The following is a 144,179-nucleotide window of genomic DNA, read 5'->3' on the forward strand; positions in this document are numbered from 1 at the left end:
GCGCACAGGCCACTCGCCGGTGCATACGATTCAGTATTTAAATTAGGTGGTGTGGTAAAAACGGGGAAAAGGAGGCGCTAGGGACACTAGCGCGTCCCTAGCGCCTTCTTTTTGACAGGAGCGGCGGCTGTCAGCGGGTTTGACAGCCGACGCTCAATTTTGCCGGCGTCGGTTCTAGAGCCTGCTGACAGCCACGGGCTTGGAAACCGGACGCCGGCAAAATTGAGCGTCCAGTTTTCGGCCCGACAGCCGCCGGCCCATTTAAAAAATTTTTTTCTTTTTACTTTTTTTACCCTTCGGGACCTCCGACTTAATATCGCCATGATATTTTGGGTAGGCGCTAATTTCTTAAAATAAAATGTGTGGCTTGGCTGCACATTTTACTTTCTGCATCGCGCGGGAATACCTAATAGGGCGCTATTAGGTGCCGCGGGTTGGATGCGCGTTTTACGCCCCTTACTGAATAAGGGGCAAGGGAAACGCACGTCCAAGAGCAGGTTAACAGTGCGCTCCGTCGGAGCTCTGTGCGCTCCGTACTGTATCGGCCTGTTTGATAGGTAGAAATCAGGGTCAACAAAAAAAGCTGACTGCAATACCCGTTTATCGGGCTCGCTGAATCCATTTCTGACTAGCTTTTGAGAGTTGCACTCCATGGCGTAAGGAAGGGAGCGGAGCTCTCAACGGCTTAAGTCCCAGATAAATTTGGTTCGCCGAAGGAATGGGCATCAACTACAGTTTTATTTATTTATTTATTTTTTTTGCTGACCTTTGCAACTGTTAGAAACTGAGCAAATACAAAGCACACGGGGGCCAGTATAGAGTGGAGGGGGGAGGGAGGATTGCGACGCTGGAAGGCTTTTAGGAATCCAGTCCAAACAGAAATCGTAGGGCGGAAGTCCCTCATTTCAGGCTGAGACTTCACTGTGTATTTCCCCTCCCCTTAGCCTTCATCTGCCAAGATGCTCTTATCTGTTCCCTTCTCCTCCCGATTCCGCACCTTCTGCCTTGCTGCCCCGTATGCCCGAGCAGGTGCGCTAGTTTAAACACTCACCTTTTTTTTAAAAACTGCTTTTAAATCCTAAGTACTCCTGTAAAATACACTTCTCGCAGGCGCCTGTTTGTCGTGCATGATTGCAAGCTCCTGGGAGCAGGGACCGTCTCTTATGTGCACTGCGCGTCTAGCAGGGCTTTAAAATTGATAAATACCTAGTAGCAGTAAATTTTTGCTCAGTCTTCAAATTAAAACAAAAGAAGCCCTGGTGTAATCCGAAGGGTAGCTCTTCTAGAAATCTTTGCATATTATTGAAAATCAAGGATTTTATAGATGAAAGCAGAATTTAATTACTACGAGGTTCCTTTTCCCCTGTGTCATTGTTTCCTATTGAAGAAAAACTTCCTGCCATACTAAATAGTAAAGGTTGTAATGGGCCAAGCTCATCTGGAAAAGTTTGTGTGTACTTGGGGACTGTTTAATTAAAGAACAGCAAAAAAAAATAAAATTAAATATCTCTTTTCTACTTATATAACCACAGGTTTCCCTCTTTCATAAAACACTATTTTAAAACAAAAAGGAAATGACTTAGCCTCCAATACAGTTACTTACAGTTTGCTTTTCCTAACCACCAGAATTAAAAGCTATCAAGTCGATACCAGAAAACCTTTGCCTTGCATTTGACATGGAAAACTGCCTCTGAGGGACCGCTTTGCCTTGTGGAAGGAAGACAGCAGTTTTGGTATGCAACAGTGTCAAAAAAGAAAATATGTAAGGAAAGTTATCCCATGAGCAGTCGATTGCAGCAGGTTGTACTTCAGCTCATAAACGGGCTGATACAGTAAAAAACGCGAATGCCCGCTCTCCTGTGCACGCGATTCACTAAATGAATTTACTTAAATTAGGGCCCGTGGCAAAAAGAGGCGCTAGGGACACTAGTGTGTCCCTAGCGCCTCTTTTTGGACAGGAACGGCGGCTGTCAGCGGGTTTGACAGCCGACGCTCAATTTTGCCGGCGTCGGTTCTCAAGCCTGCTGACAGCCACTGGTTTGGAAACCGGCCGCCTGCAAAATTGAGCATCCGGTTTTCAACCCACGAGCCGCGGGCCCATTTCAAATTTTTTGTTTTTAATTTTTTACTTTTTTTAACTTTGGGGGGTCTCCGACTTAATATCGCCATGATATTAAGTCGGAGGGTGCACAGAAAAGCAGTTTTTACTGCTTTTCTGTGCACTTCCCCAGCACCGGCAGAAAACGCCTACCTTTGGGTAGGCGCTAATTTCTGAAAGTAAAATGTGCGGCTTGGCTGCACATTTTACTTTCTGTATCGCACGGGAATACCTAATAGGGCCATCAACATGCATTTGCATGTTGCGGGCGCTATTAGGTTCGGGGGGGTGGGATGTTGGACACACGTTTTCGACGTGCTATTACCCCTTAGTGAATAAGGGGTAAAGCTAGTGTGTCGAAAACGTGTGTCCAATTGCGGGTTAACAGTGCGCCCCGCCGGAGCGCACTGTACTGTATCGGCCCGTATGTGTCAAAAAAGCAGGCCTGACCACTGGCACATTCCCAGAGAAACAGCGCTGTGCAGCTCAGTCTGGGCGACATGAGAAAGGTTACAAACCTGCTGCTGGAGAACCTCTGTACAAAAAAAATGAGGCAGTGAATAATGCGCTATTCATTTCGCCAACTGACGCAGATAAAGTCTGCTGCATCAAGTGGGGTAGCGCAGACGATAGGAAAAGGCTTGTTCCTTTGGGAAAATGTTAGGAGGGAATCGGAGCTTTTATTTGCACTTCCTGATGCCGTTTTCCCCCTCTGCATCTGTTGGCCTTTCCATCTTTTCCTGCTAACGAAGCTCCGCTCTTCTAAGCCTGCTCTGTTGCATCCATTTTTTTGGATTGTGATACATTTCTCTGAGCACTGCAGCCTATGATCCTCTGCTTTTTGTCATGATCCGGAGGCCGCGACAGCAAGAGCACACCCCACGGTCTGTTTGCTACGGAGGTTCAGGTGCTCCTTGCCGCTATTAAAACATCACCAGGGATGTAAACCCGGGAATGCCAATAAGATAAAAGAGCCAAGTGCTTAGGAGCAGGAGGTTGCGAACCAAGTTCAGACACTGCTGATGCTCCTTCTGACTTTGGGCAAATTGCATCATTATCCTCTTTTGCCTCAGATGGGGACAGGGAAATCCTTACTGTACTTACATGTAACTTACCTTGAGTTACCAATGATAAAGTCAGGGGCAAAAAAAACCCCAAACTAAACCCATTGTTATAAATTTATCAGTGAGACGTATTTTTATATTATGGTATTAGAGTACCTGTCCCTGACTTTATCCACCAATCCTCTGGCCAGCCGTTGCTTTGACTTGTTTCATTAAGAAGTCTGGGGTAGAGTGTAACTGTCTTTGAGCTAAGCTTAAGACATTTGCTAAATGCACCTTATTCTCATCATTCACCAGTCTTCGACATCCTGGATCTGAGCAGTAGAAAACACCTAATCATCAAATTTGTATACGGTAAGTAAACAAAAGGTAAGAATGAGATCCTCATACATATGCGCCTGTAAGTTAAAACATTGAATGCAGAAAAAGAGAACATAGTGCATCTCTACAATCCTTACCACTCCCTCAGTGGTCCTCTGTGCTTGTCCCTTGCTCTCTTTAACCCAGGTTCTGTTTTTGTCCATAAACTTCTATTAGTCAAGTTGACTTAAGAGTCGATTTTAAGACCCATGTGCGCACATAGATGTGGCTATTTTATAACATGCGTGCGTTGACGCGCGCGTGTCATAAAACATGATATCCACGTGCACACGTGCATGCTGGATATTAACATCCGCACGTGCATGTGCGGGCGGGTGGACTCTTCTGCGCACAGAGAGGGGGGGATTTTGTAAATTACGCGGGGCGACGTGATCAGCCTTTTTTTTCCCAGTTCCCTCCCAGTCCTCATCCCAATTAAGGAGCGGACTGGGAGGGAACTTCCCTACCCCCCCCCCCCCCCACCTAACCTTCCTTCCTCTCCACTCCGACCCCTAACCCCTACCTAGGTATACCAAATTTTTTTATTTCTGTACTTACTGGTCCTCGGGAGCAGAAGTAAACTCCACGCGCTGGCCGGCTGCCGGTGCGAGCTTCCCCGGGACAGGGTCTAATGGCGCTGTCCCATCCGGCCCGGACCACATCCCCGGACCACCCCCTTTTTTTAACTCGGCCCGGCACTTCTGCGTGCAACGGGGGTGCTTTGTAAAATGCCCCATTTTTTTTAAGCGCACCGGTCTTTTAAAATCAGGCCTTTAGGGAATAGCTAGCACTTATTACTGGCATTAGTGGCATGGGATCTTTTTAATGTTTGGGTACTTGCCAGGTAACTGTAGCTTCGATTGGACAGTTTGAAACAGTATTGCTTGATAGATCCTCAGTCTAACCAGTCTATGGCAATTTATGTTCTTGTCTCTACTTCCTTAATCCCTTCACCCTCATTCCCATGACCCCTGGGGTTCCCGCCTCCTTTCCATTCAGAGCTCCACCTCCTCTGTATTCATACCTCAGAGGTATTTAACTAGCTCCATCCCACCTTTCCTGAAGTTATGTGTTTAGAACTTTAAGTCTGTCCTCAGATGCCTAACACAGTAAAGGCTGCTGATCATTTTACCAGCCACCCTCTAGCCAGACTCCATCCTGCTTATATCCCTACCTGGGAACTCTCCAGGTTTGGCCAGGAGACTCCGGAATTCTAAAGGAATTGCCAGTTCTCCGGGCCAACATCAGAAAACTCCGGGTCCTGCTGCAGAAGCAGACCCTGGAAAAAAAAAGTCACCGGGCGGTGTGCGGCTGAAGGGAGATCTATCGGGACTGCACAACCCAGGAGGAGGAGGAGCGTGGGCCCCAGGCCGGAAGGAAGAGACCCGTCGAGCCATATGCGCGAGGAGGAGGAGGAGCATGGGCTCCACGCTGGAATGAAGATGGGCTGCGATGAACTCATGCAGAAGATCAAGGAGCACTTCCCTCCCCCCACCCCTGAAAAATGGAAGAGATCCATTGCCAATGCAGCTGCAAGGAGGCGAGTAGGAAAGAGGAGGAGCTATATTGGGCCCATGCAAGGGAAGGTGCTTGAAGGAGCCTTGGAAGAGGAGGCTGCTATCCTTCAGGCTGATACAGTAAAAATTGCAGGAGAGCGGGCAAGCGCCCGCTTTCCCGGGGTGCGCACAGGCCACTCTCCTGTGCAAGCGATTCAGAAAAAGAAATTATTCAAATTAGGGCCCGCGGTAAAAAGAGGCGCTAGGGACACTAGCGTATCCCTAGCGCCTCTTTTTGGACAGGAGCAGCGGCTGTCAGCGAGTTTGACAGCCGACGCTCAATTTTGCCAGCATCGGTTCTCAAACCCGCTGACAGCCACGGGTTCGGAAACTGTACACCGGCAAAATTGAGCGCCCGGTTTTCAACCCATGAGCCGATTTTATATATATTTTTTTTTAATTTTTGATTATTTTTAACATTTGGGACCTCCAACTTAATATCGCTTAATAATGCTGCTGGCAGAAATTAAAGCCTACCTTTGGGTAGGCGCTAATTTCTCAAAGTAAAATGAGCGGCTTGGCTGCACATTTTACTTTCTGTATCGCGCGGGAATAACTAATAGGGCCATCAACATGCATTTGCATTTTGCGGGCGCTATTAGTTTCGGGGAGGGTTGGACGCGCGTTTTTGATGCGCTATTACCCCTTATTCAGGTTTGGGGTGAGGACTGTGTGTGGAAGGAGTCAGTGCGTGTGTGTGGAAGAAGAGAAGTGAGTGCATGTGTGTGAGTGCATGTATGCATATGATAAGAGGGAGAGAAGTGTGTATGTGTTTGTGTGAGAAAAAGGGAGAGCAGTGAGTGCATGTGTGTGTGTGGAAGGAGGAGAGAAGTTAGTGTGCATATATATGTGTGGAAAAGGAAGAGGAATGTGCATGATAGAGGGAAAGGAAGTGTGTGTATGTGAGTGCATGTATGTGTGTGAGTGAACATGTGAGTGTGCTATTGTGAGAAGGTTTGTGCACATGCCGACAATCTCAGGGTGACAGGAAATCAAAAGTTCCAAGGTATGCTTTATATATTTTTGAAGTTGTGGGCACACATTATTCCAAATGAAGTCGCACAAGGGACAATATCACCCATTTGTGCATAGGACTTCAACTGCTTCCTTGGGTTTTTGCAGCCCTCATCCATGACTCTGCATTTTTTTTTTTTAGTATTAAATCTTAGCTGCAAGGCTCTAGGCCTCGTGTTTTCCACATCTTCCTGGATGTCTTCCCTGTTGCAGGAGCTATGAACAGGAATTTTAACCTGGTCGGAAGGCGAGAGTTATGCCTACTCTGCAGACCATAGCGGCAGCTTTCTCTGCTACTTCAGAAGAGCACTGAACCTCAAGGAAGGCTTTAGTGACCTTGCACCTCGGAATGCAGCAAAGCAAAAACATAAGGTGTCTGTATTTTGCCAGATAACATAGCTTTATGGTAAGCAAGTAATATTTTTCAAAAGGTTTAGCTCAGAATTGATTTTATGTTCTGCCAGGTTTAAAGGCAAGAATTACAAAAAAAAAAAAAAAGCAATGGAAATATAGGGGTTTAGTTCATGAAACATTTACCACTTGTCAGTTTCTCAGCATCCGGAGCTATGTGATCTCAAAAAGCTCATATACTACACTCTTTTGTTAATGCAATATAAAAAAAAAAATTATATATATATATATATATATATATATATATATGTTTTCTCCAGAACCAGGGCAGTTGTCTGGACTCCGTATTGCAGATTCCTTCCTGCAGGACCTGACACTTCAGGTACAAACTAAGTTTTGGTTTTCACTTTTGTAATATCACAAAGGAAAACCTCCTCCACCTGAAAAAATTCCAAGTTCCCTCTGAACAGCAGCAGATTCCAATTTTTTTTTTTTTAAATATCTCAATGTCTGAAATATTTAATAAGGACATTTTTTTTAGTCCTTAACAACTCTTCTACAGAAGATTTATGCATAGTTTAAAAAAAAAATGCACACACAAACAAAACCCCTTCCCCAGACACTAGAAACCAAATTAGGTTTATCCCAGACATTCATTCACCAGCAAGCTTTTTTGTGTGATTTCTTGCAACATTCCCTAACATTAGCATTCAGTGTGCTTATTTCATGAACAGCCGAGCCTGAAAGTAAAATGACTAATGCCGCCATTTGTGTTAAAACAAAAGAACACTTGGACGAAGCTACAGCCTTAGGCAATATTATAAATAAGCCTTTTTATTGAATATCAATAAATTGCATCTAGAATTATAAAAAAACAGTACAAAATATGGCATGTAAAAATATAAATACCAGTGTACCTTTTAAAAATGTAAACATTCTGTTATGATTACATGAAGACAATGTACATATAAAGATCCATTCAGAGGGCACCTGTCAATAACCATAAATAGGGTCTTTCGGCATACACCTGTCAATGGCCGGGTTTTCCACAGTCTGCCATTGTATCGTTTGACAACTGCACACTGTTTAGTCACAGTTCTCTCCAAAAGCAGTTGTTAAAGGAGTCCCGTTAACAGGTGCTGGAGTGCATAGCTGCTCTGTAAACAGGAATCTTGTTTGAAATGGCTACCAATGCCTTTCACAGACATTGTTAATCGTATAAGGCATTGCAAATTGGCATTGTGCTATGGGAAGGCAGCTGCCTTACACTAAACAAAGATAATATTGCATAGCTACACCTTGCGTGGCAGTCTTCTGCTGCCTATATACACACACACACATATGCCCCATGAAAAGATGAACTCTTTAAATTAACAGTCTGCTCTAGGTCCTTCATTAAAATAATTTTAATCACAATTACTTTTTCTTCAAATGGTTAAAAGTTCTACCAGCTGCAAGGACTAGAGTGGTAGACAAAAAAAAAACAAAACAAAACACCCCAAAAACAAACAAAGTAAGTCACAAATTTTTTTTTTAAAGTATGAAACTAAACATTGTGAACCATTTAGGCCTTGAAGCGGCAGAGCATCTTGTGTTTTAACACCCAGGCTGGGATGCTGGCATGGAACGTTTCTCCTCTCCTAGGCACTATTGGGAGGATGTGCCGCAGTCAGTGGGAGGGGGCCCAGATCTCTGTGCTGGAAGTGGAAGAGGGGCAGGAGGGAGGGCCGTTAGCGTGATCCGGAGCAGCCCGTCTCCTGGTGTTTGTGGAGCAGTGACATTCTAGAGAAAGTCCGGGAGCAGGTCCTGCACTGGTATTTCTTCACGTCCGAGTGTGTCTGCAGGTGGGCTCTTAGGTTAGACCGGTCAGCAAAAGCCCTATTGCAGTGGGTACACGAAAAGGGCTTCTCCCCTGCAAAAGGAAAAAAAAAAAAAGTTTGTCGGTTAATTAGCCATCATGCTATGTTTACACTACAGCACATTCTGAATTCTAAACACGCAGATTTTGCTTAATGGTATCGTAAGCCCTGAAGCAGTTCAGAATCTTCTTATAAAGGGTAAAATGCTCCGGTTTTTACTGGTGAAGTCCTAGCAAGGGATTAAATGCCTGCTACTGGGGAGGGGGGGGAGGCACTATCGCTATTTCCTTCCCCTTTTCTGTTTCACTTAAACTGAAAGAGACAAAAGCAGCAAGCAGTGCTGTCTAAAACTCCCTTTCCAGGGGACGAGTGTGCATGTTTTAACGCAGAAGGTACAATTAAGTCTTTCTGGTTTCCTTTACACAGAGTCTTTTAGCACTTGAAGAGGGTGTGAAATCAGCTCCAAATGACAATTAAACTGTCCCTGTGGCAAGAAGAAAAGCCGCTGTCTGAAAGTATTGTAAATGTGATACCGCTTGGATTAAAAGCTAAAAGCTTCAAGGGGCTGGCAGCTGGGAGTCTGCTGCTGTGCCTAAGGCTTGACAGTAACAGGTGCACCCTACTAACAGCCTTTGCTACATTAAAGCACCTGCCTACCCTGGCTCACTCCTCAATAGGGCCATTAGCCAAACAATGGAACTGATGAACTTCAGCACTGCCTTTTTTGGGGGGGGAGGGGGGGGGCTTTAGGGTGCAGAGTTAGCTCCATTTCATCCCTCTTAGGGCAGTTAGGGAATGATGATACTGGAAAACGGTCAATACTAGTTTTTAATCCCACATAGGTAGTGGGACCCTGGGTATATCTATAACCATCCCCTAGGGAACGCCAAAAATCAAGGCTGGCAGTAAGTTAGAAAGAAGGCTAAACCTGCAGGGCATAGCACAGACTGGGATGTTAGGTACCACACGTTATCTAAAGGGCACACCCCACAGAGAGGTGTTTGAAAGGGGGATTAAGTTGGCCCCTTGTATTACAGGACCGAACTAAGGACAGTAGAAATCAGACTAATGCACAAACATGTGTCTTTTCAGACCATCACGTGATGTTTGCTCAGCTATTAGACTTAAGATCACCACCAAGCCCCCCTTCCCTACTGAGGAACAAAAGTCACAGGAGACTGAAAGAGGTGTTTGTAATGGGGGGGGGGGGGGCTTTACAGTCGATTTGGTCCGCCTTACAGTCCCCCTGCCAGAAGAGAAGCCTAGTTCAGCAGCCCAGCGATTGCTCCATTTACCCGTGTGCGTCCTGATGTGGCCCTGCAGGAGCCAGGGTCTGGAGAAGGCCTTGCCGCAAATCTTGCACACACAGGGCAGCGTGTGGCTCCGGATGTGCATCTTCAGGGCCCCCAGGCTGACGTACTCCTTCTCACAGTACTTGCAGCTGAAGGATTTCCTGGCCTGGGCGTCACAGTGCAGCTGCCTGTGCTTGCTCAGCCCCGCGAAGGTGGAATAGGATTTGTTGCATTGGTTGCACTGGAATTTCTCAGCTTCCGTTGCAGAGGAGGCCGGACTGGGAGGATCGGAGGTCTTCCCCTCGTCCTCTTCACTGGACAGGGAGGTGAGGTCGAGAGGCTTGGTGTCTTCGCTGGAGGCGGCGAGGGTTTTCGTGTATTCGGGCTCAGAAGGGAATAAACTGGACAGAATGCCAGCGTCCCATACCAGAGATGGATAGTAAGTCCCCGAACTCAGGATCTCCGGCTGAGGTATGAGCGGAAGAGGATACTTCTCGTACAAATACGGGGAAACGATCACTGGAAAACATGAGAAAAGCGATTAGTTAATTATTTTCATAATTTCGAAATTATACAAGTCAGATCGACCCTCCTTTGGTTGATCTCATATAGATCACGGTTCCTTTTTTAAGTAAAATTCTAAAAAGTAAAAAAAATGCTTACATAAGAGCCCTTACAAGACTACCAACTAGCCGGACCCCCAAACAGCAGAGCCTGACCCGCACTTTCCTCCAAATGCAGCCTCAGCAAAATGCACGGCGACCCGCTGCTCTGAACGGCTCCTCTCCTTACCTGTCTGGCTCTCAAGCTCGCTATAATTGGGCTTCTTGCTGGCGGTGAAGTGCTTCTTCACGAGGAAGGACCGCGGCATCGTGAAAGCCCCGCCGGAGCGACTCAGTTCAGACGCAGGCTTCGCTCCAGCCTCCGACCTCGGCCGCACGCTGCAGGGATCCCGCGAGCGCAAGCAAGCCCTGCCAGCGCGTGCTCCCGCTCCTAATAAGGAGCCCGTGGCCTGGGGCGGGGCTATGCTAATTTACACTTGTCACTTGCGGTCCAATCGGGAGCGAAGGGAGGCGGGGCTTGCAGCTGCAGGTGGAGTGACCGCGGAGTCGGAGGCTGGGGATCCCGGCGCCTCACCTGCTCCACCCCTCTCCCCCCCTCCTTCTCTGCCCGCTGTTGGGGGCAGAGCCGGCGGGTCACCACTAAATCATCACCCCGGCCGATTTCCTTAGCTCGAGTAGAGATTTATTTCCAAAAAGAAAATGTAAAAAATGGCAACGTGCATCAAACCTTCCCCCCCTCCCTCCCGGCACGTAATGGCTAACGTAACGTGGAGCGTTTCACGATGACCGCAACACCTTCTGCTCCGGTTATTAGGCTCCGTTGCACGGGCCGGGTTCGGCTGGCTGAATTGCTTTTCGGCGAGGTTGAAGGTATTTGCTATCGCGTCCCGGGCGGAGCGCCGGGTAACTTTTCTCGCTAGGGATGCAAATAAACGCGTTGTGCTGCCTTCCTTGGCTAGACTGCAGGCGGCCGGATGGGTTTTACATTCCGCCCCCGCCTGGACGGCGCCCCCTCTCCCTCGGGAGCTCGCTGGATTCCCCTGCACGCCCCGTCGCCGCGAGGACCCTCTGAAGAATCAGAACCTGCCCTCTCCCCCCCGGCCGGCGCGTGTCTTTCTGTCGGCGCTGCACGAGCGACCGTCTTTGGCCTCGCCGTGCAAGGTGGGGGGGGGGGTGTCACCGTTTCCTGGTTTGCGCTCGTTCGCACTCCTCCTGTTTTGGTGAACTTTGGTTGATCCGGGCAGGTCCGCACGTGTCAGCCAGGTGGCACCGACCCTGCAGCATTCCAGGAGGGCAGGTGCGAGCGATGGGAGCCAGAAGGGGAGAGCTGCCCCCTGCTGGCCGATGGCGCTAACTGGCGAGCGTCCCTCTCGATTTAATGCCTTGAGACCTATCCGGCGGAGCAAGGAATGCTGGCGCCTCGGGCAACCGATTTAAGAGTCGCAGGTGGCCAACCTGATGGGGCAAATTGTACTGCAGAATTACTGGCCGGCTGTTCGGGCAGCGGCAGGCTCTGTCTGTGTTTTACATTGTTCTCTGCTACTATGCCAGCTGTAGCAGTAAAAACTTGAGTTATGGATGGGGTGAATCAATGTATTTGTAAGGTAGGCAAGGTGCTGAGGTGATATTTAAGTACTTAAAAGTAAAATAGTTTTCTTTGCAATAAAAATTATTTTGAAAAAAAAACAAAACCAAAACAAACAAATCTAAGGAATCTGATTGCCCGATGCAGGCCGAACAGGGGCCCACGTCGGTGGGGCACTTTTCTGTGAACACTGCGGATTCTGATGCTAACACGCCATTTTTGTAAAAGATAAGTAGTAGGTTTTTTTTTTTAGGCTTAGAGACGCGTTGCGGTTTATAATTTAGACATAATAAACGTAAATTTGAACCAGCAGATGAAATAAAGCACTTGTGCCGTTTGCAGCCCATTGCGAGGCTAGAGACGGTAAAATGATCTTGGCACTTTAACATTTATCTGATTCTGTGTTCGTTTTTTCTTAGAAGAATATATATTTTTTATAATATTTTTTTGAAATAGTTTTGTGAGCATTATATTGTTTTTGGAACCTGTTCTTTTTTTGTGGGGTAATGAAAAAGATCACTACATGTGGGGTCAACTTTGCGATATAGTGAAAAAGAAATCTTCGTAACGCAAAGAGGACAAGAATCCGTTTAGGTTTATGTGGGTATTGTGATGCAGTCTAATCCCATTACCAAGCCCAGCCCATTCTGGCTTCCTTCAAAAAGCGGCATACTTCTCTGTTCAAGTTATTCAGTTTTGCAGCCATGACTTATCTCTTTTAGCAAAATCTTCCAGAAATGTCGCTATTCTTTCGTAAACAGTCCCGTCCTCTAAAGGTTATGAAAACGATTACCCCCCTTCCCCGGTTTTAAAATGTGGTCATTTTGCCTTTGGGATAGGAAATTTGCTTTCAGGATCTATGTATTGTCCGTTGATGATAAAGGCCTGGATTTCTTCGGAGGGTGAGCTGCAAATTTCATCTACTTCGGTGCAGTCGAAGAGTATAGGGGAAAGGAGATACATACATGTTACAGTAACTTTCAGGTTGACCTGTTTTTATTAGGCTTTAGTGGATATCAGATTACGTTTCCTATAAATGAGGCTAGAGCAAAAAAAAAGAATTTTAAAATGTGCAAGTCGTTTCTGTTGTATGTAGTTGATTTAGATCTGAATAAGCAAACTTGAAGTTATTCCAAGTATAAGAAATAAAGCATAAAATAAACAAAGACTGCAAACATTTGGTTGTATTTATTATTCAGTTAAATTTTTCATTTGCCAGACACACGTGGGTTAGAATCAAATAAGATGCCTATATACACAGGAGACATTTAAAAGCAAAATCCATACCAGAAAAGTGGCCTTATTGTTTCATAGTTAAAAGAAACATTCATCCATTATATTGTTTATGCTGCTAAATTACTGGCAGGAAGCATTGGTATTTATATTTTGCATCAAATAATCATATTACGTAAGGATTGGGCCAGTCTATCGCTCCCTCTAGTGGTGATATACAGGCATGACCTTCGAAATAGAGGAGCACATTTAATGCAAGATCCATTTAGACTGCTATGCCCTTATGCAAGACTGCAGACTCTACCGATCTCTTTACCTTGGCATCTAAGGATCCTCTATCATCATCCAATGTTTGCTTGAATGCTGTTTGGGCCTCCTCTCCTGCAAGGCCTTTCTGCATTTCAAGAGAATATACACTGAACTGACCCCAAGCACTTTTATTCCATCTATTTATCAATTATTTTTTTATATACCGACATTCGATCTGAGATATCACATCGGTTTACATCAAGCCCAGCATCCTGGAAACAGGATGCTGGGCTTGATGGACCCTTGGTCTGACCCAGCATGGCAATTTCTTATGTTCTTAGGTACTGTAGGTATTTCCCTATCCCCAGAGGGCTTACAATCTAAGTTTTTTATTTGATACAAACCCCTTAATTTCAGGGACAAATGTATATATTTTAACAGGTAGTTTACCTTTGATTTACTTACTGTACACCTATTGATTTGCTGTAATACAGTTTGAGCATGATATGCAAAAAATTATGGCCTAGTCTGTCTATTTAGTGAACCCTGTATATAGCAGGTCCAAAACTTTGGAATTCTCTACCTGAGAAATTGTTTGATAACAGATAGAAAGATTTAAATGTGAGCTAAATCATGGCTATTCAGAAATGCATATAACCCAACTTAAAAACATCAGAATGTAGAGAACTACAATAAGTAGAAAGACAAGCAATATTAAGTGAAGCACAAGAAATAAATCTGAGTGAATGTAAGAATCTCAACACAACATATTAACACGTGGAATTTGTTATACTATTACACGTTCTGTACTTCTCACCTTATGTCCTAGATCTTTAGTTAATAAGTAATGGAACATTTCATTTGATGGAGGCTATTGCCTGTTAATGAATACTACCTCTGGTACCTGTCTTTATTTGTTGATCCATAGCTATATTACTTTTGTAATCTTTTCATGGAACAACAGTATATAAAATGTCTAAATAGAGCAGCCATACATACAGAACAAACCAGGAATTTTGTTTATAAACCACCTATTGTTTAGCGAGATGTTTTGTATTTACCTAATTAGCCTCTTGTTGATTTTACTGAGACGTTCAGGATTCTCCTCCTGTTGTTAAATTTAATCTTGTTCTGCATTTTCCCTAGTTTAGTGTTGTTGATTTATAGCAAGTTTAGGCTAGTACTGATAAGCAGCTACACCCTGCGTCTCTTGATTTTGTTACCTTTCTAATGTGTTATTACCCCACCTTGGGTGAATTTCTTATTCAAAAATACAGATAATAAATCCAAATAAATATTACCATGTTCTGGCAGTAGGAGGGTGCTCCATCAGCATACACAGGTTTGGCACTGGATTTGGTCAGGCAGTAACTTTTATTCAACCAGCACGAATATTAAACATAGATGGTGATGTTTAGTGTTAGTGACCCTATTGGACTGTCCTTCAGATGAAAGACTATCACAAAGCTAAAACATTTATATGAAAAAATACTCAACATTTTATAGTCCACTCCACCAGTTTAAAGCCACTTTAAGGTGCCACACTGTGCTGCTGCAGCAGTCATTTCTGTTTTACAGTAAGGTGCTGTGGGTCAGATAAAGCAGGAGGGACACAGGCAATGGTCTCGAACAAGCCTCTTCTAAAAACCTATTGTTTTTGTAATTACTTAAAAATCAGTTTATAGCCAAAGGCATCTATTGAAGACATGATAGCATTAAAGAATGTGAATGTGTTAGAGGTAGCTCACTGTGAAAAGACACATTAAGGATTGAATAATGCGATTAACTGGTATTGGGTTTTAGATAAGGTGCCATCCACAAGACAGCAAATCAAGAAACCCAGGATTCTTGCCAAAGAAGATGCACAGCACAACATACCTACCTGAAAAAAGAACACAAAACCTGCATCTACCCAAGATACAGAAGCCAGCAAGCCGGACACACAGAAAATGATTTTATTTCCTGCAACGTGTCTGAGCCGTTCCTTAAAATCTAACTCTGCCTGGAAGAGATTGATTTAAGGTCCCTGCCTCCAATAGGACATGCTGGTATTTAATTCTTCACTGCTAACACCACCACATAAACACTATTTAAAAAAAATGCCAAGCATGGCTCTGCTTCCTTGCAGACCCCCAAATCATCCTGTTCCAACTCCTCATTCCCATTAAGGACTCGGGTACAAAAAAAAAGACTGTAAGCCCACTGGGGATAGGGAAATACCTACAGTACCTGAATGTAAACTGATGTGATATCTCAGATCGAATATCAGTATATAAAAAAAATATATATATATATACTGGTACCCTGCACACTCCCAGGCCGATGGCATAAGTCATGCACAAAACCTGGGCACCTAATATGAGCACCAGATTTCCTAACCTGCACCCACTGCAGTATTCAAATGAGCATAAAAAAGGGCAGCTCACTGAGAATTGAGCATCTCTGGTGCTCAAAAGTTTATTGCATCAGGCACACACAAGTGCATTGTTTACATGAAGTTATGGAAATCTGCAAGGCTATTTACTAAAAGGAAAGGAATCATCCACACATTTTTAATGTGTTCTTCAGTTAATCATTCTCTGCTCCACTACTGCCTACATACATTTTTTTATTCTAACCCCAAATATACTAATCCCTCTAAACAACCCTACAAGGAGCACATTTATCGCAACATAAAGGATCAAATTGATCCTTTATGTTGCGATAATCATTCACAACGCTATCCACAACAATTCTGACTGCTTCGAACACCTAATCCAAACTCACCAATCCCAACGTTGCACTAGATCAACCAACAAATCTCAACTCGAAATCCCACCAGTCAGCGCAGCCAAATTAACCACCACCAAGAATAGAGCATTCTCTATAGCCGGACCCCACCTCTGGAACTCCCTCCCATCCAACATCCGGACACAAAACAACACATCCATGTTCAAAAAATTACTCAAAACATGGCTCTTCAAACGAGCATACAAAGACGGGATTGGCTAAACCACAGCACTTCCCCTACCTCCACCACCCTCTTCCCTCTCCTCCATTACCACACCTTGCCCCCTGCCACTCCCTGTATATCCTTCACTCCCCTCCTCCTGTTTCCTTCCAGCCCACCCCAACACCCCACTGACCCTCCGATAACACTGTATTCTCCATCTCAGCCCTCTTCATATCAAAATGACTATACTCGTCTATCTACTCCCGCATATGCTACCTGTAGATACACCTCGTTCAAGATTATATGTTAAAGTTAACATCTGATTGTTTCAGTTAAAGTTATCATTTGACTGTTTTTTGTATCTCGTTGTTTAACATGTAAACCGGAGTGAAGGCCTCCACCAATACTTCGGTATATAAAAAACCTATAAATAAATAAATTTATGTTTATCACGAGCCCTTGACTCAAAGCTGGTTAATTTTCCCACATAAAAGTATGCGTGTTGGACACGTTCGTGTTGGCAGGTAATGGCCAATGTTTCCATTTAGAAAGTAATTTAAATGCATTGGGCGCCAGCCCATACATGTCTGTCTGTTAGGACACATCAGACTGCATTGGGGTTATTATTGCGTGCACAAAACACACATGGAACCACAAGTAAACCTGTACGCTAGGGTGGATGCACCTTATTGCATTAGCCTGTCAATGCTTTGCCAACTGTAAATTGAACCCCACTCTAAACTTCTCTCAATTGTAACTTGTCTGTTCCTCACTTGACTAATTTACCTTGAGGCCATTTTTGGTATAAAAAAAAAAAAAGGCAGAATATGAAAGGTCTATAAATATAGTTCATTCCATGAAAAATGCTCATAAACTGATAGAATAACTGGAATCAGCAAATAGGTTTAACAGCATTTGTGCATGCCCAGATTTCTTGTTGAAAGAGCTCTCTGGCAGAGGGCTTTGCAAAAAAAAAAAATAAAAAAAATCACCTCCAAGTTTAATGTACCAAGAGCAGTCCTAGTCCAGAGTGGAGGCTGGCCACTGGCCTGAGGTCCATACAGCATGGCAGGTACTGGCACCGGCCACATCTTAAGGCCTACTTAAAGGAGGACTAGGACAGATTTGGGAAGGGGGGGCTGCTGCATACTATAAATGAATACTGTAATCTCAGTCAGCAAGATAACTGCTTAAAGAGGAGGTAGGTAGAAAGTAATACTGGCATTACATTCCTTGAGAATTCATTTGTAAATGCATTGTTGCCAGTGTAGTTTGTTTTGGTTTTTTTTTGGTAATGTGCTTTGTGCATAATTTATAATTGAAGATTACATTAAATAGTGCTGGGGTAGATGTATGGAACAGCCACCAAGTAGAAGACAAAGACCATATCTAAATTCAAGAAAGGACAAGCATAGGGGAGCTCTTGACTGCAGAAAAAAAGAACACGTAAGCCTCCGTCTAGTCTCTTGTCTCTCCTACAAAATGGACAGAGCATAGGTGGCCATTTATTTAGAACAGGTTCATAGAAGGAGGAACAAAGACAAGTGATCTGAAGTGAAACCACAACATTATGGAGGAAAGCTAACCAAATAAGGAAAAAAGGCCCAGGCCTAGAATCCTGTTTTATAACATCTAAACCACTGCAGCAACATAAAATGGAAAAATAATACAGTTGTGCTAGCTCTTCCATTTAAAGATTTATTATAAAAATGGTAGAATTGATCAAGACAACACATTTTACATCTTTTATTTAGCATCTAACAAAAACAGCAGTGATACATTATAAATAGAATGTACATTTTCTATACATGATAAGGCTATAACAGAAGTAGATTAGATTGCTAATAATGGAAGCACGGCGTGTACAGGCCATTTCAAAGTGATGGTCAGATGTCCTAGACTTGAAGTGTTTGCAAACTGCAAGAGTTACATTTTGTACAAGGGAAATTTTTTTTAATGAAAACTGAGAGGCTAAGTAGGCATCCAAACAGGACCTCTGCAGGTTTCCCCAACATGTGTCTGCCACTGCAAATCCAAGCCTCTTATTGCACAGCAGTCCATGATTTGGGCAGATGGCAACTGAAACCACTGCCCTAGGTCGGTTTACTTTCTAGAGTTTTGCTCCCCATAGGAGAAAGGTCAGTATACTAATCCCCCCTACTCCTTACCCCAAAAAGTAAAATTTCATTTTTTGTAATTCACTAAACATCTTTTGAACGGAGTAAGAGAAATATTTCCTCCCACTATCTACACTGGCTGAATACTCAGGTTAGCTATACTGGGTGATCGCAAGAATCAGCTCCGGATTATCACTTTCTTAATTTGGAGCTCCTGAGAGATCCAAAAGTGCTTAACACATCCTGCTGGGGAATTGGAACGCCAGAGCACAGATAGTGCCAATGTAAAATCGCATTTGTGCTTGGTATCTGCAGATCAAAAAAGAAACAAACAGGGTCAGTCCGAGTCGGGTCTTTTCCCTGGGTCGGCTATGAAGGCAGTGTTCACAGTCCCCCAGGGTAGAGGGGAGCTGTGGTTATCACTCAAAAGGTGACATTAGTACAGGCAGCTGGAAGGAGTCCTGGTGCACAACCCCTGACCTGGGGCCTGTCACTACAATATCGAGACTGGATACGTGGGATGAGAAGAAAGAGGTAAAAATTAGCAGGTAGTTGCAAATACAAGCTCGTGGCATCAGGATCCCAGTCCTTGTTCCAACTGACCTAGATGCCCAAGGGAGTGACAAGAAAACCAACCCAGAACAGACCTATATCAGTATCTGTACAGAACTAGTTCAGTCCTTCCTAAATGATTACAAGTCCTCTTACAGGTAGCTCTCAACTTTGATAGAGCTTCAGTACAAGAGCTCAAACCAGCAGCATGTGCCCCATACAACTAGGTCTTTGTGCTCTTATGATATTCTATCAGCTAAAGAGTCATGCAAATAGGCAGGGGCAATGTCCCATGCAACACCAGCTATTTCTATCATAATTGTTAATGGGCTGGTAAGTGAGCAAAAAAAAGCTTAATCCTCTCAGTTTTATTGGGTGAAGCTAGATTTTTCAAAATAAAAAAAATTTCTTTGCTAGTGTTTCATTTTGAAGCTTATCCTCAAGTTTTCTATTTGGCGCTTATCTACTGGCATTTCCGACATTTTCACACTATCCCTTTGAGGACTCATCCATTTAAAAAAAAAAAAAACGCCAGCTGTTTTCATAAGTTACATGAATCAGTGTGATTCTTAGATTTCTTAGGCTCATACTGGCAGGAATGGCTAAACAGATGCTCCAGGAATCTGTAAACACAAATAACCTCTGGAGACATAAAAACAAAATACATTAAAAAAAACCCAAAACCTAAAAGAGGGGGAAGGGAGAATCTTAAAGGCTTTCTTTGCTTTAACTACCAACTTAGGGCCAAATATAAGCTTTGTTCAGCAGAGCACAGTTTTACCTGCAGTTGTGCAAGGCTGAGGGGAGATATGATAAAGGTCTATAAAATTATGAGTGGAGTGGAATGAGTAAACATGAATTGGTTGTTTACTCTTTCCAAGAGTACAAAGACTAGGGGACACACAATGAAGTTATTAGGTGATACGTTTAAAACAAATGAGAAAATATTTAAGCTCTGGAATTCACTGCCAGAGGATGTGGTGAAAGCTATAAGTGTAGCTGTGTTTATAAAAGGTTTGGACAAGTTCCTGGAAGAAAAGTCCATAAACCATTAAGGTAGACTTGGGGAAATCTACTGCATATCCCTGGGATAAGTGGCATCGACCTTTTTGAGATCCTGCCAGGTACCTATGACCTGGATTGGCCACTGTTGGAAACAGGATTTGATGGACCTTTGGTCTGACCAGTATGGCAATTCTTGTGTACATTTTGGGGCATATTTTAAAACTTATGCGCGGGCGTAGATTTGTTCGGCGCGAACAAATCTCCCGATTTTATAACATGCGTGCGCTGCCGCGCGCATGTTATAAAATCCAGGCTTGGCGCATGCAAGGGGTTGCACACATGTGCACCTTGCGTGTGCCGAAACCGAGGGGAGCCCCAATGGCTGTCCCCGTTCCCTCCAAGGCCGCTCCGAAATCGGAGCGGCCTTGGAGGCAACTTTTTTTCCGCCCCCACCTTCTCATCCCTTTCCCTATCTAACCCACCCCCCACCTTATTTTATTTCTTACGCCTGCCGGCAGGCTGCCAGCACACAAACCCCCAGCACAGCCGGAACGGAGGAAGGCTCGGGACGCCCCCGGACCGCCATCACGTCCCCGAACCGCCCACTTTTGAAAGCCCCGGGACTTAACGCGCGTCCTGAGGCTTGCGTGCGCTGCCAAGCCTATGTAAAATAGGCTCGGCACGCACAGGGGCATATTTTCTCAAGTTACGCGCGTAGCCTTTGAAAATCTGCCCCTTTGTGCACACCCCATGCAGCAAGGAGTTTTGCATACAAAAAAAAAAATGTGCATGTAAACTCTGCATTGTGTTTCATATCCTTGCATGGAAATCCCATGCTAAAAGAGGCATTAATGAATTATTACCCTCATTGTAGTGCTGTGCATTGGCTTAGTTTTCTTAGTGCTGGAAATTGTACTCCTGGTCATAGGTGGAATAATGTTTCGAGTGGTAGTGACAGTCTATGGGCAGAAGCCAGCGTTTCAGTGCCAGGACCTGCAATTGGGATTTATATGTACACACAAAGCACATTGTGTGTGTAAATATGATTTATGCACACTAAGCTTGTTTTCTACACCCAAAAAGTCTTATATTCACATAAATCATGTCCGAGACTCCCCTGCTCCCCCACAGCTAAAATATGCGTTCAACCTCTGCTGAGCAGGCATTTAACTTGTGTTTGTGCGCACTTTTTTAAACTCCCGATACCTTAGCATGCGCCATAGATGTGGCTTCTCAGAATAATTTATCTACTCTTTCAGAGGACAGTCTTGACGTAGTAGCTTTTCTAGAAACATCAGATAAGGACTTAGCCAAACCTCTACCCAGAGTGTGACGTTGGTATTAGACCCTGATAAAGAATAATTTCAGAAGCCAATCTCTACGCATCTTGATTAATTATTTCTTAAACGTAAAATTAGGGTATTTCCTGATGTTGCTAAAATCACTCAGAAGGTGAGAAGGCAGCTTTCGTTCACGAGGCCCCAGGCCTCCAATTAGGGGCCTATATTTCCTCAGATTTCCCGAGTCCGTTATTTTTAAGTGACAAAGTTGGTTTCCAGAGAGAAAGTTCATGAATGGGTGTAACGTCGTCTTTGCCTTAAGTCCTCAGATTATATAGGTTTTTCTAGTTCTCCTTTCTATATTACTTTGTGTGATACTGGAAACTTGCGATACAGTACACGTGAATTGGGGGCTGCAGTTATTATGGATTTATCTTTCCTTTTTTGGTTACTGTGCAGTTCTTGTAGCTCCTGATATCTCTCAAAGATTGTTTTCTTGAGATACTGTGGAAAATGTCCACAAATTAGAAAGTTTTAACCTGTGTGCCCAGTTTCAATGCAGTTTTAACCCACATCTTATTACATCGGGATATGAGATATTGAAAGCTTTTTAGTAGTAATGCTGCTATCATTATGAAAGAGAAAAGGGCAGAAATTGAGTTAACACCCAATCAGAAAGGAAGTTTGGTGTTTGTCGGGGGGGGAGAAGCTTGAGGTTTGCACTGGGATTTTTGCAGTTATGAATTAAAATTTATGAATTTAAAAAAAAAATATATATATATATATAACTCGAAGGACTTTGTGTTCAAAATCCTGACATCCAAAGCCCAAGGGACAAAACCCAAACCCGAAAAGGTTATAAGTCTACACCAAACTCCCTTCTTCTGTTACCCAACAAGACCCCCAGCACATCAGCAGGACATGCATCAGCTCTCTTAACATCTCTACTCAAGGCAGAAGAGAGTATACCCCAGCAAATAATATTGGCTAGACCAGTGTTAGAGAAGTGTCAAGACAGCTAAATACCTCAAATTTATTTAAACCAAAAAGGGTCTTTTTTTGGAATAAATATACAGACTGTTTTCTTATCCCAGCAGTACTGTTACTTTCATAAAAAAAAATAAAACATAATAATAATTAGGAGTTGTCTGCATTATAGGCCGTACCATGGCAGGAGATGGGAGAGACATCCTGCTAGTCAGGAGCGCAGGTTCGCTGGGAAAACAATTTTTTTTTTTTTTTTGAAGTACGTAGTTATCAAACTGAGAAACCTGGCGATAGAAAGTAGTGAAGTGCACAGGAGTAGCACAAAGCAAACTCAAGACATGCCAGGCCCTACTGGAGAATGGAAGTGCCAAGTTTCTCCCTGCACCGGGCTCAGTTATCCATCAAGGAGCGCAGCACTGCTTCGTTCATCATGGCATCCTCATCAGCATCATAGTCCTGAAAAGAAAAAAAAACACACAGCCTGAAACTCATGCAGGATGAAAGCAGCAACAAATTTAACTTTCGTGCTGAGGCAGAGATATATTCTGGAAACATGCATGTTAAATCAAACCCAGTTCTCAAAAGCCTTCCCCACAACACTGGTTTTCAGGACCTCCACAATGCAGAGTTCATGTTTTTGTATAAAAAGATTTTCTCCCATTTTCTGCCTAGCAAAGAAGGCCCTTGAATCTGTGAAGCAGGTTCATTTTGCATATTTTGGTTACTGAATACCAAATCTTTTAAGGAGTTCAAGAACCAGATTTGAAAACTTTCTTGTTCTAATGAATAAAATGATTGTTTTGTATTCTTTGAGCAAGGGAAAATACCACACACACATACCACAGTTTCTGGAATGTTACTTTTTGACTGCAGCATTTCCATGAGCCCAACACAAAAGTTTAACATTGGTTGGCATCTATGTGGCCATACTGGTATCTTTTTTGCAATAAAGTTCAGTTGTACTGGAAAGAAATAATACGTTTGAGTCAAGAGGTAACGAACATTGAGATCCCTCTGGATCCAGAAAGGTTACTATTGCCTTGTATCCTTATTTATTTATTTAGAACTTTTCTATACTGACTTTCCAATAACAGAATTACTGATCAATTCCGTTTACATTTTGAACAATAACAGTGACAAGAAAATGTCTTACAAAAAACAGGTAGAAATAACTTGGAGATAAATATATGGGGTTAAATAACAAAGAAATACAATATACAAAGCCTAATATAGGCTGAGGCAGATAACATCGGTGTGGGGTTGTGTAAAGAGTTTAGGACTGACAATAGGTAGGGAATTAAATGTTGGACTTTTGAACTGCCAAGGAGTTGGAAATTTTTTTTTTTTTTTTTTTTATTGGGGAGTTCCTTGAGTTATATTCCTGTGATTAAGTTCTCTGAATTTGTGGCTTGTTGCCAGATGTGAAATGGGTTTCCTTCAAAAGGCAGCAATTTTGCCTTTTCTATGTCTGTACTTTATATGGAAAAGCTATCAGCTATGCGTAAGACTTTGCTACAAGCTTTCTTGAAGATTTGGGAGCAGTTTATGCCGTGGTGTGATAAACAGACCTAGCAGTTTTCTTTTTGGACTGTTGGACTATATTCTCTCACTTCTTTGCTTTAGCTATTAACTGCATGGAGGGTGGTGCGGGAATAATTGGGAGAGGAAGCTGGGGTGTGGCATATTAATATATCTATAACCATACACATGCTTTTGAATTTTGTTGTATTATTTAATTGGATTGGTTTTATTTTTTTTGCTGTTTGGGGTTCCAATAAAATTCGATTTAAGAATTTTTTTTTTTTTTTTTTTTTTTTTTTTAACTTAAACGTACATTGATGTCCATTCTTGTTTTGGGGAGGAGGTGCTCTGTATAGCTTTCAAGGCAACACAAGACACATGCAACAGAATTGCTACAGCAAATAAAAACACAGACACTCTAATATTCACATACCACAAAGGTGTCGTAGGAAAAACGATGCCGTCTGTGAACATGCTCCATGAAGTTAGCACTCCTGTAATTTGGATCCCCCCAAGGCATGGAAGCACAGATTGGGCAAACCTACAAGAGGAGCCAGTTTTGAAAAGATAAGCACAACAAGTGTTTCATGCAAGCAAACCTCTCTCCTCTGCCTCTCTAAACATTGAAAACCTGCACCGCGTTTTTCTATGGCTTGTGATCCTTTACAGTAGCACTGATTGTATTACTTATGTAGCTAAGGGTAAGTGTTACCCTTAGCTACATAAGTAATACAATAAACCATAGCCAGTGCTATACAGTCAGGAAGAAATGCCTATTACTAGTATATGTTACAATGATCTGGCCAAGAGAAAGCCCGTTAAGAGGGGAAAAAAAAAAGTTAATTTTGAAATTACAGCTTTTATTTGTGGGAGGAGTGATAAGGGAGTCTGCCACAAGTTCTCAGCTGCCCACCGACTCCCTGACAGGGCCAAGCCTGGATTAATGAACTGGCCAAAATTGTAGGAAAAAATGTAGTCTAAGATTATGATCAAAAACCCCAACTTTCATACAGGTATTTGCCCATGGGCACAGTTCATGAAATTCAGAATCCCCAATTGGGAAAACACAAACCACAAGAAGAAAAAGTCAGCAACATCTGCATAACACAAATTAGGCCTCTTCTCTGTAAATTGTTAAACCCGCTACGTGAATGGCCCAAAAAGGAAAATTGGTTCTTACCTGCTGTTTGTTCCTGTAGTACCACAGATCTGTCACGGCTCCTGGGTTTTGCCTCCCTTCCAGCAGATGGAGACAGAGAAAGTTTCACTGACACTGCCACCTGCAGTCCCTTAGTACTGAGAAGTACCCAATCCAAGATGGCTATAATACTAACAACATTAACGAAACAATATCCCCTGAACAAGCAGTAGGAATTGGAAACTTAGAACTTTGCCCACACTAAAAAAAAGTGCAGGACTAACAAAACCTGTGCCATTCTTCAGATTAAATATAACAGACTGAGCAGACTCTCCAAATCGCGCTTTCTCCAACTGGGTGAGACTCTGGACTGATCTATAGTACTGCAAGAATGAAAATTAGCAGGTAAGAACCAATTTTCCTTTTCCTATATGTACCCAGATCAGTCCAGACTCCTGGGATGTACCAAAGCTTCCCTAAATGGGGTGGGACTGCGAGTCCCGCTCGAAGTACAGTCTCAAAGCCCAGGGCCTCTGAGGCCTGGACATCCAAACGATGCCTGGTGAAAGTGTGCACCTCTTCTGACAGCTCCCATTCTCTGGGAACTAGCTGTTGTCAGCTGAGAAAGTCCACTTTCACACAGCAGACACGGACAATGGGCGAGACCGCTAGCAGCACCAGATGCTGCTCTGCCCAGTTGATTAACTCTGTGCTTTCTGAGCTACCACTCAACTTCTGGTGCCACTCTGTTGGTTGATGTAAGCCATTGTCGTAGCTTCCCCTTCAACAGAAGCAGAAACACATGCAAAGCCAAACGCACTGCCCTAGTCTCTAAGCAGCTGATGGACCACAATGCTTCCTCCGCCGACCACTAACCCTGAACAGACTGGATCGGACACTCCGCTCTCCCCCGGAGAGACTGGCATCGGTGGTAACAATCATCCAGTCTGGTACCTCCAAGTCCACCCCTCGAATCAACTTGTTCTGAACGAGAGACTGGACCTAGTAACTCTGTAAGGGGAAGCGGTGGCTGAAACTGCTCTGACAACGGATCCCAGCAGGAAAGTAACGCCAACTGTGGAGGCCGCATATGAGCAAGTGCCCATGGAAACAACTCCTAGGTGGAATCCACAGAACCGAGAACCTGCAAGTAATCCCAGACCTTGGGCCACCTGCTTCTCCAATAATCCGCGAACTTGCATCTGCAATTTGAAAATGTGCTCCACGGTGAGAAAAACCTTCCCCACCTTGGTATTGAAATGTGCCCCTAGAAATTCCAAGACCTGGGAAGGAGAAAGATGACTCTTGGACAGACCGACTATCCATCCCAGAAACCTCAGGCGCTGGAGTACTAAATCCCCTATCTGCCGGCAAAGGAGCTCTGACTTCGCCCGAATCAGCTACTCATCCAAATATGGGTGAACGAAGACGCCTTCCCTACGGAGGGCCACTGCCACCACCTTGGTGAAGGGCCTGGGAGCCATTGCCAGACTGAATGGAAGGGTGCAAAACTGAAAATGCTGTTCCAGGACCATGAAACAAAGATACCTTTGATGGTTGGGCCTGATTCCTATGTTTAAATACGCTTTGGTCAAATCCAGGGAAGCTAGGAACTCCCCCTTGCGCACCGCCACAGTTACTGAACGTAGGTTTCCGTTCCAAACAGAGGAACTTTGAGAGCCACGTTTACCTTTTTCAGGTCCAAAATTGGTCAAAACGTTCCCTCCTTTTTGGGAATGACAAAATTAATTGAATAGCGCCCCTTTCCCTGTACCTACAGGGGTATGGGAAGAATGGTTTCCAGCATACAAAGGAGACTAACGGTTTGCTGCATCACAAGTCTTTTTCCCTCGTAAGAGCAGGGGTAGACCATGAACAAATCTCTTAGCAGACGAGCAAATTCTAAAGCGCAACAGTGTCTTATCACGCTTAAAACCTACTGGTCCGACGTGAACTTGGCCCACTCCTCGTAAAACAGAGTCAACCGCCTCCCTTATGACCGTAACTGAGGAGTGGACTGGCCTTGTTTCATTGGATGGATTTGGCTCCACCACCGCCCTGAGTCAGACACACCGCTCCCCACCTGGAAAGACTGGCTTCTATTTGGCCTTCGCCCGCGAAAGGACTGGTTCCAGGACAATTGCCTTCCCGAGGACTGCTTCCGGACGCCACCTGAAGTCTTGTAACCCCGAAAGCATTTATTCCCTCTGAAATGAGAGCAGGTACGGAACGACCCTTTCAGTTTATCTTTGGCAATTTATGGCCTTTAATCTCTCCGAGAATTATGATCATCTCCCCCAAGTCTTGATCAAAAAGCAGCTTCCCTTTAAAAGGTAACGCCCCAGCTGAGTCTTGGATGAAACATCTGCTGACCAGTTTCTCAACCAGAGGAGTCTCCTGGCTGAAACTGTCAACATCATTGTCCTAGAAAAAGTCCTAATGAGGTGGTATAATGCATCGGCTCCATAGGCCACCACAGCCTCCAGATGCTTCACCTGTTTAGCCTCAGCTTCAGACATGGCCTTGTCCGATCAGAACTGCTGCACTCAGCAGAGACCTGCCCTTAGCAAGAAACTACTTGTTATGCACCAAACACGCTTTATGACGCTTAGCCATGGGTACAAGAACACTTACTTAGATGCATACCCCAGCACGAATGCCTAGGGCAGAGACCTAAAAAAAATCTTGAGGTGGACGTCCAGCTTCCTATCCTGGAGATCCTTTAGCGCTGCAGCACCAGTCACCGGAATGGTCATTTTCTTAGTGACAGCCGAAACCAAGGCATCCACCTTCAGCACCTTCAGAAGCTCCAGGGTTTCCTCAGGCAAGGAATATATGTGGTCCATTGCTCTGCCAACCTTCAACCCAGTCTCACGAGTATCCCACTTCCTGAATACCAACTTCTTAACCGACTTATGGAAAAGAAAAGTTTTCACTGGATCCCAAAGGCCATCCATGATCGGGTCTACATCGTCCTGATCAGACTCCTCGTGTGGGACCTTTATCCCCAATTCTTCAAGAACACGGGGTATCAGGGGGACTTAACTCCTCTTTATGGAACAACCGAACCATCTTCGGATCATCCCCCTCCACAGACAGGGTTATACCCAGTGTCTCCTCTGGATCCTGGTCCCCCATAGATGGATCTGCCTCAGGTGGATCCTGTGCCTATTGGTTCTCATCCTCAGAAACCTCCGAGATATCCAGTTCAGCACATGCCGGTGCAGGAGTTCACGGGACTCGCCGGACTCTCGTGGCCCCTGCAGCCTGATGAGGCCTAGCCCTCTTAACTGGTCACGGACGCCCCGATGGCCCTTGCTCAGCTCCATGCTGTCCCACAGCTTTCATGGCCATGTATGCCCTGTGTAACAGCAGGACAAAATCAGTGGAAAAATTGGAGGAGTCATCCAAAGCCTCCCCCAGGAGGTCCCCCTCATACTCAGATTGGATCCTCTTAGCCCACTGGCCTCCCCCAGAGGTCCCACTGGCTGGAGAAGAGGGAAATCCCCCTCCCCAGTGCGCAAAGCAGCCACGAATGAGGACAAGATGGCCACCGCTCCCATGCTTATCGGGAAGGGGTCATCTACCGCCTGCAGCATATCAGGGAGCTTGCCAGACTTGCGCCGCTCGCCCAATGCTGCCACGAGAGCTCCCCAAGTGCCCTCTCTCCCAGAGAGGCACCGGGAGCATCGGCCGTTGTGGGAGAGATGCGCTTATCCCCACAGATCGCGCAGCTCAAGCTGCACGGCATTGCACCAAGGCACCAGTCCTGCACCACAAATAGCCACACTCACACTGCCACCGAAGGATCAGGGGAAACAGAGAGCCGCTCAATCCTCTCAGAAGAGGAGAAATTCACTGTCAGTCTTTCCCTTTATATATATATCTATATATAATTTTTTTTCTAAAAAAAACTTTAAAAGTTCAACAAGGCAGACAAATACCAGAAAAGCAAGAAAAATTACTTTCCTTCTGAGATGAAGGCTGGCCGCAGGCTCTGTCTGTCCTCCAGAAGGCAAGGAAACTGGGACCCTGAGCTGTTTGCCCCTGGCAGTGATCAATGACTGAGCATAATAAAAGGGTCCCCAACACCCTGCTCATCCACCTCAAAAACCAGGGGGGGGGATGGCTCCACCAAGACCTAGCAACTCCCTGGGAGGCAATCTCCAAAATTCCAAAGTCTTATTTTATTTAATTTTTTTTTTGATGGAGTATTGCACCTCCACCATCTGCTGGAGACAGAAATACTGAGGGACTGCAGGTGGCACCTCGGGTTGTGTGGCAGTAACAGTGAAACTCTCTCTGTCTCCATCTGCTGGAAGGGAGGCAAAACCCTCCCTGGTCTGGGTACGTACAGGGAACAGTTTTTATTAACGGGATAGATGATCTTACAATAATGAAATCTATCTTGGGGTTAAAAAAGGCTCTTTACATCCACCTTCCCCCCCCCCCCAGTATTTTCTTATAGTTACAGGCAACACTTGGCTCACTTTCAGAGCCAGAAGAAGCAGAAGATGACACTGACACAGCAAACCAGGCAGGCATTTATATACCTGTGACTGACAGGGGAGCAACCCTAGATCCGCTGTTTACATCTGTAAACTTTCCAGCTTATTTCATTACATTTTAAAACATTCGTTAAAGAACACTCCTAAACTTTAACGAAGTGGCAGAAACCACTATAATAATGGAAATGAATGAGATGATACGCAGGTAATAGGGTGATATTACCACTTGTCTTGTATCCATGCTATGCCCCTTTTTGCAGTGCTCAACCAATCCTTCCTGATCAAAGTTCTTCTTGCCGCAGTAAGGACAGGTAAACGTGTAGCGGTTTGGTACATCTCTGGAAGAAAATGCAAAAATGCTGCTAAGAATGCCCCTCTGCTAGGAGAAGGAGACCCCAAGAACACTCACAGCCAACAGGCAAGAGGAGCCCAATATATAAAAGGGAGAATATCCCGAGCAAGAATTCCTACCATAAGTTAGAACGTAAGATCTCACACAACAGAAATGCACATCCTAAAGAGCAGAATGTTTTACACCACTGAGTGGTTCCAGGAAGCATATTGATCCTGGGAGAAAACTGGAGTCTTATTAGGCTGGGATATCTTATAAAAGGGTCAAAGGAAAGAGGCTGTGGTACATGAACTTTACAGACCTCCCATGTCCCTTCTTCAGATGGTACTTACAGTAAATCTAAGGACAAGTGAAACATTACAAAAATACTTACACACTGACATTTCTTAGCCATGCTTCCCCTCCCCCCCCGTGCCCCCCAAATAACTGATGTTTTGCTGTTCAATAGCAACTTACAGCTACTTTTAGTGGGAATGGAAAGACTTTATTTAAAATTACACATAAACTTGTAAACCTCACGATTAATCCGAGCTGCCTGAAACCACTTCAGAGGCTAATAGGCTGAAAGAGTGAAGGGCCAGGGCAGGCTTGTACAAGCCAACACACACCAACGGCAGCTTCTACAGTGATGACCGAATAGGGGGCAAGTAAATGCAATTAACCCAGTGCCCAGCCTAATATACAGCTTTGCCCACAGCCAGTCTAGTTTTTGGGACATGCAGAGTAAATACCCATAAGATAAAATGTGCATGCACTGGAGACCCAGAGCATGCCCAACTGATCATGCAGTCACCAGACTTACAATACACAATTGTGTGTGAAGAGGAAAACATTTCAGCTAACAAACCTTTGCTTTCCTTTTAGCCAGAAAGACACCCACCTGATATGAGGCGACTGATCTTTTGTGGCTGCCTTAATGCCTTCCATTACATAATTCTGGTATTTAGAACAGGAAGCGGAGTGGACACGCATTTTGGAAAGGTATATCTGTGAACAGTCATTGGAAGCAATAAGGAAACAAGATAACTTCTCCCACCACACAAAACACTTTAATTAGGATTACAGAGTAAAAACAGTGAATCCATGAAGCGCAGGAAATATCCCCTGACAGTCTTGTAAACAGTATGAAGGAAAACAGCTCCAACAAAAAAACATAACAGACATAGAAAAGGTACAGAGAAGGGCAACAAAAAATGATTACAAAAAATGGAAAAGCTCAGCAGGCTCTTTGGCTTGGAAAAGAGATGACAGAGGAGACAGGACTGAGACTTATAAAATCATGAGTGGGGTGGAACAGGTAAATAGGGAACAGTTATGCACCCTTTCAAAGAATGCTAGAACTAGAAGATGCTCCATGAATCTAGCAACTGGCAGATTTAAAAAACAAATCATAGAAGTATTTTTTCATCAAGTGCACTATAAAACTATGGAATCTGTTACTGGAGGATGTGATCAATGTCAACTATCAAAGTGGGGTTCAAAAGAGAACTGGACAAGTTCCTGAAGGAAAAGGCCATAAACTGTTATTAGCCAGGCAGACTTGGGAAAGCCAGCGCTTATCCCTGGGAGTGAGATGCAAGAAACAGATCAGCTACTGGGGATCTGACCGGGTACTTGTGACCCGGACTGGTCACTGTGGGAGACAGGATGCTGGGCTTGATGGACTTTGGCCTGACCTGGCATGGCACTTATGTTCTTAAAATGTCAAACTGGATATGTCCAGATACCAGGCCATTTGCACAGCTCAAGAATTTTAATGAACTGAGACATTACTAAATAATATACCCAATATTTTGAAATCATTTGTTTTGAATTTTAACAAGTGACAATATTCTTAGTTGGGGGGCATACTAGCTATCCAGTGTGTTTAGAAAGCTCCTAATGGAATAAAATCACTATCTGAAGCTAAATAGCTGTTCAAAACCGTTTCCCTCAAGTCCACATAAAAACCTGATTTAGTTTTGTAAATGGTTACACAGATAAGAAAAATAAAAAGCCAGTATTTTTCACATACTTTTTTCTCACATCCTCTGCACGTGGCTTCAGTTGTTTCAATTTGCTTTTCAAGGTCCAGAGCTCGGGTACCAGGGGTCAGCGAGGAGCGGCACACGCCACATACGGGTTTTTTTGGCTTCAGACATTCTTGCAGGCATAGAGTGCAAAAGCTAACATGAGAAAAATATAAAAATGTGTTTGATGTGTGTAATAAAAGGTAAAACATGATAGCCTCACAAATATTAATAATTGTTTAATGTGTACTTTTATCATTATTTCAATTTTCATGAATGCTGAACATAAGTAGGATCTGTATAGTTCTTTTTCATTCCGCAACTTTTTGTGCTATGTAATTTTACTTATAAGATCAGTCTTATAGTTAATGACCATCTATGTTCAATGCCTCTGCAAAGCATAATGGCCACATTACTAGAAACTACCTCCTTTCCTCTTCTTACAGTATTTGAAATGTATTTCATCAGGATTGGAAAAAAAAACAAAAAAAAACTCAGGAGCCCACATTATCTGGGCACCTAAATCTCAGAAAAGCAAAAAACAAAGTATAGCATAAAAATATATAAACTAAAATACAGCAAAAAAAAAAAAAAAAAAAAGTAAAAATACCCCAGGAAAATAGAAAAAAAAAAAAGAAAAAGGAAAAATGTTTTCCAGGCTCCTATTTTTTTTTTTTTTTTTTTTAACTAGCATCTAACTTTTATATTTCTACACCTTTCATCTTTCTTCTCACTTTAAGTATCCTCTTAGATCCTAACAAACATCTAAGCATAGCTGCTTAACCTTTACACATTTCATGAATCCTTTGCTCTTTAATGTTATTTTATAAAAATAGTTTAGATTTACACTGCACTTTCACCCAGAATCTTTACAAGTTTTACAGTTTCTGGGATGGAATATGTGGTAATCTATTTCAGGTAGTGCAACTGTACAAAAACCTCAAAAAAGTTTAGGACAAAAGGAATAATGCCATAATAATTGCTTTTTTAGAAGTGAGTAACCATGGCAGAAAGAGATAATAGGGCCTGATTTGTCAGTGTCTTTTCCCATAGCCATAGAATGGAAGAAAAACTTGAGTGAATCAAACCTAAAATGTCTTTTCTACGATTGCACACAAATGATAGCTCAAAGGATTTGAATTTGGGATTCCAGGCTTGAATTTCAGGGCCTTCCCCACATTCTATGCCCCTTTCCACAAGTTTCCACAGCTCAGATATTTTTCATGTTTGTTTCATATTTCCTAATACTCAGAAAACAGAAGCCAAAAAATACTATAAACAATATAGTCAAAAAAGAAAAGAAAAACATTCACCTGCTGAGCAACTCAGAATATCCCATAAGCCATATGGAAAGAGGCACTGCCTAGAGAGGTTAGAGCAGCAGGCCGAGAATCGAGGAAGCCAAACTTCAGATGCCACAGATGTTCCTTCTGCCCTTGGGCAAGCCACTTCACCCTCCATTCCTCAGGTACAAACTTAGAGGGTCATTTATCAAAATGCATTAGGGCCCTATCGCCCGCGATAACGCCGTTAATGCATGCAATAAATACCGCATTGCAAATTGTGTGTGCAGATTTTTCATTTGTATTCAAGTAGGAGGAGTTTGGGTGGAGTACATGGAAATGAGGGTCAGTTAGCGTAGCATGAGAGAGTAACGCACAACGACGCAGGTTTTAATGCCAGAAATTATTACACCTTTTTCCTGTGCGTTGTGCCTGCGTTAGCTGTGTGTTACTGGGTGAAAACTTATCGCGAACTGCGGTGAGAAAGAGAGAGAGATAGACTGACTGTGGAGGGTCACATATCTGAACTTTTTATACCACTGTAAGAGAGGGCATTATGAACTCGGGGCAAGTTGGGTTTGAACTCTCTACCTAGTTGTAATCAAAACTAGGTAGAGAGAATTTGGAACAAATCTACTCTTCATTCACCTTTCATCCCCCCAAATCACATTAAGGGCTAGATTTTAAAAGCCCTGCGCACCTATTTTGCATAGGCCGCCGGCGCGCGCAAAGCCCCGGGACGCGCGTAAATCCCGGGGCTTCGTAAAAGGGGCGGGAGGGGGCGTGTCGATTGTTTGGGGGCGGGCCGGGAGGGCGGTCCCGAGTCCCCCAGCACTGCAGCCTGTGCCGGGGGATGCCGAGGCGGCGCGCGCAAGTTACACCTGCTTGAAGCAGGCGTAACTTACACAACAAAAGGTGGGGGGGGGGGGGGGGGGGACGCGGAGGGAACGGAGGCAGGTTGCACGGCTTGGCGCACACAGGCTGCCGATTTTGCGCAGACTTGCACGCGCCGACCCCGGATTTTCGCCAGTTGCGCGAACAAAAGTACGTGCGCACATACTTTAAGATCTACCTCTAAATCTTCACTGGTGGTCAGGGCCGGATTATGGCAAAATATCGGCCCGGGGGATTTTTATCCATATTGGCCCATGGGTATACAACTGCACACCCAAAAAATGTATAGTGTGTGTGATAGAGATATATATATATATATATATATCTATCTATAAGAGAGAGAGAGAGAGAATATATGTGTATATACCAGTGATGGCCAACCTTTTGAGCTCAGTGTGTCAAAATTCATAAAAAACCCGAGCATAACTCGGGTGGTGCGTCACTTCTAGAAAAATCCATAATTTTGTGATATTTGTAGCTAATTAATAACAGTTATAATTTTAATATATGTACTGTATTTATTAATAAAGTAAAAACAAATAATTCTTTACCTTACCTGCTTAGTGACTTTTTTGTTGCTGAATTTCATTGGCTAAATCTTCAATTGAAGGTTGGTATTTCGTACATTTCAAGCCCAAGCAAGAGTTACAAACTTCATCTGTCAGTTGGTTTCTTTTATTGGCTCCCATTCATTTTCACACCACTCCCTCCCCATCCCCCAGGCATGCACACATTCATTCTCACACACACAGACCCCCAGGCAGGCACCCATACATTCACACACATACACCCCCAGGCAGAGTCCCATTCATACACATGCACACACTAAAGGCAGACCCCCCTCTCTTTTGCCAGCAACCTCGGAACCTCTCTCATTCCTCTGCTGCCACTGTCACTGCTGCCACTGTCACTGCTGCCACATGGCTATTGGGGAGGTGCCGATTGCTGCTACTGACACTGAAGCCCATCCTGCTCCCTCCTCTGTGCAGGCCCTGTGGGCTTCCACTTTCTCCATGCTGATCTCGTACATTGTGAGATCCGCATAGAGAAAGTGCTATTCTTGCACATTCCCAAAGATTAATCTATTTTTTTTTTTTTTTGCCTTTGCTGTCTGATCTTAGTTTTCTAATTGGTTGGTCACAGGCTTTTTTTTTCCACCTTCCCTTATTTTTTTTGCCAATTCCTTTTATATTGTCTTTTTTTCTGTTTCTTTTCCCTCCATCATCTTCCCTCAAACACACAGTCAGGTTCTCATTCTCACATGCATTTCTCTCTCACACACACACAGGCTCTCACTGTCACATGCTCTCTCATAAATCATTCATACACACAATCTCTCACTGGCACATGCTGTCTGACTTACACACCCAGGCTCTCTCTCACTCACACATGCTCAAGCACAGGCTCTCACTCTCACATGCTCTCTCTCATACAATCAGTCTCTCACTGGCACATGCTGTCTGACTCTCCCACACGCTGTCTTGCTCAAGCACATGCTGTCTCTGCAAACATTCAGGTCCTCACTCTCAAACACAATCTCTCAACTCATCTCATACACGCACACACACTCAACAGACCCTCAGCCTCTCTCTCACCTCTGGGCCTCCTCTTCGCGGGTCGCCGCAGGATAGGCCCTGCAGTGGCCCTGATCTTCTCAGGCCTCGGTGGCCCTGCTACCGGGCCTCTTCCTCTTCTCGGGCCGCTGCGACTTGGAATTCGCAGCGGCCTGTAAGCACAAGTGCTGCTCCTCTTCTGCACGCGCTGATGCTTCACCTCCTTCCTGTCCACGCGGCTCCGGCAACGTTTACTTCCAGGGCCGCACAGGCAGGAAGAAGGAGGAGCATCAGCGCGTTTAAATGCGATCTGTTTCTTCGGGCCGTGGTGACATGAGCCTCACCACGGCCCTGCCTATCGCTGCGCCGAATGAGCCTCCCTGCGCCCGGGGGCATTGGGAAGGGGGGTGGAGGGGTCCGGAGGGTGGGGGGATACTAAAAGCCTAATTTTAAAGGGTCGGTGCAGCAGAAAAAAAAAAAAGGCTCGGCACAGCCGATAAAAAAAAAAAAAAATTCCCGATAGTCCATGAAACGCTGATTGTGTGTCAGCAAAAATGTCTCGGCGTGTCACCTCTGACACGCGTGTCATAGGTTAGCCATCACTGGTATATACACTTCTTGACCACTTAAGTATCAATAAATTATAGAATAAAAAAAGATATAGAAAATAATATAGTTCACATTTTAAATACTTTATATCATATATAATATATTTCAGTAAGCACTTTTCATCAACAAGAAGCCTACTAGTTTGAGTACATTTTCTATTTTCAGTGGAAGAGCAGGTGGCAATACAACAATGCAGTGTTCCACAGTCACAGGCAGCTTGAGTTGATGGGCTTAATCCCAGATTCAGAAAAAGCTGCTGAACTAGGACATTTCCCCTTATCACTAACCATTCAAATGCCGATGTCACCTAATTAACAGCAACAATTCCTTCCACTACCAGGAACATTGGATAATCCAAAATCCTGCAAAGAAAGTACTCCTACCATACAATAACATACTGTCAGACTTAAATAGTAACAGCCCTACCTATAAAAAGGCAAAACTGGAAATATAACAGACCTAATACACCTCCTTCTGCTATAAATCCATACACAGAAACTACATATTAGCAGAATACCTCACCTTGGTCACATATGCAGAATTTAAAAAAAAAAAAGTCATACTAATAAAAAGAATATTTCAAAAAGCTGATATTTAGAACATCCAATAATATAAAAAGCTCACTAAAATGTTTAAAAATGTACCAAAAATAACAATATTTCAATACTGCAGACATCAAATACTACCCAATAATTAAAACTAATAGGGATGAAGAAAATCCTCTGCCATCCATACCTGGGAACTTTTTGTTTTCCAGTCACCCTGAAATTGTCATGGATTAAAAGGGGAGGAGGAGAGCAAACATATCTGCTCTCACACACACACATTCATTCTCTCAAACACAATCATACTGTACATGTTCACTCTCTCATACACACACACTCTCTCTCCCCTCCTCATACGCAGACTCACTGGCTCGCTCTCTCCCCTCCCTCCTCATACGCAGACATACTAACGCTCACTGGCTCGCTCTCTCCCCTCCTCATACGCAGACATACTAACGCTCACTGTATCTCTCTCCCCTCCTCATACGCAGACATACTAACGCTCACTGTATCTCTCTCCCCTCCTCATACGCAGACATACTAACGCTCACTGTATCTCTCTTCCCTCCTCATACGCAGACATACTAACGCTCACTGTATCTCTCTTCCCTCCTCATACGCAGACATACTAACGCTCACTGTACCTCTCTTCCCTCCTCATACGCAGACATACTAATGCTCACTGTACCTCTCTCCCCTCCTCAAATGCAGACATACTAACGCTCACTGTATCTCTCTCCCCTCCTCATACCCAGACATATAACGCTCACTGTATCTCTCTCCCCTCCTCATACGCAGACATTCTAACACTCACTGGCACTCTCTCCCCTTCGTACATACACTCATTCACTGGCTCTCTCATAATCCAGGCCTCCACTTCTGCTGCAGGTGTTAGAGGATCTGCTGGGTCTTTGTATTAAGCAACTGTTGGGAGAGGTGTGCCAGCTCCAGTATGCCTATTCTTTAACTGTGGGCACTGGGAGACCGTCTTTTGTAGTTAAAATTCTTGTCGGAGGTTGTGCTGGCCCTGTCCCACTAAGCCTCTTCAGCCCTGCTGGTTCCTTCTTTCTTCTGCTGTAGGTGGGAAGGCTTTTGCCAGTGGCCCAATTTTTTTTTTTTTTTTAATTTGGTCGCTGGCAGGAGAAGTAGTGTCAGTAGTCCCCCTCTAAGCCTTTTTCTCAGCTGCAAGTGGGAGGATTGGTACCAATCCTTTCTGGTCCTCTTCTTCTATTGCTTGTTTGTGGGCTGCAGGAGCCAGGGACACTTTCTACAGGTGCTGCCTTGCTATCCCCGGTTCCCGCAAACAACTCCGTGGTGGCTGGAGTCCGGCAGTTGTAAAATTAGGCTGGGCAGGAACTGTGAGAGACCATGTGACTAGGTAGACTGGCTTACCAGGGCATGCCCGATTCCCGATAGGCCAATCCGCCCCTGCTGATGGTAACTCTGTTGTTCGTACCTATGACTTGGATATAAAACTGCTTTCCAAAACCCAACTCACCCCTCAAACCTCACTCTGAGTTACTAGTGCCCCCTCTTACATTGGTATAAATGGTTAACTTTGTGAGCCTCCTAAGAGGCTCTCTATTTTTGCTATATTTACCACAAAATGATGAATCTAGGCCTTAGGGCCTTGCTTATTAAGCATTTTTTTCATAGACAAAATGGGAGGAAACCTTTAGTAAATAGGTCCTTGGATTGTAAATTCTCTAGGAACAGAAAAGTACCACTGTACTTGAATGTAACTCACCTTGAGATACTCTGAAAAGTTGTGCGCTAAATATAATTGAAAAAATATATATAAATTATATAGAGGTGTTCACAATTACATAGAATCATTGCCAAGGTTTTTTGCATGGTGTGATGTCATGTGCATAAAAATTAAACCAACTATGATTATAGCATTTGGAGATAGAAAAAACATTTTTTGTGTATGACATGTGTCTTTATACATTTTTATATTGATTTTGTCTGCAAAAAGATAGCTCTTTTTAAAAGACAATTTGAGTTGCACTTTTCCTTTTTGACTTGTTTTATATTCCCTGACAGAATGTTTTCAATAAATGTTTTACTTCCACCTGTTTATATTATTTCTCTCTGCAAAACTACTACAGTGACATTTCTGGATGTATTACTCTGTTGCAATAAACATTAAAACGATGACCGTTACACACTTGGTTTCTCATTCTTAAAAAATGTTTTTTCCCCCAGAATTTGGACTGGAAATAAAATTTGATTAACTACTTTAAAACCTTATCACTCCGGAATACGTAAATTAATCATAGCATTTAGTAATAAAACCTTAAAAGCAGGGAATATCCAACTCCAACTGTTTACAAGGGAAACACTTTCAGGATAGAGTCCAGAGGGAACTGACTGCCCTATGTTACTGGCATTTAAACAAAATCCGCGTTTTCTTTCTTTGTGTGGTTATTTCTGTAGCTGCGGAGAATTTAAGATCATTTCATCAAGTAAACAAAGTCCGAATTCCAGAGTAACCGCCCGTCTCCCTCCATTCACTTTCGTTTCCAGTTTTATGTTAATAAACGTTCCCAAAAAAAGTATCGACATCCCAAATTTTTACTTACACATGCCCGCATTTCACTTTAATGGGGTTCTCAAACACTTCCAAACAGACGGGACAGGTGAACCGGGAGAGGAAGTCTGCAGCCCTGCCGCCCAAAGAGCTCACCTCGGCCGCCATGTTTGCTCCTCTCCTTTCTCACTTTCTGTTTTTCCCCTCGCCCCCGGCACTTCCGCAAACTGGCGCTGACGTCACAAGCAAGAGGCGTTTCCGGCCTCGCTCTGGATGGCGGTCTTCACCCCGCCCCCTGTCCCCGGCGTGAAGCGCGCGGGAAGGAAGGTCACGTGGGACGTCGTCGGATAATTTGTAGCGCCCGCTTGAGGTGGAGAATGATGACTTGGCTCGGGCGAGTCCCGCATGCCATTGTGGGCTACCATAGTAACGAAATGAAGGTCCGGGGGCCTGCTGTGGAAATCTTTTTAGGCGTTTTTTCCGGGAAGTGTTGAAGATCTTTAGGTCTATGCCAATTTTGTTGAATTTACCTGCTTAACTTTCCATTGACTGAAGGCTAAAGTGTGAGTTCCATGGCATTGGGAAAATATATAGAACATCCCGTGGTTGCCAAGTTAGTCCACTTGTAAATGCAATGGAATAAAGTTTAACAAAAAAAAAAAGGTGATACTTTTTTAATTGGATTAACAATACGTCTCTCCAAGAAAACAAGATTAAAAAAAAATCCCAAGTCGGCAATGTGGTGTGACCTGGCAGAAAATCACCACTGCAAAAAACAATAGCTTATCTCAGATACATACACACATGGCCTCCCTGTTTCACACAAGCACACAAAGCCTATCACAAAAAGAACCATTGACAACTCTTACCTCTGTCTCACACACATACAAACACATAATCTCTTTCTCAAACATGAACAAAACCAAAGTCTCAATCACATACACAGGGCAGATTCAGGGAGAATGGCATCCTGAGCGAAAAGCTTCCTGAGCAAAAAGCTGAGCATCTCTTTCTTCCTCTGTCCCTGCGATCCTCAAGGTGTCTCTCAGCCGACGGCGCCCCACTCGACCTTTGCCCACCCCAAAAACTGGACCAGTACACCCAAACTCATTTTGAAGTTTGCACAGTGTAAAACAACACATTTAGAAAGTTTGTGTACTCCATGGAGTACACCACATTTCTAATCAGATGAACCCTATTATGAGGAGTCAAGTTTTTTGTAAGTTCAGCAGCTGGTTTCCTCTTATCAACACTCAGAAAGTGTCTATGCTCTGTTTGTAGTCTTAGTAGACAGGAACACATTTTAAACACCCAACAAAAAAGATGTAGTACATGAGCTTTAGAGATCACAAGAGTCCCATCTTCATTTGTCAAATAATAAAGTAGTGTGGGACTGGGTACCATATTGGTTCACTTGGATACACAGAAAAAAATGTCAGCAAACAAGCTGTAGGCGAGATATTTTTATTTGTGATTAGCTTTCAAGAATTATGTTTTCTCCATCAAGTCAATACTAAACTAATAATACATGTATTAAGTTAGTATAATACAAAGGAATCAACTAAAACTTGTTTGCTGATTTTTATTTCTTGAAGTCAGTAACTGTTAGTTCCTACTTTTGTTTTATTTGGCTTGCAAAATCCAAGCTCTATAAATAACTGATTCTCCTAGACATCACTCAGTTCCATCAGTCACATATAATACCGAAAACTTAACTTCTGATAAGAGGAAGTGGAGTAAAGTTTCTGGGTCTAGTGTTAGTCTATGGGGCTGAACCTGGAGTTTATGGTGCTTGGGATTTATGTGTAGAGAACATGCTATGTGCACAAATTATTTTTTCAGCACATAAAACTTGTTTAATTTGAACTAACCATATTTTTGTGTTCACATTTTCAGATTAGTATGCTTTTGTTAAGAACATAAGAAAATGCCATACTGGGTCAGACCAAGGGTCCATCAAGCCCAGCATCCTGTTTCCAACAGTGGCCAATCCAGGCCATAAGAACCTGGCAAGTACCCAAAAACTAAGTCTATTCCATGTTACCATTGCTAATGTCAGTGGCTATTCTCTAAGTGAACTTAATAGCAGGTAATGGACTTCTCCTCCAAGAACTTATCCAATCCTTTTTTAAACACAGCTATACTAACTGCACTGACCACATCCTCTGGTAACAAATTCCAGAGTTTAATTGTGCGTTGAGTAAAAAAGAACTTTCTCCGATTAGTTTTAAATGTGCCCCATGCTAACTTCATGGAGTGCCCCCTAGTCTTTCTACTATCCGAAAGAGTAAATAACCGATTCACATCTACCCGTGCTAGACCTCTCATGATTCTAAACACCTCTATCATATCCCCCCTCAGTCGTCTCTTCTCCAAGCTGAAAAGTCCTAACCTCTTTAGTCTTTCCTCGTAGGGAAGTTGTTCCATTCCCCTTATCATTTTGGTAGCCCTTCTCTGTACCTTCTCCATCGCAATTATATCTTTTTTGAGATGCGGCGACCAGAAATGTACACAGTATTCAAGGTGCGGTCTCACCATGGAGCGATACAGAGGCATTATGACATTTTCCGTTTTATTCACCATGCCCTTTCTAATAGTTCCCAACATTCTGTTTGCTTTTTTGACTGCCGCAGCACACTGAACCAACGATTTCAATGTGTTATCCACTATGACGCCTAGATCTCTTTCTTGGGTAGTAGCACCTAATATGGAACCTAACATTGTGTAACTATAGCATGGGTTATTTTTCCCTATATGCATCACCTTGCACTTGTCCACATTAAATTTCATCTGCCATTTAGATGCCCAATTTTCCAGCCTCACAAGGTCTTCCTGCAATTTATCACAATCTGCTTGTGATTTAACTACTCTGAACAATTTTCTATCATCTGCAAATTTGATTACCTCACTCGTTGTATTTCTTTCCAAAATTGGAAATATTACTACCCTTACCATAAGGGGATAACCTGCACAGAGCAGCAGTTACTACCCTAAACAGACATAGCAGTAACCTGCATGGAGTAGGAGCTACTATCTTTGGAAACTTGCTGGGCAGACTAGATGGACAATTCGGTCTTTTTCTGCCATCAGTATTATGTTACTATGAGTGCTAAAATGCGCTTGTCAGCAGAATAAATGTGACTTTTACGGCTGATGATAATAATATTTTAAACTTATGGAATGATATGAAATAGGTTAAAGTAGCTTGGTACAATATAAAGCTAAACCTAATTCTACATGAAGTAAAGGGATAACTATGTTAACTGGGGTAACCTGCACAGAGCAGAAGGCATGGGGGCAACCCACAAGGAGTGCCAGTTACTATTCGTAACTGGGATAACCTGCATGGAGTGACAATTAACCTAAAAAAAAATTGCTGGGCAGACTGGATGGACCACTTGGGTCTTTTTCTGCTGACATTTACTGTGTTTACAATATGTACTGAAAAAAAAATCTTGAGAAGTAAATTTATCAATCAGTATTTTCCAAAACGTATACCCCAAACACTGGGTTACCTGGGAAGAGTAAAGAAAAAATGTACCATGCTTTGTAGTAATGGTAGATTCCAAACAGTAAGTAATTTTTCACTTTTAAGACATTAACTCCAAAGTGTTTGCAATCATACACAACGTTCTACTTAGCTTAGATAATAAACAATAGTAAAGAAATAGAAAAGAGCTGTCAGTGAAGCAAAACACGAAAACACGCACATCAGCTGTTAAGAAGCTGTCAGAAAATGATTCTCTCCCTCCGCATGACGTCACGCGCCACCTCAGGGACGCCTGATGTCACCGCGCTCCTTCAACTGTCACTTCTAGTCCCGCCCACCTTACCGCCCGCCACGCACACCCTTCGCTCTTTCTCAGTCACGTGCTACCGATCGGCACGAGCTCAGGTGCGCATGCGCCCGCCTAGGAACGTCTCGACGCCCGGGTCGGGAGGAGGAAGTGAGGCGTGTGGGGTTTTTTTTTTTTTTTTTTTCCTCGCAATGGCGACGGAGGCTTGTTGAGTGACCGGGCGACCAAGCTGGCGCGGAGGGAGAAGCCGCAGGGGGTGGGGGGAGGGTGGGGAACCGGAAACGGAACCCAGTCGGGATCTGCGGACCGCTGTCGTTGCTGGTGGGTAGTTCGGTCTCTTGTGATGGCGTTTCTGTGTGCTCCCGCCCCCTCCCCTTGCCGTGAGCTTGGAAAAGGGTTGTTGGGAGGAGGTGCAAGGAAATGAGTCACTGATGTCTTTGCCTCACGTTTCAATGAGCACCCTCTCGCCGCTTTACACCTTTGCTGGCGAAGTCGGGGTGAATACGGCGGCGGAAGTCTTTTCTGCTCCCCGCCGTCGCTTTACTGGAGGCCCAGTCGCTGGCTTGCTTAGAAACGATGCGCCGGGGGTTGTGAGGGTGAGCCTGTTCTCTCCGCCCTCCAGACTACTTTCGTTTCGTTCATTTTATAAATTAACTCGGCGGCTTCCCGTCCTGAATCTGGCCCAGTAACAGAGGGGATTGTGGCACCTGTGAGGGACCTTCGGGGAGCTCGAGCTATAGCCGCGAGGAGAGAGCATATCCCGGGCGGAACTGAGAAGTTTCTGCATCTGTGGATTTGGCGCTGTGCTCTCCAGGTTGAGTGGGGAAGGGGAATTCTCAAGCGCTTCATCCGAAAAGGACGACGGTGGATGAGGCCGCCTCCTCCACCCTCGAAATTATTTCTGGGGGAATGATTTGAGTCTCCAGCTCTCGGTATGGTTTGCTAACAGTAGAGCTGCGCCGCAAAATGCAGACATGAGCTTTAAAAGCAGTTGGTTTATTTTGGTTTTACGTGGAAATTGTTGCGATTCTGAAATGCATTGGGAAAGTAATAATTTTGCGGTATTATGGAGTAGTAGTTCACATGGTTCACACCTTGAAAAATACTCAGAATTCCTAAAGTGAATGGATCTAAAACAAATTGAAATGAGAACTTTAGCTGAATGTTGTCTTATCTTTATTTTGTATTCTATAGGGATGCAGTAAACTTGATACCTGTAGATAGAGCATTAGGGTTGTTTTTTTGTTTTTTTAAACAATGCATCCCGATTTGAATACATATGATTGGCATCCAAGCGCTAAAAACATTGTAAATAGCATTTTTAATACATTTATGTATTTAGGTGTTTTATATACCGTTGTTCCAAAAGAAGATCACAATAGTTTTCATTATTAGCATTCATATTCATGGTCAGTGATCACATGCTTTGTGCTAATATTCACCCTTCTAATTCAACACCAGAGTGAATATATATATTCTAGGTCACAGTTACACATCTTCAAGGATATCATAGTAGTCCCTATCTAATATAGTTCATATTAATTCTTTCTAGGTCTGCATAACAGTGAAAACTAATCCTACTAGTAATACTTTTATATCATTCATTATATATTTGTTTGACTAGCTACTCAATACTACTGTCAATACAATTATCAGCATTAAAGTAATTTAATAAAGCATTCACTAGCAGAAGGAATGGTCCCTAACAGAGCAAAACAAGCTGTGATTTAACTAATTCTAAAAAACAAAACTAGCAGAATCAATGACTGGGACAATTACTGACCAATATCAAATCTGCCTTTTATCACATTAAATCGTATGCCTTTCTAAAGAGCCATGTTTTCAGTTCACCCTTGAAGTTTTCTTTCTGTTATCTGATGTAATGGCTCTGGAAGAGAGTTCCACAGCTTGGGGCCTGCTATTGCAAACATTTTGGTCTCTTATTTGTGTTAGGTGTGTGTTCAGAGTGGAGGGTACTGTTTTGTGATCTGTCTCTCTGTGGTGTATAGTGATGTAGTGTCACTTCTAATAGGCATGGGTTGATATTGTTGATGATGTTGAAAATTAGGGATAACATTTTAAAATGAATTCTGGATTGTACAGGAAGCCAGTGCAGGGCTTAGTTGAGGGGGTGATGTGTTCGAATTTCCTTGGCCCTAGAAGGAGTCTTGCTGATGCATTTTAAAGTATCTGTAGTGGCTTTAGTAAACTTGCGGGGAGGCCTAGTAAAAGGGAGTTGCAGTAGTCTAAATATGTGTTTGTAAGACAGTGCAGAAGTCTTGTATTGTTAAAGGAAGTTTTAGTCAATGTAGAATTCTCAACTCGGAGCGCATCCTGATTTGATTAATTTGCTTATATGCTTTTTCATAGTGAAGTTCTTGTCGATCTGAATTCCAAGGTCTCGTATCTCATCTGATGGAGTAATATTGGTATTTCCTAGGTTTAAGGTTAGTGGTTTGAGTATTGAGTTCTCTCCTTCTGTTTTGTGTTTTTTTGTGTGTTTAGAGTTAGTTTCAGTTGGGGAAAGGTTTTGTTGTATGACCTTCATGTATGTTGACAGCTGCTGCAGTTTTTTCAAATGTTTTGTTGAAAGGGATTTGAATTGTTTATCGTCTGCATATAGGAAGAAATTGATTCCCAGATTTGTTAGTAGAGCGCACATAAGCAGGAGATGGATGTTGAATAGAGTGGCTGAGAGTGCTGAACCTTGGGGGATGACTATCGCTCAGAAAGGTGTCTGAAATTTGATTACCTAGTTTGACTTGGAATGTCCTATCTTTTAAGAAGGAAAGGAACCATTTGACATTTCCATCTATTCCAGTTTCTTTCAGCTAGTGGCATAGCAGGGTGTGATCAACTGTGTCAAATGCTGCTTTTAAATCTTAGTATCAGGATATATGATTCATTGTTGTCAAAGCCTTGTAGCACTTAAAGTGATGAGTAGGGTTTCTGTTGAGCGATTATTTTTTCCTGAATCCGAATTGGCTTGGGTATAGTATTTTGTTGTCTTCAAGATGGTATTCTAATTGTGATAAAGCTGCTTTTTCTAGGACTTTTGTGATAAAAGGCAGGTTTGATATTGGTCAGTAATTGTCCCAGTCATTGATTCTGCTAGTTTTGTTTTTTAGAATTAGTTAAATCGCAGCTTGTTTTCCTCTGTTAGGGACCATTCCTTCTGCTTTAACCAAGGGTTGCTAAGAGCCAAGAGAAACAGATAAGTATGAAAGGAAAGAAGTGTGAAGCTTGCTGGGCAGACTGGATGGGCCGATTGGTCGTCTTCTGCCGTCGTTTCTATGTTTCTATGCTAGTGAATGCTTTATTATGGTTGTGACTATTGGGGTTATTACACTGTTTACATTTTTCAGGGTCTTTGACGGGATAGGGTCCAGTGGGTGGGTTGCGAGTTTCATTTTAGTGATTATTTGGTTTACTTCATGTTACGATACTGTTTCAAATGAATTCCGTTTCACTTGGATAGATTGCTTTTCTGGTACTTTTGATGGGTGGGGAAGAATTGTGATTTGAGTGTATTGATTTTGTTTAACAATGAATTAGCATATTCATTGAACGATATCTTTGTGAAGTCGTCGTTGTTTGAGATGGAGGAGCTTGGATCCTTGATTAGGTTTTTGAGTGTTTCAAAGAGTAGTTTTGAATTAAATATTAGGCCATGAATCTGTTTTGCATAATATTGTTTTAGCTTTATTGATTTGATCATGGTATTTAGTTAATAGTGATTCACATTTTTCTAGATATTCCATCGAGTGTTTTTTTTTTTTCTCCATTGCTTTTCAGATTTAGCATGTCTTAGCTCTTCGCTATACCACAGTTTTTCGTTTAGTTGTGTAGCCATAGTTTTGGAATTTTTTTTTCCTGGATTTGGGCATAGGGTATTGGCTATATCATTGATTTTGTCCCAGGAGTCAAAAGATGAGGAGGCGTTATCGCGATCAAACTCAGATATTTTATTTTTAATGGTTTCTTTGAGTGTTTCAGGTTCTATCTTTTTTTCAGTACTTGAAAGATTGATTATTGTGTGCATTTGTTGTATGATGAGGAGAGATATTAACTGGTGATCAGACTATGGTAATATTTTATGGGAAAGATTGATTTTGTAGTTGTTGCAATTGGCGAATATTAGGCCAAGGATGTGTCCTGCTTTGTGAGTGGGGTTGGTTACAAATTGTGTCCACCCCATGGCTTCCATGGTATCTAGAAAGATTTTGCACGATGTAGATTTAGGTGTGCTGGCTACAGGAAGGTTAAAGTCATCTATGATTAGAGTTGATTCAGGAGCTGGGAACACTTTAGTGAAGATTTCGATTAAAGGTGAGCTGTCTTTGGAGTATTCTGGGTGAGCTATAGATCAGACAAATATTTAATATTGGAGATTTTAGTATTGCAACTTCATTGGTTAGGTTTATCCCAACTTTTGTATGGTTTAAGTTTAAGATCTTTTTTGCAGATTAATAAGAGGCTTCCACCTTTTTCATTTGGGTCTAGGGAAGTGAAAGATATCATAGTTAGGGTAATCAATTTGGTTTAAGAAGACATTATCACAGTCTTTAGCAATGTTTAGGTGATGCAGAAAACGGTTCCTTTATAAGGGGGATTTTTTTTTTATATTGATTGAATGTTCAGTAATAGTGTAAACATTAGGCTGGAAGAGATTTCAGGAGAATTGGTACTTATCTTGGGATAAATCAGATTTATTTCTTCTCTTCACTTGTTTTTCTGTGTTCTCTGATTTCGGTGGTTTCCTAGTCCTGTGATTGTTTCAATGGGGTGAATCAACTCCATTTTGTGGTGTGCTAGGTTATGGCTGTGAATAGAATTTGTAAGTAACTTGCCCCAGCTGTCACTTCAGGTACACCCGAAGGGGGAGCAAAAAGGGGCAAGCTCCTTTGTTGTGCTCCTTTTGCGCATGCGCTATATATATACACTTCTAGGATATATACACTTCTAGGAAATATTTAAAAATGTAATCATGTTCTCTTACAGTATAAAGTTTCTGGCATTAGTTCATAGTGGCTTTTGGCTTGCAGTAGATAAGTAAGGATATTGGTGAAATTTCTTAACATGAGTATATGTTAAAAAATCAAATGATATTGCAAAAATTAGTTTTGCTCACTTTTCCACAGCTGAAAAAGGATGGCATTTGTTGTTTTTATGGATGTTCTGTCGCATTCAGTGTTGACTGTTTTGTGTTCATAATGCTACTAATTGCTGTACACATTTTAACATAAACATGAAAATCTTAAACACTTGTGATTTATAGATGATTGACATGATTGAAAATTAGAGAACTGTATTTTATTTATGAACATTTGATATTCTGCCTTTTCCCAAAGTTGGTTTCAAGAAAGATTACAATAAACAGAGGCAATATAACTGCTTATAGTCAATTCAGAATTTGCAATTGATCAGGCATTGGGATCCGGTATAGGAAATCCCATTTGTGAATAATTTCAGGATCCATTTATGCGTAAGTCATTCGTAGAGGGTTAAGGTAGTTGGGTCAAAGATGTGGACTTAAGGGAAGGCTTGGCCGAAAAACCATGCTTTACCTTCAAGCTCAAGAAAATAAAAGCTATCATAGTTCCAAGTTTTTGATGCGTAACGGCTGAAAGCACGGAGTCTCGTGTAGGACAGTCTGGCAGCAGTCAAGGCAAGAGAGAAAAGAAAGAGCTGTCTCGACAGACTGGAGTTCCCTTCAGGACATGTAAGGGGAGAGAAGTTGAGAGAGGTATTCAGGAGCCTGGCAGTTGTGGACAAAGTTTTTTAAATTTTATCCTGCTTTCTACTGGGAGTCAGTGAAGATGATGTAGAATAGGCCTGATATGATCAGTTGCTTTTGTACCTTTCAAAATTCTCGTGGTAGTAGTTTTAGTATTCATGGTTAGATTGCTATACTTAAAAGCTCACAATTTTACAGCACGGTAAAAATGCAAAATGTAATAGTTGGCACTACCACATAAAAGATTGCCATACAGAAAACAGCTGTATGATATATTAACATTGTTACTTACAAGTAAAATATGGCAGTGATAATGTGAATATAGGTCATAAGGCCTTACTTTCTTCCTTGCTGTTCATGCAGAATTCCACCCTTTCTTGTGCACCTAGTGGGATGGGAAGAGTGAGTACAGTCAGCCTTGGCAGAGATTACTGGCCCATTAAATATCAAGGGGCAAAATAGTGATAATGAGCCCTGGAGTTGTGGTGCCACTGGTTCTCTCTCACAGTTAGGGCTATTGTATTTAAGGCTCATTAATATGTTTCCAGCATTGGTGATATCACAGCATGCAGGCTGCATTTTAGTGATCTTATTGCACAGGGTAGTGTCTCAAACATATAGCAGTCAAAGTAACTGTCTGCTCCTCCAAAGTTCAGCAGTGGAATGGTAAAGTACATTTTCACTTAACCATTGCAGTAATTTTGAAGAGTCTGATCTTTCAGATGACACATTTTGCCTTTATTGCTTGGGTATCAGGAGATCCTGTTAACTTTGAAATGAGAGAGGACTTTCTTTAAAGGGACACAACACTTGCCATACTGGGTTAGACCAAAGCTCCATCAAGTCCAGAATACTGTTTCCAACAGTGGGCAGTCAAGGTCACAAGTACCTGGCAGGATCCTAAGGGATAGATAGATTCCAAGCTACTTATCCCAAGAATAAGCAGTGGAGTTCTGCAACTCTACTTTAATTATAGTTAATGGTCTTCACCAGGAATTTGTCAAAACCTTTTTTTAAACACAGCTACAATAATAGCTTTCATCGCATCCTCTGGCGACTTGCCAGGTTCTTATGGCCTGGATTGGCCACTGTTGGAAACAGGATGCTGGGCTTGATGGACCCTTGGTCTGACCCAGTATGGCATTTTCTTATGTTCTTATTAATTTTAAATGTATTACCTAGTAACTTTTATTGTGTGTCCCCTGGTCTTTGTACTTTTCAAAAGCATAAACAACTGATTAACATTTACTCGTTCCATTCCACTCATTTTATAGACCTCTATCATATTTCCTCTCAGCTCTCCTTTCTCCAAGCTAAAGAGTCCTAACCTTTTTAGCCTTTCTTCATAGGGGAATTGTTCCATCCCCTTTATCATTTTGGTTGCCCTTCTCTGTACCTTTTTCTAATTCTGCTATATCTTTTTTGAGATGGGGTGACCAGAACTACACACAATATTCAAGATGAGCTCACACCTTGGAGCAATACAGAGGTATTAAGATATTCTCTGTTTTATTCTACATTCCTTTCCTACTAATCCCTAGCATTCTGTTTGCTTCCTTAGCTGCTGCTGCACACTGAGCAGAAGATTTAATCGTATTTTCAGCAATGACACCTAGATCCTTTTCTAGAGTGGTGACTCCTAATGTGGAATCTTGTATCGTGTAGCGATAATCTGGGTTACTCTTCCTAAGTGCACCACTTTGCACTTGCCCACATTAAATTCATTTGCCATTTTCCACATAGATTAAACAGGCTGTTCGCCCAAGAGCAGCCGTTATTTCTGACCCTCTGTGGGAATGCGGATCGGGTTCAGCGGCACGTCTCCAGGCTTTATGCTTTGCTGAACGAGGGATCGGGAGGGAAGCCCGCACATCAGGCACTCTGGGACTCAGACCTGGGGGGTGCCTTGACTGGGAAGGCCTGGGACACTTGCTACCTACGTATTTCTCGGTGCTCAGTCTCAGCGACATTGAAAGAAAATGGTTATAAACTCCTTTATAGATGGTATCTCACTCCGGCTCGCCTGCATAGAATGTCCTTACGCCCCACTGCTAGATGCTGGAGGCGGTGTGGCCTGGAGGGCACCTTCTATCACATGTGGTGGGAATGCCCAGCAGTGGTAAAGACCTGGGCGGGCGTTCAGGACTATATTCAAAAGACTTTGCAATTCCAGATTAATTTAACGCCCCAGCTATGCCTCCTACAGGCTGATATGGAGGAGGGTAGCGCTGGGGAACGAGCGTTGACAACGCAGGTAGTGCTAGCGACCAGGTGCGAAATTGCGTTCTGGTGGAAACGGGCTGAAACTCCTTCTCTGGGTGATATTCTGCGGCGACTAGATAAGGTGTACCTTATGAGCCATCTTACCGCAATTAGGCAGGACCAGTTGCCTAAATTTCTGAAGATATGGGCGCCCTACGTTGGGGGGAAACTTCGGGACTGATCTGGTAGTCAATCCACTATGGGCGGGGTGGTGTCTTCCTCCTGGAGCTCTTAGGTTGTATATTTCTTCCTTTAATTATGCCACCTTCGCTTTACCCCACTGTCCCTATGATGGGACTTATTTATTTCTAAGGATGGGACTCATAGGGATTCACGGACGAGCTGGCTGGTGGGGTTCAGTGGCAGCAAAGATTGAGAGGGTCTCATTATAGTTTTAAAAGTTTTATTCATTAGTTAGTTTCACACCACTAAGTTGCTGTTACGCAGTGTGATGTACCTGATTCATATATATACTATGTCATGTTGCGACGCAGCGGTGCTTTTGAAGCCTGGAATTGGGTCCTCTCCTCGCGGGAGGGGGAATCCTCTTCAGCGGGTTCTTGATGTCTCCGAGGTTTGACACGCTTGTATAACAGTACTTTGCTTTCACTTTGCATTGTTTGGAGTGTACACTGTATATACTTCTGAGCCTTAATGTTTTCTTCATTGTGGAGTGATATTACCTTTTGTATGTCCTTCAGTTTTCCCAATAAAATACAAATTTAAAAAAAAAAAAAAATTCATTTGCCATTTTCATATCCAGTCTCCCAGTTTTGCAGTGTCCTCTTTCTGAGCATATCGACAGATGAACTCAGGACCAGTGGGTTATGCACCTCTGCCAGCAGATGGAGATGGCGCAAGCTGAGGTCACAGTATATACCGTATATTCCAGCAGCGACATCAGTATGCCAGTATTCATCTTCAGCAGATGGTGGACGTACATTGCCCTATGAGAATTGCTTCAGATTTTAGGAGAATTAAAAAAAATAATAATTTTAATCCGCTGTCCTGCGGTGTTACCAGATGGTTCCTCCCCCAGTTGAGAATTCTTGAAGTGATTTCTGTAGTCCCTCAGATGTGTGCTTTTGGTCAGGTAGCTGGCTTGCTGCTGGCGTGGACTTAGCTGATTGTTCAGTTTAAAGGCAGCGGGTGCAGGAAGAGAGCATGGCAGTGATGGCAGGTGCCGTCTCCCTCCTGCAGCTGGAGACAGTCTCTGTAGTCAGCTGGGAAGGGCTGAGTTCAGGTACTTTTTTTTTTTTTTTTTGTTATTTTTTAATCAGTCAGTGTAGAGGAGTTTTGTAAGACCTCCTTCGTTCTCCGTGCTTGGCACGCTGTTCCAAAGCTTGTTCCCATTCCCATGGAGGTTAAGGGAACTGGGCAGCCTGGCCGGTTGAGCAATCTGGGTGGGCTAGACCTCTATAGGAACTTCTGTGTGCACACTGCGTCCGGATCCTCGTGAATTGTTCGCTCAGTTTTTGGCGCACTTCCTGCGTGCACATATTTTAAGCATATCTATGTGCGCCCAGATTTTGACCCATTGTAGGTGCGTTTTGTTTTTTGCGGTGCTTACTTTTGGGGCGTCTAATTTTTGTGCGCTTGAAATTTTTCAGCGCGAGCTGGCTGGATGCACCTTCTCAGTTGACGAACTAATGGCGTCAGTGAATAAGAAACTAATTGTCTTTCTCTTTGTGTTGCCAGTCATATTCAGGCATCTCAGCCTGGAGTGCCTTCTAACATGTCAGTGCTGCTTAGAGGCTCAGGGAGGATTGTCATCTGATTTGGTAAGCCTGGTTCTTCCCAGCTTGATGGTCGATGGTCTGGCTAAGGATTTGTCTGGAGGTATGCTGGACTTTGGAACTCCCAAAGGAGCTGGCAGTTCAGTGCACTCTGCTACAGTACCTTTTGGTTTTGGCCTGGATCCTTCTGTCTCTTTTTGGGTAGAGGTTTTTTTTTTTTCAAGGATTGCAATCCTTTCTTCAGGCGCAGTGCTCAGCTTCGACCAATTCTGTCAGGTCGAATCCTCAGCTGGTAGCCCCTCCTTCTTCCAGTCCTATGTTTAAGCACCAAAGCACACCTCAGCTGCGGGTATTCCCAACAGGAACCCGGATGGCATTGATGATGAAGCAGATCCTGACTCCCTGGAAATGGGGAAATTCCTCCGGGACTGGAACCTTATTGGACCATATTGTGGTTCTTCCATAGAGGTAAACTGCTGGCCCTGATTTCCCAGACCTTGAAGATGCTGGGAGTACCTGGGGTTGATTCCATGTCTGAGCCAAAGAAGAATCCCATTTTGGTTTCTTGGCGTAAAGCCTCTCGTGTTTTCCCTGTTACGGAAGTCATTCAAGAATTGATTGATCTTGAATGGGACGCTCCGGTTGCAAATTTCAAAGGGGGTCAGACATTGGCAGCCCTGTAGCCCCTGGCTCCAACGGTGAGAGAACATTTGCGTTTTCTGAAAGTGAATGCGCTGTTCTGTGCTGTCTCTAAGTGGATGACTATTCACATGGAAGAAAGAGTGGCCTTGAAGAATGTGCATGACAGGTGAATTGAGGCCATTCTCAAACAAGTATTTGAAGCATTGGCACTGACAGCAGATAGCTTCCTGTTGTGCCCTGGGGTTCACTCTTGTCTGCTTCTCTCTCAGGAAGTTGATGATTCTGAGGTGAACTCTAGAGCAGTTATGGAACCCGCCGCCTCCTTTTTAGCAGATGTGGGTTGTGATTTGGTCCATACTTTGGCTAGGGGAGTGGCTTTGGTAATAGCAACTAGATGACAATTATGGCTATGTAATTGGTCGGCTGACATGACCTCCAAAGCTAATCTTACGAAGTTGCCCTTTAAAGGTTCCCTCTTGTTTGGGAGTGAGTTGGGAAAAACTGGCTAGTAAGTGGGGCGAATCCACTGTTCCTTGGTTGCCAGAGGATAAGAAGCAATTGCAGCACACTTTAGGTATGAGGGGTCGTCTTAGGGGTTCCCAGAAAACCCAAGAGGAGTGGGCTTGGGTGGCAGATCCTCCTGAGCCTCACAATAAAGGTTTGCCAGCCCAACTCCGTAGATGAGATAGGGAGATGTCGCTCTTTTATCAGAGGTGGGTTGAAATCACATTGGATCAGTGAGTTCTGGAGGTGAAACGAGAAAGATATGCATTGGAATTTCACAATGTTCCTCAGGACGTGTTCATGATGTCTCCATGCCACTCCCCGCAGCAGAAGCAGGCAGTGGAATCTACCCTGTCATGGCTTCTCAGTCTGAGGGCTGTGGTTCCAGCGCCTACATCTCAGAAACGCATGGGGCGATATTCCATTTATTTTGTTGTGCCCAAGAAGGAGGGCTCCTTTTGTCCCTTCCTGGATCTGAGGAGTCAACAGTCATTTGTGAGTGACTCATTTTCGCATAGAAACCTTGCGCTTGGTGATAATGGCTGTGCAGTCAGAGGAATATTTGATCTCTCTGGATCTGTCCGAGGCCTACCTCCATATTCCCATCCAGTTAGAACACCAACGTTTTCTGCGTTTCGAGGTGCAGGGGTGCCATTATCAGTTTCGGGCAATGCCTTTTGGTCTAGCCACGGCTCCCAGAACATTTTCCAAAGTTATGATGGTGATGGCAGCAGAGTTGAGAGAGGATGGGATCTTAGTACACCTGTATTTGGATGATTGGCTGTTTCAAGCCAAGTCCCTGGAAGAAAGCTGCCTGGTGACCCTCAAGGTGATCTTCTTATTGCAGGAGCTTGGTTGGGTAGTGACCCTAGCCAAGTGCAGTCTTCAGCCTTCTCAGTCATTGCAGTACCTGGATGTTCGGTTCGACACGAGGAAGGGCAAAGTTTTCCTGCCAGAAGCTCAGGTTCAGAAGTTGGTGTTGCAGGTGCGTCTTTTGGTGAACACTATACGCCCGACAGTGTGGTCCTGTCTTCAGATACTTGATGTGATGGCGGTAATCCTGGAAGTGGTGCTGAGGGCAAGATTGCATTTGTGTCCTCTTCAGCGCTCCTTGCTGTCTTGTTGGAACCCACAGTCGCAGGATTGCTTGGTTCGGCTCCACTTGCTGAAACCTGTAGTGGCGGTTTCAGGGGGTTCATCTGAGAAAGGGAGTTTCCCTGATGTCGCCGGACTGGTTGATACTCATGACATATGCGAGTCTCCAGGGTTGGGGAGCTGACTGTCAGGAACTAACGGCGCAAGGGTGCTGGAAAACGGAAGAGTCTCTCTGGAACATCAATCACCTGGAAGCCAGGGCAGCCAGTTGGCATGCTTGCAGTTCAGCAACAATGCATGGTCAAGTGGTTCGAGTAATGTCTGACAACGCAACGACAGAGGTTTATGTCAATCGGCAGGGAGGAACCAAGAGCCAGCAAATGTTGCTGGAAATAGTTCAACTTATGGAATGGACAGAAGGGCATCTCCAGGTGATCTAGGCCTCTCACATTGCAGGAAAAGACAAAGTAAGAGCAGACTTTCTCAGCCAGGAGAGTCTGACCCAAAAGAATGGGTGTTGTCGGATGAGACATTTCAGCTGATAGTGGATCTCTGAGGCCTTCAGTTCTTAGACCTGCTGGCAACTTCTCGCAATGCGAAGGTTCCTCACTTCTTCATTTTCTGGAGAGATTCAAAGTCCTTGAGTATTGATTCTCTCAAACAAGTCTGGCCGGAAGACAAGCTGCTGTCTGCCTTTTCCCCGTGGCCCCTGTTGGGCAGAATAGTATACAGGAACGAAGACCACAGGGGGGGTGGTGCTCCTGGTGGCACCGGATTAGTCTAGAAGACCATGGTATGCGGATCTGCAAAGACTTGTGGTATAGTCTTCCCTTCATCTTCTGCTGCACAAGAATCTATTACAGCAGGGGCCTTTTCCTTCATGAAGATGCAACTCTATTTTGTCTTACGGTATGACCCTTGAAAGGGCTCGCTCGTTGAAGTGTGGTTTATTCTTCTACGGTGATTGCCACCTTGCTATGTGCTCAGAAGTTTTTCACTTCCTTAGCCTATGTGTGGGTTTGGTGAGTGTTTGAGGCTTGGTGTGAGGAACGAGGTGTTCTTCCTATTTCAGTGAAGATCCCACTCATTTTGGAATTTTTGTAGGATGGATTAAATGGGTTTGCCCTTAATTCCTTGAAGGTACAGGTTGTGGCTCTTGCCTGTGGCTCTTGCCTGTTTCATAGGCCAGGTCAATGGAGAATCCTTATTGTCTCATCTTTATGTGGCTCGTTTCTTGAAGGGAGTGAATAATCTTCGTCCTCCCTTGTGATTACCGGGTCCTGTGGAGTCTTAACATGGTGTTAGATTTCTTGGTGGGTCCTATGTTTCAACTACTGCATAGCCTTTCCATACAGCTATTGACTTTGAAAACAGCATTTCTGGTAGCAATACGTTTTACGTGCTTAATTTCTGAGCTGCAGGCCTTGTCTTGCTGGGAGCTGTTTCTTTGGGTGACTCCAGGAGTGATACAGCTATGTACTATTCCCTCTTACTTGCCTTACTTGCCATAAAGTGGTCTCGGATTTTCACTTGAATCAGTCCATTTCCTTGCCATCATTGTTTAAGGGAAAAGATGCGGAAGAGTATTGCCTGTTGCGTCCTTTGGATGTCAAGAGACATATGCGGTATCTGGAGGTTTCTAAATCTTTCTGAAAGATGGATCACCTGTTTGTCCTTCATGATGGAAGGAAGCAGGGAGAACCAGCTTTGTAGGCTATAATAGTTCGCTGAATTAAGGAGGTAGTCACGGACGCATATGTGGAGGCTGAAAAGCCATTGCCTACTAATCTTAGGGCTCATTCCACTAGGCTCAGGCAGTGTCATGGGCGGAGGTTAGATTGTTGTCTCCCGTCGACATTTGCCGAGCTACGATGTGGTCCTCCTTACACTTTCTAGTTATTACTGTCTGGATGTGCAGGCCCGGGAGGACACAGCCTTTGCACTTGCGGTGTTGACTGGACCACAGGCAGCCTCCTACCCTAGTTGGGAGTAGCTTGGGTACATCCCATTGGTCCTGAGTCCATCTGCCTACATGCTAGGAAAGGAGAAATTACTACCTACCTGATAATTTTGTTTTCCTTAGTGTAGACAAACAGACTCTGCTTCCTGCTCTTGCCTGCTACATGGTTGAATTAATGGTCCTTCTGTGGGGCTATGTGTTCCAGGGTTTTATTGGTAAGTGTTTATCCAATCCCTATGTTAGGGTACATAAATTCATTACCTGAGTTCAGTGCTTCCTGTTTGAGTACAGTAATGGTTGACTGTTTTTAATCCAAGTCTGTTCACAGTTGCTTTTGAAGAGAATACTGGTTGGCTGATGTTGCTGCAGGAATATATATAGTGCCCATGACACTACTGTGAAGTCAGCTTGCTCTGTTGCCATCTGCTGGCAGAGGTACATAACCCACTAAGGAAAACAAAATTATCAGGTAAGTAGTAATTTCTCCTTGTGATTTCCCACAATCCTCTTGTGATTTAACAACTTTGAATAATTTTGGGTCATCTGTAAATTTGACCACTTCACTACTTGTACCCATTTCTAGGTCATTTATAAATATGTTAAAAAGCAGTGGTCCCAGAACAGATCCCTGGGACACTCCATTATTCACCTTTCTCCATTGGGAAAATTTACCATTTAGCTCTACTCTTTTTTTTTTTTTTTTTTGTTTTCTGTCTTTTAACCAGTTGGTAATCCACAATAGGATACTGCCCCCTATCCCATGACTAAGAAGTCTTTCATGAGGAACTTTGGCAAATGCTTTCTGGAAATCCAGATACACTATATCAGCTGGCTCACCTTTATCCACTTTTATTTTCACCCAAAAAAAAATGTAGCAAATGGGTGAGGCAAGATTTCCCTTGGCTAAATCCATTTGTCGCATTAAACTATGCCTCTTTCAGTTAATAAGGTGATAGTATTGTGTATCTATATGTTCAGCAATTTTGTTCTTTACGATCGCTTGTTATTTTGCCTGGCACATATGTCGGACTCACTGGTGTGTGCAGTTTCTTGGATCACCTCTTGAGCCCTTTTTAAAAATTGGTGTTCACTGACAACCCTCCAGTCTTCAGGTACCATAGCCCAGTGGTTCTCAACCTTTTTTCGGCCGGGACACACCTGACAGATATGGTTCTCAAGTGCGTGACACACTGAACATGTGACCGTCACGGGACAAAATGTAAAAGAAAATTATTCCTTACCTGCTAATTTTCGTTCCTGTAGTACCATGGATCAGTCCAGACAGTGGGTTATATCCCCCGACCAGCAGATGGAGTCAGAACAGAGTTTGAGAGCGTCAGCATATAGAGTAGTGCACCCTCTGCTGGAGCTCAGTATTACGCATAGCAAAGCCCAAAAGCAAAACACAACATTTTGGATCCAGAACCGTTCCCAAAAAGGAACAGAGACAGATATAAGTAAACAAACGGTCAACGGGACCAGCAACAGTCAACTTGTGAGGAGCTGTGAACAGTAACAATAATCAGAGACAAACAGAATGAAAGATACCTGGAAGAATCCGAGCAGGACCTAATGAAACCCCTAGTGGCGGGCGTCTGGACTGATCCATGGTACTACAGGAACGAAAATTAGCAGGTAAGGAATAATTTTCTTTTCCCTGTACGTACCTGGATCAGTCCAGACAGTGGGATGTACCCAAGCTTCCCTAAACCGGGTGGGGTCCTGAGAGACCTGCTCGGAGAACTTGATCGCCAAAAGAACCCGTGCACTGAGGCGCCAGGTGTAGTCTGTAATGTCTGGAAAAAGTGTGCAACGACTTCCATGTCGCCGCACGGCAGATTTCCTGGGAGGAAACGGAGCGAGATTCCGCCCAGGACGCCGCTTGGGATCGCGTGGAATGAGCCGAGACGCTGCGAGGCGGCACCCGCCCCGCCGCAATGTAAGCCGATGAGATGGCGTCCTTTATCCAGCGAGCAATAGTCGTCTTGGATGCCTGAGAACCTCTCCTCGGTCCTGACCAGAGGACAAACAAATGATCGGATACCCGGAAGTCATTGGTAACCTCCAGGTAACGGAGCAGTACACGCTTGACGTCCAGGAGCCGGAGAGACCGGGGTTTCTCTGGAGCAAACGCTGGAAGCTCCACCGTTTGATTGACGTGGAAGGCCGAGACCACCTTTGGAAGGAAGGATGGCACCGTACGAAGGGAAACCCCGGAGTCGGAGAAACGCAGATAAGGGTCCCGGCAGGACAAGGCTTGAAGTTCTGAGATCCGGCGAGCAGAAGAGATGGCTACCAGGAAAACCTTCTTGAGGGTCAGGTCCTTGAGGGAGGACCCCCTCAGGGGTTCAAAAGGAGGGCCCGACAGCGTTCGCAGCACCAAGTTGAGGCTCCAAGAAGAGAAAGGATCCCTGACCGGTGGCCGTAGGTGTTTGGCACCCTTCAGAAAACGTGCGTTATCCGGCTGAAGGGGTAGAGAGCAGTCCTTCTGTACCAAGACATTCAAGGCCGCCACCTGAACCCGGAGCGAATTATAGGCGAGACCCTTATCCAGACCATCCTGTAGGAAATGAAGGATCAGTGGGACAGTCGCCTCCAAGGTTTGGACTCCGCGGTCGGAGCACCATGCTTCGAAGACCTTCCAAACTCGAACGTAAGCGACGGAGGTTGAAGGCTTGCGGGAACGAAGCATCGTTGAGATCACTGTCTCTGGGTAGCCTCTGTGGCAGAGACGGCGCCGTTCAAAAGCCAGGCCGCAAGACAGAAGAGTTCTGCCTGCTCGAAAAATACCGGACCCTGGCGCAGAAGATGAGGAAGATGGGACAGGCAAAGTGGGCCGTCCACCGTCATCTGAAGTAGATCTGCGAACCATGGCCGACGGGGCCATTCCGGGGAGACGAGAATTACAGTCCCTCGATGATGTTCCAACCTGCGGAGAACCTTGCCGACCAGAGGCCAAGGAGGAAACACATAGAGCAGTTGATCCGACGGCCACGGAAGGGCGAGGGCATCCACCCCCTCCGCGCCGCGCTCTCTTCTGCGGCTGAAGAAGCGTGGAGCCTTGGCGTTGAGAAAGGTCGCCATTAGATCGAGGCGTGGAGTCCCCCAACGACGGATGATGAGATGCATTGCCTCGTCGGAGAGAGCCCACTCGCCGGGGTCTAGCTGTTGACGACTCAGGAAGTCCGCCTGAACGTTGTCCACCCCGGCGATGTGAGAGGCCGCTATCCGGACGAGATTGCTCTCCGCCCACTCCATCAGGGGAGTAGACTCGAGGGAGACATGCTTGCTTCTTGTCCCCCCTTGGCGATTGATGTAGGCCACGGTGGTGGCGTTGTCCGAGAGGATCCTCACCTCTGTGTCGCACCAGGGGAAGAAAACGCTGGAGAGCGAAACGCACGGCTCTCGTTTCTAGGCGATTGATCGGCCACTTTGCCTCCTCTGGCGTCCAAGTCCCTTGAGTGGCGCTTCTTTCGCAGATGGCGCCCCATCCCGCGAGGCTGGCATCGGTGGTCACCACCACCCAATTGGGAACCTCGAGCGAGACTCCCCGAGCCAGATGCGAGGGGACAAGCCACCAATCCAGGCTTTTCCTGGCTAATGGTGGAAGCGGCAGGATCACCTGATACTCCTGGGAGACTGGTTTCCAGCGGGATAGTAGGGACGCCTGCAGTGGACGTAGGTGTGCAAACGCCCAGGGTACCATGTCGATGGTGGAGGCCATTACTCCCAGGAGCTGCAGATAATTCCAGGCGGTTGGTTCTTCCAGAGCCGAAAACAGAGACACGTGCTCTCTCAGGGCTTGCGCCTTGTCCTGGCGCAGGAACACCATACCCCGCCGGGTATCGAAGCTCGCTCCTAAGAAATCCAGGTGTTGCGAGGGCACAAGGGAACTCTTTGGAAGGTTCACCACCCAGCCCAGAGAGCGTAGGAATTGTACTACTCTGGCCACTGAGGTCTGACCATGTGAGAAGGACTTCGCTCGAATCAGCCAGTCGTCTAGGTACGGATGTACTAGGATACCCTCCTTGCGGAGGGCCGCCGCCACCACTACCATGATCTTTGTGAAGGTCCGAGGTGCAGTCGCCAAACCGAAGGGAAGCGCCTTGAACTGAAAGTGTTGACCTAGAATCTTGAAGCGAAGATACCGCCGGTGAGCCGGCAGGATGGGAATGTGCAAGTACGCTTCCGAGAGGTCCAGTGAAGCGAGGAATTCTCCCTTGTGCACTGCGGCAATCACTGATCGAAGAGTCTCCATGCGGAACCGGGTGACCCTGAGGGCCTTGTTTACCTCCTTCAAGTCCAGGATGGGGCGAAAGGAACCGTCCTTTTTGGGAACGATGAAGTAAATGGAAAAGTGGCCCAAGCCCACCTCGTCGAAGGGGACGGGAACGATGGCCCCTATTTCCTGCAGCCGGTCTAGAGTTTGTTGAACCGCTATCCTCTTGAGATCCGAACCGCAGGGGGAGAAGATGAACCGGTCCCTCGGGGGGCGGACAAATTCCAAGGCGTAACCGTCTCTTATGGTGTCCAGCACCCACTGGTCCGTGGAGATAACTGCCCACTCCTCGTAGAAGTCCATGAGGCGGCCTCCGATCCGGGGAGGTGAGAAGTGGGCTCCTTTGGCATCATTGGGATGACTTTGTGGGCGGAATTCCATGCCCTGGACTCTCTCTCGCGGGCCTCCGCCCACGAAAGGAACGAGACCAAGGCTGGGATCTTGTCTGCTGCGTCCGGGAAGTGGACTGTCGGTAAGACCTATAACGTCGCTGTGCCCTGGCCCTGGTTCTACCGGAAGAAAATGATCTGAAGGAACGCTGTCTATCCTCCGGCAGCCGATGCACCGAATTTTCCCCCAGTGACTTGATGATCTGATCCAGGTCCTCTCCAAATAAGAACTTCCCCCGAAAGGGGAGGGAGCCAAGGCTCGATTTGGAGGAAGCATCCGCTGCCCAGTTGCGAAGCCACAAGAGCCGTCGGGCTGCTACAACCGAAACCATGGACCGCGCCATTACGCGAAAGAGATCATACAGGACGTACACCCCGTATGCTATGGCAGATTCCAGCCTGTCCGCCTGGGCGGCCTCTTCGGGGGGGCAATTCCTGAGAGGTGAGAAGCTGCTGTACCCAGAGTACCCAGGGATCGGCGGATCTGGAGGTGGGTCGAGGTCCAGCTCCTGAATAATATGGTGGATGAGTTCATCCAGCTCTTCTTTTTGAAAAATCCGTAGGGCTCGAGGGTCGTCCCCCTCAGTATGTCCATCCAGATGCGCCTCCGGGGGTTCCGGGGAGACGTCTCTCACCGGCGAAGCCGCCCCCGTGGTACGCGGGCTGGCACGGGAGAGGGACCCGGCAGGGATCCAGGCGTAACGGACGAGGCGGTGAGACCAACGGCAAGTTTAGGAACCTTGGGGGGAGGGGCCCCCAGGGGATTAGACGCCTGCACTCCCATACCCTGCAAATAGGCCATGTGCATTGCCAGAATAAAGTCAGGTGAGAAAAACGGAGAGCTGATTGGAATCCCTGGGGGGGGGGACCATCCTGGGAGCCCCGGTCGGGCAAACCTCCCGCCGGGGGCAAAGCCTGTTGAGAGCCAGTGCAACCAATCCTGTCTGCATCTGGGAGCTAGTCCATCTCACGCTGACCCCCTAAAATGGCCACCGTTCCCGCCAAAGGCGGCATCGTGGCCGGCCCGCGCCACCCGGGCTGAGGAGGCGGCAGGTCCGAAATCGCACCGGAGGACTGCAGGGTGCCTTCCCCGTTGGGGAAGCACCGCTCACAAAGCCCCTCCCTCAGAAATTGATTCCCCGGCTCGCCGCAGGCCTCTCACCTCGAGGACCACGGCATGTCAGCACCGGGAAAAAGAAAAGCCTCGGGGGGGGGGGGGCCAAAAACGAGCTAGTGCCGTGGGGGGGGGGGGGGCGGGCCTGGAAATGGCCCTAACAACCTGCCGAAGGGGTCCAGGAACTGCGGGGGAAAACCCCCGTTTCAGTTGAGCACACACCCACGGGCGGAGCTTGCGAACCGCGGGACCCCCAACGATGCGTGGAGCGGCCGGAACCACCGGCATCCACGGGGCACCACCAAAAAGAAGCAAACCTGTGGAGAAAGAAACTCAAAAAACTTCCACTTACCCCAACGGAAGAGGAAAGGAGTACAGAATAGAGAAGGCAAAGCCACAGACACACGCCGCCTCAAAAATTGAAAACTTTTTTTTTTTTTAAACTTTAAGGATCCAAAATGAAGAGAAACATAAGACAGGGAAATACTGTGGAGAAAAAGAAAGAAATAACTAAAAATGAAGAAACCCTGTCAATCTGGGGGAGCTAGTGGATCCCCCCACTCACATCTGCTGGAGTCAGAAGAATACTGGGCTCCAGCAGAGGGTGCACTACTCTATATGCTGACGCTCTCAAACTCTGTTCTGACTCCATCTGCTGGTCGGGGGATATAACCTACTGTCTGGACTGATCCAGGTACGTACAGGGAAATATACATTCTGCATCCTCAGGAACCACGTCGACCCCCAAAAATGAGTGCAGAGCAGAACTAGGGCATTACCCGTACAACTCACCATACAAAAAAGATATTCTGGATCTGATGACATCTCAGTAAAAACAAAACAATCTCTCTTTACTGGCAGGCACAATACCCCCTCCTTATGAAAAGACAGTAATTTACCACTACAAATATTTAACCAGGCCCTAAACACTAATACACCTCCTATTGGGAAAACAGAGCAAGCCAAGCTGCTATAGATACCCACTTAGAAATAATTGTAAAACTATACTAATAAATGTTACAAAACAGCTGATGAACAGAATAACATCCAACAATTAAAAACTCATAAAAATTAATAAAAATTGTCTAAATATCAAAATATTTCAAAACAGCAGACACATCACATAATACCAATAATTAAAATGGCAGTCATTCAAGAAAAATAAACTTTAAAAGCTGCCTTTACTTACCTTCTCCAGCAACTCTCCTATTCCTTTCCCTTGCAGACCAATAGCACTCACCAGAAGCAGCAGTGGCTGCTGAAGCTATGTCCTCACAGTCCTCTTCCTTGTGGACCCTAAGGAAGAGGACTGTGAGGACATAGCTTCAGCAGCCACTGTCTCTCTCACTGTGTGAGAGAGACTGATCAGGGAGGTGACTGGTGTGTGTGTGAGAGACAGACTGATCAGGGAGGTGACTGGTGTGTGTGTGAGAGAGTTACAGAGACTGATCGGGGAGGTGACTGGTGTGTGTGAGAGAGACAAAGACTGATCAGGGAGGTGACTAGTATTTGTGTGTGTGTGAGAGAGAGAGACTGGTCAGGGAGGTGACTGCTGTGTGTGTGTGAGACAGAGACTGGTCAGGGAGGTGGTGTGTGTGTATATATATATATATATATATATATATATGCTGAAGCTATGTCCTCACAGTCCTCTTCCTTGTGGACCCTAAGGAAGAGGACTGTGAGGACATAGCTTCAGCAGCCACTGCTGCTTCTGGTGAGTGATATATATATATATATATATCACTCACCAGAAGCAGCAGTGGCTGCTGAAGCTATGTCCTCACAGTCCTCTTCCTTAGGGTCCACAAGGAAGAGGACTGTGAGGACATAGCTTCAGCATATATATATATATATATACACACACCACCTCCCTGACCAGTCTCTGTCTCACACACACACAGCAGTCACCTCCCTGACCAGTCTCTCTCTCTCACACACACACAAATACTAGTCACCTCCCTGATCAGTCTTTGTCTCTCTCACACACACCAGTCACCTCCCCGATCAGTCTCTGTAACTCTCTCACACACACACCAGTCACCTCCCTGATCAGTCTCTCTCACACACACCAGTCACCTCCCTGATCAGTCTGTCTCTCACACACACACACCAGTCACCTCCCTGACCAGTCTGTCTCACACACACACTCACACACACCAGTCACCTCCCTGACCAGTCTGTCTCACACACACACTCACACACACCAGTCACCTCCCTGACCAGTCTCTGTCTCACACACACTCACACACACCAGTCACCTCCCTGACAAGTCTGTCTCTCTCTCACACACACACAAGTCACCTCCCTGACCAGTCTGTCTCTCTCTCACACACACACACACAAGTCACCTCCCTGACCAGACTCTGTCTCTCTCACACAAACACCTGCCACTCACGCACCCAGGCACCCGTTCTACCACACACACACACACACACACCTACCTGCCACTCACGCACCCAGGCACCAGTTCTACCACACACATACAGCTGCCACTCACGCACCCGTTCTACCACACGCGCACACAAGCTCACATGGAGCCTCTTCTCATTGTTTGGCTCAATAAGCCTGGCCTCCACTTCTCAGCCGCCTCTGGCCTGACCTCCCGCGGTGCGCAACATCTCTCCAGCCGCCTCCCGCGCAGCGTCTCTTCGTTCTTCGGCCCCCGCCGGCGTCTGCGCGCAGGTGTCTCCAATCTTCGGCCTGGCCTCCGGCGTCTGCGCGCAGCGTCTCTTCATTCTTCGGTCCCGCCCCTGGGGAGAAGGGAAGCACAAGCGGGGCAGTGGAACACCAGGAGCCGCGACAAACTGGTTGAGAACCACTGCCATAGACTATGATAGTACCCTTTACATCGGCTTGCCTGATTCTTCGCTGCACCCACTACAATTAGTGCAAAACACAGCAGCCAGAATACTTGTCGGTTCAACTCGCAGGAATCGTATCTCTCCAATACTTTGTTCCCTTCATTGGCTTCCTATAAAATTTTGAATTATGTACAAAATTTTAACAATTATTCACACCCTCATCTATAACACACCTTCTACCTGGCTTTGTACAACTCTTCGTATTTACAAACCATCTAGAGAATTACGATCCTTATCAAAAAATCTCTTAGATGTACCCACAGTTAAACTAGCCAGGCTCGAATTTACACGTAAGAGCATTTTCTGTGGCAGGCCCTTACATGTGGAATTCCCTACCAGATACCCTGCGACTTATATCATCTATGCAACAATTTAAGAAACACTTAAAAACTTATGTTTCAAAAAGCCTTTAACATTTCTTCTCCAAACTGATTTTCAATGAACTACTCTTACATACACATTATCAGGATCCTACACTATTGTTTACCTGACATTAACTGTGCTCCTATCCTTTGCCTTCCCCCCCCCCTTCCCTGAAATTTCAACTGAACTGGCCTTTTTTTCTCTACTGGAAATAAAAAGAAGGTATTCAAATTATCTGGCACCTAAAAAGTGTTAGCTAAGGGTCATTGTACACTCTACCATCTGTGGCATAGATTTGATTGAAATTAGATAGTTAAAAAAAAAATTATTGGGGTTGTGGGAGAGACAGACATGTTGATTTTGTATTTTCAATATAGGATACTAGGCTAAAAAGGTATCACAGCCCTCAGAATCCAGGTTTTTCTTTAGGCCCAATATATCTACTAGAAATTAGCACTAAACTTTATAACACATTGTAGCATATTGTACCTTGGTCGAACAATAAGAACATAAGAAAATGCCATACTGGGTCAGACCAAGGGTCCATCAAGCCCAGCATCCTGTTTCCAACAGTGGCCAATCCAGGCCATAAGAACCTGGCAAGTACCCAAAAACTAAGTCTATTCCATGTTACCATTGCTAATGGCAGTGGCTATTCTCTAAGTGAATGGACTTCTCCTCCAAGAACTTATCCAATCCTTTTTTAAACACAGCTATACTAACTGCACTAACCACATCCTCTGGCAACAAATTCCAGAGTTTAATTGTGCGGTGAGTAAAAAAAGAACTTTCTCCGATTAGTTTTAAATGTGCCCCATGCTAACTTCATGGAGTGCCCCCTAGTCTTTCTATTATCCGAAAGAGTAAATAACCAATTCACATCTACCCGTTCTAGACCTCTCAAGATTTTAAACATCTCTATCATATCCCCCCTCAGCCATATCTTCTCCAAGCTGAAAAGTCCTAACCTCTTTACTTTCCTCATAGGGGAGCTGTTCCATGCCCCTTATTATTTTGGTAGCCCTTCTCTGTACCTTCTCCATCGCAATTATATCTTTTTTTTGAGATGCGGCGACCAGAATTGTACACAGTATTCAAGGTGCGGTCACACCATGGAGCGATACAGAGGCATTATGATATTTTCCGTTTTATTCACCATTTCCTTTCTAATAATTCCCAACATTGTTTGCTTTTTTGACTGCTGCAGCACACTGAACCGACAATTCAATGTGTTATCCATTATGACGCCTAGATCTCTTTCTTGGGTTGTAGCACCTAATATGGAATCCAACATTGTGTAATTATAGCATGGGTTATTTTTCCCTATATGCATCACCTTGCACTTATCCACATTAAATTTTATCTGCCATTTGGATGCTCAATTTTCCAGTCTCACAAGGTCCTCCTGCAATTTATCACAATCTGCTTGTGATTTAACTACTCTGAACAATTTTGTGTCATCTGCAAATTTGATTACCTCACTCGTCGTATTTCTTTCCAGATCATTTAGAAATATATTGAACAATAAGGGTCCCAATACAGATCCCTGAGGCACTCCACTGTCCACTCCCTTCCACTGAGAAAATTGTCCATTTAATCCTACTCTGTTTCCTGTCTTTTAGCCAGTTTGCAATCCACGAAAGGACATCACCACCTATCCCATGACTTTTTACTTTTCCTAGAAGCCTCTCATGAGGAACTTTGTCAAACGTCTTCTGAAAATCCAAGTATACTACATCTACCGGTTCACCTTTATCCACATGTTTTATTAACTCCTTCAAAAAAGTGAAGCAGATTTGTGAGGCAAGACTTGCCCTGGGTAAAGCCATGCTGACTTTGTTTCATTAAACCATGCCTTTCTATATGTTCTGTGATTTTGATGTTTAGAACACTTTCCACTATTTTTCCTGGCACTGAAGTCAGGCTAACAAGTCTGTAGTTTCCCGGATCGCCCCTGGAGCCCTTTTTAAATATTTGGGTTACATTTGCTATCCTCCAGTCTTCAGGTACAATGGATAATTTTAATAATAGGTTATAAATTTTTACTAATAGGTCTGAAATTTCATTTTTTAGTTCCTTCAGAACTCTGGGGTGTATACCATCCGGTCCAGGTGATTTGCTACTCTTCAATTTGTCAGTCAGGTCTACCACATCTTCTAGGTTCACCGTGATTTGATTCAGTCCATCTGAATCATTATCCATGAAAACCTTCTCCATTACGGGTACTTCTCCAACATCCTCTTCAGTAAACACCGAAGCAAAGAAATCATTTAATCTTTCTGCGATGGCCTTATCTTCTCTAATTGCCCCTTTAACCCCTCGATCATCTAATGGTCCAACTGACTCCCTCACAGACTTTCTGCTTCGGATATATTTAAAAAAGTTTTTACTGTGAGTTTTTGCCTCTACAGCCAACTTCTTTTCAAATTCTCTCTTAGCCTGTCTTATCAATGTCTTACATTTAACTTGCCAACGTTTATGCTTTATCCTATTTTCTTCTGTTGGATCCTTCCAATTTTTGAATGAAGATCTTTTGGCTAAAATAGCTTCTTTCACCTCCCCTTTTAACCATGCCAGTAATCGTTTTGCCTTCTTTCCACTTTCCTTAGAAAAAAGCAAGATCAAACCAGCAACCAGATTCCCTGGAAGGAAGGGTCCCAGGCTCATAAGAGACCCAGATTAGTTGGATCAATTGTGACCCAGTCAGAAGATCGCTGCTCCAAAAATGAAGAGCAATCCATAGTGGATTCTTGTGAAGAAGGGGAAATAGAACCCACAGCAGATGCAGCAGTCATATTTAAGAAGAAAGATTGCAAAAGTATCCCAATACTAAAACTGGAAGATGATCAGTGAAACAGGAAAGACAAAAGGGTGACCCAATCCTCACAGGAATCAGAAAGCCAGCTAAGGCCTTTCCAGTTCATTCATTGATATGTTATGCTCAAGGCAAAGTGGGATCACTTAAGTGCAGGAGGGCTTTGGAAAAGCAGTATCTAATACAGGATCAGCTGTTTAGGCTGCTCAAGGTAGATGCAGCAGTAATAGCGATCACAAAGAAAAAACCATGGTCCCATTGGAAGAAGGGGTGGTACTGAAGCACCCACTGAACAGAAAAGTAGAGTCTGCATTAAAAGGATACCACATTCGTGGGGGATATGTAGTGTGAAGACACTGAGGGAATGCAGTAGTCAACTCGGAATATTGATTCAGAGACTTCACAGTCCAGTGGCACTGACATCTTACATTTATAATCAGCGGCGTCATTTATAGATGACACTCTATACAGCCTGTTCAGAGCAGTGGCTAGATAAATGTCAATGACAATTATGACTAAGCATCTGCTGTGGTTGAGCAATTGAGCAGTGGATTCAGCCTGGAAGGCTAGATTAAGTAGACTGCCATTCAGGGAGAGACTCTTGTTTGGAGAAGAGCTAGCGAGGCTAGTGAAAGACACTCCCAGAGGACAAAGGCAGAATGATTCCAGAGTAGGTTCAGGGAGACCTTGGTCTGGACTATAAATAATATAGACAGACTAGGTCTGTCAGTTCTCCAAGATCCATGCTAACTGACAGAGTGCAGCCTTTTCCTGGGAGCAGGCTCAACAGCACAGACAAAGACCCACAGTGATGGTGGACAGGGCCACTCCTTGGTCCCAATAATAGGAGGAAAGTTACACCTTTATTACAAGGTGTGGGCCCGTATCACCAGGGACCACGGAGTCCCAGAAGTGATCTGGTAGGGCTATGCCCTGGAATTGAAACTCCAATAAAGGAAGCCTTCATCTTGTCATGCAAGGCTCATAAATAGGAGTGGTCCAGTCAACGATAGATTGCTGTATCTTGAAGTGATAATGGTTGTTCCAATAGAAGAAAAAGGGAAAGGAAGATATTGAATATACTTCATTGTTCCAAAGAAGGGCAGAACATTTCAGCCAGTTCTGCATCTGAAAGGTGCAAACCAGTCATTACAGGTACCCTGCTTTTGGATGGAGTCACGGAGGACCGTGATCATGGTAGTACGGAAAGGAGAGTTCTTGTCTGCTCTAGCTTTGGTGGAGGCCTCCCTCCATGGCTCAGTCGGGAAGCAGTAACAGCATTACTTGCACTTTGCAGTATTGGGAAACCATTACCAATTCCAAGCCCCCCTTTCTGGTCTAACTGTAGCTCCCAGAGCCTTTACAAGGTGAAGATAGCAGCAGCTTTGCACAGAGACAGGAGTAAGGGTACATCCATACCTGGACAACTGACTGACAAGGGCATCTGGCAGCTACCAGGGTCATCCAAATGCTCAATTCCTTTTTTTCTTTTATTTGTAACAAAGATAAGTTACAGTAGTAATTTCTTTTGAATTCCATTTGAACTTTAGTCCTTAGCTTAGGCAGGAGACTAGTGATGCCTTCCCTGCAACTCCAGGCTATATAAGGAGGAACATCAATACAAGACACTTTTTTACGTTCTGCCTCCATCTGCTGGTAGGGGGGACTAATCCCACTTTTCTGGACTGGTCTGTCAGGACTCAAGGAAAGCCAATTAGTATTTATTTATTTATTTAAAAGTTCTTATATACCGCACAAAGGATAAATATATATCCATCTAGGCAGTTTACAAAATGGTCAAGCACATACATAATTTAAGAACAAAAACACAGACAATTTTAAAACAAAAGTTAAATACAATGATACACTCTAACTCTTAAGTGGCCACAGGCATAGCACAGTCATTTCAGAAATAAGACTACATCAAATATTGATTTTATTGTGTATAATATATGTATTCTACTGAGAGAACAAAGGCTCGCTGCATCAGATCCCAGACCTGGTTTGTACTGAGCTAGAACCCCAGAAGGAGCAGGAAGGGCCAAAAACAAGAATTGTTTCTTCAGGGAAGGCTAAACAGAGCAAACAAGAATAGTGTTTGCAGCTGCCTGGGTAGTTTTTCCCAGTTCACTTAACCCAGTCATGACAGCAGCAGTAATCACTTGGCTTTCTTCCAGAATCCTGCAGTTGTAGGCTGTAAGTCCAGGCACCAAGTGTCAACAGCATACGATGGCTGGGACTCTCCTCTGCAGCATCGGTTGTCCGTTAGATTAGAAGACCTGAGCCAGGATTTGAACCCAAGTCCTCTGCAGGGCAGTGTGCAGCACTGCCACTGAGTCATGGGACTGGCCATTAATTCTTCCACTTACTCCCCCCACTTATTTGAGCATCCGTAAACATCAGGTGTTAATGGGGGGAGTATGTTTAAAGTTCAAAACAGTTACTCAGTTTTTATATAATTTTTTTTTAACTTAGAACAGTGTTAAACCTACACAAATATAAAACCAAATCTGTATGACGTAGCCCTAGCAAATTGACATTGGAGGAAAATGAATTGTTAAATATGGACTCCAGTTAGTTTCTATTTTAGTTTTTGGCCATCAGCTACTAGTAGGTTCATACTACCTCCCTGCAGTCCATCATTCTCTTTAAAACTCAAAGCTCTATATTATCGATTGGTTCCCTGATTTGTGTGTGCTTTTTTTTTTTTCATTTTACACCTTGGGTCAGTGTGTGCTCTAATGTACTTTTTTCCTAAGGCTCTTTGGATAAAAGTATCCAGAAATTTCTACTAATATTGCACTTACTAGTGAAGGGGGTAAATATGAACATAAGGATTGTGCACTTTGCAGGTAGAACATAATAGAGAAGACTTATGGCAACAAGAACTATTTAAGGATCCCTTTTTTTCCACCTTGTTGCCTTGATCTTCCATTTTACTGTGTTACATTATAGAAAATGCTGGTATCCTTGTTAGATTTAGTGAATAGTATTTTCTTTTTTCAATATATTGTGTGACCAAAGCCTTCTATCCAAATATAAGTAAAGCAGTTTTGTTTGCTTTCTTTTCCAGGAATCACTGTTGCCGAACATTACTAAAATGCCTGTTAGTAACTTGGCACAAACCAATCCACCTTTCCTAGTGAAGCCATGGAAGCAATGAGGTAACTGCTCGACAACTTTTACAAACCAGTTTCAATGGATACAAAATACAGGGACGACTTATTCAAAAAGTATGTACAGTTTCATGAGTCAAAAGTGGATGCTTCTGAGAACCGACAGCGCTCTATCAGTGATGAATACCTTAGAACTGCAGCTTCAGCCTTACTCAGCCTGCCCAAAATTGATCCCTTTTATAGATTCAGGTTGATTAACTTTTATGAGGTAGCTGAAAACTCCCTAAGATCTCTGAAATCTTCAAGTTTGCGTGCCCTTCACATTGCATTTGGAATGCTGGAGACAGTAGGAATTAACCTCTTCCTTTATCCTTGGAAGAAAGAATTCAGACACATTAAGGTAAGGTTTTATTATTCCTTATTTTCTAGCTGCTTTAAATTAACTGGGCTTCAGACTTCCAGCATGTTTGTACTTGGCCAGCCATTTTTATGGTGTGTGGACAAGGAGGCATCATAAAGCAGTATTTGTTGATGAACATTTATGAGGAAGTCAGAAAGCATGTGTAATAAAACTAGAAGGTTGGTCCACTGAATGATAGCATAAGACTTTTTATGCTTAAGGAAAAGATCAGTAGAGCTGCACACCCTCTTTCATGCAAAGGAGACTTAGCAATTTTCAGGGTTAAAGGAGTGGTTTAGCAGTTTATAATATGAAAATGGGAGTCCTGGAATGCACCATGTCTTAGAGGCATTTTGCTGACTTTTAGGCAGAAATATCAGCCCAGTTCTATGATTAAATGGCACTTAAAGTACTAACAGGCCGATACAGAAAGAAACGTGGGAGAGCGGGCACGCACAGGCCAGTGTCCTGTGCACGCGATACAGTAAATAAAAATATGCTAATTAGGGCCCGCGGTAAAAGGAGCGGCGGCTGTCATTGGGTTTGACAGCAGACGCTCAATTTTGCCAGCGTCTGTTCTCAAACCCGCTGACAGTCACGGGTTTGGAAATCGGACGCCGGCAAAATTGAGCGTCCGGTTTTCGAGCCGTGGACTGATTTTAAATTTTTTTATTTTTAATATCTTAATATCACCATTACTGAATAAGGGGTAAAGCTAGCACGTCGAAAATGCGCGTCCAACCGCGGGTTAACGGTGCGCTCTGCCGGAGCGCACTGTACTGCATCGGCCTGTAAGAGAGTAAAGCTTTTTGTTGGGAGAGCCGTGTACTGCTGCTAACACACCTAATATAAAGTAGTATTGGAAACAGCTATAATGTGTCATATCTTGCTTTTGGGTAGTGGAGGTTGCCACAGTATATGACAAAGGCATGATGTGAAAATGTTAGTGTCCTTAATTTTTTGCTGGGAGCTTTGAAGTATTGAAGAAAAGGTATCTTGCAGTGAAGGTCAGAACTCAAGAACTAAAAAAAAATCAAGAAAATACTTAGATCAACTAAAAAAAAATGGAGAAAAAACCCAACAGATCAACTAAAAGATACAAAACCATTGTCTACATTTACGAAACAGATATCAACAAAGCCAAAAAAAGATTTATATGCTGAAAGAATACACAATTACCAATTTAATTCCAGAGAACTCTTCACTTACATCAAAGAACTTACTCAACATAACAAACCCCCTTTCCCTAAAGACCAGCAATTAATTACATCTGATGATTTCACCACTTTCTTCAGAGACAAAATACTCAACCTCATCATGAACATACCAACAATTTAATGAAGATACTACAACTCTTCCAAACATACCCAATTTAAAATGGTCACTTTTTGATACTTCATCTTTTACTGAAGTTCAAAATATCATCCAAAAAATGAATCCGCATGACATCCAATTGATGCCATCCCAATAAAAATACTCATACTAACCTCCAACATCATCGCTGGGCCAATTGCAAACATAATAAATCTTCATTAAATGAAGGCATTTTCCCTGACAAATTGGAATGTGCTATGATTAAGCCAACGCCCAAGAAATCTCACCTGGATCAATCTGACATCACCAACTACAGACCTATTTCCAATCTCCTTTTCATAGCTAAAATACTTGAGAAAATTGTCAATCAACAACTTTCAGAACATTTAGAAAAACATAACATACTTTTCTCGGCACAGCATGGATTTAGAAACACTGTTAGCACAGAAACTCTTTTAATATCTCTCTCCAACGAAATCTTAAGAGGACTAGATAATGGCCAAAAATTCATCCTCATACTCCTTGATATATCAGCAGCATTTGATACCATAAACCACAAGATCCTACTGAAAAGATTAAAGGAAATCGGTCTATGTGACATCACCATCAATTGGCTCTCTTCAAACCTATCCAACAGGTCATACATAGTAAGAACTAATTACAAAGAATCTAGACCAATATCACTTCCGCATGGAGTTCCTTAAGGATCTTCACTATCATCTACGCTTTTCAACATTTATCTACTATCTCTATGTAAACTACTCTCAGATCTTGAATTATCTCATTACATTTATTTATTTATTTATTTTAGTTTTTTCTATACCGGCATTCGTGAGAGTATCACATCATGCCGGTTTACAATAAACAGTGGGGTGATAAAACGGAACAGTGAACGAGATAATAACATGTGCTAAACACAAAATAATTACAGTTACAATAAAACAGGGAGGCGTACAACTAGGAGCAAGAAGAAGAGATGATAGTAACTTTAACATAGTGTATTAACCTGAAATATGACAAGGTACAATACAAGGGATTATGTGATTTACAATGAATTGTTCAATTCGCATAGTTGCAGTTTATAACATGAGGGTAGAGATCAGAAGTAATGGTTTTCTGGATATTGGTAGTGCTTGGGAGTTGGTTGAAGATTGGTTGTAAGAAGTAAGTTGGTTGCTTGGAAGTTGGTTGTAGGAGGGTAATGAGTTTAATCTGAGTCTGGGAAGGCTTGTTTGAAAAGCCACGTTTTGAGTCTTTTCCTGAATGTTGGGAGGCAGGGTTCCTGTCTTAGCTCCGTTGGGATGGAGTTCCAAAGAAGGGGTCCTACTGTGGAGAGAGCCCTGTCTCTGTAGGTTATGTGTAGGGAGGTTTTGGAATGAGGTACCTGAAGAGAACCTTTATAGTGCTCTCTTATGGGTCTGGAGGATGTATGCTTTTTGAAAGGGATTTGTAGGTTGAGCGGAGTGATTTGTTGGATAGCTTTGTATATTGTGGTGATGGACTTATATAGTATTCTGAAATGGATCTGCAGCCAGTGTAAGTCTTTGAGGATTGGGGAGATGTGATTTCTTCTCCGTGTATTTGTCAGAATTCTGGCTGCCGTATTTTGAACCATCTGAAGAGGTTTAGTATGTGATGATGCTGATGATGTTCAAATTCTTATCCCATTTAATGATAACCTAACTAGTACACTAAACCTTTGGAATACTCAACTCACTGCAATCCAACACTTATTAGTACAAATGGCTCTCACTCTAAACCACAATAAAACAGAAATTCTCTATATATGCAACAAATACTCACCTGTATTTGACCTCCATCTCAACAATTACATAACTGACAAATTATATTCAACATAAGAGACCTAGGAATTAATTTGGACTCTGAACTAAACTTTAAGAAACACATTAACAACATAATAAAAGAAGGATTCTACAAGCTTCAATACTAAAAAGGATCAGACCTCTCCTTCACCATCAAGTTTATTGTACAGCCTTGCCATCCCTCTTATTCTCCAAATTAGATTATCGCAATGCAATTCTCATTGGCTTACCCGCTTCCACTATCAAACCTCTTCAACTTCTACAAAATGCTGCGGCAAGATCAATCAGCAAAAGATCAGATCATATCACCCCAGTTCTCGAAAAACTGCATTGGCTGCCAATCACTTACAGAATTCAATATAAAACTGTATCCCTTATCCATGAAGCCCTATATAACAACGAGACAAAATGGATGGATACGACTTTATTTCAAAGTCCCAAAGAGAAATCTGCACTTCATTAACACTGGTCTCCTTGCAACTATCTCCCCAAAATTAACCCGCCTCAACTCAACAAGAGAACGTGCTTTCTTATTGGCCGGGCCACTTTTATGGAACACCCTCCCTACTAAACTAAGAATTGAGCCATCATCACAAACTTAAAAAAAAAAAAAAAAATTAAAAACATGGCTCTTTGAGAAAGCATACCCATCATAATAAGAAGGATCATCATCACTACTCTATTTAATGTTTGCAAATCATACTTTATTTCCCCTCCTCTTTAATTAATTCTTCCTCTATTTTTTATCTATCTACTCTCTACTATTTATCACAATGTAACCTTTTCTTTTTTAATTTGTTATATGTAAACTGATGTGATGACTTAAGTTGAATGTCGGTATATAAAAAACAAATAAATAAAATACGACAGCAATGCTTACTGGCCTCTAGGGCTCCATGGGGCCCTGGAGGTTCCTGCCAACCAATTGCCTTCCTTAGTCACATGGGGGACAGCAGTGAGAAATGACAATTACATCCAAGTTATTGTGGAGCATACCCTTGGCCACCCCAAAACTGGGGGCTCTGGATTCCACCACTGGCCTTACTTGGTGATGCCCAGGATTGGCCTATGGTCCTCAGCAATCAACCAGCTCAGTGACATACATGACCAACTGAATGCCAGAGGATGGGCAGTCCCAAAACTATTGCCAGCAAGGTGGTGATGCCCCTAGGAGGAACGACTGCACCGGGACTGATCCAGATGACAATCCAGCACAATTTACACAGTCGAGACCCAACTCGCCTGGTAGGCCAGCCACCAAATGCGGTGGTGAATGCATTGTTGGAACCAAGGCTGGTGAGTTATAGGGGAACCTGGGGGGACAGGTTTCTATATTGGAAGGCAGTACAACTGTGTAAGCTGAGGAAAAGAAAAGGAAGAGAGCAGCCACGTCAGACTCTAGTTCAAATAGCTCTTCTGATTCTTCTGACTTGGGACTCCACATCAGACTACAGCCCTAGTGGACAACCAAGAGAGTCGGTTGAGGAATCCAGGGCTCCGCCAGCGCTAACAACGATGTTGCAATTATAGGCGAGCATCCCAAAAGCCTTGCGAAAAAAGATCAGAAAGTGTGAATACATCGACACATTACGAATCTTGTAAGAGTGAAGGAAGAGGAATGACAAGAAAAAGGATAAGAGGGATAGGACACAGTGTGCAACCAAAACCGTGCTTCGGAATATTAATTGGACAAGCTTTTCTGAGGATGAATATCAGTCGAGAGGAAGACCCCTCACAGTATGGCCCCATGCTGAGTTATGCTGTCACCATTTTGGAAACATACAAGGAGTATGATGTCTGGGCATGATTGAACTACGGCGAGCGATTCCTTGACAAGATGGAGGAAAATTGCTTTGTCATGGGACACTTAATATATAGAATTATGGTTTAAAGTAGATGACCAATAAGATGAGCGATGCAGGAGCCAGAGGTAGGGCAGCTATGAAAGCCAGTCACCAAACTACTGTGAGCACCACTAACACAAGCACTAACTATTGGAGATATAAGTCCTTGTGCAGCTTTCAAGAATGCAAATTCTGATATGTATGTTCCATTTGCAGGTGCAGGGAATAATCTCAAAGCAAAATAAATCCTCCAAATTTAACAAAGCCACATCTCTGATAAATTTACATGCAATGTTATGGTAGGCCGAACGATATCCTAGACACAATACAGCATTCAAAATCATGGGCTGTTTCCGGACAAGTTTTGTTATACCCTACCAAGGAGAGATCACAGACATTGATGCCAATAACACATCTGCGGTGCAACATCAAGACATAGCCCAACAAAAACGTGCAGATCCCCAGAGGCAGGCAGAGCTCCGGAGTCTCATTACATGGCTGAGATAATGGTGCAGGGAAGAAGGATTCAGTTTTGTAAGAAACTGGACAGCCTTTTGAGGAAGGGGGAGACTTTTCCAAAAGGACAGGCACCACCTTAACCAAAATAGCTCCAGTAGCCTGGTTCCAACTTTCAAAAAGGAGATAGAACAGTTTTTAAACTAGAACAAGGGGGAAAGCAGACAGTCGCTCAACAGTGCATGATTCAAAGGAATGTATCTTTGAAGGATACTAATCAGAATTAGGGCATCCCAACAGAGAGGTTCCAATAAAAGCAAAAGTAGCCCATGTGCCTATACGTAAAGAATCACCTAAGTTAAATAATTCCAAATTATCCATATCAACTCAAAAGAAGGTTCTTAATATCTTATCTGTTATTTGTAAGGGCTCTGCCCAATGGTTTTTTGTTCACTGTAAACCGATGCGATGTGCGAACGGTCATCGGTATAAAAGAAACGTTAGATAGATAGATAAATAAATAAATAATACAAATAAAAAATGCACTTTGAAATGTCTGTGTGCCAGAAGTCTAAGAAGTAAGATGGGAGAGTTAGAATGTATAGCAGTGAATTATGAGATAAACATAATTGGCATCTCGGAGACCTGGTGGAAGGAAGATAACCAATTGGACAGTACTATATCAGGGTACAAATGTTAGGGAGGATCAGCATGTTGGGGGTGTAGCAATTTATTTGGGAGGGTATAGAGTCGAACAGGATAAAGATCAAATAAGAGACTAAATGTTCAGAATCTATATTGGTGGAAATCACATGTGTATTGGGTAAGAGTATACTCCTATCACTATACTATCGTCCACCTGACCAACATGCTAAGAGAGATCAGGGAATCTAACCAATTTGACAGTGCAGTAATAATGGGAGATTCAGTAACCCCAATATTGACTGGGTAAATGTAACATCAGGACATGCTAGAGACACAAAATTCCTGGATGGAATAAACTGCTTCATGGAGCAATTGGTTCAGGAGCCAACGAGAGAGGGAGCTATTTTAGATTTAATTCTTAGTGGAATGCAAGATTTGGTGAGAGGTAACTGTGTGGTGGGGCCACTTGGCAACAGTAATCATAACATGATTGAATTTGAGCTAATGACTGGAAGGGGGACAATATGTAAATCTACAGCTCTAGCACTAACTTTTGGGAAACTTTGATAAAATGAGGAAAATAGAAAAAAAACTGAAAGATGCAGCTGCAAAGGTTAAAAGTGTACAACAGGCATGGACATTGTTTAAAAATACAATCTTAGAACCACAGTCCAGATGTATTCCATGCATTAAAGGTGGGAGGAAGGGTTCAAAAAAGGTTTGGATAAGTTCTTGGAGGAGAAGTCCATTAACGGCTATTAATCAAGTTTAGTTAGAGAATAGCCACTGCTATTAATTGCATCAGTAGCATGGGATCTTCTTTTAGTTTGGGTAATTGCCATTGTGGCCTGGTTTGGCCTCTGTTGGAAACAGGATGCTGGGCTTGATGGACCCTTGGTCTGACCCAGCATGGAAATTTCTTATGTTCTTATATTCTTAAGGCAAAATGATTACATAATGGTTAAAAGGTGAGGTGAAAGAGGCTATTTTATCCAAAAAAAATATTCAAAAATTGGAAGAGGGATCCATCTGAAGAAAATAAAAAGCATAAGTATTGTCAAGTTAAGTGTAAAACATTGATAAGGCAGCATAAGAGAGAATTTGAATTGAAGTTGGCCCTAGAGGGAGTCGATTGGACAGTTAGATGACTGAGCTGTTAAAGAGGCTCTTAGGGAAGATAAGGCCATTGCAGAAAAATTAAATTAGTTCTTTGCTTCTGTATTTACTAATGAGGATGTTGGAGAGATGCCGGTTCTGGAGATGGTTTTTAAGGGTGGTGATTCAGATGGGTACTTGCCAGGTTCTTATGGCCTGGATTGGCCACTGTTGGAAACAGGATGCTGGGCTTGATGGATCCTTGGTCTGACCCAGTATGGCATTTTCTTATGTTCTTATGAACTGAACCAAATCATTATGAACCTGGAAGATGTAGTAGGCCAGATTGACAAACTAAAGAGTAGCAAATCACCTGGACCAGATGGTATATGCACCCCAGGGTTCTGAAGGAACTAAAAAATGAAATTTCAGATCTATTAGTTTAAAATTTGTAGCTTTATCATTAAAATAGTCCTCCTGAAGACTTGGAGGGTGGCCAGTGTAATCCCAATATTTTAAAAAGGACTCCAGGGACAATCCAGGAAACTATAGATCAGTGAGCCTGGCTTCAGTGCCAGGAAAAGTAGTGGAAACTATTCTAAATATCAAATGGTTTAATGGAACACAGCATGGATTTACCCAAGGTAAGTCGTGGCTCACAAATCTGCTTCACTTTTTTGAAGGGGTTAATAAACATGTAGATAAAGGTGAGCCAGTAGATGTAGTGTATTTGGATTTTCAGAAAGCGTTTGACACAGTCCCTATTGAGAGGCTTCTAAGGAAACTAAAAAGTCATGGGATAGGAGGCGGTGTCCTTTCGTGGATTACAAACTGGTTAAAAGACAGGAAACAGAGTAGAATTAAACAATTTTCTCAGTGGAAAAGGGTAAACAGTGGAGTGCCTCAGGGATCTGTACTTGGACTGGTGCTTTTCAATATATTTATAAATGATCTGGAAGGGAATATGACAAGTGAGGTAATCAAATTTGCAGATACAAAATTATTCATAGTAGTTAAATCACCACAAGCGGATTGTGATAAATTGCAGGAGGATCTCGTGAAACTGGAAGATTGGGCATCCAAATGGCAGATGAAATTTAATGTGGACAAGCGCACGGTGAAGCATATAGGGTGAAGCATGCTGTTTCACGATAGGTTCCATATTAGGAGCTACCACCCAGGAAAAATGATCTAGGCATCATAGTAAATAATACATTGAAATCATCGACTGTGTGCTGCAGCAGTCAAAAAGGCAAACAATGTTAGGAATTATTAGGAAGGGTATGGTGAATAAAATGGAAATTGTCATAATGCCTCTGTATCGCTTCATGGTGAGACCGCACCTTGAGTACTATGTAGAATTCTGGTCTCCGCATCTTAGATAAGATATAGTTGTGATGGAGAAGGTACAAAGAAGGGCAACCAAAATGATAAAGGAGATGGAACAACTCTCCTATGAAGAAAGGCTAAAGAGGTTAGGGCTGTTCAGCTTGGAGAAGAGATGGCTGAGGGGGAATATGATAGAGGTCTTTAAAAATTATAAGAGGTCTAGAATGGGTAGATGTGAATCTGTTATTTTATTCTTCCAGATAATAGAAGGACTTGGGGGCATTCTGTGAAGTTAGCAAGTAGCACATTTAAAACTAATTGGAGAAAATTATTTTTCACTCAACGCACAATTAAGCTCTGGAATTTGTTGCTAGAGGATGTGGTTAGTGCAGTTAGTGTGGCTGGGTTTAAAAAAGGTTTGGATAAGTTCTTGGAGAAGTCCATTAACTGCTATTAATCAAGTTTAGTTAGGAAGTAGCCACTGCTATTACTGGCATCAGTAGCATGGGATCTAATTAGTGTTTTGGTACTTTCCAAGTTCTTGTGGCCTCAATGGGCTACTGTCGGAAACAGGATGCTGGGCTTGATGGACCCTTGGTATGACCCAGTATGGCAATTTATGTGATGGAGCTGAACAGAATGGTGGGGATATTCCAAGAACCTCTGTTTGAATAGATGATGCTTTCCCCCATTAGCGGTCATTCCAAAGAAACAACCCGGAAAATTCAGGATCTCATAGAATCTCTTCTACCCAACAGAGGCTTCCGTAAACAAGTTGACAATTGAGGAATGCATGGTTCAATATGTCTTGACAGTGCCACATTCACATTCCTTACTGAGGGAATGTGGATGGAGTGCTCTGATGGCCAAGATGGATATTGTCTACATTTCTGCTTATTCCCAATTCACCCTGACAGCTTCCCATTGTTAGGTTTCAAATTTCACAGCCAATACTACTTCAACAAATATATCCCAATGTGCTATTCCAGCTCGTGCTTCGAGTTGTTTAGCTCCTTCATTCACTGGGTCGTAGCACAGAGACTGGCATTAACATCATCAACTACCTAGATTTTTTATTTGTGGGACCAGCCGATTCTGAATCTTGCTCCAGATTGCTACAAGAATTTCACAATGTGGCCAGTGAATTTGGGATACTGGTGGCACATGAGAAAACGGAGGACCGCACCACTATGATACATTTCTTAGAGATTGAACTTGACTCTGACACAATGTCAAAATTGCTGGAAGAAAAATTGCCCAAGCTGAGGTCAATGAGATGTACTGCCCTGAGTACCGAAAAAGTCACCTTGAATCAACATCCAATTCCTGATGGGTACACTGAACTTTGCATGCTGGGTGATACCAATGGGAAGAGTGTTCCTAAATAGTCTAGCAGCAGCAACATGCGCAACCAGACCGCAACACTTTATACGGATGACAAGACTTATGAAGTATGATCTTGTCATATGGGTGATATTCCTGGACGAATATATTGGTGTTTCATGGCAGGGACCTGGACATACCCTCTAATGCTTCAGGCGGATGGGGATATAGAGCATACTACTAGGCTTCGTGGTGTGTCGCGCCTTGGCCCATGTCATGGGTCAAAGCAGAACTAACCCGTAACATCACATTCCTTGAGCTATTCTCCATAATGGTGGTGCTTGCAGTATGGGAAGGTAAGTTGTGTAACAAATATATAATAATCTGGTGTGACAAGTCAGCCAGATGCCCCAAGGATGTAGATTTATTGAGGCAGATTATGTTAATGGCATTGAAACGTAATACTACAATACGTGCATGCCGTGTTCCAGGATTAAGAACAATATTGCTGAATTCCCTGTCTCAAGCTAAATGGGATTTGATCTGTATGCAGGTTCCGGGTGCAGAGGGGATGGCAGTGCTGTGGCACCTGTGAAGATTGGAATGCAACCACCAAAGACCTTGCCTAGAGATCTGTAGGACCAGCTACTTGGGCAGCCTGTCATAGGGGATATGAACTTTAATATAAATTTCTGACCAGCTATGGTTGGGTCCTGGGTTCAGTCCCAGAGGACCTAATTGTTTGTTACGTAGCAGACACAAAATATTCTGGATTATCCAGGGACTTTGTGACTAATCATTTGGCCAGTTTTGCTACCTTTACGAAGGTGAATTGTTTGGGTGAACCAATTAAAAGTTTCATAGTGGGGGTTTTTAAAATGGGGTGGGCCAGGAAAGCTGGAATTTCTAACGACTGATGCTCCATGACACACGATGTAGTGATTTCAGTTGTGGCACACGTCTGTATGTGAATCAGAATTTAAAACCATACTGTTCCGGATTGCATTTTCCCTTGCATTCTTTGGCGCGCTGTGTGTGAGTGAGCTGGTGGCAGGGTCCAAGATACTCTGGCCATAATGGGTTACTGTTCAAAAGTGTGGAGATCATTGATCAAGTGGTGTACATTAACATTCACAGGTCAAAGACAGACCAAGTGGTGCAAGGTTCAACCTTCTCTTCCTGAAAAGGATTGAATCCCTCGTCACTTGTTCAGTTGAGAACCTGTGAGCATATTTAGCCAGGCATCCCATTGAAGACATAAATCTATTTAACCATGATAGGGTTCTGCTCACTCAATATCAAGTCACTGCAATCTTCAGAGCAGTATTGTCTAAAATAGGTTTTAACGCAAAGGAATTCAGCATGTGTTCTTTTAGAATAGAGGCAACTACTAGCGCGGAGCAGGTAGGACTTCGCATGGAAACTATTTAGATAATTGGGAGATGGAGATCGGCCACAGTTAAGTCATATGTCAGATTGGACTTAGCTTGAGCGTATAACCTTGTCAAATGATTTCCTTTCTAGATTTTACCCCACAAGCGAAGGAGGATTTAGATTGTGGGACACTTCTTTCATGCATTGGGTTGCACAGAGGGCACAGGACCAGCCATATAGTTCCCACTTATGTCTCGCTCCATAAGGTGTACACATTTCATGGTTTGGCTGCCACGGCATGCAATGAGTAACTGCTACTTTTACTCTGTGTGTGTGTGTGTGTAAAAAAAAAAGTGGCAGTGCCGAAGCCTTAATTATTCACCTGGGGGGGAATGACTTGGGAGAATTGCACCATATCACTGTATAAAAACTGATATGGTGCAATTTGCAAATGTCAGACTATTTTCTTGTGGTCTGATGATATCCCATGGATTAAATGGTCAGACACAAAATTGTGGAAGTGGAGTCACAAGAAATTGAATTGTAAAGTTGGTTTATGGATTGGCAAGCTGGGGGGAGGGGGATGAGTGGGCTAACAGTCGGTGCAAAGGTTTTAACAGACTTGATTGCATTCATTTATCAGACATTGTGTACAATTTATTCAGTAATGCTCTGCAAGAAGCTGTGGAGGTCGCCCTACTAGTTATATGAGAATTCTATTAGAAATGTTTAATAGGGCATGGAGTGGGCATGAGGCAAGTCTGGCAGGGTACCCGAGCCAGTGGATAATGGTTATTGGGGGAGACATTTTACATTGGATTTATGGCCATGGCTTTGGCCAAATAACTGCCCAGCCTTAATTCGATTTGGGCCTTCATGCCCGGTCGGGCAGCTAGAGGCAGGGTAATGCCTGTAATGGGCCCCCTTGCTGGACAATGCAGCGGGGGGCTGGTACGAAACATCACCACCTTGCTGGGATCCATGGCAGATGGTAAAGAGTGGAAACTCTGTGATTGGTCAAGGTATACGGCTCAGGTACCATTGGTTAGCAATTGTTTCCGTTGAAAATGTTATAATAAAGCCAGCTGCGGCCTTTATACCCAAGAACCAAGGCATGGTCTAACTGATGTGCCTGTTTTCTGCTGAGTGGGGAGAGGTAAAAGGCAATGCTATCATAGTGGCTGCCCGGGCTAGAAAGTTCACTTTCTGGTATTTTCATAGTCGCAGGTATGAATATATCTGGCATTTGTAAATTTGGTTTGGTGTGTTTTTTAGCTACGTACTTGGAGTCCAGGGGTTTACTAAATAGATCAAGCTCTTATCTCATTTTTAAGTGGTGTTCAGTTTTAAAAGCTTAGCTAGAGATACTTTCAGCAGATCTTACATTTATTTTGAGGGCTTGTTTGAGATTTTCTTCTGCAAGTAGCACAGAACATGCCTATTAAAAAAAAAAATAAAAAAAATAAAAAAAAATAAAAGTTTAATTATACTAGTTCAAATATAGCAGAAATAGTGTGTAAAAAGGTTTGTTAAAGATTTGACAGTGATTTTTTTTTTTTTTTCAGACATACACAGGACCATTTGTTTATTATGTAAAATCTGCATTAACTGACGAGGACATCAGGCAAATCTTGAACTATATGGGATATATTCAAGAATTGGGGACCATCTATAAGCTTAAAGACATGGTTGATACTGCCCAAGTGAAATGGATTTCATTTGAACTTTTCTTGGCAAGAGTTGAATGTGAACTGCTACTTGAAATCCATTTGCAAGTGAAAGATAAGGGGTATTTGGAATTTGATGTAATACATGAGAGAAAGAATAGCAATGAAGATGTTCGAGGGTGCAGTGATGAGCTGAAGAGGCGTGCAGAGTGCAAAGAAAATTTGAATGTGTCCATGACAAGAATGGTACTTCAGAAATCGGCTAGTGAAAGGGCCTCTAAAGACTATTTCAAACCAAAAGTAACCAAACTTTCTAAATCTGTTGACACATATGACAGCTACTGGGAAAACAAGAATAAACCTCAGTTGATTACGTCTTTGAGTCTTCGGAAAGAGCCAGTTCTGGTTGATTCAGAAGATGACATCAAAGATGAAATCATTCGTCCATCACCTTCTCTTCTTACCATATCAAGTTCTCCCCATGGGTGTTCTGACGAATTTTTGCACATTTCATCCAATCCAAATGGAGTGCTACGAACAAACCCCAACCACAGTCACTTTTCTGCTCAAGAAGATTTAGATTTATATACAGATCCCGACTCTAGAAGCATGTTAAATTTTAAAAGACAGGAACCCGTGAAATCTGATGTGTGGCTGTTAAAGCATGATGTCAGTCCAACTTACTATAAGCGTACGCATCCAGCCAAAGAGACCACGTCCATGAAGTGCCAAAGTTGTGGTGTATTCTCTGGCACCTCTGTTTGCCAGAAGTGCGAGATTCTATTTTTAAGACCAGACTATCCATCAGTCAAGCAGAGTATCTTGTCGGTGAAAACACCTATTCAGAATGATGGTTTGGCCTCGGGGCCTGTGTTGCGTGAGAAATCGTATGCCCCGCAAGCTGCAGGTCAAGATAGGGTTTCCTATCTGAATACGAAAATAAAAGCGGCACCATTGCGCTGTGGCTTTTGTAACAGACCTGGAGCCTCAAACACGTGCACGGTCTGTTCAAAAGTCTCTTGCGATGCTTGCATCGCTGCATACTGTCATGACTATTGTGGCAGAAAAAGTGACTATCATAAGTTCACACCCAACAATCAGCTAAACTATAAATCAAACTCATTTTCCCACCTTGTATATAGGTAGATTTTTCAGTTTCATATTGGAAAAAAAAAAAGGGCTAAAGTGAGGGGAAAAAAAACCTTTCTGACATCACTGGAAATATTAAACTGACCTCTGAAACAGATGTGCCACACTATTGGTATGCATTTTGACTAACGGGGTGTCAGTGGGTTCGCAATGATGCTGACTGGCTCATGCTGCTACGGTTTGCTACAATAATTATTGGAAGGAACGTTCGGTTTAAAATTGATAGCCACACAGAATAGAACTATCCCTACTACATGTGTAAATGCCAAGCTGCCTGCATTTCAGCCACATCCTTGACTGAAGATAGTCCAAGTGTGTAAATAGCATGGGAAACAATCACACTCTCTAAAGGAATGGAACCCATGCTTTAGCCTTAGACTTGAAATGTCATTTGTTTGGTTTTTTTTTTTTCCACGTAGCACTAAAAGTTCTCCAGGGAGCAGGAAGCATCGTACAACCAGTTGAGCACTTTTGTTTTAAAGAAATATCAATTATGGTTTGTGCCAAAACAACCCATGTTTCTGATTGCTCTGTCTCTGGAATATTATCATTCGGTTAATATGAATATGTAGATTAGCCTTTTGAACCTAGCCGCTCCATTTCTTTTCAGAGTGAGACTGAATCAGTTCCATTCTGGACTTGAATGTTATGATTATCCGAGGGGGGAGAGAATTATGTATTTTTCTTTTCCAGTTTGGCAGTTTTATTTTTTCATTTCTTTATGTAGACTGAACACATCTACCTAAAGTTATAAAGTAAGACGGTCAACACAGCAGTAGGAAGTTTTTAAAATTACTATCAGTTTTCATAGCAGGTGTGAAGGTCAGTGTATACATAAAAATTAGCAAAGCACTGTCTTGTAGCATATTAGTGGCAAGGATTTCTCCTGTTCATAGATGATTACTGATCCCAGATTTTTATGCACATGTCTACTTTCATTTTGCTACATTTTTTCCCCTAGATCCTAATTTCTAGCCTGTACTCTTCAGTCTGAATGGCATAGTAACAGCTTTATTCCTTGCTACTGTTGCAGACACAGCATCCTAATCATACGATTGTATGGTGACGTCTCAAATTATACTGCACATGGTTGTCATTTTAAACAAGTAAAATAATGCTTAAATGACATTACTTGTATTGCATCATCTTATGTACTATAAATAAATGATATAAGAACAATACAAATTTTATTTTTAATAAATTTGAGTATATTCTGTGCTTAAAAGCTGTAAAGCAAATAGATGTAACTTTTCAAATGTTTCTTTATCTGAGCTTTGAAATTTTCTATTTAATTGAGGACCCTAATTTGATTGACCAAATTTAACTTTTCCAATACATAAAGGCAAAACAGTCATATGGGATTTGATTTTGCCATGTTTTTTGTTTGCTTGCTGTGGAGTCAGATTATGAAAATGCCTTTCATACCAGAATATCTTCTTACCTCTTTATTCAGACTAAAACCCTAAATCAGTTGATTGACTTGGCTGATTCTGGTCTTCTAATGCTTAAAAACATGATTCAAAGCTTAATGTTTAGATTTAAATTAGACCCTCCCTAAATAGGAACATCATAGCTTCACAGCCGCTGCGGCAGGGAAACGTAGCGAACTGGAGCATGGAAACCTTGAGATTTCAAGATGCCAGATGAACAAATCCTTTAGGCTTAGCCTTAAAGTAAACCTCTTATATTAAATTTATTTTTATTTTTTTTTAAGTTTTATGATATATTTCCAATCGGCTACATCTATGTGGTTCTAAAGCACCGTTTGCATAGTGATCCCTCTATGGCACTGCACTGTTATGGCCAGCAGGAAACTCTTGAGGACCCAGTCTATTTAGCTCCGGAAATATAAAGTTAAATACATTTTTTCTTTAATTTTAAAATTAGTCTGAATTCCTAAGTATCCATAGCACTGTACACGTGTGAGGGAGCATCGAGCAATTTTCAAACAGGACAATTGGAAATGTTGCTTTGGCGAGAGAACTGACTTATAAAAGTCAGACCTGTGTAACAGCTTGCCAAGTTTGACCTTTTGAAATTCAATATATTGAGTAACATTTACAAAAAGCTTTCATGAAAATGTACAGAAATGGGTGACTTAGTTTTGCACTTCGTCACATGCTGGGAATGTTCTACTTGTGACATCTTAGGCCAATGGTCAGTTCAACGCCAGAGATGGTCCTTTGTAATGGTTAAATATGAATAAGAAACAGAGCATCACTTTTTAGCTGTAACTGATTTTTTGCATTTGTATAAAGACAGTTCAAATTCTTTATAATAGAAAAACAAGATATAGGTTTCACGAGCAAATGGCTTATTTTAATACCATCACCCCACTGTATCTACTGCTCGGTATTTTACAGAAACACACGACCTTGTTGACTTTACAATTTTTGGGTAGATTTGCCTTTGATCAAGAGTGTCAAAATCAAATGTGGCTTTTTATTATCTTAGAATACATGTAGATATACCGTATGTATATAATGCTGACGAACATTTTATTAAAGTCTGTACGGTGGTTCTATTTTTGGTGTTTTGATTTCATTTTGTTCTGAAATCTTATGTCTGTTTTTTGCTGTTATACTGGTACACAGTATATATTCTGGTTAACATGTCTCATTTCCTTATTGCTACTTGCAGCACTACAGTAACTTAAGTAATAAAATGTGATGCCACGTAATTTGTACAGTGAATATAGGAGGGACGACTATTTTGCTTTACAAAAGTCCTGTGTATATATTTGCCATGGAATACTGTAGTATGAAATGTGATAACTTGCAAGTGACAACACGCTATTTTTCTTTTGTGCATACCCTGTATGAGATTGCTGTGATTGAGACAGTAAAATATATATATACATATGTACTAATTTAAAATGCAAATGTTGTGTATCTGGTTTCCATCAAGAGATCTTGGTCATATATTTGAGCGTTTTCAATGCCTACAAAATATATATATATAAATATATATATATTCTAAAAATAAAGGACACTTTCCAAGAAGATGAACTGGTAAATGCCGTTCTTATTTTTTCTAAAGAACTATACTAATGTAGAAATGACATTTTTCGTAACAATAGTTTTTATATCCAATGGATCGTTTTTGCAGTAAGCACCACCTTCATATGCACTGAATATTTAGGTTGCTAGATTGTTCTACCATTTTTACATTGGCAAAAAGACATTTTTGTTTTGCTTTAGAATAAAATCTTTTCCTAGAGTATAGCCAGATGGACTCAGGCCAATGGGTTATATGCTCCCCTGCTAGCAGATGGAGACAGTTTTCAAAGCTGATGTCATCTTAGATACACCCTGCAGTGACCTCAGCCCTTCAGTATCTTTTCGTCTCCTAGCAGATATAGATTTGCTGTACCCTTTGGAAGAAGTCATTTCTACTTTTAAATTGGAGAAAGATTGAGCCCTACTCTCCTGCGGTGATAACTAAAGGTCCCTCCCCCAGTTGAGAATTCCTGAGCTCATTTCTGAGATCCTTCAGAGGTGTTCCTTGGTCGGACTTTGGTGGACTTTGCTGCTGAAGCAGCTGAAAGGCAGCGGGTGCAGGAAGCCGAGCATGGGGGTGATGACCAAAGCCCCCTCACACCCGCAGATGGAGACCATCTCTGTACTCAGCCCAGGTAAGAAAAAAAAGTACCAAGCCAGAGATGGACGGACTTCCGGTAGGTTTCCTCCGGTCTCCGTGCCTGGCACATCATACTGACATCGTTCCTGCTCACGTGGGGGGTAAGGGGAATTGGGCCTCCGAGCAGGTTGAGCAGCCCTCTGTGAGCTAAGCCCCGCATTAGGTACACCGTGTGGTCGGCCTCGGCGCCATCTTGCGCACATTGCAGTGTGTGTTGTACGGCCCTTCGTAGGACATCGGTACACAGTGTCGGCTGTGCATGTGACGTCAGCTTGTACTTGTGCGCACAACTATGAAAGCGCACGTGCTTTGTACGTAATGTCAGCGTGTACTTAAGCGCACAGCATCATGCGCATGGACTGAGCGTGAGCCTTGCCGCATCCCATCTAGGCACCAATTAGAACGCACAGTTACTGCTGTCGATGGCACCAGCAAGCAAGAAACCTAAACACCTTGCTTTCTGTGCTGCTTATTGCATTAAGGCTTCTCAGCCTGACCTGAATTCCAACCTGTCAGCACTGTGAGGAAGTCCACAGTGCTGACACAAGTGAAGAGAGGAGCAGCCTTGAAGGATGTACACAATTGGTTTATTGTATTTGTTTTTTATGTTGTTATTTTGATATATATCATGTCCACTTTATTTCAATTTGTCTGTATAGCCTGTTGCTGAATTATTGTTAATTGTAAACCGAGGTGATGTTTTTAACGTGCCGCGGTATATAAAAAATCACTAAATAAATAAAATAAAATAGAGGGGGGTCCATCCTTAAACAGGCCTTTGATGCAACAGCAATGACCTTACAGATTGCTTCTTGTGCCCTTTTATCTGACCTAGTCTGTACCTCGGCCAGAGGAATAGCCTCAGTGGTAATGGCCAGAAGACAGCTGTGGCTGCAAAATTGGTCAGCTGATGCGACCTCTAAATCAAACCCCACAAAGATGCCGTTTAAGGGATCACTCCTCGTCTGAAGCAAACTGGAAAAGCTGGAGAGTAAATGGGGTGAATTGCCAGGGCCATGGCTACCAGAAGATAAAAGAAAGCAGTTACAGTGCCCCTCGCCCATGAGGGTTTGGCCCAGGGGCTCCCAATGCTTTTGGCCCTACAGAAACTCGACATTTCAGAGGCCTTGGTCCTTTGAGAGAGGTCTTAGTCCATTCGGAATCGGCAGTCCAAGAGAGGGGCAAGTTTGGGTTCAAGTTCATCCCGAGTTCTCTCCCCCCCCCCCCCCCCCAAATGAAGTTTTGCCGACCCATCCACTGAATGAGTAGACAGGAGGTTGACTGTCCTTTTACCAGCGGTGGGTCAAGATCGCTTCGGACAAATGGGAACTGGATGTCATACGAGAAGGATATGCACTGGAGTTTCGCTACTGTCCTCCAGACATGTCCATGATGTCTCCTTGCCACTCCCAGCATGAGAAGCAGACAGTGGGGTCTACCTTGGTAAGGCTCCTCAGGTTGAGGGCTATAATTCCAGTACCTGTGCCCCAGGAAAATACGGGGTGTTATTCCATCTATATCATTCGTACCCAAGAAGGGAGGGCTCCTTTCGCCCCATTCTGGACCTCTAGTATCAACCGATATTTGAGTTCTGCATAAAAACTCTCCAGTTCATGATAATGGCCGTACAACCGGGAGAATTCTTAACCTCCCTTGACCTTTCCGAAGCCTACCTTCATATTCCAGTTGACAAGAACATAGTTTCCTACGCCTTGTGGTACTGAGCCGCCATTATCAGTTCCTGGTGCTGCCCACCACCCCAGAACATTTTCCAAGATTATGGTGGTCATAGCGGTGGGACTGAGAAAGGAGGGAATCCTGATGCACCCCTACTTGGACAACTTGATGATCCAGGCTTAGCCTTGGAAGGGAGTCCCCTGACTGGATGATCTTGGCGAAGCCCATGGAAGAGAGACTCCAGGTGACCAGCAGGGTGACCCCCTTGCTTCAAGCGGTCGGTTGGGTTGTATACATGGACCAAAGCAGTCTCAAACCCTCCCAGTCCTTGGAATATCTGGGAGTACAGTTCGGCACCAAGTAGTGCAATGTTTTCCTTCTGCCCACACGGATAAGGGAGTTGATGTCCCAAGTGCATTGGTTGACTAACTCGATTCGCCTGACAGTGTGGAGCTATCTGCAGGTCCTTGGTTTGATGGCGTCAACCTTGGAGGTAGTACTGTGAGTGAAGACACATGCGACCACGTCAACGCTCCCTGCTGTCACGTTGGAACCCCCTGTCTCAAGACTTTCGGTTCACCCCCACCTACTGGTGGAAGTATGTTCTCGACTGCAATGGTAGCTGCAGCAAGCTCACCTGTGCAAGGGTGTAACCCTGTTTCTACCTAACTGGATGTTCCTCACGACAGACGCGAGCCTCCAGGGCTGGGCAGCTCACTTTCAGAAACTGACTGCCCAAAGGCGTTGGATCAAGGAAGAGGCACTCTGAAGCATAAACCGCCTGGAAGCCTGGGCAGTCAAATTGGCACAGTTCAGCCACATAGTCCAGGATCAGGCAGTCTGCGTGGTCAGACAATGCAACAGCGGTGCCCTACATAAGCCACCAGGGGGAGCCAATGTCAGCAAGTGTCACAGGAGATAGAACTCCTTATGGAATGGGTGGAATTACATCTACAGATGATCTCTGCCTCCCACCTCGCAGGGAAAGACATTAGCGCAGACTTTCTAAGCAGGGAGAGTCTGGTTCCAGGAGAATGGGTGTTGTCGGCCAAAGCCTTTTAGCTAATGGTAGATTGTTGGATCCTTCCATCCATTTACCTGCGGGCTGCATCTCACAATGCGAAGGTCCCCCAGTCCTTCAGTGTTAGAAGAGATCAGTGATACCTGGGGATCAATGCTCTTGTTCAGGCCTGGCTAGAAGAGGACTTACTATATGCCTTCCCTCTGTGGCCCCTGCTGGGCAGGGTCATTTGCAGAATTGAGTGCCACAGGGCATTAGTCCTACTAGTAGCTCTAGATTGGCTTAAGCGTCCATGGTATGCGGACATGCAGAGACTCCGGCTGGAGACCCCCTCCCCTCCCCCTGTGCCTACCACTGCACGGGGACCTGCTTCAACAAGAACCGGTCCTTCTTGAGGATCCGTCTTGATTCTGTCTTACGGCTTGGCCTGGTGACATGTAGATATTTGGCAGCAGTAATTACCTCCTAGCTCCGCATGTGGAAATTCTGTACGTCCTTAACGTATGTGTGGGTCTGGAGAATACTTGAAGCCTGGTGTGAGGAACTCTGTGTTGCCCCTTGGACAATCAAAATCCCACTGGTTCTGGCAATTTTACAGGATGGCTTGAATAAAGGGCTGGCCCTTAACTCCTTGAAGGTCCAGGTAGTGGCGCTCTCCTGTTTCAGGGGCAAGGTGAACTGAACTTGCCTGTTGGCTCATCACGACATGGGCTGTTTTCTGAATGGGGTGAAGGACCTCCAGCAACGTCTATGGTGGCTGGTTCCCTTGTGGAATCTTAATCTAGTGTTGGAGTTTTTGACAGGGCCTCCTTTCAGCCACTGCCCAGTCTTTTCTTGCGCTTATTAACCCTGTAAACGGTGTTCCTGGTGTCTATAGAACTACAGGCATTGTCATGTTGGGAATCGTTCCTCTGGATCGCTCCAGGAGCGTTACTTCGTACTGTTCTATACTTCTTGCCCAAGGTAGTCTTGGAGTTTCACTTGAATCAGTCCATTTCATTGCCATCCCTAGATAGGCTCAAGAACATGGAAGAATGCTGCCTCCTCCGCCATTTAAATGGCTGTAGGCTTTTGGTGCGGTATCTGGAAGTTTCAGAACCGGTGTGCAAGATGGACCTCTTATTTGTTCTTCACGGTGGAAGGAGACAGGGTCAACCAGCTTCTCAGGCTACCATTTAGCTCGCTGGATCAAGGAGGTAGTCACAGAGACCTATGTAAAGGCAGGAAAGCCATTACCCTTCAAGTTAAAGCTCATTCCACTAGGGCTCAGGCAGTAGCCTGGGTTGAAGCTAGACTGCTGTCTCCTGGCAACATGGTCCTCCTTACACACCTCCAGGTTCTATTGCCTGGACAATCAGGCCTGCAAGGATGCAGCAACCGGACTAAGGGCAGTCTCCCGCCCCGATTGGTAGTAGCTTTTGTACATCCCATTGGTCCTGAGTCCATCTGGCTACACGCTAGGAAATGGAGAAATTACTTACCTGATAATTTTGTTTTCCTTGGTTTAGACAGATGGACTCAGCATCCCGCTTACAGCTGCCCAAGAACGGGACCAAGGAATTGTCTGTGAAATGAATATCGATTGGAAGAGGTTACGGGTGAGCTGCTGTCCAATCCCTAGATCAGGGCATCTATAATCTTGCTGGGGTTCAGCATTTGGTTGGTTGAGTACAGTTATGGTTATCCATTATTAATAAAGTTTGATCAATAGTATGTCCCTAGTGGCTTTTGAAGAGAATACTGAAGGGCTGAGGTCACTGCACTGTATTTAAGGTGACGTCAGCTTTGAAACTTGACTCAGTCTCCATCTGTTGGCAGGGGAGGATATAACCCCTTGGTCCTGAGTCCATCTGTCTACACTAAGGAAAATGAAATTATCAGGTAAGTAATTTCTCCAATGTATATTATGCTTTTGTATTTTTTTTTTATATATATAGTCTGCTTTGTGATTCTATATTTGTGCACAAAAGCAATGCTGGAAACCATTGCCTAAGCCAAAGCGCTATTCCTAAAAGATGAATGTTTTAAGGTTCCACATTCATAGGAAAGGGAAGCATTTTCCTCCTAAAACTCAGTCCTTTGCTCAACCACTTTGGAGATCAGATTTAGAAGAATGACATCACTCTGTGGTGACCGCTTACATTGTATTGCTTTTTACATTTAATGTACAGAAACCTATTTTCTCCTCCACAAATGGGATTAAATATTTCTTCCACTATTTTTATAATCTCAAACTCAATCAGCAGGAGAGCAGAGTTACAGTATCACATAGAATAAATTAAGATGGACGGCCAGGGCCAATTTTTATGGACTTTTTTTAAATTGGCCCCAAATCACAATATTTGAACCAAGGCACAAGCAAACAATTTCAAAGATAAAATGAAAAAGATTGCAGATACTGAAGCATTAATGAAAGTGGCTTTTGGAAGGGAAAGCATGGAAGAAAATGGGTTGAAATGAGTGTTGGTGAAAAACTTTTTTTTTTTTTCCCCTTTTTCTCATAATGCAGAACATCCTGCTTTGAAATAACTGCATCTGAATAAACTTTTTTTTTTACTATTGAATTTCAAACTATGTGCAGCCATTCCTTTACTTCAAGTAATGGAAGTTCTGCTTTTTCTTGAGCGAGATATAGAGAGATTTTTTTTTTTTTAAATCTACCATTTACTTTGCTTCCTGCTAGTGCTTATCCTATCCCCCCTAAAAGCCAGTTTGTCTGTCTCACAACTTAGCATGAGTGTGGCTCTCCATCCCATGTCAACACTGGGTTACAGTTAGTACCACTGGAGAGCACTGAGCTCCATAAATCAAGCGGTCGTCCTTGCTTAGTGCAGCAGCCCCATGGGGGGAGCTGGTGGGCCTGGATCAGCAGCAGGTGCAGTGTTGTGGAAAAGGGATGCTGCCAAGCAGTTCAGTCTCAACAGCATGGCTGGTGCCTTGCTCGTTCACCCTTCTCCCTCCACCCCTATGCTTGAGAAGCTAAAGCAGGTGAAAAGCTGCCAGCACTGTTCCTTCCTGTTTCTATGCTTGCTCTTATAGCTCCAAATCCCTCAAACACTGATTCCCAGTTTTGCAGCACAGGCTGTTACTGCAGCCTGACTTAGGCCCTACCCCTTATGCCTGCACTGGGACCCTAAAAATATCAGGTAGCTGGACCCTTCTGCTGTCAAGAGTGAATTCTTGACTCTAAAAGTGGAAGAGTTTGCTGAGGTCCAGCCCATGGAGGGGGGAGAGGGTGTGGTAGAATCTGGCTTCAGGTTGGAGCTGTGGAGAGAATATGTTGGAGGCTTGCTTCCTGGGGGTGGAGGGGAGAGGAAAGAGATGATTGTAACTGGCATATTGAAGTCAGACTTTATGTAACAGCTTGTCCTTTTGGAATCTGATATATTTAAAACATTTTTATCACAGGTTGCGCATGTTATTTATTTATTTAAATTCTTTTGATATACCGATGCTCAAGAGCCATCTCATTGAAACATCTTAGGTAGACTGTCATTTCACCTCTGAAGCTGGAGCTTTGTGATGATTAAATAGAAATAAGCAAACTATAACAATTTAGGGTCTGTCTTGGAGAGGGGTAGGTGGCCTCCCAAGGAACATGCCCAAATGATCACTGCTCTGCCACCATTTGTTTGGCTTTCAGCTAGTACCAGAAGCAATGGGTCTGACGGTTCTTGGAGATTTTTATTTTGCAACCTAATGAATGCTCCAACTTCCTTCTGCTGCTAGGAGCTGTCGTAGTGCAGTGCTCTCTCTGATTTTTGGAATTGCAGGACTAGCCCATGGGCTGGCAGGATGAGATTTGCCCTTATAGTTGCAGGTCTGTTTAAATGGCTTGGCTATTTTATGGTACACTGATTCTGGCATAGATACAGGCAGAAAAGGGGATTCTCTGCTGCATCTGAGCCCATGGTAGCAAGAGGTGTTTTTTTTGTTTTGTTTTTTTTTAAATGCTGGGTTATTTAAAATCTTCTCATGACAAACTTGTGAATGGAGTGAAATTAACATGAGTGAGACCTAATTTTCTATGGCAGATGTGTGGTATGGTCCATGTTGCTCCCCCATCTTATTCAGAAAAAAAAAAATTATTTAAACTCAACCTTCACCTTTTTTTCCCCAAAGAGATTTTCTTTAATATTTTTATTCGGCAGAACTGCCCATTTGTGAAATGAAAGTGAGTAATATTTTCACTCCTGTGTAGCTGTGCATTCATGGGGATCCCATGCTGATGGCACTCAGCTTAAGGCTTTCTAACATGACACAAGATGGAGGTGAATAAGCAGAGGGCACCAGGGTGAAAGGATTCACGATTAAATGGAAAAGTTCAGGACACTAATAATTAGTGAGCGTATAGCCTCTTACTTAGTAGCTGTGTCGGTGCACAATGAGTGGATGACATTTTTTCAGGAACTTCTTGCATGGGCATATGTTAAGCATGGAAGAATGGCCTTTCTTTCCCTGAGTCATACCCAGTCTATTGCTTGTAACCAAATCAGAAGGAAGAGCTCCTTTGACTCAATTTGGCTCTACTTTCCGCTTGGCAAGGAACTGTTGTCAAACTTCTTAATCTCATCAGTATATGTCCCCCCAATCCCCTCACAAAAAAAAAAAATCTTATTTCATGCTTAACCTTTTGCTCATGAAAGGTCACAAATGCTGGTTGTAAGTGCAAAAGCACTTAGGACGGACAGACGTGGCCAACTCTTGTCCTCAAGAGCCACAAACAGGTCAGAATTTCAAAGTGTCCACAATGACTAGGCATGTGCTAGATTTGCAGGCCATGGAGGCAGTGCATGCACATCTCTTGTGCATATTCAGTGAGGGTATCCTGAAACCCAGGTCTGCGTGTGGCTGTTGAGGACTGGAGTTAGTGTGGAACCTAAACTGCAAAGGATTGTTGGGAAAAGAGGGTGATATCCTGTATTAGATTAAAAAAAAAAAAAAAAGATCCTGGGGGTGGGATAGCACAAATGCTGGAGTCTGCTGGGAATAATTCAGACTGGATTAGTGGGGGCCTAGGGGATGGGGTGGAGGAGAAACTTGGCCTGGCTAAAAGGAAAGATCAAGAATTTAATATAATTCAGACAGCATTTTTCATAAAGAGCAGTTTCAAGAGTGTTTACCATGAAGAAATCATTTGGTTTTCAGACTATTACTTGTACTTTATTAAAATGATTCTGAAACTTCATAGGGTGTGCCCCCTTCTACTGAGCCCCCCCTCCCTTCCCTGAGAAAAAGGTTATTTCACTTTTACAGCACTTTTCAAACAGGGCTGAAAATGGTATAGTGTTGATTCAGTCTATCTGCTCCGGCCAGGAATGCAGAATTTCTTATACCGCTCCCTGATAAGGTGGAGCTAAGGTCCTGCCACCTCCCCTGTCGAAAATGACCTCGGGTAAGGCCATTTTTAATAGCGTTGAATGCAGAATTTCTTATACCTCTCCCTGATGAAGGTGGAGCTATAGTCCTGCCACCTCCCCTGTTGAAAATGACCTCGGGTAAGGCCATTTTTAATAGCGTTGAATGCAGAATTTCTTATACCTCTCCCTGATGAAGGTGGAGCTATAGTCCTGCCACCTCCCCTGTTGAAAATGACCTCGGGTAAGGCCATTTTTAATAGCGTTGAATGCAGAATTTCTTATACTGCTCCCTGATGAAGGTGGAGCTATAGTCCTGCCACCTCCCCTGTTGAAAATGACCTCGGGTAAGGCCATTTTTAATAGCGTTGAATGCAGAATTTCTTATACCTCTCCCTGATGAAGGTGGAGCTATAGTCCTGCCACCTCCCCTGTTGAAAATGACCTCGGGTAAGGCCATTTTTAATAGCGTTGAATGCAGAATTTCTTATACTGCTCCCTGATGAAGGTGGAGCTATAGTCCTGCCACCTCCCCTGTTGAAAATGACCTCGGGTAAGGCCATTTTTAATAGCGTTGAAATTGAAAAGTGCTCCAGTTCCAGGCAGATGCATGTTTGGTTCATTTACTCGTTTTAAACTGCATTTCCAGTATAGCACTGTACAACAGCACGGGACAAATAAATATAAATTAAAAACGCTTAAGTGCAGTACAAGCTACCCCCATTAGTGACCTCAGCCCAACCACTTTGTGCATCCCACCCTATGAGAAGCACTATGGTATTGCTCTGGCTGCAGCCTGGATTTTGCACCCCTATTCTTGACCGTGCAAGTCAAGTGCTAAATTGAAACTCTTTCACCATTTAAAGAACTCTCTTTGCCTTATCTTTTTTTTCTGTCTTGTTCTCTCTCCTGGGCATGGAGGTCTTGTTGCAGACCTCACAAGCTCACAGGAATCTTGCAGGATCTGTCATGTGAATGCTTCTACTATGGCCTCTGGACCTGGACTGAAACCTTCATTTAATTTCACATATAGACCCATCTGTGCTGGGATTTCAATCAGTGGCCTAGAAGCCAAAGACTCGGGAAGGCTGTGACCATTCCCTATCTTGTTCATAAAGCAAAGCAAATGATTTGAGATGCTGAACTGCTTGCAAGAAAACTGTGCCCCTGCTGGGTGCTATTGTGTGAAACCATTTGACTCCATGTGAAATGGAAGGTTGGTACGTGTGTACTGTTTCACAAAGTACGGGGCATGCTGGCTTGAAGTGTATTAATAAAAGTTAGAACTCTTCCCTTTTCCTGTAAACAGCAGAGGAATATTCAAGGTCTTCATTAGTTCTAGGGCACCAGTCCTGAGAGCTGAATCCTATTCCACCTTTCAAAGCATCTGTGAAAAACTCGTAAGCAGAAACCAGTGTAGCCTGTAGCAGTGGACTAAGAAAACGAGATTGATAGTGTGAGACAAGCCAGCAACTGTACAACTCCCACAGCGCAGCTTTGCAGATGCTTGCTTTTTAATAGCACTGCTTCAGGCACTTAGCTGCAGGCCAGCAGCACCCTCCTCTTTGCTCTAGGCATTGTGCAAAATAACCAATTACCAAAAAAAAAAAAAAAGTACATTTTCTTCTTTATGCAAATTAAAGAGCAAGCTGCAGAGAATAACATTCATAACAGTACAATTCTCTACTATGCCCACAATGAATGACTTCTGAAATGTTCTATTTCTGGCCCTAATGCCGTAGGTGCTCAGAATTTCTTCCATCTCACACAATTTTGATTCAACGGTGGGTACCTCCCCTCTTTTGGGTTTTGAGGCCCGTGCATAAAAGTGCATCTAACTTTCCAAAGACAATATTGTGTGCCAAAATTTAGTATAGGTTACCCTATGGTGATGGTTCTTTTAGTGCATAAAGTTAGATTTCTTAGCATCCAGACAGATGAATTCAGAACCAGTAGGTTATGCACCTCTACCATAAGCTGACATCACAGTATATAATACTCCTGCAGTGACATCAGCCCGCCAGTGTTCTCCATCTCCAGCAGATGGTGGCGGTGCATCTCCATGCTGGGGATTGCTTCAAGTTTTACAAGGAGAAAGAAAGAAGGAGATTTAATTCACCCTGCTCGCCTGAGGTGATACCAAATGATCCTTCCCCCAATTGAGAATTGCTGAGCTGATTCCGTGCTCCCTCACATGAGTGCCTTGGTCCAGTAGCTGTTTTTTTCAACTGGCGTGGACTTAGCTGTTGAAACAGCTGAGCGCAGTGGTGACAGTAATGCCCTCTCTCCTCTTAGCCGGAGACAGTCTCTGTACTCAGCAGGGATGGGCTGAGCTCTGGTAAAGCTTAAAAAAACAAAACAAAAAAAAACAAACAGGAGGGCTTTTTGTAGGGCTTCCTCCAGTCTCGGTGCGCCGATCCAACGTTTGGTCCCATGCTGAAGGAGGTTAAGGAACATGGGCAGCCTGGCAGTTTGAGCAGCCCTTTTGGGCTAGGCCCTGTGCTTAGGCTTTTCTCTGTACGCCACGGTGGCTGTTTTCGCATGTTTTTTTCCTGCATGTTAGGCTGCCCTCTTCAGAACCATTGGTTTGTGCAAGTACGTCTGGCTGAGTGTCCAAATTGTGCGTCCGGTTTTAGGACCTATAGAAACATAGAAATGACGGCAGAAATGGACCAATGGTCCATCCAGTCTGCCCAGCAAGTTTATGGCCATTTCTATTGAGCCATACAAGTCCCCATTCTTATCAGTTTCCCAGGCCGTCAAAGTCAGGGCCCTTGTTGCTTGCTGCTAGAGTCCAAGTCCCTGTTACCTGCTGCCGTAGAAACGGAGTGTAATGTTGGAGTTGCATCAGGAGTTTCAGGCTTATTGGTTAATGGAAGTAACAGCCGCATCAGCAAGTTAGCCCTATGTTTATTTTTCCCAGACTGCATAATTCAATGTCCTATTTATTTGCTGTCTATTTTTAATACCCTTTTCCCCTGCTGTTGAAGCAGAGAGCAATGATGAAGTTGTGGCTTATTTGTTAAGGGCAGTAACCGCCATACCAGCAAGTTACCCCCATGTACTCATTTCTTCATGTCTGTCCTCTAGCCTTTAGGGATCTACAGTATTTATCTCATTCCCCTTTGAAATCTTTCACCATTTTTGTCTTCACCATCTCCTCCAGAAGGTGTCCAGTTGGTAGCGGTTTCTGGTTTTGGTGCGAGCTTGCCTGTATGTTCGACCTGGGCTACAGCGCTCACATTTTGGGTGCTCATCATGCACAGAGTTGTATGCCTAGATTTTGGAGGCATATTTTTTTTTCAGCGTGAATTCAGCTGGACGCTGATCGCCTGCTAAGCATACTGACAGACTTATGGTGCCTATAACTAAGAAATCTAAGTGCCTCTCCCTCTGAGCTGCCTGTCATATTCAGGCATCTCAGCCTGGCGTTCCATCTAACTTGTGCCAGCACTACTTATAGGCTCAAGGAGACTCACCTTTGTCTGATTTTTACTAAGCCTGGGTAAGAAGGGGCACCTGCCCTTGGAACTCCCTTAATTGGTTTGTCAGCGGGGGAAGGTAGCCACAGGACATGTGCCGTCTGGATTTTGCTTTTTCTTGGGTGGAATTTTTTCAAGGATTGCAATTCTTTCTTCAGGTACAGTCCTCAGCCCTGACCAATCTTGCCAGGTCAGAGTCGCAGGTAGTGACCTCCCACTCCCCTGGTACTGCCGTTAAGGGCCGAGGTACACCTAGATCAGCAGCCAGTCTTCCTGATAGGGATCCGGATGGCAAGGATGATGAGGCTGATCCTTACTCTCTGGAGATTCTGGAAATTCTTCAGGGACTGGAACTGTATAGGACTATATTGCGGTTCTTTCATAGAGATGAGTTACCGGCTCTGATTTCCCGGATGTTAAAGATGCTGGGAGTACTTGGGGCTGATTCCATGTCTGAGCCAAAGAAGAATCTCATTTTGGTTTCTTTGCATAAAGCTTCTTGTTTTTTTCCCTGTTATGGAGTCCATTCAAGAATTGATTGATCTTGAGTGGGGCACCCCGGCAGCTAATTTCAAAGGGAGTCTACTCTTGGAAGGCCTGTACCCCCTGGACCCAGTAGCGAGAGAGCGGTTGCATTTTCTGAAAATGGATGCGCTTGTGTGTGCCATCTCAAAGCGGATTATATTCCCATAGAGGGAGGAGCGACCTTGAAGGATGCGCACGATAGGACTGAAGCCATCCTTAAGCAAGCATTTGGAGCAGTGGCAATGTCCTTGCAGATAGCTTCTTGTTCTTTCCTGATGGCTTGCTCCTGTTTACTTCTCTCTCAGGAGGTCAATGGATCTGTAGGGAATTCCAGAGCATTTTTGGAACCAGCAGCTGCCTTTTTGGCAGATGCGGGTTGCGAATTGGTCCACACTTCAGTGAGAGGGGTGGCTTCATTAATAGTGGCCAGGCGTCAGTTATGGCTGAGAAATTGGTCGGCTAATACAACCTCCAAGGCTAACCTTACGAAATTGCCCTTTAAAGGTTCACTCTTGTTTGAGGGCGAGTTGGAGAAACTAGCCAATAAGTGGGGTGAGTTCCTGGTGGCTGGAGGATAAGAAACATAGAAACATAGAAATGACGGCAGAAGAAGACCAAATGGCCCATCCAGTCTGCCCAGCAAGCTTCCCTCATTTCTTCTCTCATACTTATCTGTTTCTCTTAGCTCTTGGTTCTAATTCCCTTCCACCCCCGCCATTAATGTAGAGAGCGGTGATGGAGCTGCATCCAAGTGAAATATCTAGCTTGATTAGTTAGAGGTAGTAGGGGTAGTAACCGCCGCAATAAGCAAGCTACACCCATGCTTATTTGTTTTTACCCAGATTATGTTATACAGCCCTTATTGGTTGTTTATCTTCTCCCCTGCCGTTGAAGCAGGGAGCTATGCTGGATATGCGTGAGGTATCAGTTTTTTTCTTCTCCCCTGCCGTTGAAGCAGAGAGCTATGCTGGATATGCATCGAAAGTGAAGTATCAGGCACATTTGGTTTGGGGTAGTAACCGCCGTAACAAGCCAGCTACTCCCCGCTTGCACCCTTGCTATAAGCAAGAAGGTTCTCAATTCCTTACCCTATGTGCGGGTTTGGCAAGTGTTTGAGGCTTGGTGTGAAGATCGGGGGTTGCTTTCTCGTTCAGTTAAGATCCCTCTCATTTTGGAATTTTTGCAGGATGGATTGAATAAAGGATTGGCCCTTAATTCATTGAAGGTGCAAGTAGCGGCTCTTGCTTGTTTCAGGGGTCAAGTGAATGGTGGTCCCTTGGCTCATCCAGATGTGACCCGTTTCTTGAAAGGAGTGAGACATATTCATCCTTCCTTGCTGTTACCAGTGCCCTTGTGGAGTCTTAATCTGGTTTTGGATTTCTTAGCAGGCTCTGCATTTCGACCGTTGTGTAACCTTTCCTTGTGGTTGCTGACATTGAAAACAATGATGTGGCGATTTGTTCTGCACATAGAATAGCCGAGCTGCAAGCCTTGTCTTGCCAGGAGACGTTCCTTCAAGTGACTTGAGGGATGATACAGCTTTTTGCCAACAGTGATCTTGGATTTTTACTTGAATCAGTCCATTTCCCTGCCATCTCTGGATAGGGAAAGAGATGCAGAGGAATATAGTCTGTTGTGACCCTTGGATGTCGAGAGACATATCGTGAGGTAGCTGGAGGTTTCTAAACGTCTCAGCAAGACGAATCACCTGTTTGTCCTCCATGGTGGGAGTAAACAGGGCGAGCCGGCTTCGTGAGCTACAATAGCTCGCTGCATTACGGAGGTAGTCACGGCCATGTATGTGGATGCAGAACAGTCATTGCCTAGTCAGGTTAGGGCTCAGGCGGTGTCATGGGAGGAAGTTAGATTGTTGTCTCCCGTCAATATTTGCCGATATTTTCCAGGTATTATCATCTGGATGAGCAAGCCTGGGAGGATGCAGCCTTTGCATGTGCGGTTTTGACTGGACCATGGGCAGCCTCCAGCCCTATTCGGGAATAGCTTGGGTACATCCCACTGTTTCTGACTTCATCGGTCTGGATGCTAAGAAATGAGAAATTACTACTTATCTGATAATTTCCTTTTCTTTAGACCAGACCTATGAATTCAGTTTCCTGCCCTTGCCTGCGGAATGATTGTGCTGTGGTCCTTCTGCATGGCCATTTATTTCCAGGGTTACTAGTAAGTGTTAGCCCAGTCCCTGGACTAGTGTTGATACGGTCTTTGAGCTCAGTGTTTCCTGTTGGCTGAGTACTGAAATGGTTATCTCTTATTAATCAAGCTTTTGCTAGTCTGTCCACAGACTAGCCTTTGAAGGGAATATTGGCAGGCTAATGTTACTGCAGGAGTATATAGACTTTGATGTCAGATTTGCTCTGTCTCCATCTGCTGGTAGAGGTGTATAAACTACTGGTTCTGAATTCATTTGGCTGGTCTAAAGAAAAGAAAACTGAGGTAAGTAATAATTTCTCAATTTTTCTTTTGCAATAGCTATTTTAGCTCATAAACATTTTCTTTTGCTTGTTTTAATGCAATTTCAGTGCTAATATATAAACGTGAAACTACAAAGGCATCATTTAAAGTACATTTTTAAAAAACACTTTACAAACCCATCACAAAAATAAGTTAACTACAGCCCAGGGAGGTGTAGTTAAATATTTTTGTGATAAAGTCCATATAAAAGCTATGCATGGTATTAAGATACTGCCTTCACTTGCATATAGTGCCTAATAGCAAAAGAGCATGCAATGTTCATCACATTTTAGTACATTGACAGTTGGAGATCACGTGATGCAGTGAAGGGAGCAGACATGAGATCCCCTTCTCGGCTCTCAGCTTCTCATCCAACCCCATCCACACACATTAACTAAGACCTACTGCACTTCAAACTCCTGCACGATTACCCCAGCATATCGGAATTATTTTGGTTTGCCCAAGGGCGTCCAAGTTGGTAAAAAAGGACAAGGATAAAGAGAGGTCCAGGCCTCCTGAGCTGTTGCTGGAGGAAGAAACTGGGCCCTCTGACACCACCCAGCCTGCGGCCCTAGCAGATACAAAAATGGCGGTGAAAGAAGCTTTAGGACCTGAACTCCTGATGATTTACACTAAACTCACGGAGCTTTCTGCTTCAATTACGGGCTTCGAAATCCATTTCTCTGACCTTGAACAGCAAGTGCCAGATGTCCAAGATGGCCACCACGTGTCTCAGATGGAAATCTCCCTTTTGAAAGCCTCTCTGGCCAAACATGCGGAACGCCTGGAAACCCAGTTGCGCAGATCTAACCTGCGCTTTATTGGACTACCCAACCTGCAAGCAAAGAAAGACCTACCCTCCTTTTTGGAATTCTGGCTCATTCGGGAACTAGTTCTCTCTCAGGCACATGGCCTGCTGCACATCAGCTGGGGCCTAAAAAGGTGAACATGGCTCACCCCCGAGTGATAATTGCAAAACTATTTAATTTCGCGCACAAAAATGAAATTATGCGAGCGCTGCATTCCAGCAAATCCCTTACCTATGAAAATAAAAAAAATTTGTCATTTCAAGACTTCTGCCAATCTAGCCCTGCAGCGTTGAGTCATGGCTCCATTTTGCGCCAAACTGTTTGCCCTTGGTATGCAAGTTACTCTGGTCTATCTGGCTCGCCTCCGTGTGGTAACTTCCGAGAGCACTCGCTAGCTTCCAACAACTGAGGACACCACAATTTTTAAGTGAACAAGGTGCCCCTCAATCCAGTGCCTCTGTGACTTCTCTAACAGTAGCCTCCTGAGACTTGCAGTAACGCGGGTTGTACAGTTACTGGTTGGATTCAGCTCAGATGAGCGTTTCTTATTTTCTGAGACTAATTTTGCCTGAAGACAGGAGCAGTATGTGCTACAGTCCCAGTAGTGTGACTCAATGGGGAATCTGGCAATTGCACTACATGGCCCCACCTTCTATAACAGCCCCCTCTGTTCTTTTTAAGAGAACCATGTGTTCAGCCCTGGAATCACCAAGCTATCAAGTTTTCCCTTTTCTTTTTTCTACATTGGGGCACCTGAGACTATTGCCTGTTCCTCATTTTTTTTTTCTTATAAGGTGTGGATGGGGTCGGATGGTGGTAGGGGATCCAAATGTACGGTAGTGATCTCCACCATCAGTAGGTATGAGATTATCACAGTTGGGGGTGGGGGGAACCAGAGGGAAGTTACAGTAGTGTTGTTTGAGCACTGTGTTCGTGGTCTACTCCAGTTGCATCAGGCTTGGTCAGTTCTAGGTTGGGGAAACTAATGAGATGGAGGCTTCAGCTGGGAGGGCCCCCCTTGTGATGTTGCTGCTAAATTTTCACTTCATGATCTACTGGCCCATTACTGATGTCTAATCGAGGGATATGATTATTTTCCTGGAATGTGTGTGGTATTAATTCCCCAATTAAGAGGTCTAAAATTCTAATGCTCCTAAAGAAAAAATCAGCAGACCTGGCATTTCTACAAGAAACACACTTGAGTGATCTGGAGCACAGGAAATTATGCCGGAATTGGGAAGGAGCAGTACATTTTGCCTCGGCGTCCATCAGGTCTGCTGGGGTAGCTATCTTGATTAATAAACAATTATCTCTCAGTGTCCAAACAGAAATCAAAGAACCGCAGGGAAGATACATTACTTTAGTTGCAGAATTTAATCAGAACACTTATTTTCTGTAACCTATATGCTCCCAAAAGCTCCAATCCTGATTTCTTTTGAGAAATATACAGACAGCTTATCCCATATATGGAACATACCATCATTGTTGGAGGAGACTTCAATGCCATCCGTGCCCCCAAATTGGACACATCTAGCACCACTCAGTGTGATGGTAACTCTGGCAAAGGTATCCATTTTTTAGAACGTTCAGTACATTTAGTGGACGCATGGCGCATACTCCATCCCACTAATAAGGATTTTACCCACTTATCTCATGCCCATGCAACCCAATCCAGACTAGACTATATTCTAATAAGCAACCACATCTTTTCTAAAATCTGTGATGTGGACATTGAGAACATAATTGTTTCAGACCATGCCCCTATATGGATCGAATTAGCATGGTCCTCTCGGTCTCCTACCGCCCATGTCTGCCATTTTCCCTATTACCTAGCTGATGGTGTTCAATTTCATGAATATCTCCATTCTAAATGGAATGATTATTTGTATTATAATGGAGTGCATTTGAGTGATCCCGTGCTGTTCTGGTACACTGCGAAGGCAGTCATTTCTTACTTAGCTCAGAGGTGGAAAATCTTAGACAAATGCCTGCTCTCCCTGAATACCCAACTTCAGCTAGCATGGTGCGCCCTCATATAATCCAACTCCCACATGAATAAGGAAAATTATCTTTCAGTACAAGAAGCCATCCACTCCTTACTGCACCAACAGGCAAAAAACAGCCTGGGGTACTACTAGTATAAGCTATTTCAATTTGGTAATAAATCTGGGAAATTGCTGGCTAATTTGATTAAAGCCTAACATGGCCCCGACATATTATAGCTCTACGTTCTGCCTCGGGCCGAGTGGTAAATGACATCCCCACAATCTTAAATACTTTGACAATTTTACTCAGATCTTTACACATCTAAATGTTGGGACCCTGAAGCCTGTGATCGATTCTGTGCCCAAGTTGACCTCCCATAGTTAACTCGAGAACAACAAATCTGGCTGAACCGACCCATAACGAAGGAAGAGGTTAGATTGACCATTTGACAGGCGAAATGTTTTAAAGCCCCTGGCCCTGATGGGTACACTGCTGGGTTTTACAAATGCCTAATTGATTCCTTGGTCCCTGCTTTGACACTTACCTTTAATGCATTAATTAATGCTGGGTCTTACCCAGCTCACACTAACTCAGCACATATTACTCTTATACCTAAGCCCGGGAAGGACCATCTTTCCCCAGCGTCTTATTGTCCGATCTCCTTGCTAAACCTAGATCAGAAACTGTTAGCCAAGATACTAACCAATCGTTTAGCAATTCTCTTACCCTCTCATATGTCCGGGTCAAGTGAGCTTCGTGAGGAAGCAATATGCACTTACCAACATTAGGAGGGTACTGTCGGCTATGGTCTTATGCAGTCAGGTGGCAGAATCCTATTTAGTAGTCAGTTTCGATGCCGAAAAAGCGTTTGACATGGTAGAATGGGGATACCTTTTTCATATTCTATGCTCCGTGGGATTTGAGGGCTTTTTAATGATGCTATCAACTCTTATACCACGACCCGACTGCGATTCTTGTGGAAAACAGATTGCAATCAGAGGTGTTCCCAGTTCACAGAGGTACAAGTCAGGGCTGCCCCCTTTCCCCCCTACTTTCCTCTTACAGCTTGAGCCCCTTCTCCTTTCAATTCAATCAGCCCGGACAGTGAAGGGGGTGCACTTTCACACACAAACATTTGCTGATATTTGGTATTTTTAACATATCCCAAGCAATCGTTACACTCTCTCTTACAGATATTTCAGGAATTTGGGTCCTTTTCAGGCCTTAAGCTCAACCCAGACAAATCAGAGTCTTTGGCCTCCCTGAGTCATTTCCCCTATCCTGGGCTGGGTACACAATTAAATAGCTTGGGGTTCACCTCTTCACTCAGTTATCCAAACTATATGACCTAAACATCTCCAATCTGTTGAAAACCTCCCAAGAACGGATGTTAGCATGGCATTCTTTACCGCTCTCTCTGGGAGGGTCGTATTAACCTATTTAAAATAGTTATTCTCCCTAAGTGGCTTTATGTGCTTCAAAACTTGCTGTTAGCAATCAAACACAAAGACTTGGTGTGCTTAGATAAATTGTTGCGCACCTTCCTATGGCAGGGCAAGAAATCTAGGATTCCATTATGCTGACTGAAAGACAAATGAGGCATGAGAGGCCAAAAGGTGCCCGACTTGGGAATTTATAATCTGGCTAGTAACTTAAGAATTGTGTGCGAATGGCTCCTAGGGGAGTCCTTCTTTGTAAATCTCTCAGCTGAAAGAGTGTTGGTGGGTCTTCTAGATCTGAGATATGTTCTACAGGCCACGAAGGACAAATTCTCACCCTCCCCTATATTAAATATTTTACTCTCCCCTATTAGACATGCATGGATCACTCTCACTAAACTGCTGTCGATACCTCGAGTTTGTGCTTATTTCCTGTCCGTAAGTGGTAACTTAGATTTCACCCCAGGCTCCCGTTTGGCTGGGTTTAAAACTTGGGTCTCTAAAGAAATTACACAGCTGGAGCACATGTTAGATGACACAGGTCATCCACTTACCTTTCAAGGGCTATCGGAACTATGGTCTTAACAACTCTCAAGTGTTCCCCTATTTACAAATGCAACACTAAGTTAAATCTTTGCCCACAACCTGCTTACAACCAGTGGTATTTCACTCTCTGGAAGGTTTTTTTCTTCTGGATAAAGAGCAACACCCTTCACTGTCTCAGTATTATAAGAGTGTAAAAAATCATATCCGCATAGATACATGTTCCCTGTGGGCCAGATTTTCAAAAGCATTTACTCGAGCAAAACTGGTTTTTGCTCGAGTAAATACACTTTACTCAAGTAAGTGGGCTTTTCAAAATTGCTACAATATATGCCATTGAATTGTCCATAGGATTTACTCAAGTAAGTGCACTTTACTCGAGTAAATAGCTTTTGAAAATTGCTACGATAGTATGTCACATTTACATGCGTAACTCCTTTGAAAATTACCCCCTATTAGCGGAAAGATGGAACACGGATGGGACATTTACAGTCTCAGCGCCCCTGCTTCAATCTTGCTTTAAATATGTGTCTGCTGTACCTCCTAATATGTATTATCGGGAAATGCAGTACAAGTTTCTATGGAGAGCGTATGCTCTACTTCGGTGGCATTTCACTTCAAACTCTTACCCACAGCGACCTGTGGGAAATGTCGAACCAGTGTAGGTACACAGTCTCGCTTGTTTTAGGGATGCTCTCTAATCAAACGTTTTTGGGGTCGTATTGTACGTTATGTGGCAGATCTGCTGGGTATCTCGGTATCACCATCACCAAAATTATTGCTTTTTGACTGTATTCCCCCACTGTTGGTGCGAGCTATTGGGCTCTGTTTACTTTTCAAAAAAGCGAGTTTAGTGGGGAAGAAACGAATACATCTTCATCGGAAGGGTCCGCATGCCCCATCCTTTTGGGCGTGGCGGAATAGTTTTCACCATACGATGCAGATGGACAATATGACCTTGCGTCTCTCTCCACAACACCGAAGGAAGATAACATGTGGGTGATGGTGGCAGAGATGGAGGGTATTAGGTTTCATTTCAGGTCTTGTTTCTACAGACACCGTGGTTATGTTCTTGCCAACACACATCATGTTACAGTGCTGGATTTCCCAAACCCATGCACGGGGCCAGTAATTGGTTCCCTGCCTCCAGAGGGCTTACAATCTGTTGGTACCCGAGATAGTGGAGGGTGAAGCAACTTAACCAAGGTCATAGGCCAAAGCAGGATTTGAACTCTTGGGTTTCAGGGCCGGATTTAAGATTTTGGCGCCCAGAGGCAGAGGGCTGTGGCAGCACCCCTTGGAAGCTTTGCCAGCACATGGCCCTATAACAAGCAGAAGCAGACTCTACCTTAGCCTGGATATGTGACATTGTAGACAGTTACTTCTTCTTCTTTAGTTATTTATTTATAATTTTTTTATATACCGCGGCACGTTAAAAACATCACCTCTGTTTACAATAAACAATAATTCAGCAACTAGCTTTACATTCTAATGATCATAGAACAAAACAAATACAAGAAATTCAAAGAATGAAAGAAACATATAATACAAGTTAAACAAGCCTAAAATGGGTAATAATATAGAAGGTAAGAATAATTCTCTAGGGATATTCAAACAATAGTAGTCAGGAGAATCCAAAATTGCATTCTGTTTGGAGAATGAAGTTGTATTTTAGGGGCAAATAACTAGATTACAAAGGAATGCCAGTGGGATAAATTATTGAGGTAAAGTGGATACAAAGTGATGGAGGGTTGGCAGTTCAGATTAAGAAAATTCCTATTCTGGGTAAGCTTGTTTAAATAGCCAGTTTTGAGGTTTTGTTTAAACTTCTTATGGCAGGGCTCCTGGCGCAGGTGGGAGGGCATTTTATTCCAAAAGTTAGATCCTGCAATAGTAAAAGAGCGTTCTCTCGTCGAAACATGCTTGATGTGCTTGAGAGTGGGAGTTTGGCTTGGTGAATTGTTCTTGTTGGTCTATTAGATTTGTGAAATGTGAAATGATCAGAGAACCATTGCATATCTTGATTATAGATGTTAAAAATGTTTAATGTATGAAGTTGTTCATTGTACACCGGAGTGAAGGCTCCTCGCTATACTTCGGTATAAAAAAGAATCTAAATAAATAGATAGACTTATGAATGAGGGTAAGCACTTTGTACAATATCCTGGAGGCTACTGGTAACCAGTGCAGGGATTGTAGTGCAGGTGTGATGTGATCGTGTCAGTGGGTATTGGCGAGTATGCATGCAGCCACATTTTGGAGCATCTGTAACAGTTGTAGCGAATGTTTAGGCAGTCCTAGGAGGATCGAGTTGCAGTAGTCGAGTTTTGATAGAATTGTGGCTTGTAGGACTGTTTGGAAGTCGTGAGGGTGTAAGAGAGATTTAATTCTTTTTAGCGTATGTAGTTTGAAGAATCCATTTTTGACTGTGGCTGATATGAATTTTTTTAAAGAGAAATGGTTGTCAATGAATATGCTGAGGCTGCGTACCTGCTGTACCATGGGAAAGTTGGTTTGAGATGTATGGAAGGAATTGATGGACGCATTGTTCTGCGGAGTGATTATGAGTAGTTCTGTTTTGGTAGTGTTTATTGCCAGGAAGTTTTCTGTGAGTAGATTCTTTATTTCTGTAAGAGCAGCATCCCAGATTTTCAGGGCGTTAGGTAGGGAGTCCTTAATGGGGATGAGGATTTGCACGTCATCTGCGTATATGAAGTGCAGGAAACCTAGTTTATTCAAGAGTTGACAGAGGGAGGTGAGGTAGATATTAAATAAGGTTGAAGAAAGAGAGGAACCTTGAGGTACTCCTTGTTGCAGTTTTTTGGGTTTAGATTTGTGGCGGCCAATTTTTACACTGTAAAAATTGGCCGCCACGATTTACATTCTTAAATCTGGGCCCGGAGCCACCTCTCCGCTCCTGTATTCATGTATGCTAACCTAACAAAGATCACATGACAGGAGAATAACCACATTGATATCATACTCTGTTCTGTCCATCATCCTCGGTGGAGAAATACCTAACTATCGGGCCGATACAGTGCAGTGCGCTTCACCGGAGCGCACTGTTAGCCCGCGTTTGGACGCACGTTTTCGACACGCTAGCTTTACCCCTTATACAGTAAGGGGTAATAGCACGTCAAATGCGCATCCAACCCCCCGAAACTAATAGCGCCTGCAACATGCAAATGCATGTTGCAGGCGCTATTAGTTATTCCAGCGTGATCCAGAAAGCAAAATGTGCAGCGAAACTGCACATTTTACTTTAAAAAATTAACGCCTGCCCGCGCCGGGGAAGTGCACAGAAAAGCAGAAAAAACTGCTTTTCTGTACACCCTCCGATTTAATATCATAGCGGTATTAAGTCAGAGGCCCCAAAAATAAAAATTAATAATAAAAAAAAAATTAAAAGTGGCCCGCAGGTCGGAAGATGGATGCTCAATTATGCTAGCGTCTGTTTTCAGAACCCGTGGCTGTCAGTGGATTTGAGAACCGACGCCGGCAAAATTGAGCATTGGCTGTCAAACTCGCTGACAGCTGCCACTCCTGTCAAAAAAGAGGCGCTAGGGACGCGCTAGTGTCCCTAGCGCCTCTTTTTACTGTGGGTCCTCATTAGCATATTCCCCCCCTGAGTGGCCTGTGCACGCGCCGGGAGAGCAGGAGCTCGCCCGCTGTCCCGCGTCTTTTACTGTATCGGCCTGTATGAAGGAACATGTGGCTCAGCCTGAGTTTTTTGTCATTGAAGGCCGTGCCCTCTAAAATGGAATTTAGTGCCAGTATCTTCTTAAGATTTCTCTAAGGCCCATTAAAACAGTATTAGATTCTTCAAATTAGCAATTTGCCTATTTTTTGACTTAATGCTTTCTCTCTTAAGTCTTTTTCCTAGGAATTCTTTCTTAGTTCCACCCACAGCCTATATTCCTTCATGTATTTTTATAGAACAAAAAAAGGGTGCATTTTAATTCTCCTCACCCAATTTGATTCATCAGTCTTCCTGGAATATGCTTTTTAGCTGTTTGTGCAATATGTTTGGGAGTAGCTAAATAGGAAAACCTTTCAAAGGCTTGCAATACCAATATGTCCTCAAAAATTAACTGAAAATCAAAACAAAAAAAATATACTGATAGTTTTAACTAGAAAGACGTTTGCTTTAAAATGCCCCAGTATTGCTGCTGTCAAGTACAATACAGGGAGAAATCTTTGCTCCTAATTGGATTGGAAGTAGCAGGCTGTTTCTTGGATACATTTTAAATCAGTTTTAATGACTAGAAAATGAATTTTATGAGTCATGTTATGGGACATAATATTAAGTTGCATCTTGGGAAGACTGCAGTTCTATCCATATGTCACTTTGTACAGCTGGATCTTATTAGGCTGTTTTTCCAGAACTTGTTCAAGGTTAGACATGAAAACAAGGTGCAAAATGCAAAGCACAGCAAGAAGTTATCTTTATTTAGGATTAAAACAGGGCCTACAACGCTGCAGTCTGTGTTCATAGTCCCAGATAGGAGAACGTCCTTAAAGGGCACGATTGTGTCCTGGGAGCAGAATTTTCGAAGATTGTCTGTACTGATAACGAGAACTACTGCACTGTAGAGCATGCAGTCACTTTCCATTGCGATATTTCCGAATAAACATTAAAATATAAACTGCAAAGGATGTTCGCACTGGTATTCTTTTTGGCGTAAGGAAGAAAGACAGGATACAAATTTGCCATACTAAGCATAAAGGTCTGCAGAGAGAAGGCAACAATAAGCAGGTGAAGACAGATCCGTCATTAAGACAGGGTAGCAACTCCAATGCTCGAGGGCAGCAAACAGGCCTGGTATTCAGGATATCTGCAATGAATATGAGATATATTTGCATACAGCGCTGGATTAAGAGGCGAGCCAACCAGGCATTCGCCCAGGGCACCAACCAATCAGGCACCGAAACCCTACTATCTGCTGCGCTGTCTGCCTCCTTCCAGTGGCTGAAGGTCCGAGGAGGCTGAGCTGCCCAACAGGCCCAACCTGCTGGCACCCAGGCCGAGGGCCGCCCACCAGTTCCCAACCCGCTGTACAGCCGAAGAGGAGGGTCCAGGGCTCCAAATAAGAGCCGGAGATACCAGGTGGCTTGTGTGTGAACATGCGTGCGAGAGAGAGAGAGCGCGCGCGCGTATGTGTGTGTGTGTCAGCATGTGTGTGAGAGAGAGGGAGCGCGCGTATGTGTGTGTGTCAGCATGTGTGTGAGAGAGAGGGAGCGCGCGTATGTGTGCGTCAGCATGTGTGTGAGAGGGAGCGCGCGTATGTGTGTGTGTGTCAGCATGTGTGTGAGAGAGGGAGCGCGCGTATGTGTGTGTGTCAGCATGTGTGTGAGAGAGAGGGAGCGCGCGTATGTGTGTGTGTCAGCATGTGTGCGAGAGAGAGGGAGCGCGCGTATGTGTGTCAGCATGTGTGCGAGAGAGAGGGAGCGTGCGTATATGTGTGTGTGTCAGCATGTGTGCGAGAGATGAATTGGCTGGAAACATGATACGAGGTCTGGACCTTGCATTCGTTCCTATTGATGGCCCATATTAGGGATTGGAACCATAGTGTCAATGAATTAAAAAACCTGCTTTTGGATTGGTTTTAACAAAAAAAAAAAAAAAAGTGCAGTTGTGGAGTTCTCTCATTTTGTAAAATGTATGCCCACCCTCCCACTAGTTTTGCAATGTTTGGGTTAGGCAAGTAGAAATGATTTCTAATAATGCTGTAAAGTGATCTTTCTATCTGTGCTCAATGCTGTACTAATAAAAACATATTTCAGAATTGTTAGCTACACTCATAACGTGCCCGAAATAGAAATACTGCAGCTCGCCTCGCAACTTGCAGTCTGTATACAGGGCTTGGCCCCCAATGGCAGGCAGACCTAGTTCGATCTTCCACTCCCCAAGGTTGGCCAGAAATGGGGATGCTGCGGAGGTAGCGCTCACAGCCCACAGTGGGGAAGGGCATAGCCATTGCTGCCACAGCGATGCCTAGAGACCAAACCTAGGGCTCTGGAAGGAGCCCCGGGGTGTGTGTGTGGCCCCTGGCTGGGGACCTGTCACTGTGACGACTACACCAAAGTAAATTGGGAAGAGACACGAAACAGGATACAAACTCCCCGTGCTGCCAGATCCCAGCCCCATTTACTTTTTGAGCTGGAAATAGAAAGGGGGGTCAAAGAATATATCCACCTCGACAGATACAGCCTAAAACCAAACGCTTGCTGCCAGTAATGAAAGTTAAGAATGCTTCCAAAACCAGAATGACTTAGACGTACTTGACCAGGTTGAAGTCATTAATAAGAAGAGAACGCATCACTTTATTACTGCTGGGGAGAACAAGGATTACTAAGAGCAAGAGGAAAGCTGAAAGAGTGGTGCTGCCAAAATGATGTGAGCCGGCAGTGCTGCGCTTTTATCATGGCCGAGCCTTTATAACAGCAAGGGCATGCTCAAAAGCCACCTTACGCGCGCACGTTGGCTCTGAAAATACTCGGGTAATTACAGGTCAAGTGCACGCGCGAATTACCTTGCGTGGAGTTACGCCTGCTCCAAGCAGGGCATCGATCGTGCCGGGTAATACAGGCGTGCTTTTCTCAAGCAGAAAGTTTGTGTGCAAGTCGTAACGCCCCCTCTCCCCCAGAATGCGTCTCTTCGGTGCATGCAAAAAAGGGTTGCACACGTTCCTTTTACACGCACTGGCCCCTGGTTGATTTTCAAAATGCCAACTGCACGCGTTAAACTGTTTAATGCGCATGTTGCTTTGAAAACCAGGCCCTAAGTGTACAGAATTACTGATTTACTGTCGGGGGGGGGCGAAGTAATAAGACCTGCGGCAAAACAGATACTGGTTTTGAGGGCGGGTTTTCATCACTGCGCACAGCTAGTGCTTCTGCGGGATGTAAAAAAAAAAAAGAATAAATTATGCAAATGATTTGCACGCAGAAATCCATGCACACGCCTAAGCACAGTAAGGCCCCTATGTAATAAGCGGCCGCATTTGCGCTGAAAACCCTCGCCGATAATCTGCACCTAAAAGCGAGCGGGCAAACTGGCCTCCCTGTTCAGTGAAAGTAATGACCCTGGAGTGCATTTTGAATATTTCAAATAACTGTGCTGCAGAAAAAAATTGGAAAATGTTTTCATGGGTGATAGTTCACGCTGGCATGGCGGCGAGATGGTGCTCAGCTTAATCACAAATCTTGCCGCTCGGGGGCGCTGAGATAGGCGCTCTTCTGAGCGTGAACCTAGCTGCTCGGGGCGCTGAGAGAGGCGCTCATCTGGCCATGAATCTGGATGATCGGGCGCCCAGAAAGGCGCCTAGGGAATCACCAATCTGGACGCTCAGGGCAGCGAGATAGGCACTCAGTTGGGCGCAAATCTGGACTATCGGGCACCCAGAAAGGTGCCTAGGTAATCACCAGGCTGGCCGCGAATAGTCTCCCTGTTCAGCAAAAGTATCACCCTGGAATGTATTTTTATTATTTTGAATAACTGTGTGCTGCAGAAAACATGGGAAATAGTCTCATGGGTGATAATTCACACCGCATGGCACCAATAATGGGGGGGTGGTCTTTTAAGAGTGGGAAAAGCAGTGCCTGCTCTATTGGCTGCATAGGTAAGCGCAGGAAATATAGCATTGGGTGTACAGGGGAGAGCAGGAAATTGGAGCACATGTTTTATTGATTTTGTAACAGTGGCATGATCTTCAAAGAGCTGTGATTGGTGTACATACATATCAATAATTACAGGACACACCCCTTTCCTGCTGAAAAACACATCCTAATATAAATATTCAGCTGAAAAGGAACTCTTGTTGAGATGTGTATAGCAACCTTCATAAATAGCCTCAGTACATTTGTGGCTTATTTGGTGAAGCCTGTAATATTCTGGGCTGATATTATAATCATGGGTTGCATGAACACTTTTTTTGCACTAAAGATATGGCACAACCACTGTGTAATTGGAATCGCTAGTGTGTGCACTTATCTTAATTAAACGCAGGAAAAGATGGCAAAATGGTCCTGAAGTATTTCCTCCGACACCTTGGTGTTTCGGAGTCTGTTACTCCTTCTTCAGGGACCTTGAGGAGAAAACAAGCCTTCTATGTGCTTTCAGCGTTTTCTTGATCAGTTCTGAATGTTGAAACGACGATTATCTGTGCGGTGCACTGCAGCGTTGACACCTGTCAGCATACCGTTCAAAAACGGCCCGGGACTGCTGCATCGCCAGCCTTCATCACTTCTTCCTCCTCCTTATTGTCCGGCGACAGGATTATATCATCTATGAAGAGAGCAAAACATATTTTGAAAAGGCCTGGCGACATGTGTAAAGCCCTGGGACGTGTGTCAGTCCCAGGGCTTTATTAAAGGGGTGGTCCGGGGTCGAGGCAAGAGGCTGCCGCTGTGTCGAAAGAGCGCGTGCCAGCAACCCAATTTTGGAGCGGCCTGGGAGGGAACGGGGAAGGCAGCGCGGCTTGGCACCCAATTGTGCACCCCCTTGCGCGCGCCAACCCCTGATTTTATAACTTGCGCGCGCCTGCATGGGCGTACATGTGCACCGGGTAGTGCGCGCACATGTACGCCCTTGCTGCACCTTTTTAAAATCTACTCCAGTGTGTCATGTCATTTACACCCATCTGTTTAAGGGCATAACTTTACCAGTTGAGATGTAAGAAAAGGGAAAAGTTAATAGGTCCAAGGAACATAACCCATAGACAATACCTTCGACTTTCACATAAACAAAATAAAAGGATTGTAGTTTGACGTTGCTTTGCAAGTGCATTGGGGGGTGTTTTGCACTCGTTGACAGCAGTGGGCTGATGTGTGAATGCCACTGGAAAAAGGATCTATACAGACAAATTATGGCCTACATGGCTAGAGATAAAACTTACCAGTCCTGGTCCGCTGAGCCCACATTCCCTCCAGCTACCTCCTTTTTTTGAGCTGGAGCCATCTGGCCTTCTTCTTGAGGTCCTCAGTCTATAAAATGAAAAAGCGCAAACCTAATACCGGATTAAAATTTATGAATGAATAATTTAATATAAATAAAACTATGGCTTTTTGCATAAAGTTCACAACTGATACTAATGACCCACCCCATGTACAACATTCCAACTCACACCTCGTGCAGTATAAAATGAATACCGGCCCCTAGAGCCTCACTCAAGGCAGAAAGTGCCCATGCCATGCACAACTTTCCAGCTGCCAGTCCCTAGAGATCCCATCCCAGGCATTAAGAACCCAGTCCAAGCCCCTGTAACCCCTAACCCAGGCACTACTTACTCCAGGTGGGTGTGAAGCTCCTCTATTGACTTCCTCCTGGAGCTTCTCCCAGGCTCTTGCCATTCTTCTTCAATTACGCCTCTCACAGGCGCACCTATATAAATTGCCTTCATTAGCCGCCACCACCAGGGACGCCAAAATGGCGACGTCCCTGGTGGAAAAATTGGGCTGGTGCGCTGGTGGAGACATTGTGGCGACACACACAAGAAAAACAGGCAGTTCCGCCCCTGCAGAAGTTAGTATTAGCACACGCTTGCGCATTCGTACGCACTCAGCTGAGTGCGATTCAGGGCGCTCGGACGCCCAGCATGGTGCCTAGCTAAGCAGGAATCTGACACCTTATCCTCCCCCCCCACTACTAACTCCCTTCTAAGGGTTACTTCTACCCACCCCTCTCCAACCACCCTTTCCCATCCGCCTCCTCCCTTCTCAAAAGTTCATCAACTCCACTACTCTCTCCTCCCCTCCTCTCACAATCATGGGTTTCTTCTAACACTGTATCCTCCCCTCTCACACTACTAACTCCACTTTCAACTATTATCTCCACTCACCTCTCTCCCATCCTACCTACCCCCTCCCAAAAGTCCACCATCTCCACTACTCTCTCTTCCCCCCCCTTCAAGCATGGGTTTATCCTAACACCTTCCTCTCCCACTCTCCCCGTACCAACCCCCCCTTCCCACTACTACCTCCACTAACCCCTCTCCCACCCCTCTTCATATTTCTATCCTCCTTTCCCATCATCTCTCCCTCTCCCAAAACAACGTGGAAGTCTCCAGTTCCCTGCACAGTAGTATCAGAGTACTGGTGTCCATGAGCCCAGAGACTACCACCCCAGGGTGAAGGGAAATTAACTGCCACGTGGTTGCTGAGCTTGGCAGAAGTGGGCTATGTGTGTTGCCTGCCCAGCTTGTAAGGCAGTGGACCCTGGACACTAGGCTGGCAAACAAAAGACAGGACCCAATGCAGTACAGAACATTTAAAAAAATATAATTCTTAAATATTTATTATCCATACATTAAACAGGATATACATGAACAGATATCAGAGCTTTAAACACAATTCCAGAACTTTCTGGCACAGGCCAAGAAGGACTGGTGCTGCTCAGCCAAAACAGTCTGTTATTACCTTTCGCCTTATTTCATTCCCTCTCGCTATGTTGTTGCTTTCATGGGGCTGGAGCGCACATCTCTAGCTCTCCTTCAGGATCCGGGTTCAGTTCCTGCTCGAAGCCATGCTGAAGGGCTATACTGTGGAACATACATCTTGCCAGCACAATATCTGCTGCTTTCTCAGGTGAGTATTGGAGAGCCCCTCCTGAGTGGTCTGGGCACTGGAATCTACTTTTCAGCATTCCAAATGTGCATTCTATTACCCCCTTGGTTTTAACATGTGCCTCCTGATACCTCCTTTCTGCTGCAGTTCAAGGCAATGCCAATGGCGTCAGCAGCCACGACCTGCATCCATAGCCAGCATCACCTATAGAACACAAAAAATATATCATCTTGTCTAAAACAAAGTTTTAGAAAGTTCCCTGCCATCTTTACCCACCCCTGAGAGTTAACCACGGAAACATTTTATCATGCACACTGGTTATCCATGACCCTACAAACCATCTGCCTTAGATGGTCAGCACTGCATGCTAACGTGTGTGGCAAATTATTAGGCATGAAAGCACCCATGTAGCATTCAGCATGTACAATGATGACTTAATTAAATCTGATTGCATGCATATTAGTACATTCTGTCCGATACATGTTTGCTCTGGTAACTATTATTCGATTAAATATGTCAGCTTGAAGGCTCCCAGAGTATAGTGTTATAATCTTTCTTATGTATGTGTACTAAAATGCAAAGCAAAAAAATAACACGTGAGCTTGCAGGTGAATAATCAATTTAATAGGGCACACATTTAACAGAAAGCACATGCTAACTAGACTTTTATTCCATCCTCTGCACACTTGCTTCTGATTTTAACTGCACACCCCCATCCCCACATAGCAAATAACAATTAAAAAGAAGTCACTTTTTTATATCTTGCCAAGCAACTAGCCTTCACCATATTTCCTTCAGGAATTGCTGTGCCAGGGCTGAGTGCGACAGGATGAAGGAATCATGGCTGCTACCAGGGAATTTTGCCACCACGCTGAGAATCCTCTGGTCAGCGTTACACAACACTTGCACATTGAGGGAGTGATAATGCTTTTGATTCTGGTATGCCATCTCTCTTCTATGAGGAAGAGTGAGAGCCACATGGGTTCAGTCGATTGCTCCCATCACATTTGGCATACCGGCTATGCTGAAAAATGTTCTCTTCATTTGTTGCCACTCCCGAAGCTGCTGTGGGTATCGGATGTACTGGTTGACTCTCTTCAGCATGGCCCTCAGTACCAGGGTGAAATGACAGGAGAACATGGATTGCTCCATACCAGCCACCACAGCCACTGTGTTCTGGAAAGAACCGGTGGCCAGAAAATGAAGGACTCTGAGCAGCTTCACCAGGCCTGGGATGGCGTGACCATGTTTTGTGAGGGGATCAGTGTTCTCTCTGAGCTCCTCATACAGGCTCATGATAGCCCTGGAGCTCAGTCTGTAAGTCCTCATGACATCTGACTCCGGCATTCCCAGCAGCCTGGTCCTGAGTTGAAAAATCCGCTCCATTCGTATCCGCCTGTGGTTTTTTCCAGCCAGAACAGCCTGCTCCTTGTGATCCCCTCCTCTCTGCCTGCTCCCTCCGGATTCCCTCTCTCCTACCACGACCTCTGTCACCTGTCAAACCTTCTGCCGCTCTCTTCCTTTGGCGAACACACAGGATATACCACAGCATTAGGATCAGCAGGGCACAATCTGAAATCTCCATCATCGAAATCATACCAGAGCTGCACGGACACACGACCACACCAGACCAATGCAAGCAGTGGAATAAAATGGCCCCCGAGTCAGCGCTATCACTTAACTCATACCCTGACCATGGTGGTAAAAAACCCACCCCTGCATTGCCTATGATTCATTACTCGCCTCCTTTGCGTGCCATTAGCAAGCACTTGCACAGAAAAATATGCGGGTCAGTAAGCGTGTTTATATGCACTTTGTTTCCCGTGCACAAAACCTTTATTACATCCCCGTACATGGCTTTGCAAGGGGAAATGTGCGAACAAAGCCATGGCAGCTTCAGCGAACCTTATTACATCGGCCCCTTGGAGAGTAAGATATGAACTGATCTCTTGCACAGTGAGCACTATGTATTCCAGTCTTACTACTGAAGAGGTCTGGCTTTGTTCCCGTCCTCCAGGGAATCGCGCGGTACCGGGGGGGGGGCGGACCTGCGAAAGCCAGCAGCGATTGCACCACTGTGGTGCGATCGCTGCCGGCTTTCAAAAACCAATAGCGCCACTGTGAAAGGTGGTGCTATTGGGCACGTTACAGGCGGCGATAAGGGGCCTTACCTTTTCGCCATCAGCGATGTCTTTGCCGTGTCTGCCCCGGTGCCGCCCCCGGCTCCGCCCCAATCTAGCTATCGTACGCGAAAAGGGACTTTTCGCATGCAAAAGCTATAGAAAATTACCCCCACAGTTTGCACCTATATGGGCTACTTGCAAAGTTATCACCCTTTGGGAGTCAAGGGGGTGAAACATCAGAATGTATATGACAAAATCATGTCTTCCACTTGCTGCCTTGGCCTCCAAACCTAACCTCTTTTTCCGTCTATGCTAGATCTAAGAGCTGTCTTTCTAGAGAAGGATGACAAGAAAGAAATATATTCCTACCCTTCCTGAGGCATCACAAAAATAAGATATATAGTTCACATTTATTTTTATTGAGTAATGGCACTTGATGCATTAGGTATCTCCGAGGACACTTGATGCTTTAGGTAGGTCCATGCAGGATAATGATGGCTTGAGTATGTACAACTCAATAACGATAGATTAGGTATGAACTGCTTAATCATGCTGGATAATGAGTGTAGTAATCTGTCTTTATGCCTGATTAGGGTCCTGGTCACACCGCCTGTTTACTATAAGTGTTCTAGTAGGCACTGGAATCCTATATTTAATAAAGAATTATAGCACCAGGACAAAATCCATTTCATTCTGATCAGCTGTTTGAGGTCTGCCTAATTTGTATGGTTGGTTTATTCAAAATGTTTCCATTTCTATGGCAGAGAAGTTGATATTCAACTCTTCCACTTGCTTTTATTGATAAAAGAACATACATTATGTCTTACTAAAGATTTTATATTTTAAAAAATGATTTTGTATTACTATTAAATGACAGAAAACAAGATGTTGTTTTACCTTTTTAAAGGAGATTAGAGTAATTCTGTTCTTGCTTTGGGTACAAATTATTTAACTTTTCTTTTGTTTTTTATAAAGGTGAAGGAAGCAAAGACAACATTTATTTATTTTATTTATTTCAGATTTTTATATACCGGCATTCAAGACAGCAGTCACATCATGCTGGTTCACATAAAACAGGGGTGCATATGTACATGATTATGTACATTAATTGGTTGATATTTAAAAGGTATTTTTTGACTTATCTGGATATTTATTTTATTTTTTGAGTTATCCAGATATTTATTTTATTTTATTTTTTGAGTTATCCAGATATTTTATTTTATTTTATTTTATTTTATTTAGTTATTTAAAAGAGCTCGTTGTCTGCACACTCCAATTTTCAGGGCAGGTTACACCATAACATTCATAATACTATATAGAGACATGTCCATACATGATACATAAAACAAAAAATACAATTTAAGCACTGCTAGCTAGAATAAAAGAAATCAAACTGAACTGGTCTGGAACTGAAACAAGGAATTAAGAAACAATGCTAGAAAAAGAGGGACTGAGGCAGGCTAGAAAAATGAGGAATTGTTAGTTTCCTGGACAGCCTGGCTAAAGAACTAGGTTTTCAGGGCCTTCTTAAAGTCTTTGGTGCTGGGTATTGATCTAATGAAAAGGGAAAGTGAGTTCCAGAAGGGAGGGCCTGCGATTGAGAATCTGGTGTGTTTAGGAGGAGGAATTTCCAGTAGGCACTGGTTTGATGATCCTAGATTTCGAGAGGGGACATAGAACTGTAGGACTGAGAGTAACCAAGGGTTATTGATATTATGAACGAGACTGTACATAACCGATGATATTTTATATGTGATACTCCACTGGACTGGCAACCAGTGTAGGGAGTTTAGCACTGGATTGATGCGATTGTGTACTTTGTGGAGGTCTGATAATATATGCTGCAGGAGACCAGCACATGGGGAATTACAATAATCTAATCCCGTGAGTATTCGTGAGAGAAGAACTGTGCAAAACTCATAGGTTTTGAGAATGGGTTTAATGTGTCAAAGAAGTGGGAGCTTAAAGTCTGATGTTTGTGTAACAGATTTGATGTGAGATTTCATGACTAGCTTTGGATCAAAGATGATCCCGAGATTCCGGGCAGTGTGAGAAATTTGAATCATAATATTCCTGAAAGAGAACCTGGGGGGAGAAGGGGGGGATATCAGGAAGGGCAGGGCTACCCAGAACCGTGAGCTCTGTCGTTGATAGATTTAGACATAGAGCTGGTTATGGGATAACCATGCACTGATGGAAGATAGGCAGAGAGTTATGAATCGAGCAGTAGATTGCCAATTGTGGGTGAGTGGAAAGTAGAACTGTATGTCGTCAGTGTAGAGATGGTAAGAGAAGGCCTAGAGTGGAGAGAAGAGTGCAGATAGGAGCAATGTACAGGTTAAATAAAGCTGCAGAGTGCGGAGCCTCGAGGAATACCAGTGTTAATTGGAAACCATGGAGAGGTAAGCAGAATGTAAATGGATTTGTTGCAACTGATCGTGTAAGCATGAAGAGTAAACTGATCCAGAGAGGCTAATATTGGCGAGACATGAGAGGAGTATGTCGTGGTATCAAAAGCAACAGTAAGATCTAAGAGCATGAGAATATAGGAGGTGTCAGAGTCAAATCCAGTGACTGATTTAGGTTTTGGGGCCCCTAGGTACTGTTGGTTCTGTCGCCCCCCTGTCATCTCCCACTCCCCCCCCCCCCTCCAAGATTGGTCAATGGGGGCAAAAGGTCTAAAGAGTAGGCCCTTCTAGTTTTCTGTGGCAACTTAGGGGTAAATCCTATGGTAAAAATTTAAAAATTCTGAAGCAATTGGCAAACATTTCCATATGTTGTATTACCTTATGAAAGTAAAGTAGTTTTACAGTATATTTATTAGCATCATTTATATTAGTTTTATTGGAAGGCAGCAAATCTTCAGTTAGCCTAGTGTGCCTATTGACAAATCCAGGCCTGCTCAGATCCACGATGGACTCAGTATGTCAGTACTAGATGTGAGTAATATCTCTGCGCTATGATGTCTGAAACCAGTACTGAGTGTTCATCGGGATATTGAGTTAATTGTTCGAGAACCACTGAGTCTATTATTTTAGAAAGGAAAGAAAGAGAGGAAATAGGGCGGAAATTAGAGACGTCAGGACTGTCGGCGGATAGTCTCTTTAATATTGGCAAAACTGAGGCAGTTTTAAGTGATGAAGGAAGAAACCCAGAGAGGGCAGATTTGAGAATATGAGTTGTGGGTTCAGCGGTGTTGTCTTTAATAAGTTTAAACAGGACAGTAGGGCAGGGGTTTAAGGGCCAGGTGGATGGCTTCATTTTAGAAACTATTTGAAGAACTTCGCTTTCCGCTACACATCCTCAGAAATACCCCAGATAGAGTGAAATACCCCGATAGAGTGGGTAAGTGTATTGTGGAAAAGAGCTTACAATGTTTATGGTGGAACTGAAGTGATTTGCCAAAGCATTGCATGAGTTGGCGGTTGGGTATTTTGGCCTGTTATCTTGACGTCTAGTGAGAAATTTTACTGTGTTAAAAAGTGTTTGAGGATTATTACCAGAAGCTCTGATGCATTCTGTTGGTAATCTTTTTTTTTGCTGAGTTGATGGCTGGCCTATATAGTGTTAACTTGTGGGCAAAGGATTCCTGGTTTCTGGAATTTCTGGTTTTCCTCCAGACAATTTCGAACGTACGTGAGTCTTTTTTTTTTTTCAATGTGGTTAAAGCATGAGTGTACCAGGGGGCACTTGTTTTTCCTTTGGATAGTGATTTTCTCTTTTGGAGCTAATTTATCGACAGCAGCTCGGAGGGCTGAGTTCCGGGTGTTAACCACAATCATCAGTAGAGTTGTTGGAAAAATTAGAGATTAAAGGAAGTAGTTGCTCTCTGAATTGATCCGGATCAATGTGTTTCCATTTATAACTAGCAGAGGAGGAGGGTGTGGAAGGGGGAGGGGTTGAGCTGAAACCAGCAGTAATGGTAGTGATTAGGAGAGGATCAGACCAGAGAACAGCTAAGGTGGTAACGTTAATTAGATTAAAGGAAAAATCAGAGGGGCTGAGAAAAAGCAGGTCTAGGATATGTCCTGCTCTGTAAGTTGTACAAATGATGATTTGTTACCAACTGCAGGCATTCATTGTGCTAAGGAATAATTCACAGGGAAGGGGGGGGGTGGGGTGGCTGGTCTATGTGTAAATTGCAATCACCCCAAATTAATGTTTCTTTTCGGGAGATGGTGAAAAAAAAGTTAAATGAGAGGAGAAAATTATGTGCTAGGAGACCAGGGGTGCAGTACATTAAATAGAGATTAAATGCTTTACTGGTAAGAAGCATAACGTCAAAAGGAGCAGGTATATCAACAGGAACTTGGGTGAAGTTCAAGGTTTGTTTATAATAAGATTACAAGTCCACTGCCATGACAGCGCGAGCGCAGTCGTGGAAGAAAACAGTGAGTGTAATCTTGAGGACAACGTTGATTAAGTAAGGTGTAGCGCTACTGGAGATCCATGCTTCAGTAACACAAAAGCAATCAGGTTTTCTTGCAGAGAGCGTATCATAAATATCGGGAGCGTGCGTTGATAAGAAGCAGAGAAATAGCTGCAGAGCCGCTTAGTAGTTTCAGTGGTTGCAGAGGAATAGTGATTAAAGCAGACCTTGGTTCTGGACAGCGTGCTTTCGGTTGAAGGGATCCGTAACGTCCATGGCTGATGACGGTTGGAACATTCAGGGTAGCAACAAGGCCAAAGTTCCTACGTCAGAAATACGAGGATGCACAAAAGGAGTATGTTTTATTTATTGCTCTTTTGTGAGCACGCCAGAGGTGCACGCCCCACCAGCACAGGCACCTCTGGCCTCCATGGCCTGGCTCAAGAGGGCTGGTGCCCCCAGATGACCTCACAGGGCGGGGCATGACCAGCAGCACAGGAGTGGAAGCTCAGGCTGAGATTGGCAGAGCAGCCAGGGGTCAGGGGCCAGGGAAAACCCGCGATATGGGTCCCACGGCACAGTGTCCAGGTAGCAGAGATGTCCAGGTAGCAGGATAAGTCCTGACTTTTGAATATTGGCGCCATTTAATCGGAAAAAAATGTATCCAGTTAGATGGTAGGCATTTCTGGAGCATTACAGGATAGAGTTGAGATAGCCAAATAACTTAGGGGGTCATTTTCTAAAGGGATCGCACGCGAAAAGTCCCTTTTCCAGTGCAATACCTAGATCAGGGCGGAGTCCGCACCGGAAGGAGAGGAGTCAGGGCAGACTCCGCGACGACTTCGCTGATGGCGAAAGGTAAGATTCCTTATTGCCGCCAGTAGCATGTCCAATAGCACCACCTTTCACGGTGGCGCTATTGGGAGCGAAAGCCGGCAGCGATAACACCACGGTGGTGCGATCGCTGCCAGCTTTCGCAGGCCCACCCCCCTGGTACCGCGCTATTCACTATTCTCTGCGAGAATAGTGAATAGCGCGGTACTATTCTGCGAGAATAGTGAATCCAGGCCTTAATTGGTTAACGCTGATATTTGGAGTTAGCCGAAGAAGTTATTTTGTTGGTTTGATTAGTCCTGGTCTGTTGGCTAGATTTTTTTTAATGTTGTATATTTGGTATGAGTCTTGTTTCAATGTATTTTATAATGTATGTCTGACTCTGTACACCACTTAGTACGACTGATTCGTTTTAAGCGGTTTATAAAAATTTTTAAATAAATACATTTCTAGCTATATGCAAGCAGCAGGGTTGGATAACTTTAATCTAACCAGGTCTATTCCCAGATTAGAGCAAAGTGCTAGTTGTAAAAGGCGTTAACAGCCCAAACCCCCACTCCTCATCTTAGTGAATACAAAGCTGGCCAATCCCACTCCCCTCCTCCAAAAGAAAATGTAGGATAACATCGCAGGCCTATAGGCTGAACAGCCGTCCTCTCCCCTCACCCTAAAAATCAATAGCAAAATTACAGGTCTATGGCAGGGGGGCTCCTCCACCACTCACAACCTCTCTAATCTCAGTCAGTGACCAGAAGCTCAGAACAATGGGCTGGCTTCTGGCATGTCCAGCATAAGCCATGAGCCCGGTATCATGGGCTTTAAATCCAGCCACTAGGTATCACTTTTATGATGACCACCATGACCTCTCCCCTCCAGGAGCAGAAGACCTGATCCAGAAATCAAATCGGAGACCTTCTGCATGGAAATCCTGAGCCACAGACGGCCCCTGTCCGGCCTTCCTTCCTCAGCTAGATGTCATTGTCCGCTAAGGTCATAAGAACATAAGAAATTGCCATGCTGGGACAGACCAAGGGTCCATCAAGCCCAGCATCCTGTTTCCAACAGAGGCCAAAAACCAGGCCACAAGAACCTGGCAAGTACCCAAACACTAAGAAGAACCCATGCTACTGATGCAATTAATAGCAGTGGCTATTCCCTAAGTATAATTGATTAATAGCCATTAATGGACTTCTTCTCCAAGAACTTATCCAAACCTTTTTTGAACCCAGCTACACTAACTGCACTAACCACATCCTCTGGCAACAAATTCCAGAGCTTTATTGTGCGTTGAGTGAAAAATAATTTTCTCCGATTAGTCTTAAATGTGTTACTTGCTAACTTCATGGAATGCCCCCTAGTCCTTCTATTATTCGAAAGTGTAAATAACCGAGTCACATCTACTCGTTCAAGACCTCTCATGATCTTAAAGACCTCTATCATATCCCCCCCTCAGTCGTCTCTTCTCCAAGCTGAACAGCCCTAACCTCTTCAGTCTTTCCTCATAGGGGAGCTGTTCCATCCCCTTTATCATTTTGGTTGCCCTTCTCTGTACCTTCTCCATCGCAACTATATCTTTTTTGAGATGCGGCGACCAGAATTGTACACAGTATTCAAGGTGCGGTCTCACCATGGAGCGATAAAGAGGCATTATGACATTTTCCGTTCTATTAACCATTCCCTTCCTAATAATTCCTAACATTCTATTTGCTTTTTTGACTGCTGCAGCACACTGAGCCGACGATTTTAAAGTATTATCCACTATGATGCCTAGATCTTTTTCCTGGGTGGTAGCTCCTAACATGGAACCTAACATCGTGTAACTACAGCAAGGGTTATTTTTCCCTATGTGCATCACCTTGCACTTGTCCACATTAATTTCATCTGCCATTTGGATGCCCAATCTTCCAGTCTTGCAAGGTCCTCCTGTAATGTATCACAGTCTGAAGGAACCACTCGATTGTATCTTGGCCTTTGTCTGATGAGGGGTCTTTTATTTAGTTTTAGGGTTGTTGGTTTTTGGTTTTTTTTATATACTCGCAATGAAATTATTCCTTTATGGGTGATTCATCGACCATCAAGATCTAGAAAAATTTCCATTAGGAATGTTCACTGACCGTGGCAAATAAAAATATCACTGTCTGCGTAAAAAAATAAAACACAGCTCAAAAGGCACCTTGTACGCTGGGAATACCAAATAAACCATCTTCACATGAATTTTTAGACCAGGCCTCGCTCAGACTGCTGTGACACATTATCAGCCTTTTTACAATACGCATCGTCCTCGATAGGCAGAATTGCTTTGGAATCAGGGGGACGAAGCCCACCGACCATGCTCCCATCATGAGCTCAACTAGAACCGAGTGCAGGAAGCCCAAAACACTTGCCCACGCTTCAGTCACTCTAGCATATGCAACCCAGGTCCATACAAGAAATGGGAGAAAGGAAAACTAGTCGTAAAACCAGTAAGGAAGCACAGGAAAAAACCCTGTTCTACGCAGAACGGTCATAACTCAGCCACAATTTTAACTTTACGTTTTCAGCTAACAATGATTTCTCTCTCCCCAGACCTAACAATTCATGGCTTCCAGCCTGCCCTTTCTTACCTGTTTATTTCCTTCTGATAATTCATTTGTCTGATCAAATTTATTCTGCTACTCGCAAGTATGCAAGCAAGCTTGCTTCCAAGAAGGCTGGTTTGATCCATTACCTTCCAAAGTCATGAATTCTCTGGAACTCATTTCTCTAATTTCTAGAGTTATATTTCACTGTTCTTGACTTCTTTCCAGAGTTTAGTTCCTTCCTCTGTGTTTTGTTCTCTTTTTCGTCTGTCCTGGCTTTTCTGATACAGAGAGTTGTAATAATGAATTTCTGTTATTTTGCAGATGGAGTAGGCATTGGCACTTTGATTCTGAGACTGACCTGAATTCATGATCTGACTCCATACCCTAACTGGGAAAGACAAGACCCAGCAAATATTTAATCATTACCGTTCTAGCCACTGGCTACAAATTTTGATTTATTTTTAATAAGTTTAAGCCAGTGGCGTAGCCAGAATTGATTTTTTTGGGTGAGCACAAGGTTAACATGGGTGGGCTGTAGGCATGCAGGTCTGAGACCTACTAGTTGTTTTCTTATTGATAAATAATGCCATATACTGCACCCTAGAATGGCTTTCTAAGTAATTTGCAACAGCCATTATGCATCATGTATGAAACTTTAAGATAATTTACTTCAATTATTTCAAGCATTAAAAATTCCTTATTAATCAGAATTTATTTTATATTTATTGCAGTTTATAAATGCACAAGTATAGAATCAGATCCAATCATGTAATAAAATAAAAATTAATGTATTCTTTCATGAACCATCTTTGCAGAAAACCAGAAATCTTCATAAATACAATAAAATATAATTAATCATCAGAACAGGTGCAGCACAGAGCTAGGGCAATTCACATTACAACTAATATGAAAAAAAAAATTCAAATTCTGGTGTCACCTCAGCAAAAAATAACCCTCCACTGCTATTTTGTGAAGTAACACAAACTCTTGCAAAGAAAGAGGCATCTAAAACCTTGCCATACAGTCACAGCACTGTCTCTCAGGATTCAAATAACAGCAACCTTATGAAAAAGCAGCAATGCAAATACTACACCAGGCCCTAGAACATTAATACATCACCTACGGGAATAACAGAACAAGCTGGACTACAACTACAGAGAAACTACACACTAGCAGAAATACTGCATTTCTGTCACACACAGGCAAAACTGAGACCGACCCTTACCTAATATAGAAATAAGAGACTATAAATTAGAAACAGAAACATGCAGATAAAACCAAAATCGAAAGCCTGAGAAACTAAAGTCTCTGAACAGTGGAATACTTAAGAGCAAAATACAAAAATATAAGAAATGCACATTCCCAAAGATGACATATTTAAATTGCTCGTAATAATAAGGCTAAAGTACCACAGATTATCAACAAATCACCGTGAATTACGTTTTTTTGTATCATTAAGAAGACTTCATACATAGACGTAGATGTAAATGCTATTCAGCATAACTTTTTACATCAGCAGTATAATCATGGGTCAGAAATGAATTTTATATGCTTAATGAATCCAAAGTGAAAAGAATTCAAAGTTGATGTAGCATGACATTTCTCATTGTATTCATTGTTGCAGAATTTCTTAATGCATCATAGGACCGACAACATTCAATTTCTTAAGATAATGTAGGAATGTGAGGAAACGCATTACTTCCATGTTGGTGAAAATGCCGTGAAAATCATCTGACATACATTCGGCCCCTTGATGAAGGCAGACGCCGAAACACGGTCAGTCGGGCTAGTACACCTCGAGCCTTGTAACATCTTTAACTCTCAGGCACCTCTTCACATGCAAAAAAAGCTAAGTAGCTACATTATCTTAAGAAATTGAATGTTGTCATTACTATGATGCGTTAAGAAATTCTGCAACAATTAATACAATGGGAAATGTCATGCTACATCAACTTTGAATTTTTTTCACTTTGGATTCACTAAGCATATAAAATTCTTTTCTGACCCATGATTATACTACTGGTGTAAAACGTTATACAGAATAGCATTCACATCTACGCCTAAGTATGAGGTCTACTTAATGATACAAAAAAATGTAATTCACGGTGATTTGTGGTACTTTACCCTTCTTATTATTACGATTTTATACAATACTACCTGTCCATAAATTTTGAGAGAGCGGTTGTGTTGCTTCTATTTAAATTGCTAATATCTCAAAATATTTTTTTTTTTTTACTTTTGTTGTCTGATCTTTGTTGTCTGATACTGAGGATGTCAACAAAGCTCCCCCTATTGCACAAGATGTATACAGGTATGATTTCCATTTTATGCGATCAGGCCAATCAAGTTTACTCTTTGTTATAAATGTCTAGCTTGTTTAGCAAGACTCAGCGTATTTATAAACCATGGCAACAATTTTGAAGTGATAATTAAGAAGCAGAATGCTTATAAACTGATGTAATCACTTGGTCCTGGTCTCTTTTTCCCATTTTTTCCCTTGTTGCTCATTTCCTAATTCCTTTTCAGTGTCTTTCTTCTATTATTGTCTTCTTCCCTTCCACACACACACACACACATACATGCTTTCTCTCACAGACTCCCCCTCGCATACTCACGCTCTCACTCTCATATGCTCTTCCCCCACATACACACAAGCTCACATTCTCTGCAGACACACATACAAGCTCTCTCTTTCTCACCCCTCCCCAGGCTTATATTCTTATGCACACACAGACGCACATCCAGGCACCCATTCTCACCCACACACATAAACACAGACTCTCATTCTCACCCACAAACCCATGCTCCCAGTCTCACCCACACATACATATATTCAAGCTCCCATTCTCACCCATACATACACACATCTAAGGTCCCATTCTCACCCACACATACACATATTCAAGCACCCATTCTTACCCACATACTTAAGCTTCCATTCTCACCTACAAACACAAACCCAGACTCCCATTCTCACCCACACACTCAGGCTCCCATTCTCACCCATATATACACACATTCAAGCTCTCATTCTCACCCACACATTCAAGCTCCCATTCTCACACAAACCCAGTCTCCCATTCTCACCCACATACATTCAAGAGTCCAATCTCACTCCCACACACACACCCAGGCTCCAATTTTCACCCACACACACACACTCAGGCTCCCATTCTCACCCACACATACACATTCAAGCGCGTGCATAGCTTCCGCTTCCTCCCCCCAAAGCAGGAAGATCGGTCGGCCATTCGGCCGCAGCGCCAGGCATGGGTCCTCCTGTTCGTTGTCACGTGGATGGGATCCCGCGACAGCCTTGCAGTTCCAGTGCCAGTTGGGTGGGCCTGGGTCTAAATTGGGTGGGCAGCTGCCCACCCAGGCCCACCAATGGTTATGCCACTGATGGCAAGGCATTGACTTTTCTCTCTCCCACCATATTGTACAGCTTAGTCTTAGCCTAAAGACCAAAAACGTACCATCCTCAGATCATAGCCCTGACCCTACACATAGACATAGACACATAATTCAACATTTGCCCTGGTTCAATCCCCTAATAAGATACAGTGGGAAGGGAAACCTGGAGCTGTATGCATTGGGCAGAGCTATAATCATTAAACAATCTCTTCAGCCTTAGCTCGAGTTTGATTCGTAGTCAAGTAAGGCCCTTTATTCAAACTGCAATTTACGTTCACATTTTTAGAATGGTTAATCTGTACATTTAAGAAAGCTTTATGCTGCTTTATTTAAAATAAGTTTACAGTGATTAAAAAGAAAAGAAAGAAATCTCTTCCTCATACCAGCAATAGTGAAATGCCTCACTTTCTATCAGGTTTGGAGACTAAGGGCCTTAACTTTCCCTAGGCCCAGAATGGGGAAAAGCACTTTGGGAATGCAGCCCTAAATCTCCTTTAGAAAAAGTTAAGGCAGAGTTTTCGACAGGTGAGTTATAATTTTCTTAGCCTAAGGCCATGAATTTATTCTGTAAGTTTATGCATCCTAAATGTTCCTACAGTTAAAATGCCACACAATGTTTTGTGAGTAATTCAGTATTTGCAGTGTCTTGTCCTGCTCTGAGGCACCTTCTAGGTACAATGAAAGCTCCAAAAACTTCCGTTACACAAGTCAATTCCCTTCACTTGATGTTTACTGAGGATGTCAACAAAGCTCCCCCTATTGCACAAGATGTATACAGTTATGATTTCCATTTTATGCGATCAGGCCAATCAAGTTTACTCTTTGTTATAAATGTCTAGCTTGTTTAGCAAGACTCAGCTTATTTATAAACCATGGCAGCAATTTTGAAGTGATAATTAAGAAGCAGAATGCTTATAAAATGAAGATCCCGGTGCACTCTGTGCTTAGAGAGGTTTAGCTGGAAGATTGCCAGTATCTCTTCTTCTTTTGCAGAATCGCTAGTGTGCGATAAGACATGTGGTTTAATAATCAAACAAGCTGCAGCGTGTCATGCATTTATACATCTATATTATGGACAATGCCAAGTTGATTTAAGTAGATAAATGAGAATATCTCCATTTATCCTCCAACAGGAGTAAATCAGCATCCCAAGCTTCGTATTCAGTTTTCACTGTCAGGAACAGAGTATAAAGATGCCAGTCCATGAGTAGCTAAGGCCCAGGCATGAAAAAGCAACCACCCACTCACAAGCAACCTAAAAACCAAATTATTGCACAATGATTTATGACAGGATGGGCACTGCAAGTAACAGAATGCTGTTCGTTCATGAAAGGAGACATATTTGATTGATCTTGGTTTCTCATTTTCTTATTGGAAACCATATGGTGACTTTTTCTATTGTGCGACTCGTGCCGATGGGCACTAACAGGACCCTGCTTGCCCATTTTCATACTGCTGATAGAAAAGGGATTTGACCTTAAAGAATAACCTGATTGCTTAGTTCAATGACTGCCCTCAAAAGTAATCTATTACTGTTATTAATTATTAGAAAGTACCATGATCAGATCTCTTCTTTACTCCAACCTCCCTCCTTGTAGTTGTGTCTTTAGCTGAATCAAAATATCTCTACTGAGTCTTGTTGTTTAAACACACTTAAAAGAATAATATAATAATAGGGGTGTGAACTTTGCCATGTGATACTAGCAGTAGGACACAGAACTGATGACTGCTTGGAGACCACCATTCCACTAGAGGGCAGCATTTGTCAGCATAACAGGACTACCGAGATTATATTAATGCCAAACCTACTGGAACAGTAACCCAAGGTTGGCAGCTGTGATAACACGAAGCTGTGCCGTTAGGATAAGGGAGCACTGCTTTTGCTGCTCTGTCGTGTTTTCAGAGAGCACTTTTTTTTTAAACTTTATTTTTATTGAAGTTTAACATTATTTTAAATACAATCATATTTGAAAAGAAAAACAGAGGTTATATTGCTAACAAAAAGTAATTATAAAATGATAAGAAAATATCACAGCAATCACCTCTTATTAAACATAGATATAATGGGGGGAAAGAAAAAAGGTCTAAGGGCAAATAGTCCAATCAAGTCAGGGGAAAAGAAATAAAAAGAAAAAGACAATGTTCCTGACTTGCATTATCCACTCAAATAATGCTCATCTTAAGTAGGTTGAGGGGAAACAATGTGCCTGGCCTCAATAAAGTCCCTCAATTGAGCAGGGTAAAAAAAACCCCATATCTAACTGTATTCCTTACTACAATACATTTATATGGATATCCAACAATGCAAGAAGCCCCCAAAGCCAACATCTGGTTGCATAACAAGAAATTTTCTTCTACGATCCTGTGTAGGACCTAGCTAAGTCAGGAAAAATCCAGATCTTCTCCCCTTTAAATAAAGCTTCGCATTTACGAAAAAATAGACGAAGAATATTATCTCTGACTTGTAAGAACACAAAAGGGACTAGCAAAGTGGCTCGCTTATGAGATGGCAAAATAGAATTCTCAAGGAACTCTGTTACATTCAGAGAAGCTTCTTGTTGTATTCTGTCCATATTTTTCTTAGCAGATAGTAAATAATAAACTTTTTGAAGTGGGGGATAGGCTGACTCCTGGATTTGCAGAACTTCTTTCATATAAAATGAACATTTCAATAGGAGAAAGTAATGGAATTTCAGAGAGTTCATTTTACTTATTTATAATTTACATTGATTAAAACCTCACTACCAAAGGATTATGGCAATTTCTGCCTCTTCTGTGGGGAGTGGCAGGGAGACCCCATGAACAAGTTCCGAGGAACACTGAAACTCCAGCGCATGTCCATCTTGTATCACCTCCAGGATCCACTGGTCCGATGTGATTTCAACCCACAGGAGATAGGCGATCCCCTATCTCCTGTTCCCAGGAGTGGGTTGGCAATTCTTCATTGGGATGCTCAGGAGGTTCAGCTACCCGAGTCTATGCCTCATCTGGGCTGTCTAGGGCAAAAGGACTGAGACCTACCAAAAGGTCGAGTCCTCTGAAAGGTTGCTCCTCTGGGTCAAAAACGCTTGGATCCCCTAGTACGACCTCGCATGCCAAAGGAGTGCGGCATCTGCTTCTTATCCTCCAGGAACCAGGCACTCTCTCCTCACTTATTGGCCAGTTTCTCCAACTCGTTCCCAAACAAGAGTGAGCCTTTAAAAGGCCATTTCATAAATTAGCCTTGGAAGTCGCATTGGCCAAAAATGATGCCTGGCCGCTATTACCGAAGCCACCCTCTGGCTGAAGTTCAGACCAAATCGCAGCCCGCATCTGCCAAAAAGGCAGCTGCTGGCTCCATAAATGCCCTGGATTTCACTCCAGATTCATCGACCTCCTGAGAGAGAAGTAAACAGGAGCGAGCCACCGGGGAACAACAAGAAGCGATCTGCAAGGTCATTGCCACTGCTTCAAATGCTTGTTTCAATCCTTCTATTGTGCGCATCCTTCAGGGCAACTCCTCCCTCCACAACAACGCTTCTCAACCGGTGTGTCGTGACACACCAGTGTGTCGCCAAACACTGGCAGGTGTGTCACGTCTCCCGGTGTCCCACTGCCCCGTTGTACTTTCCTTCTCCCTTTTTCCAGCCCCCGTGGGCCAATTGGAATCCTCCTTTCTTCCTACCCCCAATGCCCAATGGGAAGTCTCCTTCATTCTGCTTGCCCCCGTGCAGGCCAATCGGAAGCCTCCTCCCTTCTACCTGCCAGTGGGAGTAGGAAGAAGGGAGGAAGCCTTTGATTGGCCGATGAGGCAGGCATCACATAGCCCGGGGTGGGGTGGGAGGAATGGCAGTGTCGAACCCCAACGAAGCAAGGCCGTCACGGGAGCTCATCCCATGGTGGTGAAGAGGAAACCTGACCCTGACCAAGCAAGGCCACCACGAGCCCATCCCTGTGGCAGCGAAGAGGAAACCCGACCCCAACCAGGGTCACCACGGGAGCCCATCCCTGTGGCGGCGAAAAAAGAAGGCCCGCCGAAGTAAAGCCGCGGCAGAACTGAAGCCAATCCCTGCAGTGAAGGAAGAAGAAGTTTTTGGTGAGAGCTTGTGTGTCTGTGTGTGAATGGGTGCCTGGGTGAGAGCTTGTGTATGAGGGTGTGAATGGATGCATGAGTGAGAGCTTGTGTCTGAGGGTGTGAATGGATGCATGGGTGAGAGCTTGTTTCTGAGGGTGTGAATGGATGCATGGGTGAGAGCTTGTGTCTGTGGGTGTGAATGGATGCATGGGTGAGAGCTTGTGTCTGTGGGTGTGAAAGGGTGAGAGCTTGTGTGTGTAGGTGTGAATGGGTGCCAGGGTGAGAGCTGGTGTGTGTGGGTATGAATGGAAGCCTGGGTGAGAGCTTGTGTCTGAGTGTGAATGGATGCATGGGTGAGAGCTTGTGTCTGTGGGTGTGAAAGGGTGAGAGCTTGTGTGTGTGGGTGTGAATGGGTGCAAGGGTGAGAGCTTGTGTGTGTGGGCGTGAATGGGTGCCAGGGTGAGAGCTGGTGTGTGTGGGTATGAATGGAAGCCAGGGTGAGAGCTGGTGTGTGTGGGTATGAATGGAAACCTGGGTGAGAGCTTGTGTCTGAGTGTGAATGGATGCATGGGTGAGAGCTTGTGTCTGTGGGTGTGAAAGGGTGAGAGCTTGTGTGTGTGGGTGTGAATGGGTGCAAGGGGGAGAGCTTGTGTGTGTGGGTGTGAATGGAAGCCTGGGTGAGAGCTTGTGGGTGTGAATGGGTGCCTGGGTGAGAGCTGATGTGAATGGGTGCGAGAGCATTTGTGCGTGATTGAGAGCTTGTATATAAGAGAGCATGAGTGTGATTGAGAGAGAGCCTGGTCAGGGAGGTGATGTGTTTCTGTGTGAGAGAGAGAGACTGGTTAGGAAGATGACTGGTGTGAGAGAGACCGAGACTGGTCATGGGGTCTAATTGAAGGTGTGTGTGTGAGTGACTGGTTGTGGGTGCCAAGGAAGAGGACTGTGAGGACAGAGCTTCAGCAGCCCTTGCTGCTTCTGGTGAGTGCTATTGGCCTGGAAGGGAAAGGAGTAGGGATGTGAATTGGGCTTCGGACGATTAAAAATATCATACGATATTTTCAAAATCGTCAGAAATCGGGGGCTCCCCCAAAACGATAGGAAAACCCCACGAAATTGTTCGTGGGGGTTCTCTTATCATTTTGGGGGAGGGCGGGAAAAACGACACACAAAAATAACCCCCTAAACCCACCCCGACCCTTTAAAACTAATCCCTTAGCTTCCCCCACCCTCCCGACCCCCCCCAAAACCTTTTTACAGGTACCTGGTGGTCCAGTGGGGGTCCCGGGAGCAATCTCCTGCTCCCGGGCCGTCAGCTGCCACTAATCAAAATGGCGCCTATGGCCCTTTGCCCTTACCATTTGACAGGGTATCCGTGCCATTGGCCGGCCCCTGTCACATGGAGGGAGCACTGGTTGGCCAGCGCAATCTTTAAAAATGGCGCGGGAGGGTGGGGGAAGCTAAGGGATTAGTTTTAAAGGGTCGGGGTGAGTTTTTTGTTTATCGGCTCGGGTGCAGCCGATAAACAAAACCGCGATCGGGCCGGACGAAAAAAAAACCCCACGATGTGAATCGGAACCAGAACCGATTCCGGTTCCAATTTACATCTCTAGAAAGGAGTAGGAGAGTTGCTGGAGAGGGTAGGTAAAGGTGGCTTTTAAAATTTATTTTTCTTGATTGACTGCCATTTTAATTATTGGGTATTATGCGATGTCTGCTGTTTTGAAATATTTTATTGATATTTGGACATGTTTTAATAATTTTTATGAGTTTTTAATTGTTGGATATTATTCTGTTCAGCAGCTTTTTTGTAACATTTTTGGTATAACGTTACAATTATTTCTGTGTGGGGCTCTGTAGCAGCTTGGCTTATTCTGTTTTCCCAATAGGAAATGTATTAGTGTTTAGGGCCTGGTTTAATAGTTGTATTTCTTAGGGTTGTTACTGTTGAGTGTGTCCCATAATACAGGTGTAACTGTGTGCAGATTAGTTTGTGTGCATTATTGCAGATCCTGGGACTATGTTAGGTGCTATATTTCTCTTTCCATTTCTCCAGGTTTGCACTGCATGCAGAGTGGCGTTTTTGGTTTTCCATTCCAGTTTCTGTCTCCATATTTATAATTTGTGGTTTTTCTGTACTTGGTCAGTCCTGAGTGTGTGACAGAGGTGAGGTATTTTACTAGCATGTAGGCATTTGTATCAATCTTATTTGTTGTGTTTTCTCAATAGGATATGCATTAGTGGTAAATTACTGCCTTTTCATAAGGAAGGCTATTGTGCCTGATAGTAAAGGGAGTTTGTTTTGCTTTTACTGAGATATAATCAGAACCAGGATATCTTTTTTGTATGGTGAGTTGTACGGGTAATGCCCTAGTTCTGCTCTGCACTCATTGCTGGGGGTTGAGGGGATTCCTGTGCATGCAGAGTGCATGTTTACATTTAGCCCTGTGATGGTCACATGTTCAGTGTGTCACGCATGTGAGAACCATCTGTCAGGTGTGTCCTGGCCGAAAAAAAGGTTGAGAACCACTGCTCCACAGGGTTAGTCATCTGCTTGGAAACAGCACACACAAGTGCGTCCACTTTCGGAAAATGAAACCGCTCTTTTGCCACTGGATTCAGGGGGTACAGACCTTCCAAGATTCGACCCCTTTTGAAATTAGCCTTCGGGGCGCCCCACTCAGGATCAATCAATTCTCAAATGACCTCCATAACAGGGAAAAAAACAAGAGGCTTTATGCAAAAAAACCAAAATAGGACATAGAATCAGCCCCAGGTACTCCCAGCACGACACAGAATCAGCCCCAGGTACTCCCAGCACCAGACACAGAATCAGCCCCAGGTACTCCCAGCTTCTTCAATGTCTGGGAAATCAGAGGCAGTAACTCCTCTTTAAGGAAGAACCACAACACAGTCCTGTACGGTTCCAGTCCCGGAGGAATTTCCCCATCCTCCAGAGAGTCAGGATCGGCATCATCATCCGTGCCATCCGGATCCCTACCAGGAAGACCGGCTGCCAATCTAGGTGTACTTTGGTGCTTAACAGCAGTACCGGGCAAGCGAGAGGTCACCACCTGCGACTCTGACCTGGCAAGATTGGTGAGGGCTGAGGACTGTGCCAGAAGAAAGGATTGCACTCCTTGAAAAAAATTCCACCCAAGAAAAGGCAGAAGGATCCATGTCAAAAACAGAAGGCAACTGTGCCGTGCCCACTGAGCTGCCACCCCCCGCCGACAAACCATTTAAGGGAGTTCCAAGGTCAGGTGCCCCCCTCCTGACATTTCTTTACCCAGGCCCTCATCAGGCTGGGAAGAATTGGGCTTAGTAAAATCAGACAAAGGTAATTCTCCCTGCGCCTTTAAACAGCTCTTACTTAGAGGGAATGCCAGGCTGAGGTGCCCGAATATGACAGGCAGAACAGAGGGAGAGGCGCTTAGGTTTCTTAACTACAGGTGAGGTCAGTCTTTCAGTACGCTTAACATGTGACCGAAATGTGTGTGTCCAGCTGAATTCTCGCTGTAAAAATGTAAGTGTCCAAAACTCAGGAGTCCAAAAGTTAGGCATCCCAAACTTATGGGTTCAAAATTTAGGCCATCTAAAACCTAGGGGTTCCAAACTTAGATGTCCAAACTTAAGGGCACAAACCCCGTGCTTGACAAGTGCCTCTCCCCCCCAAGAAAAAAAAAACTGTGCCCCCAATGCAACCCAAATTGTGAGTACAGATAAACACTACCACCTGGACACCCAAGTAAGCATCCAACTAAGTGTCCAAAAATTGGACGCACGGCCAGGACGCACTTGCCCGAACCAACTGTCCTGAAGAGGGCAGCCTAACGTGCAGAAGAAATGCATGAAAATGCCACCATGGCCTACCACGTTGCGCACAGAGAAAAGTCTAAGAGCGGGGCCTAGCCCAAAAGGGCTGCTCAATCCGCCAGGCTGCCCAACGTCCCTGAACCTCCCTCCCTCAGGGGTGAGAACAAACTTCGGATAGGCACGCCAAGCAAGGAAACCAGAGGAAGGAGAAAGCCCTACAAAAACCCCCCCCTCTTTCTCTGTTCTCTGTCTTTTTTTTCTTCTTTAAGCTTTACCTGAGCTCAGCCCGTCCCGGCTGAGTACAGAGATGGTCTCCGGCTGCGGAGGGGAGAGCACATATACCATCACCGCCACACTCGGCTTCCTGCACCTGCTGCCTTTCAGCTGTTTCAACAGCTTAAGTCCACGCCGGCTGACAAAACTGGCTACTGGATCAAGGCGCACTCATCTGAGGCACCATGGAAATCACCTCAGGAATTCTCAACTGGGGGAGTGATCATTTGGTATCACCTCAGGTGAGCAGGGCAAATTAAATCTCCTTCTTTCCATCTCCTTCTAGAACTTGAAGTAATCCCCAGCAGGGAGATGCACCGCCACCATCTGCTGGAGATGGAGAATACTGGCGGGCTGATGTCACTGTGATGTCAGCTTTGCTCTGTCTCCATTTGCTGGTACAGGTGCATAATCCACTGGTTCTGGATTCAGCTGTCTAGATGCTAAGAAACATACAGTTTGAAACTCGCGCCCTGGAACATTATGAAAGGGCCAGTTCAGCAGTGTGCATTATTCTTGCGAGGATTCCACTTTTGCAATCCCCTGTCACGCTGGCCTGGTAGAGCGCACACAGGCCGAGCAGGGTCAGGCCTGGCTAGGTACCCAGTTGGGGGGAGGACCGGGTGGTTGTGGGGCCTGCAGAAGTCAATGACAAATGTCTGCTGTATTTTACCAAGAAAAGGTCATAGGCACAATTGATGGAACTGTGATCCACAACCCTCAACATCCAGAAATAGATAGAAAAATGATAGTGGAAAAGAACAAAACAAAATAGCAACCACTTTTCTGGAGCCACGATTTAGGGTGGACGTGCCTGACAACATCCAGTAGGTGAAGCTGGCGTGACCACGTTTGAGTAGGTGTTCCTATAAGCACTGCGACACAAAGCACATATCTCCTGCTCTTGATCCTAGAAGCAGAGAATATAACAGTATATAAAAGGACAATTTAATCCGGAAGATCGTGCAGTTCCATCAAGGATTAGCTGTCACAGTGAAAACCATTTTCTCTGTGTTCCTGCTATGGATAATTTAAATGCAAAGTAGAACAAACGGTTCATCAGAAGGAGAAGGAGTGGAGGAGGTAGGCGTGGAACACAGTGTAATGGAAGCACCAGGTATTCACCGCAGTTAAAAGCACACTCCGGCTTCACAGGCATGCCTCTAATGTTAAATACACAAATTTCATGGTTACAAAAGAATACGACAGCCGATATTGCACAGTAAGAGCTGACTAGTCCATCGCGCTTCCTCTCACATCACTGTCCAGGATTTTAATGTCGGTCTGATTACAGCTGGATATATATATATATATATATATATGGATATAGATATTTTCTACATAATCTTTCTTCCTTTGTGCAGGTCTGTTTCTGGAAATTCCATTCATTTGCTGGTGGCATATCAGAAGCAGATCCATGCTCAAATCTGCCAGTTCTTCATCATTAACTTAGCTGTCAGTAACCTGGCAATGGCAGTAACTCTCTTTCCTTTGGCTATGCCATCCTTGTTTGCGCACAGATATTTGATTTATAATAAATATTGCAATCTGCACTGACATATCAATGACTAGCAATGTACACTTACCTATATAATTTGATGCTTTCAATTGACTACTTATCAGATAATCGAGGAGATTAAGAGAACTGCGGGGGAGGGGGGGGGGGAGAACTAAACTAACAGAGAGAGCTTAGGAGATCCATGTGCATGTGCTGGTCTCCCTAATAATTTGTTTGGTGCTCTGTCGACACCAGATTTTCAGGACATATGAGGGGTGACAAGGCCAAAACAGAGGTGGGTTTTAAAAATCTATGCATGCATGGATCCCAAAAAGTAGGCTCTTAATTCTGGGTGGAACTTCTTGCTTGCAAAGAGAAGACTCTGATCCTTATTTTGTGGCCAGCTGGATTTCCTTGGATATCCCTGATGAACAGACATGAGATACATTTGCATGAGATGCCTGCGGTGTATGCAATTCTATCCTATGCACATTCATTAGGGATAGTCTGAAAACCAGGCACCTAGGCGGGGGGTAGGCAGGCCCCCAAGGACTGCTTCTGAGCACCACCTGTGTAGAAACCTCCAATTCCTACCCTCAGAAAGTTTCCAGCCTTTGATTTAAGTGTCCCTACTGGTCCTGTTGCAGATTAAGGGAGGGAAAAGGTATCTAAAATCTGCTTCAGTGGAAAAAAAACGATTGCTTTGATGAGTGAAAATAGCCACATATTTTCCCCATGGCAAGAGTGGGGTAAGAGGTTGCAGTGTCTGCCCAAAGGTTACATACAGGTCACTCAGTAGGAATCTTGCACCTCAGAGCCAGCCTGGGACTTAGTAACCTAACATGAAGGTGAGCTGCCAGCGCACAGCGCCTCTAACCCCCCCCCCCAGCGCTGGGAGTCCCTGTTCCGATGTACAAAGGGAAGGAAAAGCTGCGCCAAGTCACTGTGCAACGCCTTAGTCAAAGAAATCGCTGGTAAGACGGAGCCGTTTTCTGCCTAAAAAGATTTGCTGAAAGCCACAGTAACCCCGAACCTGCACAGAGAAACCTGGTGCCAGACTGAAGCAAACGAGCAGCCTCAAAGAACTGCATTTAGTGTCATTGAGCTTTCCTGCGGGAAAGCATTTTTTTCCCCCTTCTGAACAGTTCGAGCCTAAATGTCCTGCGAACTAAAGTTAACGCTTCAGCGGGTTGTCACTTAGGACAAAATACCCGGAGGAGGAAGTCAACGGGAACAACCATGCAAAGCAGATCTTCTCTGACTCATGAAGGCAGGAGTAATTCTCCTCCTACAATATTTAGCAAAGTCACTTGGTTTTTCTGTTTGCTAGATTAACCTGCAGGTTTTCTGCAGTCTGTGGATCTGTCTGCTGCAGGAAGATCTCTGCCCGCCGGCTTCTGGTGAGTTGGGATATTTCTAATTTCTATGGCTTTTTTTTTTATCTTATGCAAAAAGGGATCGAATTAGCACAAATCTGAAGCTGGTGAGCAGTAGCTCCAATCGTCAAGGCATCAACCCTGCCTACTGTCACACACTTCGCACATCTTTCATAAATATGTTTAACTCGATCACTTAAAAAAAACAAATGGACTC

General features: G+C 43.9%; 3 protein-coding genes across 8 annotated transcripts; 1 reads left to right on the forward strand and 2 right to left on the reverse strand.

The window, feature by feature from the left end:
- Positions 1-7,244: 7,244 nt before the first annotated feature.
- On the reverse strand, positions 7,245-10,732 carry SNAI1 (snail family transcriptional repressor 1). The gene is made up of 3 exons (XM_029613607.1): positions 10,387-10,732; positions 9,598-10,113; positions 7,245-8,355 (listed from the first exon to the last, which is right to left on the reverse strand). Exons 1-3 carry the CDS (start codon positions 10,463-10,465, stop codon positions 8,174-8,176), a joined length of 777 nt encoding a protein of 258 aa, XP_029469467.1. The 5' UTR covers positions 10,466-10,732; the 3' UTR covers positions 7,245-8,173.
- An 11,387-nt stretch (positions 10,733-22,119) lies between these two features.
- Positions 22,120-39,265, reverse strand: RNF114 (ring finger protein 114). Its single transcript, XM_029612931.1, has 6 exons — positions 39,095-39,265; positions 31,631-31,781; positions 30,497-30,603; positions 29,488-29,602; positions 24,052-24,159; positions 22,120-22,553 (listed from the first exon to the last, which is right to left on the reverse strand). Exons 1-6 carry the CDS (start codon positions 39,208-39,210, stop codon positions 22,488-22,490), a joined length of 663 nt encoding a protein of 220 aa, XP_029468791.1. The 5' UTR covers positions 39,211-39,265; the 3' UTR covers positions 22,120-22,487.
- A 3,648-nt stretch (positions 39,266-42,913) lies between these two features.
- Positions 42,914-88,660, forward strand: SPATA2 (spermatogenesis associated 2). 6 transcript variants are annotated; one of them, XM_029612581.1, is made up of 4 exons: positions 43,115-43,160; positions 45,210-45,286; positions 71,673-72,115; positions 84,884-88,660. In XM_029612581.1, exons 3-4 carry the CDS (start codon positions 71,798-71,800, stop codon positions 86,129-86,131), a joined length of 1,566 nt encoding a protein of 521 aa, XP_029468441.1. In that variant the 5' UTR covers positions 43,115-43,160; positions 45,210-45,286; positions 71,673-71,797; the 3' UTR covers positions 86,132-88,660. The 6 variants fall into 6 exon arrangements, with proteins under 6 accessions (XP_029468445.1, XP_029468440.1, XP_029468441.1 ...); XM_029612585.1 differs by lacking the exons at positions 43,115-43,160; positions 45,210-45,286 and adding an exon at positions 42,914-42,937; XM_029612580.1 differs by lacking the exon at positions 45,210-45,286 and having other exon boundaries at positions 43,034-43,160.
- Positions 88,661-144,179: the final 55,519 nt, after the last annotated feature.

Source organism: Rhinatrema bivittatum, chromosome 8 (genome assembly GCF_901001135.1).
Source record: "Rhinatrema bivittatum chromosome 8, aRhiBiv1.1, whole genome shotgun sequence".
In the NCBI taxonomy this organism is placed as follows: domain Eukaryota; kingdom Metazoa; phylum Chordata; class Amphibia; order Gymnophiona; family Rhinatrematidae; genus Rhinatrema; species Rhinatrema bivittatum.

What these genes read in the sequence shown, in the direction of transcription:
- SNAI1 (XM_029613607.1), bottom strand. Translation starts at nt 10,465, where the DNA reads ATGCCGCGGTCCTTCCTCGTGAAGAAGCACTTCACCGCCAGCAAGAAG. An exon ending in CGAGCTTGAGAGCCAGACAG is followed by an intron (nt 10,114 to 10,386) that starts GTAAGGAGAGGA and finishes CATGTTTTCCAG; the next exon opens with TGATCGTTTCCCCGTATTTG. An exon ending in CCACATCAGGACGCACACGG is followed by an intron (nt 8,356 to 9,597) that starts GTAAATGGAGCA and finishes TTCCTTTTGCAG; the next exon opens with GGGAGAAGCCCTTTTCGTGT.
- RNF114 (XM_029612931.1), bottom strand. Translation starts at nt 39,210, where the DNA reads ATGGCGGCCGAGGTGAGCTCTTTGGGCGGCAGGGCTGCAGACTTCCTC. An exon ending in GATCAGTCGCCTCATATCAG is followed by an intron (nt 29,603 to 30,496) that starts GTGGGTGTCTTT and finishes ATTTTCTTCCAG; the next exon opens with AGATGTACCAAACCGCTACA. An exon ending in TTTCCTACGACACCTTTGTG is followed by an intron (nt 22,554 to 24,051) that starts GTATGTGAATAT and finishes TTTTCTTTTCAG; the next exon opens with GACTATGATGCTGATGAGGA.
- SPATA2 (XM_029612585.1), top strand. Translation starts at nt 71,798, where the DNA reads ATGGATACAAAATACAGGGACGACTTATTCAAAAAGTATGTACAGTTT. An exon ending in AAGAATTCAGACACATTAAG is followed by an intron (nt 72,116 to 84,883) that starts GTAAGGTTTTAT and finishes TTTTTTTTTCAG; the next exon opens with ACATACACAGGACCATTTGT.